Source organism: Cololabis saira, chromosome 18 (genome assembly GCF_033807715.1).
Source record: "Cololabis saira isolate AMF1-May2022 chromosome 18, fColSai1.1, whole genome shotgun sequence".
Lineage (NCBI taxonomy): Eukaryota > Metazoa > Chordata > Actinopteri > Beloniformes > Belonidae > Cololabis > Cololabis saira.
The window spans coordinates 28,678,722-28,822,900 of NC_084604.1; the positions used below are offsets into that span (position 1 = coordinate 28,678,722).

Sequence of the window (144,179 nt, forward strand, 5' to 3'; positions counted from 1 at the left end):
GTTTGGATTATGGCATTATTAATATTGATGTAAAAAGACGATCCTGCTGAGCCTGGACGATGTACTCCTCTTTGTACGAATGAGAGCTCAAGCCGAGAAGGGGCACACGCTTATTGTAAATACATGCATCGTACAACCAAAGACATGGAGGGAAATATGAAGGATTAAACAGATGAAACTAGAGATATGGTATTTGAGACACAGAAGCCAAGATCTCAGTGAGCAAAAGCATGCTGGGATTGTTTAGGAGTGGGAGTCCCACTTGACTAAAATCTCTCTTTTCCTTGTTTCTATTTAATTTTCTCTTCTCTTTTATTTCTGGAGTAATTTATCCCTCAGAGAGGGAAAGGCATACATACAGAGACAGGCAAGGAGAGAGAGTCCCACATTTGGCACTTTGATTTAGCGAAACAAATGTAATTTTGTTTGCTTTATGCAAAAACTGAAGGGAAAAAAAACCCCAGCATCGACCACCACTTCTGCTGATTTCCACTGAAGGCAGAAACATCGCTAATAGGAGCTAGTGCTGCACAGCTACAGGGCGATGACACAAACTGAATTAGCCTCATGCATATATTTAATACAGACCTGCTACACAAATTTGCCCAGTGGTATGTAGCCTAGTACCTCTCCAGTGAGCCTTTGAGATCTGAGCCGCAAATTAATTGACGAGGTTGCCTCCAAGAGTAGCTTCTCTGTTTTTCCTCCACCCTGAATTAAGCTTTTCAATTGCTGAGGCATATTTTGATATGCATGGGGGAGAAAAGTGTGGAAAGCAGTGCTCCTTCACCAATGCAACCTTCAGTTTTGTGCATCTGCCATTCATTTAACACGAACTGTGTATGACTAATTTTCTCCACATATAAGTTAGTAAGAAAAGGGGTGGGCACTGATTTTTACTCAAATAGAAACATTTCCTTTGGGCACACATTGCACTGCTTTGACGTTTTGGTTGAAGGTGAATTTGTCTGATCATTAGGAGTCACACAAATTCCACATGCTGAGAGATGCAGTAATGAACTGGAGCACATGTGTAGTCCAGGGTAACTAGAGACTGGAAATACTCAGAGACCATCCCTTTGAATTTTTGATACCCAGAAAAAAAAAAGTTGATGCTCAAAAGAGAAGGGGGGAAATGAAAAATCATGATTTGAGTCTCCGTTTGCACTTGTATGTTACAGACAGAAAACAAGTCAGAGAACAAGACATAGATTAGTTTGATTACCGCAGCGAGAACAAGCGTTAACGCTCCCAGAGGTCCCTCTTCTATTCGACTTGTTTGGATTAATGGACATACACTTTGGCTGAGTCCCAGTACGAGATGTTTAGATGCAATTATGTTATTAAGTCTGTTTCAGGAGGTGCTCCCTGAATGTCAGACATTAAAACTAGTTATTTTTTTTAAATAATGGTAAATGTAAGTAGATGCAATGTGGAAGAATTCGGTGACTTTATCTTGTTGCTTTTTACTTATCAAATTGAAACAGGAAATTAGTCTTTAAAAGGGTTTTATTCTTCCTATAAATGTAAGTTTGTGTGCGTGCGTGCGTGCGTGCGTGCGTGCGTGCGTGCGTGCGTGCGTGCGTGCGTGCGTGCGTGCGTGCGTGCGTGCGTGCGTGCGTGCGTGTGTGTGTGTGCTATATTGGCAACACAAAGTAAAGGGTTTGCTGAATAGGCCGACCCCCTGCCCCCAGCTCGCAGCAGTGACGGAGCATGTTGGGGGTCCGAGGGAGACACGGGGACAAACAGCTGGGGTCCTTTATAGTGAAGTGAAGCAAGATGTGTGGGTGATAAAGAACGAACACAAAACAAGCGAGTATAAGATCAAAATTAACAGTGAAATGTTTGAATAGGTAAGAACACACTCGTTAGGAAACCACATTCTCATATTTGTACTGTTCTTGATGTCTAAGATCATTTTTTGCTGTACTGTGACATAATTTGACCAATTTGTTTATTTAGCACTTTTTTTTTTAATACAAATGTTTAGTTTTTTGGAGACACAACTACAAGACACACGTTCAGTTGTCAGTATAAATGAAGTGTAAGCTCATACTATAAGATTCACAACCCACTTTCAAGATGTAGCTCACTCTTTTAATTCATTCACCCTCTTTTTCTTCCTCTTTTTACAATTGTACATTGCTGTCATTCCATCTTTGAAAACACACACACCCACACACACACACACACACACACACACACACATGCACACAAACATTTGTAATTGACCAATTCAACGGCCAGCGTTTGCACCTGTGAGTCGCCGGTGGCCAACTGAACACTTCACAACAAAAACACTAGTGTTATAAAATCTGTGCCAAATGATGGCAATGGAAGAAAAGGTGTGATCTTTTTTTAATATCCATCCCAGTGAAAAGTGGAAAAATTGCTGGTTTTAAGTGCTTGGAACAGAGCTGGTGTGTTTTTGTCTTTTGCATGAATCTGTGCAAACAATGCAGAAGGAGGGGGAGGAGAAAAAAATCTATGAAATCATAAATAAGTGTCAAAAATCACTTGTCCTTGATTTCTACATTATAGATTATGGTACAAAACTGGATGTTTATTTTAAAGGCACAGCAGAGAATACAGAAATACTACTGTGATGTTGTTGTGCAACCACCTAAGTTATAACTTTAGTGTCAATATAAGCACACATGAGCACAAATAGTTCAGACTCATTACCTGTCTGAAAGAAGTGTTCTCATTTCTGCATCATATTTCATTCACTTACATCTATTGGTTTTTTTTTATACATGTAATTTCTAAAGTGTAGTTCTTATTTGTTATTTGAATTTCATTAAGTAATAATACATTATGTAATATGACACCTTTGAATAAGAAAACAAAGTTATAATTTGGAGTTTTTTTTCCCAGTTTACTGAAAGTTGCGGCATCTGATGATACTAATTAATAGATTTCCAAAATGTTTCAAATATATTTGAACTAACTTGTCTTAATAGCGTTAAGACAAGAAATTAAACTTTAGGATGTTTTTCCTCCATGAGTCAGATATTCAGATGTTGGGTAACGTTTGTTTGGGTTCACATTAACAGAAAGATCATATTAAGTTGCACTTTCTGGTTTTTATTTTATTAAACTTTGTCAGTCTTCGTTAGTAAAAAAAAATATGTTTAATTACATCATATTTTGCTGCACAAACAAAGATAACCTTTCAGAACCCTAACCAACACAGAAAGTTTGTGTTTTTATTAACAGGCTTTTTTCTTTGTAAATCTTTGCAGTGTGACAATGATTAGGTGGAATATGAAGCTTTCCGTGTGGTCGTCTGGCTGAAATACTAACAGCAAAATAAAGATCAAGGGCCAAAAGCAGCCTGTAGATGATCAAAATCCAGCCCTCCATGTCCTCCTTGAAAATAAGATTTTATTAACAAATCTTAACACAAAACAGGATCTGTTCTGCCATTTCACTTCATTTCATTTCAGCAGGGTCTTGTTCACAATTAGAGTGGGAAAACAAAATAAAAACAACCAAATATCTGGTCGCAAGCAACTGTTCAGGTCTGCATGAATTCATGCATGCGGCCCCTCAATTATTCAATATCCACCTCTGGTCTTTTGGTAAATTGATCAGTATTGGTAATTAATAAACCAAGCCTGTGCTTGTTAGATCAAAAGAAGCAGTGATGTTCACATACCACCGGGGTGTGAAATGGTCAATCGCAGATGTGAGCTCTTTGTCCATGAGCCTTCTCACCTCTGTAACAGGTTTGTTGAGTGTATGGACACATCACACCACGCTCACTCAAACACTTTTATGAGAGCCTCACTCACTCCGCTCAACTGCGTCGACAAATCCAGTTTTATTACCTCGATGTTCCAAGCGGACAAGCGCGTACGTCCACGCAGATGTGTCGCCTCTGAACGCCCGTGCAGCACGGATTCATATCGACTGCACTTGCACTGTAACCCATTGTGTGTCCATTTGCATGGATAGCTGTGGATTTATCTGCACTGTAGGCCAGAGTGCAGAATTGTGTATGGGTATGTATGGAGATTTACTCCCGTTTTAACCCCTGGGTTAGCCATCAGTATCGATTGGAACAGACTTAGCCAGATTTTAATCCCTGCTTGGCTCGAGACTATCGATCAGGGCTCTGAGCTTTGAAGTGGGTTTAACAGCGTTCCTGCCCCTTCTCCCTTCACTCACGCCCCGCTTTTCCTGAGCCCCTTTTCTGCTTGAGAGCAGAAGGGCGAGGTTTATTATCACACCCTACAGCTACAAATGAAGTGTCGGGCTTCTATCCACAACCCCCTTCTCCCTCCCCATGTCCAAACCATTACGCAAGTATGTGGCAACAAGCTGCCAGTAAAGTCTGACTGCCCTCATGCTTCTCCTATATCTGTAGCTTGTGTAGGACATTATAAAACAGGGGATGAGATGAATGTGTGCACCTTGACAGCAAAGTCATGGTGCGAATACCTGCCGGTGAATTATGAGCACTCAGCCAGAGATAGGAGAGTCCCTTTATGTCTTTATGGGTTCTGAAGGCAGTTATGAGGGACAACATGGGAAGCCTTATAGGAGATTTGGTGCCTGGGGACCTGGGGAGTGTGGCGAGTTTATGGTACTGCAAGGATGAGCTCGAATCTTATGGGTCTGACACAGTAACACGAGAAATTGAGATGTTTTAAAGGCATTTGAGCATGTGTTTGTGTTTGCTTGGTAGTCTGACGGAGAAATCTGAAATGAAGAGCATTTCTGCTTGTCACTGTGTTTGCATGCATGTGTGTGTGTGTGTGTGTGTGTGTGTGTGTGTGTGTGTGTGTGTGTGTGTGTGTGTGTGTGTGTGTGTTTAGGATAGTTACTGTGCTTGGTGTTTCTCCTCCATTTGTCCTCCCAGAGGCAGATCAGGCGAAGGGGAAATAAATTGGAGAAAGAGAATAAATCAATGCTAAACTGAGCACCGGTGAGACCTACTAACCCTCATGCTGTCAATCACACACACGCACGCACGCACACACACACACACACACACACCAACACACACACACACACACACACACACACACACACACACACACACACTATACAAAATGTGAATTGTTACCAGGGAAACTCTAGACTACATCAGTAATATGTACACAGACCACAAACATGAGGGACGTGATTGGGCTCAGAGCTTCTGTGAATAATGTAATAACACCTGGAATTACCTTGAAAATCACTACAACTTAAACTGACCCCTGCAGATCCACCATATACACATCTGGCCGCCCATGTGCAGATGCTTCAAATACTTTCTCCTCTGACAATGTAGCATTCACAGGCAGACCGACGATCCAAATGGCCTACAGCACCAAACCTTGAGATTCAAATCCGGAAAACAGCTTTCAGACAATGTTTCAACTGCTTTCCAGGTGATATTTCACTCATCTAAACTAACTGAAACATCATCCGCTGGCTTTACTCACGAATCAATCAGTTCACTTGTTTACACTGCTACACTCCAATTAATTGAAGTCCACTGGTTTCTATATGAGCCTCATATGATCCAACTTGTTTTGGCTCACACTTGTTCCAAATCTTTAAAACCCTTGCAGTGGTTTAAAAATTGTCATCTTTTGTACTCCTGCTGTGATCAATGAACCTTACAAACATTTAGAGGAAATTAATTGTTTCTGTACATACCACCAACTTTTGAAACTTTTTTGTGTTTAGTGTTGCATAATGCATAATTATAGTCTTGTGTGTAAATGGGACGTAGCCTACTGTATTTTCAAAAAGATTGTGTAGCTTGTTGAACTTGGAGCTCAGACCACCATCATGAGTCGCCATCTTACCGAAGCAGACTTTCCTCTGCACCGTGTTTATCTAAAAGTGGGCAAATGGGTGGAGAAAGCAACCCCGGAGGCTGCCTGTAAAACACCTTACCTATGTTGTCACATTTAGGCTTGGCTTGGTTAGCTTACATTCATCCTGGACAAAACGGTACATCCATCCATAATCCTGATGTGGAACATGCCCTAATTATGCATGAATTTGTGGTTTTATATTATTTTATTTGATAAGGTACCTCAAAATTAACTCCCCCATACAGTTTGTAGTGACTATCTTTAGACTTAACCTTTTCTTCTTTTGCTACACTTATTACTCACTTCATGACTGTATGGTAATGACGACAGGAGATTGTTTACGCGTTGAGTACGGCAACAGAACGTCAACAGAACGGTAAAACACTGTGTTGCTCCACCGTCACTCGTTTATTCAATGCCTCACAAAAAACACAGTCCCGCACTTCCTCTCGCTACGGAAGCCTCACAGGCCCAAATTACAGAAACCGTTCAGGCAAAATGAATCTCAGTAGTGAAATGTAAGTATTAATCACTAAAGTATAAAATGATAGCTCTCAAAATTTAAACTGAATATATATTCCCTCTGTGTAAAACAACAAGGCATATTATGCAATAAAAGAGTTAAACTATAAGCTATACATGGCGCTTACACAGTTGTCATATGTGACTCTCACTTTGGAGAGCATCCTGGCTATAAATGATGTTTATTTCTGACGCAAAACTGGACAATTTTAGATGAGCGTTAATGGGGAGTGAGTCACAGTCGGAGCCTGTGACTGTACTTCTGCAGCAAAGATGTTGCTATGATCATACACCTGAAACAGCAACTTAGTCATGTCCCATCATGATGTAGGCAGGTTGTCTGTGTTACAAAGAGAAAACATTTTGTGATGCGTCTCTTTAAATGGTCTAAATTGGAATTACAAATAGGAAACACACCTAACGGAAAGAAGTTGACTTTGCCCAAACATCCTAATGTTTCTACTCTCACATAGCAATTCCAAAAAAGGGAACGTTTTGCAAAACTGGAATGGAAAGACCTCACAAAAGAGTTGCTTGTGTTTTTCTTTAGGAACCATCTCCCTTGGGCATTATGTGGCACAAGAGGAGGTAGCGTCGCACATAACTCATCAAAGGTTGTGCAAAAGTTTTGAATTCACTGCTCCTCTGTGAAATTGCAAACAATCTTCCAAAAAATCCTATACGGGCATGCATGTGAGAATTCTTTGCAAACATCTTTTTGTCTTTTTGAAGTAAATACGATGGCCTCAGTGATTGCAGAAATAAAAATGAACCTATCAAAATTAAGGAAGTCCTGGACCTCTGTCGTTCATACAAGTTCCAGGAGACGATTGGCAAACTGATGTAATAATTCCTGCTTGTCAACTTCAATCAGATGCCGTTGATTTGACGTTTTTCTCTTTCTCAGCAGCTTGACCATTAGTGTTGCATAGCAGCTTGCAAGTACTTTCAAATTCAGAAATAATCAATCAAAACTTTGTGTTTTGCTGTATTTTCCCATCCACAACATGCTAAATGTTGCAAAAATTTTCAAAACATGAAACCGCTCCTGTATTTTCTGAGCTCACCTACTCAGATGTTCTGATCCAGCTGTAAAGGAAACATAATTGTGGAATATTTACTTTAGAAAGCAAGTAAACAGCCAAATAATTACATTTCATAACAAATATATTAGATTATAAAGTACATGAAAAAAGTTATAATGCTCAACCCCTAAAACACTGGACATCACTAAACTGTTATTTTCCAAATACTATGTGGAGACGGGGCTGCGTTCAGGCCCCAGATGGAGTGGAGTACTAGGCGTTGGGGGCCGGAGCGAGTGTATAGATTGGAATTATGGGGGTGCATCGGGAAAAGGCTCTTCACTTGTGTTTTCTATTCAACCTAAGTCCTCTAAGGCCTCCTCATCTCTTCTGAGAGCAGCAAACTGAGATCTGATCTAATGCCGAGTGCCACATGTGAGTGTGCGCGAGTGAGACTCAACACTTTGATGAGAGCCTGCTGGGGATGGAAGTGTGTATGTGGGTAATGAGCAAGTTCAGAGAGAGATTGTGTGTACGTGTGACTGTGTGCGTGCATTCGTGTCTTAACATTCAAGGGTAATGAATTAGTCTAGGGTTTATATATTTCTGTGTATTTGTGCCCCGTGTCTGTGCACTCTCCCTCCTCTCCAAAGGGTTGTTTGGGGTATTCTGTGCAGGTTTTGCTCAGGGGGGAGGTGGGGTCTTGGGGTCCTGCATTCAGATGTAATTAGCCCAGACAATGGCCTGGTTAAAGCTGGAATCCTCAGAGCCCCCTCTTCCTTTGATTGTGAGGGCCAGCTGTGGAGGAATGGCCATTATCTCCCTGTGTCCGGCAGCATAAAGGAGCCCCCTCTGCCCCAGTTATCCCTACGTTAGGGTTCCCACAGGGGGAGGGACATGATGGCATACTGGTCTGGAGAAAGTGCAAGCAACTAACACTGGTCCCCCTCACATAAATGGCTTCACCTCGCACTTGAACCATTCTTTTTCAAAGCAATGTGAAGGAGCAGGTGGCGCTACTTTCACCGGTGCAACAAACAGAGAGCGGCGTTTCACATCTGGATTTGAGAAGTGCAAAGCTCAAGCTGCACAGCCACATGACATGCAATGTCTGTTGTTCCCGTGTACAGGTTTGTTTTCGCTCCGTGTTCTTTTTAAACCACAAATAACTCAAACTGAGTTCTGCCAGCACATGGGGACACTTAGGCCCATTAGACTTGCGAACAAATTGAATCTTTACAGCAGTGGGGCTATATAATTACTGTTAATTTAACGTGCAGAATCTCCATCATTAACCCCTCACTCTTGAGTACAGACGGGGAAAGTGAGACTGGATATGTGTGAAACGGCTGCCAGTGTTGACAACATACTCGGGCCTTTGACTAAATTAACAACGACCTCTTCGACTTGTAAGAACAGGACTCGCATCGTTTATGCGTTATTAAGTCCTGTAATTGGGCAGCCAGTAGTTTGCATATTAGTCTATTAGCGTAATATGTTTTGCCTCTCTCAACACACGGCCTGCAAAAGCCCCTGGCGACATATTTGGCAATTCTCTGAATTACACCCCAATCATAGGCCTGTGTTCTTACGATCCCTATAATTCAGGGTGTGTCAGACGGTACATCTTAAGTTTGATCAGTTCAAGGATTTAGTAGTTAACGTATCAATACCTGTGAGTAATATCTCTTTGCTCTCATCATCATCATCATGCTATTGTCTCTGTACATGTATATCAGAGTGTCATTAGTGCCTCTGATGTTGCAATGCATCCCTGGCCGAAGGTGAAACATGGATATATGTTGTGCCCCACTTTGAGCCAATAAAATTACATCTCCTCAGCACAAGCAGTTGCCAAACTAGGCCCAGGGATGCCTCGGGGGTCTACAAGAGTTTCAGGGGGGCTCAGCAGAATGAAGAAAAGCTTAATTTCAATAACACTGTATTAATTTACAGATAAGAACAGCAGAAACTACTAAATTGGAGCACTAATGAACTTTTGTGGACTTTACTGTTATGCTCCTAACGGTGCCCTCACCGGTGTGATGTTGGATTGCAAAGATGGAAGAAGTCTTTAGCCAAATGAGAACAGCAACCTTTTCATGTAAAATTCTCTCATTTTAACTTGAAACTTGAAAAAAGAAAAATATGCACAGAACATCTGCAAAAATGCACACGGTAGTGGGAATTTGTCAGTGTGTGATATTTGAAGACTGTTATACAGTTTAATAAGAGTAAAAATCACACACTTGCATGTTCAGATACCGAATGACTCATGAAGATTTAATGAATGATGCATTTTAAGGTGCTTTTGCTCATCGTTAACCAATGATTAAGTCATAATCCCTTACTTTCATAAGGAATCAAAGAATAAAACACATTCATGAATTTATATGCAGTGATAAAGAGCTGCATTCCCTATTTCAGACCTAAGTATACGCTCAGATCCACTATCTCTGTTTTTCTTCTCTTTTTTTTCTTTTAACCTACTGGTCAGATGGCCCAGTGATGAACTTGTCCACGGTGTACCCCCTTCTAGGCTGATGACAGCTGGTGTCGGCTCCAACACCCCCAACCCCGAAAAGGATGTGTTTGAATGAATGAATGAATCTCATGCTATGTTAGTTCATTATGAATTAATTAAAACATTAAAACATTCTAAGTGATGCATTAGTTAGAAATTATTCAGGTATATGATTTGTATAAAATGTTCTAAATTGGTTATTCATGAAGATTATCACAGATGCAAAAAAAAACTAAACAGTGCGGCTTTTGCAAAATAATTCAAACAATTTGGGGAAGTCAAAAATCAATTTATAAAATATGTTAGTTGCAGCTGTCATGTAAGTGGAAAAATAAAAAGGGATAAAATGGTCGTGTAAGTCAATATATCCACTAACCATGCTGAACCTGTCGGCCCACTGCTGTGTAGTAGATGCGCAAGAAGTATAAAGTTAACTTTGATCCCCCTTTTTGAACGGTAAACTTTTACTTCATGACACTCTTAAAATCTCAGGGTGGCTGTTTCAGTGTAGCTTTTGTGAGAGCAAACCCCGTGTGCCACTGCGGCTTTATGCATCTCAAAGTTTACCCAACAAGCAGGTGGAAGGGGGCACGGTGGGCGCACATGCAGACAGGGATCTTTTCTTGCAGCCTCCTCTCTCTTTGGCCCCTAGCTGCCCTCTCCGCTCGCACCCCCTCCTCCTATTATTTGTCCCGACGTGCCGAGCGCGCGACCCCAATGAGCCCTTTTGGAAAAGGAACGAAAAGAGGGAGCGAATTGCAGCTGTGACGTGGGCGGTGTTGTTCCATTCACCGCGCTCTCCATGGCAACGGGGCAGAAGCTGGAAGCACGCAGTGCCTCTGTGTGTGCGTGTCTCTCAGGACAGCGTCCTGAGGGCAGAGAGGCAGCTGCAAGTTTCTCGTGACGATCACTTGCAGGGTTTCATGGTGCTAAACAGTCCCTAGTTTTCCAATTTAAAATACCTGATATCAAATTTTCCATCCTTCTGTTCCTTCGTTTTACTTTGAACGCATAAAAACAACAAACTCCCCAACTTTTACGCATGCGTTTTGACGCATGAAACTAATAAGTGTGGCTGAGCGATTCCGATCATAATAGGATGAAAAAACTGTTTTCAGCAAGAATAGTTTGTTATTTTGCTATATATCCGACAACAAACTCTCCAACTTTTACGCATGCGTTTTGACGCATGAAACTAATAACTGTGGCTGAGCGATTCCGATCATAATAGGATGAAAAACTGTTTTCAGCAAGAATAGTTTGTTATTTTGCTATATATCCGACCATGTTGTGGCACATTTCTCCCTCTATTTAGTACTCCAGCATGCCGCAGGACTGCTTGTATTGTTAGGGCGAGTGATTGGGGTTTCTGTACAATCTCCCGTGACCAATGAGCGGGGTGCTGTCAGGGGTAACCACATCTGTCAACCGTTCTTGGCCAATAAAGAGCGGAGCGAGGCGGACCACAGGTGCGCGCCTCTGCGTCCCCTTGGCACAGCGCCCGGGAGATGCTGGAGAGACGCCTTGCTGCCCCGTGGCGTAAAAAAAAAAGAGTTACTGTCAAAGGCAGCCTCCTTTTTAACTCCGGCTATCACTCCGGGTCCGATAGTTATTATGGCAACAGCCACGTCCAACCACTACAGCGTCCTCAGCACCCCCAGCAGCGCGCCGCCGCCTCACTCGGAGAGCGGGAGCATGCAGCAGGCGGCGTACAGGGACGCGCACAGCCTGCTCCAGAGCGACTACGGCGCGTTGCCGGGCGGCGGGCACCCGCTCAGCCACGCGCACCAGTGGATCGCGGCGCTGTCGCACGGTGACAGCGGGGCGCCCTGGCCGTCCAGTCCCCTGGAAGAGCAGGACGTGAAGCCCATACTGCATGACAGTGACCGAGAGGAGCTGCAGAACTCCAGCAGTCTGCAGCAGCAGCAGCAGCAGCAGCAGCAGCAGCAACAGCGACACCCTCACCTCGCGCACCAGCAGGCGCATCACGACGCCAGAGCATGGCGAACCAGCACAGCCACGACGCACATCTCCGCCATGGCGACGTCTGAGGGCCAGAGCCTGACGTACTCCCAGTCCGGCTTCAGTCTGATGCCCGGGGGGGAGCCGGGGGGGATGCACCACCACCACCCCCTGCGGGACGACGAGCACCACAGCCAGAGCCCGCATCACCTCAGCGAGCCCGGGGGCGGGCCCGGGGCCCACCAGCAGACCCTCTCGCACCATCACCAGCACGGCGACCACTCGGACGAGGACACGCCGACCTCGGACGAGTTGGAGCAGTTCGCCAAGCAGTTCAAGCAGCGGAGGATCAAGCTGGGCTTCACGCAGGCGGACGTGGGGCTGGCTCTGGGAACGTTGTACGGGAACGTTTTCTCCCAGACCACCATTTGCAGGTTCGAGGCGCTCCAGCTCAGCTTCAAGAACATGTGTAAACTCAAGCCGCTGCTGAACAAGTGGCTGGAGGAGGCGGACTCCACCTCGGGTAGCCCCACCAGCCTGGATAAGATCGCGGCGCAGGGGAGGAAAAGGAAAAAGAGGACCTCTATTGAGGTGGGCGTCAAAGGCGCTCTGGAGAGCCATTTTCTCAAGTGTCCAAAGCCGGGAGCGGCGGAGATCACCTCCCTGGCGGACAGCCTGCAGCTGGAGAAGGAGGTGGTGAGGGTTTGGTTTTGTAACCGGCGGCAGAAGGAGAAGAGGATGACACCCGCGGGGGGACAGATAGCAGGAGGAGAGGACATGTACGGGGACACCCCTCCTCACCACGGAGCACAGACTCCCGTGCAGTGACCCCTGTGCTGTGCGTTATTCTGCGAAAGACACGGACCCCTCAAGGAGGAATAGTGCCTCCTTTTTGTTTCATTCTCTGTGCTGGACCGGCCGGACCTGGAGCTACTTTAGACGCTGGCCGGACGCAAGGCCACGCAGCAGGGGAGCCGGGGTGGCACCGGGCGCTGAAAAACACACACACACACACACACACACACACACACACACACACACACACACACACACACACACACACACACACACACACACACACACACACACACACACACACACACACACACACACGCACACACACACACACACACACACACACACACACACACACACACACACCGCCATAACTTTTGAATGGTTTGACAAGAGAGTCGTGGATGGTGTCATTTCTGCTTTAATTTTCTCTTTTTTTCTCCTTAATCCTTCCACATTATTAAGTGTGGTTATTAAGTGTGGTTGTTTATCAGTCTTTAAAACACACACACACACACACACACACACACACACACACACACACACACACACACACACACACACACACACACACACACACACACGCACATCTTCACACATACATACACATAGCCACATAGATATATACACACACACACACACACACACACACACACACACACACACACACATATATATATAAATTTATACATGCATACATACACACACATAGTCACACAGATATATATACACACACACACACACACACACATATATACATACATTCATACATGCATACATACACACACATAGCCACACATATACATACACATAGCCACACAGATACATATATACACACACACACACACACACACACACACACACACACACACACACACACACACACACACACACACACACACACAAGCAGAGGTGCACAAAAAGGTTTCACGCCAGGCATATCCAGCTATAGTGTGGGCTATACCCCGAGAAAAAAAGGGGAGGAAAAGCGATGAAAAGACGGCAACGTCGATGCGCCTTTTCTATATTTTCTATGGCTAAACCTTCCACCGAGGCGCCTGCGTGCCATTATGTAACGTATCATTAAAGAAAGTGATGTTAACGGGAGAAGTCCGCAGGGGGGGGAGGCATATTAAAACAAGCTTCGGGGATGATGATTTAGTCGCAGTCGGTGTGGGTAAATAAACGCCATCTTTCCATCATAACAAAATCGACAGGGGTTGTTTTTGCAGCTTGTGGCAAGACAGGGTTGAAGTGGCAGACCCCTGCTGTAGCCACAGCGTCAGAAAATAAGGCCAATACCAGCTTTATTATTAGTATTATTATATGTTAATTTGTTGTATTGACAGTGGATGGATCCATGCTGATCCCCTTATCAATTGTGAAATGTTTCTCTTTATTGTTTTTTTTTTTTTTCATTTCTCATATTCTGTGGTCAGAAATGTTTAATAATAATATCAATAATTGATGATAATATTAATAATAATCAATAATAATGAAAGCTTGGACAGTGAGCGTTGGTTGACTGTAATGCTTTTTTTCCCTGTGCGCCTGTTTACACTGTGTCGTTTTGTTATTGTCGTTTTGTTATTTTTATTTTATTTATTTTTTTATTTCTCTACTTTTCCAAGATGCTGTGACAAGAAAGACTAATAAGACTGTCCTGCTGGAACACTCAAAGCACTCCAGCCCATTCTGCCTTGCTTTCCTAAAGAAGAAAAACACGCACACACACACAAAGTGACTCTATCTGGTACCAGCTGTGGCCTCAGCGGCCACAACCGTACACTCAGTCAGGAGAAACGGTCGCTGGGATGTTTCTCCATGCGTTTTTGTTTTTTGGTATCGCTGCGTTTGTTCGTTTGTTTGTTTATGTGTGTGTTCGTTCAGTTTTTCTTCTGTCAATCTGTGCCAAAAGCACAAACACGGACACGTGCTCTTGTGCCATATAAATCCTGTGATTAATATTAAGACATGTGCGATTTTATTGGGAGAAATCCACCAAGTTGGAGACGAATTCTCTGACCGGATTCTAATAAAAAAAATATCGAAAATCAGAAACTCAAATACAATTGAAGAATTTAAATACCATTTTAATATCTTATAATTATTAAAAGATTGACAATTTCCATGAGGTGCTTAAACTACCCGAATGTAATCCAAATATATTTCTAAACGACAAACACTGAAGAATAATCATAGCAATATTTACGCAATGTTCTGCAATACGCACAGGGCCTTTTTTCTTTATTTATCAACATGCCGTTATATAATAATTCGCTCTAAATTTAAATGAGACCCAATATTTGTCAATCCTTCAAATGAATTTGAGTTTCTGAAGTAGAAAAAAAAATCAAGCAAACCAAAACAAGCTATCATCGACCTGAAATCTGTGATCAAGCGACTAGAGGCAATGAAATCAACAATTGCACAATTTCTATATGCTTTTTGTCATTAAATCGTATTTGTTTTCTACAACACTGCAGTCTTCCTCGTTATTGAGCTTCAGAAGGAAAAAAAAGTCGAAGTGGAAACTGTGACAACAGACTGTTTCTTCGTAACTCGCGGTTTTGCATCATAATTATGGATTTGATCAATTCGTCTCGGTTGCTTTTAGTGTCTCAGCTGCCTGGACGTGTTTGGAGCCGCTGATGTGCACTGATACAGCTCTGAGGACACATTTACCAGCCTGGATGCTCACACAGCCAACTGAACAGAAATTCAAAGCATCAAGTCTTATTTTAATCAGGACAAATGGGAGAACTAATTGGAATGTTGTTTTTTTTTTTTGTTTTGTTTTTTTTTTCCAAACGATGCACCTCTCTGAATAATTGTGAGCAAAGTTTCGTCTGCAGAACAGAACAATTGTAGACGCTCAGCACATAATCTAATGCAGACCGGACTAATTTATTTATGTCATCCGGCCTAGTGCCTTAGATGCATCATAAGCTTTTAAATAAATACAAGCCTTGCCATTTTAATATTTTAATGTGCATCAGTTCGAGCATTACTGGGGAAACGAATGTGGATGTGAGGCGCACCCACACCCAAATGTGATGGGAAATTTCAAACTGTAGTTTATTTGTGTTTTTCAATTAATGGTAGCTATATGACGGAGATACATATTTATTACTGCAATGTGACACATGGGTCTCACTTGCTTTTATTTCTGGAGTATAAACCAGTTAAATAAGTATCTTTTAAAACCCGCTGGTTTATGTTTTTTGTTCACATTACGTCAAACATAAAGTATGTTGGAAGCTGAGCGGATCAAAGGCCAAGTCAAAAACAGCGCACTGTTGCCCCCTACTGGTCACGGTGGGAGGATTCACCTCCCTGACAGCTGAACGCTCATGTGACGTCTCTTTTGTATTTAATGTGCAGTTGTAATGCTCTTGACTGAGGATGGAAGCAAATAGTTCAGACACCTAGTCATATTACTGCACTCTTGAAAAGCATTTGTTTAATGATTGCATGACAGTATTTTTTAAAACTAATTTCAAATGTTTCTTAACAATTTCCTTAGCGTACACTTAGAACGCCTTATTACATGTTGGTAAATGTAAGTACATGTAAGTATATGTTAATATTTCCAGGATCGAGTCAGAGGTGGATTCAGTTGAAGGGAAGCTGATTAATTATATTAATTAAAGTAAAAATGATCAATTAATTAAAAATCAGTCAATTAAAAATGATTTCCAAGCAACTGCTGTAATTATATATAAATATCTATAATACATTTAATCACAAACTCATCTTGAACTTTGAGGTACTTAAATTTTACTTGAGAATTTATATTTGACACTTTACAATTTAAAGCTACATTTCCTGAACTCTACTCCTCTGCATTTATCTGACAACTTTAGCTTGTTTAGATGAAAACTTTACAATAAGCTTAAAAAAATATAGTACATTGTTCAAGATTACACCAGTGTTTTCAGGTATTCTGGTTTCCTTTTACAGGTGAGTGCTTCCTCTGGTAAACTTGCTGCAGAGGTTTACATTTCAGCTGATTATTCAGTTGTAACTTATGCAACGAGCAGCTTGTCATTCCTTTGGAATTGGTCTAGAGCGAGTAAACAAATCCAAATCCAGTTTCTGTTGGTTTAGTTGGTTAGATCTCAGTTCAGCAACGTTATGTGCCCAAATAAATGAGGCCGGTTTAACACCTGAATGTATTAAGTGATCTGGCTATGCTATTAATATATTTCTTGTCATGGTTGCAGAGGTGTATTTCAAGATGACAGTGCCGGGATTCAGCATGCTCAGATTGTGAAAGAGGGGTTGTGGGAAGATGAGACATCATCTTCACGATTGGATTAGTCACCACAAATAATATGCCTCAGATGTTTGAGACAGCCGAGTGAGAAGGTGCATGAAAGAGGCAGGAGCCAGAGGATGTCCACAGAATCATCCAAAATGTGCTCTCAAAGTTATCATGAACTGAGAACAGGTCCACCCAAGATGAAGGATTCTGGAAAAGCAAAGATTCAATGGTTAGTGGACCTGAGAGCTGACCACAGCAACCTCCCAGAACAAGAACCACTGACAGTCAAAGTGTCAGACGTCTCAGGAAAAGTTTCCAGTTTCTTTATTGCAGCTGTCTGTTGCTCAGATATATTTCTTCTCTCCATACATCCTCGATCTTGGCGTCCACAGCCTTCTTCCCCAGGGGGGGATACTGCTCCTTATGACTTGTGATCTTTATCAGGTAGCGAAGTGAAGCATCTCCAAGATCACCGGTGCTGCAGAATTCATCAGCGTGTCGGCTGTGTGCTGTCAGTATTTGTACTTTTGTGCTCAGATGTACTTCCATTTAAGTAGTTCACAAGTAGTGTTTATTTCACTACTGCATTTGTACGTTTTCAAAAGTAAAAGAAAATTAGAAACTGAAGTATGATGATAAAAAAATGCAATAATTTTAAAAGAGTATACAGGACTGTCTCAGAAAATTAGAATATTGTGATAAAGTCCTTTATTTTCTGTAATGCAAAAATGTCATACATTCTGGATTCATTACAAATTAACTGAAATATTGCAAGCCTTTTATTATTTTAATATTGCTGATCATGGCTTACAGTTTAAGAAAACTCAAATATCCTATCTCAAAAATTAGAATATTCTGGGAATCTTAATCTTAAGCTGTAAACCATAATCAGCAATATTAAAATAATAAAAGGCTTGCAATATTTCAGTTGATTTGTAATGAATCCAGAATGTATGACATTTTTGTTTTTTTAATTGCATTACAGAAAATAAAGAACTTTATCACAATATTCTAATTTTCTGAGACAGTCCTGTATATACGTTTTTATTTTATATTCAGTCTGTAAATAACAAAATAATGGAACTACACTGTCAGTGTAGCAAAATATTTAGTTGTTTAAAGACTACCATTTTCATATAATACTGAAGCTTTTTTAATAAAGTCGGAACCATTAATTTTAGCTTAAATAATAATAAGCAATTCCAGGAAAAAAGGTTAAGAAGAATGAATTATTGTTGGTTAATTTCAGGCATGTGTGCGTGTGCGTGTGTGTGTGTGTGTGTGTGTGTGCGTGTGCGTGTGTGTGTTAAGTCAGGTCTAAACCAGCTCTCTGGAGGACCCTGTTGCCTGGATTCCGTCCTATCAGCAGACGACCATCTGCCCTCCTCCCGCCCTCACACTCCTACAGGCTTCTACTGCATTATTCATGTTCACACACACACACACACACACACACACACACACACACACACACACACACACACACACACACACACACACACACACACACACACACACACACACACACACCTCCTCTGATACTGTATGTCATCTCTGCAGAGATACTTCATACTCCAGTATCATTGTCAGTCCTGAATTGTCTCCTCCGTCTCGTGTGGAAGGAATCCCCCTGGGATCCGTGCACAATAGTCCTGGAAACGCGACGAGCCAAAGCCATCAAAAATCATTCATCTGTTCGCCGCTGTTTGTCTCTTCTTCCCCCTTTTATGCCCTTTCTCACTCGAACCCATGCGCCGTCTCCGTATAGCGGGGCTCCCACAACTCCCCTTTCCTCCCCTCTCCCGTCCCTCCTTTTTCTGTGCGTTTCTCCAGAGCTCCAACAGGAGCACAAAAGAAGGGGCGCCGAGCTAATCCATCGGCATTGTTGGGCCGGTTTACTATTGTCATAAAGTAGCAAGTAAAGAGGGACAGGGATTATGGGACAGATTTATACCGGAGTGCACCCACCTCTAAGTGCTGATAGTGAACACTTTTTCCCAAAGATTATCATTTTCTTTTAACCTCAGGTGAATTTGATGAACACTGAAGATTCACAAAGGAAAAAAAAGTGACAGAAGAAAACCAAAGGAAAATATCACAGCTATGTTTAATGAAATATTATAATTAATCCATTGCCATACAGCCTTTTATCTCTATCTATGATACATTCATAAGAATCTTTTTTTTGAACCCTTACAGAGCTTTTTTTTTCCCCCAGATCACATTGGCATAATAATTAGATTCTTTTCCCAGCTTTCCTTTACAGTCTGATGAGTTTCCAGTAGTGTTTCGGCACACAACATCAACAGACAATATGGTTTCTATATGTCTACAAGCAGAACTCATGATGGGAAAACAACATGCACAGCGGGGCCAAACGCCCCGGCCCCCTGACCTTGATATGCTGAGGAGCTGCAGAAACAGATGGAGCTGGTCACATGGTCACAGACACAGATCAGGACTGACTTCTGCAGTAGGCTATATTCTTCCCCTCAGCGGGGAAACTTGCATCCTGCTTGTATGAGATCACGCAGCAAGTCAGTTGAACGCGAAGAGCTGCAGAGTCAATCTTTATTTCACTTTTTAGATCTTTGAAGAAGTCAGTATTCGGATCCAATGACAGACGGTAACACGATGATACTGGTGTGATGTAAATTCGTTCTAACATGCAATTACGGTAGTGAGGAAAGCATAAAACTGTGCATTTTGTTTAGTGTTGAACAGCAGCAGGAGTCAGAAGAGAGCTGCAACGCTCCACCCCAACACAGATCGCTAAATCTCAGGCATCAAATGAAACACGGCCCAAAATAATGAACACAATGATTTTTCCAAAACACAAGCTCTCCTCAAAATCATTGAAAGTAATCAAACATAAACAAAGTGAACATATTAAACATGAAAAATATAGAAAAAACTATATGTTGGCACTGGAAATAAGTTAAAAGTTTAGCTTCAGTTCCTGTAAGGCTAAAAATGACTGCTGATAAAAATAAATAAATAAAACATTAAAAATAAAAAAAAGGCAATAACATACAGGCAAGGAGTTTTGAGAGTGTAAACAAACATTTTTAAGTTATATTGTTTCTGTTTCGGGCTGTTTTACTACACTGAAGATCACACACACACGTCATTAAAGGGGGAACATGAACAACGTGGCTTTATAAGGTCACCGGGAAAGGTGAGCGTTCAGATCAGGTTCAAGTTGTGTTGGAGAATCTATTTAGTAAAATCCTGATGCCACGAAGAAAAACTTTTGTTAAGGATCATGTTAATTTGTTTACGACTGGTCGGTGAGACATTTTACAGTTAAAAAATAGCTGCCAGGGCTCTCTGGTGGACAAATGATGCACTACCCAGGTCATTTCAAAAATACCGGCTGCTAAAATCCCTTCATACACTATAGCCGTATATCTCCCTTATATCAGCGTATAATACAGCTAAAAATTCACCTCAAATTGACGTAATTCCAATGAAATAACAGCAGCATGCGTGTGGGGAGAAAGCAGATGTCTACAGCTGAAGCTCGTTCATCTGAAATGCTTAAGTTTCCCTTCCCATTAAATTTTAAAGGTATGAAGTAGAAGAGGGGATAAGCCGCCGTGCTGCTGTTAAAACAGTCAGAGAGCCATGCAGACAACACTTTACGCTGCTAAAGTAGAGTCAAGTGCAAGTATGTAGTGTTGACTCTGTTTTCATTCCATTTTGGAATCATGGAGAAATGTTTTTTTTTACCACTACCCTAAACAACCGGTGACCTGCTGAAGTCTGGAGTTTTATGAGTATGTGTGTCGGACAGTCAAGGTTAAGCGCCAGCCTCAGTCACGCGTCATCACACACTCAGACGGACTCCGAACGTAACGTGGAAGGATTCATACGAATGCCGTACTCCTTGCCTGCACCTTAAGCAGCCGTCACACCCCACGACCGGTGCTGCACGTGCATCTGCTGAATGACAAACACACAGAAAACCTGCACCCCGCCGTCACACGTCCCTGCACACCGCACTGACTGCTGTAGCATAAAATTACAAATGAGCAGAGTTGACTTGCGTTCACTCTCTTATTGCTTTGCGAACCACTTTCTGGGCAACACATCGGAAAAAAAAAAGGAAAAAAAAGGACAAGACTCTTTCTTCAAAGATCCATCGGCTACATTTTTGTGTGGTTGGTTTGGCCTGAGGCACTGAAAGAAATCTGCATTACAATATCAAACTTAGATATTTCTCTATGTGAAGCAGGGAGGGAGATTTCGGTGGGCACCGATTCACTTTCATTCATTAAATATGAATTTAGTTGACTTTTAAATGATTGCTTGACTCGCTCTTAGGGGTTCAAGGCATGTTAAAAGTGTTTAACTTAAAGCTACTATGATCAAACGTGTGTGTGTGTGTGTCAGGGATCTTTTTCTACCGTCTAAATAAGACAAACTTCAGTTTCAAAGTACTCATGGGATCCTTTATCGGCTCTGAAGCGTAACGGCACTACCTAAATATGAGCAGCAGGCATTACTGGGACATCCCTGTTGTGTAAACAAGGCTCCTCTTTTATTATTATTATATTGATCGGAGACCAGCGGAGCGGGCGTTTCTGGAGATTGTGTTCGACACAAAGTGGGTTTAAAAGAAGAATCACCTACAGTATGTACACCATATGATAGAGGAGATGATTCTCTATTTCTGGGCTTATATTCACAATATATAATCAATTCCTCTGAGAATCCAGTCAGATTCTTTTATATATTTACACTGTTTTCATTGATATGAATCCAGACCGTCGATGTCACCTCAGCACAAGGCATTAATGGATCAGTTAGTTAAAACATACACGCACACACTCACACACACACGCACACACACATGTACTTGGTGGTGCAAAATGCTACAAGGTACCATGGGGAGGAGGGTGAGGGGCATGTAGGAATGCAGTTGCCATGGTTACAGCAATGCGACACAGTTAAAGGTTGCGAATGCAGATGATGTCAGCCAGGTGGAGGAGTTTCTCAGCAACAGCGTCATTCACTCCTTTCTAGTTGCTACTTTCAAACCCGTGTTTTATGCTTTATTTCCATCTCCACAACAATTTCTTTTCTGCTTTCTCATTCTTTTTTCTCTTGAATTTTCTTTTTCCTTTAGTATTTTTTCCTTCTACTGCAATCTTTCCTCCACTCACATTTGCAACATCTTTGCAAGGTAACCGTTTTCTTGTTTTCTGTTTACACAGACCACACCGCGCGGAAATAGTCCCCAGTTTCATTCCTGTTCCACAGGTGGGGTGGGGGCTGGAGGTTTGGGGGGGTGGACTGCAGGTTGCAGCTCCCTCCTGTGGGGTGAGTATTCGGGGGGGGGGGGGAGTGTACTAAGAGCGTGTGTTTCGTCAGCACTTGAGCTGGTCAATTTCAGAGCACTCGGTGTCCATGTCGGAGTCGTACAGCGAGTGGCCCGTGGGGTCGCTGACGGGGGACGGCGGGTCTGGAGGTGTGTGAGCGTGTGACTTGAGCGAGCGTGTCTTGTCCTGGGAGGTTTCTGTGCGGGAGTAGAGGCCCAGGTCGGGGAACTTTGAGTCGCTGCCCTCTATGGTTTCGTCGTAGCAGAAGTCCTCCAGGTCCACGAACCACTCGGGCCAGAAGCGTCTGCGGATGCGCTCGCAGTACATGCCCAGGTTGATCAGCTCACCTGACACGGACGGAGAGCAGAGGAGAGTTCAGTGGGGCATTTTGCGGAAAATATCAATCCAACTGATGCACAACATTATGATTCAATCAAGTAGCTACCAAACCTTTCTTTTTATGTCTAACAGATCTTTTTCTCATTTCACCTTCACAATTTGATCAAGGATCAGGGTTTTCTTATTTGTCCATTAAGTATATTTACTTTTTTTTCTAAATCGCTCTTCTTTTCTGTTATTTCAAATACTTCCAGCAATTCTCTATATTATCACTACACAATACATAAAAAAAAAACTGACAGATCAAGATCATTTTCAAATTTTTTTTAATTCTTTTAACCAGATTAAGATTTTGCAACTACATCTAATGTTTGTATGACAACCTATTGAGCCTCTCTACAACACATCTGTCTACTGTACTGTTCAGGGCATCTGTCATGCATGACATCATTTAAAGTATACTTTCAACTAGGCCTGTGTTGAAAAAAATCTAATCGATTCTCATATTAATTCCTAAAAATCGATTCTTATGTCTAAAGATCGATTTTTTTTTAATTTTTTTTTTCTCCATTTTCGCCAGGTGAACTTTAATCCCAGTAGTCGGACACACAGTTTGTCATGACACTTCTGAAAAATGCCAGGTGCTTCATGGCAATATGTGTGCGTGGTGACATAATAAATGAAATAAGCTAAAATGATTTGTTTACTGCATGAACTGTTGCAATTTCTTTCTTTTTTTGCACTTTAAATGGATATTGAAAGGCCTGTTTGAGTTATTTATTTCTTAGTTATTTCACAATAATTATTGTGAAATTATTATTTCACTAGTTATTTTACAGTCATATAATTCAGGAAACAGCTCAAAAAACATTTTAAATAACACAAAGCCAAATCAATATCGAATCGGATTCAATCGAATCGAATCATGATAATTGATTCTGAATATTAGGAATCGGAATCGAATCGATTCTTGACATTCGAATCGATGCCCAGCCCTACTTTCAACTCAGGGTAAGCATAGACTGCAAAAGAAAACGGTTAATTATTCATGTTTTGCCCTAAGATAAAATACTTGCAGGTATATGCATATTAAACCAGATAAAATGAAATAGCATGAACAGTCTAAAACTGAAACCACCTCTGAAATGAGAAAGGGTTGCACAACAGCTGCGCTACTTGGTAATACACAGATAACCGATCTGAAACACACCTTTGATTAGTTGCTCTGGTCGGGATCCTGGTAGCGTCCACATGGCTGGGGCCAGATGACCAAACACTGTTGCATCCACTGATGAAAGCTTTGAGCCCATAAGGTATTTCTTGTCACCTTACACAGATTAAAAAAAAATATATATATATATAATTATTATAATTAAAAATAAAATAAAATCAAACCCAAAAGATTTTTTCATTACAAAACATAAATACAACCCCCCGCCATCATTTTCCTCTCTATCAATTGTCATAAACGTTAACTCCTGCAGCGCGTTGCAGTGCCAAATATTACCACTAGAGGTCAGTGTTGAGCTACCGTCCCTTGTTTTTAGTCTCAAACAGCAGCACTTCAATTCTGTAACCTGAGATTAAAAAACCTTCGATTCACCGTGAGAGTAAATGAAGCGAACACTCAGGTGACATAATCTATTACAAATAATGCCATAATAAGTGGGAGGTTATGCTTTTGTCTAAAACTAAATTTTTAAGAAAACATTGATGGTGTCCCAAAAATTAAAACAGGCTTGGAAGTAGGCCTACCTATAAATCCTTTAAAGACAACATATAAGATTTTTTTTTTCAGAGCTTATGAAAGCAAAGCAAGATATTTTCCTTTTTTAAAATCATTCGTTTGGATTTGGATATTTTGATTACAGATGCTTTCATCGTCGGAGCCTTTATTTTTTTTAAATCATTTATGTACTGTAAAAATGCACCAGCAGATGGCGCCCTGCGCAGCAGTTTGTACTGAAACTATTTCACCACACCAATGCGCCATGGTAATATGAACAGAAAGCAGCCTGAAGTTGTCTTGCTAAACATTCAAACCAAAAAAGATCTGCACTCAAAAAAAAAATCAGCTTAAATGTCAGGGGCTGTGTTTCAAGGGTCATTATATTCTGTATTGAGGGTCAGTCACGTCATGTGCACCACTAGACTAACACACTCTAGACTATATTTGTAAACAAGTCTGGCAATACATCCCACAGTGCAACTTTTGATTTGTCACAATGCATATTTCCACCTCCTCTTAGTCCATCTTAATTTAGCTCAGACTTACAGAAGATCTATGGATGTTTTTTCTTTAAATGCTAACGTGTTACATCCACTTGTCTAACTGAGCTGTTGGATTTATTATCTTCCTATGAAAATGAATATTCATTTTCTTCTGTAGAAAGAAAATACTTGAAAGTTCTACTATATATTTTGAAAAATACAATATGTCCTGATGAAGTTTATTCTGAACAGAGGTGTCAACAGCATTCACATTCATTACTCAGGTAGAAGTATAGATACTAGAGTTTAAAAATACTTGAGTTGAAGTATCAACTCAAGTTTTTTACTGAAGTAAAAGTATAAAAGTACTGGTTTCAAAACTACTTAAAGTATAAAAGTAAAACTAATGTAAGGGGGAAAGAAGCCATTAAGGACAAAAGCCATTGAAAATGAATGCATCTTAGTATAATGTAAATATATTAAAGAACCATATTTGTGTACTATTGAGCATTAACATGTGTTTCAGAGAGCAGGAGATATGATGACTAGTTGCCTATAAGTATTGTAATGGTGCAAAAAGTCAAACTTCAGAGGCATGTTATCATTTATCCTAACCTTTATTGGAATTTACATCCAAGTTTAGTTGCAGGAATCTGAGGGAACGGATGTAAGAACAAAACTGGACAAGAACATCTGAAACAACCACAACCAAATTCACTCTATCCGGATGGAGCAATTTAACTGGATAGTTTTTTTTTAAAGGCCGAAATGAAATAGAGTAACGAGGCTGTTTTTAAAATGTAAGGAGTAAAAAGTACAGATAATTGTGTGAAAATGTAAGGAGTAAAAGTAAAAAGTCGTATGAAAAATAATTACTCCAGTGAAGTATAGATAACCAAAATGTCTACTTAAGTAAGGTAACAAAGTATTTGTACTTTGTTACTTGACACCTCTGATTCTGAACAATGATAACTAAAAAGCCTCACCTAGCAGGGTGGCCAGTGTGCGCATGTCCTTCTCCATCAGGGCGTAAACCTCCTCCGTAGAGAAGCGTCCGATCCCGTGGCCGTACATCTCTCTCTTCACGATCCCGCTGGTCAGGTGACTCAGAATCCACTTGAGCAACTCGCTCAGCGGTCCGCTCACCGACAGCATCTTCTGGGTCTCTTCTAGGTTGTCCACCCACTGACAGTAGGCTATAGTCCTGGAGGACAAATATATGTGCATTGGTACAAACAACGGAGTCACAAAGGCCAGAAGATATTAAGAAAGCCTTAAATGGTGCTGTGACACTTAACTCAATTCATTCTCTTCAAAGTGGAAATTTACAGAAATCATAAACAAGCAGATTTTTAAGAATAACCCTCTTGTAGAGAGTGTTCTTATTATTATTCCAAGAAATGCATTCTTTCATTGGTGCAGCTTTAAATATGACCATTTTCCTCTTTGAACCTTCCTCTGAGTTAACTGCTCAATTTTACAATTTTAGTTTCAGCTGTTTGACCTCACCAGTAGAAGTGCTCTTCCAGCATTTTGGTGATGGCACGGGACATGGCTTTCTCCTGCAGCGTCAGGCTCTTGTTGAGGCTCACACCGAGCTTCTCCTCCAGGAAGTCAATGATGAATTCGGCGCCAAACACCTGTTCCTGGTTGTACTCGATCCACGGCATCTTCCCCTGTGGTGAAAGCCTCCCATCAAAGTAGTTCTGGGTGAGATGAGGTGTGATTCAGGAACAAGAAGGGATGATGGGAAAAGAACAGTGGAGGATAAAAAGATATTGGTCATTTGGACCAATATAATTTATACAAACCTTGATGTGAACATTCATGTGATGTGGTAATAATCGGTGGAGTAGCAATGTAAATCTTAGTCACAAAATTGTCACCAAGATGGGTAGAAGCATTGCTGCTGTTAGGAAATGTGCTAACTATCTAACTCCTGAAATTCGCAGACAGGTAGTACAAACATCGGTGTTATGTCATCTTGATTATTGTTCAGTTATCTGGGTGTCTGCACCTAAGTCTGAGCTTACAAAGTTACAAACAGCTCAAAATAGGGCAGCTAGACTTCTAGTGTTGAACGAATGCATTCTAGTTGGCTGAAGGTGAACCGTAGGTTATCTACCAGTTTATTATTATTTATTCGAAACATAATTCATAGCAGGCATCCCACTGCCTTCTCAAATCAGATTAGTTATAGTGCAGATGTTCATCATTACAGTACCAGAGCTTCAACTCAGCGTCAACTTACATTACCAAGACCAAGAACTAATTCAATGAAAAACACTGTTGTATATAGAGCAATTTCATCATGGAACACTCTTCCTTTAAATATTAGGAGCATTCCAAACAAGAAAATATTCAAAAAACATGTTAAGTCTTTTTTTAGATTGGAGAGTTAATAGTGTTATGTTATCATTTTGGGAACTGTGATTTATTCTTTTCTTTTTCTTCTTTTCTTCTCTTTTTAATTGCAATTCGATCTGTGTATGTTTTGTAACTGGAATTGTATGTTATTGTGTATTGTTGTTTATATTGTACTTTTTAAATAGGACCCCAGGAAGACTAGCCTGGCGTTTGTGCGTCGGCTAAAGGGGATCCTTAATAAACATAAACATAAAATGAATCACACAAAAGCAGTTACAGCTAAAAAAAAAGCTTGTTTCCCGGTGAACTACGTAGGTAAACAGCAGTTTTAGGCAGTCGTACATTACCAAGGATTTTTCTATTATTTGATTGCAGACGCAGCCTTACCTGGTAGGGCAGGTCAGCCATACGGAGGTAGGTCTCCAGCTTAAGGCAGAAAGGAGAGAGGGATGGGGCGCCAGACTTGGGCCTGGAGAACTGGTGGAGTATTATGGCATCTTTAGAGTCCAGCTCTTCCTGTTTTCTGTGTGGAGCAAATGAGTAAAGAGCTCCATGTCACACAGAGGGAGGGTGAAGCTTTCATACAGAAATCTTTGACATAAGTGTACACTGCAAGAAAATGACTATCCTCACATTATTAACCACGGAATTTTAAAGTAAACTTTTTTTTAAAGTTTTAGTCAAAGTTTTAGTCAGGTCTACAAAACCACAGGTTTGTATTGAAAATATAAACCTGAGGTTGGATTCAGGCCTGGAGAACCCAGGTTCAATTCCCTTGGTTGGCAACACGGGTGGGCCAATGTGGATTCCTGAGCAAAGCCCTTTATCGCCTTTCTGGGTGCTGGAAAAATGGCAACCAACTGCTCCTATTGTAACTTGTAAAGCAGAATCCTGAATTTTCCCCAAGGGGATTAACAGAGTATGTAATTATCTTAATAATTACTATGTTACGTATCAATGATCATTATAAATAACTAAAATTAAAATATACCTTCTGGAATCAACCATATATAAAGGCAAAGGCACATTTATTTATAAAGCACATTTCACATGATGAGCCTGGACTCAATGTGCTCAAATACATAAACAAACAATCAAACAAAATTACAGGTTTACAATAACAGAAACAGACAAAAGTATGTCAAGAGAAAAACAACAATAATTCCATTTTAACAAAAGTGCGATCACCCAGCCAACCATGTAGAGTTTACTCAAACGCCTGTGCAAAAAGGTACGTTTTTAGTCTGCTTTTGAAAGAGGGCACTGTTGGAGCAGACCTTAGTTCCTGCAAGGAATTCCCAGAGGTGTCAAAAGTATTCACATTCATTACTCAGGTAGAAGTATAGATACTAGAGTTTAAAAATACTCCTGTAGAAGTTGAAGTATCAACTCAAGCTTTTTACTCAAGTAAAAGTATAAAAGTACTGATTTCAAAACTACTTAAAGTATAAAAGTAAAAGTAATGTAAGGGGGAAAAAGCCATTAAGGACAAAAGCCATTGAAAATGAATGCATCTTAGTATAATGCAAATATATTAAAGAACCATATATGTGTACTATTGAGCATTAACATGTGTTTCAGAGAGCAGAAGATATGATGACTAGTTGCCTATAATTATTGCAATGGTGCAAAAAGTCAAACTTCAGAGGCATGTTATCATTTATCCTAACCTTTATTGGAATGTACATCCAAGTTTAGTTGCAGGAATCTGAGGGAACGGATGTAAGAACAAAACTGGACAAGAACATCTGAAACAACCACAACCAAATTCACTCTAATCCGGATGGAGCAATTTAACTGGATAGTTTTTGTTTAAAGGCCGAAATGAAATAGAGTAACGAGGCTTTTTTTAAAATGTAAGGAGTAAAAAGTACATATAATTGCGTGAAAATGTAAGGAGTAAAAGTAAAAAGTCATCTGAAAAATAATTACTCCAGTGAAGTATAGATAACCAAAATTTCTACTTAAGTAAGGTAACAAAGTATTTGTACTTCGTTAATTGACACCTCTGGGAATTCCAGAGAGTGTAGTAGTGACTGAAAGCACCATGAGCAGATCTAGTGTAAATTCTAGGTATGATGAGAAGACTCTTATTTAATGATCTAAGGGATCTGTCCGGTATGTGTTCAGTGAGCATGTAAGGAGGGAGCTAAGCCATTCATAGATTTAAAGACAATAAGAAGTACTTTAAAATCTACTCTTTGTTTAACGGGGAGCCAGTGAAGAGAGGATAAAACAGGAGTGATGTGTTCATACTTCCTGGTTTTTGTTAGAATTCTGGCCGCAGCATTTTGAATAAGCTGGAGTTTATGTAACACTTGCTTTTTTAGTCCTGCAAAAAGTGCATTGCAATAATCTAATCTACTGGAGATAAAAGCATGAACCAACTTTTCAGAGTCTGATTGTGACAGAAAGCATCTTACTTTAGATATATTTCTGAGATGATCAAGTGTTGCCTCCAATGTCTCTCCAGTAGTTTTCATATTAACTGTACTGTTGAACTATAAAAACCGATGGCACTGGGGAAAAAAATCAATAGGTTCGTGTAGTTTTTTATAGTTGGTGGAAAACAGTCTTGGAAAATCTAAAAACCTAAAAAAAAAATAAAAAAAACAGCAAAAAACAGAGTTGTCATCTGTCAGATAAAACCTGTACTCCCTTGTCTGTGAGGAAACCAAAAACATGAAAGAAAATCACTTGAGAGTTTAAGTCATCCATCCATGAACTTGCACAGAGGCCCAGGCCTCCATCTCTATGGAAACCTCCTCCAGCTCTTCCAGGGGGATACAGTCACATTCCCAGGCCAGCCCAGAGATATAATCTCTCCAGTGTGTCCTGGGTCTGCCTCAGGGCCTGCTCCAAGTTGGACACGTCTAAAAGACCTCCTGATGGAGGCGTCCAGGGGGAATCCTCAGCAGATACCCAAGCAACCTCAACTGGCTCCTCTTGATGTAGAGGAGCAGCGACTCTACTCTGAGAAACTACCGGCTGATTGGGGCTAGCGATATATCGAGATTTTAATATACATCGATATATTTTCAAACGCGATATGGTACGAGACAATATCGTTTATATCGATTTAAAAAAAATAATAATAATAATAATTTTTTTTTTGTTATGATTTTGATATAGCTTATTTTGTGACAAATTGACTTGAATGTTTTATTTGAGATTTGCACAAATGTTTAGTTATTTGCACAACTGTCAACCTCAGTGGAAAAGTCTGCCTGTTACTGTCTACATTGTATTAATTGCACAGTGTATTTTAATTTAATTGTTATGCAGGAAAGGGATATTTGTTTTATTTTATTCAAGAAGCATTTTTATTCTATATATGCAGGCAGTTTATTTTTATTTCATTTGTTTTATACATTTTGATATTGTGCAGACCTCTGTTAATAAAAGGTACCTGTGTGACATTTGGTACGTGGCTTTGTATTAAAACTGACTGTTTTTTTAAGGGTTTGCCTCAGAAAAAAATGAAGCTAACAGAGATGCTATGCTATAATGCTTTGGGGGAAACCCCAATTATGGCACAGAAAAAATATCGATATATATCGAGTATCGCCATTCAGCTAAAAAATATCGAGATATGACTTTTGGTCCATATCGCCCAGCCCTACGGCTGATTAAACTCTCAACTTCTCTCTGAAGGAGAATCCATCGACCTTGCAGAGGAAATTATTTTCACCTGCTAGTAGCTGCAATCTTATTCTTTCGGGCAATGCCCACAGTTCATGGCCATAGTTGAGGGTAGGAACATACAGTATATCACACAGTAAACAGAAGGACTTGCCTCTTTGCTCGGCCCATCAAACTCCTGTTCCATTCTTCCTTCACTTGAGAACAATACCCTAAGATACTTAAAGTCCTCCACTTGATTATGCCTTACTACCACCAATGTAGACCAAACTCTTGGTCCATATGTACAGGGACTGAATAGCCCGTAACAAGGAACCTAGTGTCCCATACCAAGCTGAGCAATATTAAAAGAAAACATTGTTCTTGCTTGTTGAAAATGTTGACTCCAGCATTGCGTCTATGATGAAAGATAAAATGATGCAAACTTTACAAAAGATGCGAGGTGGAGATTCATTACATTGGGTTTTAATAGTTTACATCAGACTTTATAAAATAGACTTAAAATCTATAGACTTATAGGAATTATTATTAATTTCTACACTTATATATGTGTATATGATACGACCAATATAATACACATTTCACATGTTCATTAGAAGCCTGCTCTATATTACAAGTGGGAACAGCGCTGAATAGCCATCCTCAAACTAGAAGCATTTAGTAGCAAGCTCTGATGTCATCAGATCTTAGTAAAGGTTCTATTTAAGGTTTAGTTAAATTCAAGTTAGTGAAAGTGACCTAGTGAGTATAACGTTAAGTGCACCATACGTTTACTGAATAAAACATTAGATTAGAAGTAAGTAAAAATAATAATAATAATAATAATAATAATAATAATAATAATAGTAATAATAATAATAACAATACAACCAAAATAATATCCTTTTTATAAAAGTGAAAATATGCTAAATAATTTAAATTAATTATAACTTTGACGTAAATAACAAATTGACCCAAAAAGTGATGGAACGATAATTGTGCATCCAGTGTGTGTTGTCAGTATGGTTATCCTGATTTAGATAAGATTAGCTTTCAGGCATAAGCAGAGACATTTTGGGAAAGTAAGCACATTTTGGTCCATCCCTGCATCTTCAAGGTTCTGTTTGAGGGTTGAGATTTAAAGTCAGGATTAAGAAATATGGTTAGGATGGAGCAAGGTTTACATTTTTATTACAAATATAGCTTACACAGTCATAATACTGTATGTCGTTTTGAGTCTTTGTGACATCAATGTTTAACATTAGGTTTAAGGGAAGTTGCAATCATTAATCTGAGAGTCTAAATGTCTTCTAAAGCAGTGTCTCCCAACCTGGGGTCCGGGCCCCCCCTGGGGGGGGCGCCTGAGATCTCTGGGGGGGCGCGAAACTTTGTCTGCTTTGAGGATATGCAGTTGTAAAAATTATATTTGCGCATGTTAAATAAATAAAAAATAATAACACACCTAATGGAATACTGTAATCCAAGTCAGTATAAACCCACGTAGTATTTTAAAATGACCAAAATATATTTCTAAGTTATTTAGCAGGATAAAAACTTAAAATAACTTATTATTATATCATTATTCAACATTTAATCATACTACTACTCTGACAGGTTATTAAAGGAAAAATGTTAAAAATGTTTGCACTCATATTAAAAGCAACATTTTTCAGAAAGTATTTTATGTCCTTGCAATTATTTTCTGTGAGTATTTTATACATTGGTGACACAAAATGAAGGTGAGAAAGACAAAGTCATATGTATACAGGGTAAACCAAAGAGAAATGTATCACAAAAACATAATTAATGTTCATTTTTTCAATTAAAGATTTGTAACGAATCACTTTACTCTTTTGGTGCCAGTACGTACGGGTCGGGGGGCCCGGCTGGTCTTAGACACAAGTAGGGGGGGAAACAAGGAAAAAAGGTTGGGAACCACTGCTCTAAAGGACAAGAAGGAATATGACTGAAATCAACCAACTAGGTTCTTAAACTGGCCCAGAGTACCTGACCGCTCCAGGCTAATCATAGTTAAGACACTACTATGGGGACAAATAAATATATAAATGATTCTGGTGATGCAAGGATTAGTGGACAAGCTGATATGTACTGGACCAAAGCCTAATAATGACAACAAATCAAACTAGATACTGCAGAATTGCAGGCAGCTATCCACTGTGTAAAGTGCTGAAACGTAAAAACAGCGTCTAAGCAAAGGAGCTGTCCATTTCATTGTGGTGCTGAAAATCCAACTGACTATCAGATCTCTCTCTCTCTCTCTCTCTCTTTCTCTCTGTTTTTTCTCTAACCAATTACATAAACTATATAACGGTTTTACTATTTATAAAAATGCATATGGCGTGGTAACATGAGCCTTGAGCACAAGGAGACAGAGAGGGGAGAGCTGCAGCATTTAACGCTCAACAAACAGCATGTGTTTAACCCCTAAAGTGTAGAGATAAACCCCACATTTGGAACAATATAGACTTAATGTGATTTTTTTCTGATAGCTAGATCAAATGTCCATCCTCTAGAGATAAGTCCTATCTGAAATGTGTTGCAGTATTAAGTCCCCTTCTCAACTGTATTGTACAACAGACAAGGACCTGGACTGCTCACAATGTTTACAAGGATACCCTCCATTCCCTCAAACGATTGATCAAGTAGCCCATGTTTAAGAATTGGGAATTTACATAAGGTGTAGCATAGGGATGGGTGATATTTTACCGTTCACGATAAACCGTCAAAAAAATTCCCCAAGGTAAGAATTTGTCATCTCACGGTAAAAACGATAAATTCCCGTTGATGGCGTTTTTGTGTAAAACTGATTTATGGAAGGAAGGAAGAAAGAAAGAAAGAAAGAAAGAAAGAAAGAAAGAAAGAAAGAAAGAAAGAAAGAAAGAAAGAAAGAAAGAAAGAAAGAAAGAAAGAAAGAAAGAAAGAAAGAAAGAAAGAAAGAAAGAAAGAAAGAAAGAAAGAAATTAGCCTAAAAGAAAAAAAGAAAGAAAGAAAGAAAGGAGTCAGAAAGAAAGAAAGAAAAAAAGAAAGAAATTAGCCTAAAAGAAAGAAAGAAAGAAAGAAATTAGCCTAAAAGAAAAAAAGAAAGAAAGAAATTAGCCTAAAAGAAAAAAAGAAAGAAAGAAAGAAAGAAAGAAAGAAAGAAAGAAAGAAATTAGCCTAAAAGAAAGAAAGAAAGAAAGAAAGAAAGAAAGAAAGAAAGAAAGAAAGAAAGAAAGAAAGAAAGAAAGAAAGAAAGAAAAACTCCCATTGGTGTAGTTTAGTAGTATTTAGTATCTTTTATAGCAGTGATTTGGCTCCAAAGACTGAATGTGGTGATAGATTTATAGTAACAAAGGTGGAGTTGAATTGGTATTTTTTTTATCGTCATTTTTATCGTTATCGGGATAAATGCCAGAAATTATCGTGATACATTTTTTAGTCCATACCGCCCATCCCTAGTGTAGCAAAATACTTCCCCGGTAGCTTATTTTTTTGGATGGAAACCAAACTCCAATGAAGAGAAAGCAAGAGGAACCTGTATTATGTCGCCTCGTCCTTGAGATACAGACAAATCAAAGTGACCTATGAGTATAATGTCAAATGGAGTGGTAGTAGAGCTCCTTGAGGGGATGCAAGCCATCACAGCTTAGACAAACATATTAAATAAGCCATTTCAATGGTTTTGTAATCATAATTGAATATGAAAAGGACATGATGACCTGATATAAACAATGTACCCTGCTGCAGGTCACTCATGTCTATAGAATCCACAAAATAAGGCAGTGAAGGAGGAAATCTAAGTGTGTTTTTTTGTGGGGATGGATGTGGGGGTGGGGGGTGTCTGTTATGTCACAGCCCACCACTCTCTCCTTAAGGCTGATTTATGGTTCTGCGTTACACCGACGCAGAGCCTACGGCGTAGGGTACGCGGCGACACGCACCGTACCGTGCGCGTCGCCGCGTACCCTACGCCGTAGGCTACGGCGTAGGCTCTGCGTCGATTTAATCAGGCTTTATTTTCCCACTGTCTCCGCTCACCCCGCCCAGCTTCGTGACTCCTCTCATCTCTCCATCCCCGTGTTGTCGGTACCTGATGGCCAGCAGTTCGTGCAGCAGATAAGCAGCAGCGGCGAGCAGAGCCCCTCCGGTCAAATACAGGGTTTTCCTCCACCACGAATCCGAGCCCAGAGCCGACATGATCCCGCCGTAGTCCTGCAGCGGGCAGGCGATGATCATGCACCCGTACCACGAGAGCGGCTCACCGGAGCCGGCGAGGCCGGAGGAGAAGCTCTGGTTGTGGCCAAGTTCAACCACGCACGACCCGGTCCAGGCGAGCCCGACGCGCCAGTACATGCTCGCTGTCTCCGGCCACTTTCCGCCTCACTTTGGCAGCTGGGGCCTTCATCAGCGGGGGCTTCATGGATGCTGACGGGGGTCAGGGCGAGACGGGACCGGGAGCGGCAGAGCAGGCGCGGGCATCCCGTCCCAGCTTCTCCCCGCGGAGGGGCGGACCTTCACTGGAGCCCGTGCAGCCTTTACTGATTTGACCCCTCTCGTCCTGTTAACGTCACAACAACTATTACTAAACGCAATGGCTTCCGGTTGGATATGTCAAAATAATACCTCATATAATACATATCATTTAATTGAGTTAGGTGTTATATAAATAAACATATTTTCTTGTTCTGCATTTAATTTCAATTTTTAGTATTTTATTTTGCTGAGTTTTTGTGACGTTTCCGGTTATTTTCACTATTTTTAAATTGTCTTCTTTTTTTTAAAAAACATGTTTCTTTATTGGGTAATCCATGTAAATTATATTACACAATAAACATTTCTTTTAAAGGGTTCGACAGAATACCCCGTTTTATATTTTACCATACACACAAAAAAAATAAAAAAAATAAATAAAATAAAAAAAAAATAAAAAATAAAAATAATAATAAAATAAATAAGGACACAAAACATAACAAACACCCCAAAACACACACACTGCAAAATACGTAATTATAAACAGGTCCCAAAGTAAGTACCGATTACCAATCAAACTCTGAGTGAAGACAATAATAATAGGAAAAATAAAGTAATAAACTAAAATAAAAAATTGTAAATTGTCTTCTATTGAGATACGTTTTTTTTGTTTTTGTTTTTGTATTTGCCTCATTTAGTATGCACTTATTTATCTTTAGTTGTACTTGGATTTATCTTTAATCTATCTGTTTTTGGTTGTTATTTGTTATTCGTTTTTTTCATTTAGAAAAATTCCTTTTCTTTTTTTCCTTGTTTTCTGCTTATTATTATCTTTAGTTTTTATTTGTTTTTGTTTTTTTTGTCTCGTTTTTCCTTTTAGTTGTTGTTCTTTGTACTTGTTATCTACTTTGTTTTATTCTGTTTAACTAACATTTTATATTGTACTGTAAAAGTTTTATAGAAATGTATATTTGTACTGTTGGACCCCAGGAAGATTAGTTGCTGCTGAGGCAGCAACTATTGGGGATCTGAAATAAATCAAATTTATAAATAAAATAAATAAATAAATACCATATTATTTTGTACAGCCATGCAAATGTGGGTGGGTTGGGGTTTAAAAAATGGCATACTTGATAGGGTTGGTTTTGATATCTGTGTTTTTACCATTTTGTTATTGCCCAAAAATACCAATAAAAAGATATATAAAAAAAAAAATAAATAAAAAAATAATACCTCAGAATCAGAAAGAGCTTTATTGCCAAGTAGTTTAACACACACAAGGAATTTGAATAGAATAGAATACTTTTATTGTCATTATACACGGGTACAGTGAGAATAAAAGCAGCATCACCTCTCCAGTGCAAGACAGTGCAAACAGATAAGAAATATAAATAATATAAAAATATAAAAAGGTTAAGGTGCATTTTGAATAGCAAAATCAAGACCTGAGATCCTATCTACAGATAATAACATATAACTACTCATTCAAAATTCAAGATTCAAGACAACTTAATTAATCCCTTGAAGGGCAATTTGATTTGATTTGGCAGCTCGCGCCCAAACACACACATAACAAACACATAACACATTCAATAGAACACAGAGAGAAAGTTGGCAGCTGTGTGCAAAAATCTGCAATTTGTTGCATTAAAAAAGTGCTGATACCAATAAATTAATTAAAAAACAGTCTATACAAACATTGGATGATATCATTCCTAGAAGGTACAAAGTACCTAAATACACATTCCAAACAAATTCATAGGGATAAATTTAAATTTAATAGCCGAACAGCAGAGGGGATAAAAGAGTGATTATCCTTACGCACAGGTTGGGCATAACGACGTCCTGAAGGCAGCAGTGAACATTATTTTCCTAAGACATGGCCAGAAGTTCCCAGAATACTCTGAGTCTTCCTCAAAACCTTTTGTTCCCATAGGGAGCCAAGGTCTCTCTACACATGTGGTGGAATATTGCACAGATAGGCCTGGAAAAAGTATTACACGGTAACAAACAGACATTCACATATTGTTCCGGGGCGATTATGGCTTTGGGGAAAAAGCTGTTCTTCAGTCTGTTGGTTTTGGACCTGATGACTCTGTAGCGTCTTTCTGAAGGCAGCAGGTCAAACAGGTCAGAGCTGCGGTGGGAACTGTCTTTTTTATTTTAGTTGCTCGGCTGAGGCAGCGGGAGGTGTAAATGTCCGTCAGGGGGCGGAGGGGGTAGCTGATGATCTTCTGAGGACGCCAAGAAACCGGAAGGTGTGGACCATTTCCACTCTCTTGTTGTGGTGATTGCTGCAATACAAAAGAACAAATAATATTAAAAGTAAAAATGTACAACGTGTTGATTTTAAAGTGCCGGAGTAATGAGTCGGTACAAAGGTGACCTGGGATGTGCGTTAATGTGACGCATAAGGTCAGAAGTGGGGTCTTTACGTTGATGTAACGTAGAGTGGAGGGAAACACGCAGCAACTCACCGTGGCCGCCATCAGCTGCGGCGCCAGAAGTGAAGTGAAAATGAGAATAAAGTTTCCAGATACTTAGTGTAATTGCTTTGAGGCAGGTGTACAAAGATAGTTTAACTATAGCCACAAATGTGAAAAATAAGAATTGGAAAAGTCCTGAAATATTGTAATAATAATAATAATAATAATGCATTCTATTTGTAAGGCACTCTTCATCCAAAAATCTCAGACTGCCACTGAGCCAGTACATAGATAAAACTAACAATAATAAGTCATAAAACTCAACTTAAAAACACTTTCCTGAATAAAAAGGTTTTTAGGCCAGTCTTAAAAGAGTCCAGTGTCTGTGCCGCCCTTATTGTCCCTAGTTTTCTGTGTAGTGTAGCTTTGAATCTCAATCAGGAGCTTTGGTGGAAGCTATCCTGGCAGGAACTGACATCCCGTTTCATCCAAAAATGGCTAAATAGGCAAAAACCATGCAAACAAACAAGCCTTCAGTTAGTTGGAGCTATCCCACTATCCCTCAGTTACCACAAGCCAGCTTTTTTTTTACCAGAGTTTAGTTCACGGTTTACTTCTTTTATTCATTCGGAAAATAATCTCTTCATCCTCATTTCAGATGTGGCATCGGACAAGAGGATTGAAGGATTAAACATGGACTATCAGTACTCCAGCCAAATCAAGTCATAATATAGTTAGAATATAATATAAGAATGACCATAATCTGTTCAAACTCAATTTAAAGCTCAGAAGTCAAGTAAAACAGCTGTCAAAAAAGAAGAAAAATGCATCCAATTACGCATAGTAATAGATAAAAATCTGCTCCTTCTACAGTAAGCATGTGAAAACTAACCACGGAGGCCTAAAACATTTTTTTCTTTAGAATGGTGTTTATTTCTGCTGTAAAGTAGGACATTTAAAGATGGGTGTGAATGGTAATTGGCTCACTTTTGGAGCAATCTCCATTTAGCCCGAAAGGAAAGCAAGAAATTGCCGGTTCGTTATAATAACTGTACAACTTGACTATTGTGCTTTGTTTACTTTACAAACCGAGCCATTTGATGGCTTTTATTTTGAAGGCGACACGGTTTGTGGAGTTCGTACTACTTCCGCTGCCTCTGAACGCTTCACAGCTAGTGACGTCATGGGAACTGACTGTACCAAGGTGTTAAATTGTACAGGAAAACACTTGCAGATGCATGGTCAACGTGGTAACAGAATTAAAATAACTAAACATAAACACTGCGGGGATTAATTATTCTACACGTGCAATTCCGTATGTGATCTTTACTTTAAAGGTCTTGACTGCAGCCATCTGCATCATCTACTCTTTACATTCACCGCTAGGAGTCCTCCCACAGCCGCTGTAATGAGCTGACATTGTTGGGTCAGTTAGGTAAATGGACGGATATGTTAAAGGTGCTGGAACATTCCCCAAAACAGGAAAGACAAAGTCAGCAAATACAACTGTTTAAAAATGTAAAAAAAAAAAAACAAACATATAGGCTATTAGCCAATTCAAAATTTGAGTAAGTTACATGGAGGAAATGTTTTCCCCCCACATTTAGGTGGGGTCACTCTTCAGTTTCATGTCTAATTATATGAACAGAAGTAGCAGATGGAGCCTGCAGGAAATACAGAAAGGTCAAACACAAAATAGCTTCCCCTTTGACTGAAAGGATTCACTGTCTGTTTATTTGTTTAAAAAGAAAAATGTATTTACGCTGTGCCTTTTCAGCTGTTTTTCAAAGGTAGAATAAAAAAATTTAAAAAAGAAGAAATCTTGGACAAAAAAAAAAAAAAGTGATAAAAGGATCGATTAAACATATTTTACACACCACCTGAATGAGACATTGTGCTGATAATTCTCCATAACCAGCAGCTTTTATTTTGTAAGGCTTTCAAGCACCTTGTTCTGAAGTTATCCACTCACAGTTTACACAGTCTCACACCAACAAAAGTAGACATCTACATGTGTATGCACAACTATGTTGTCACAATTTGATGATTTAATAGATGGTAGAGGACATATAAGAAACTCTGTCAAATTTAGGACGATAGTGATTTGCATTTACACAAAAGAAGAAGTCATTTTCAGTTTAAATGAAATAAAAAAAAACTCTACAAAGAAATAGCATTTTCATGGTCAAATTTTTTCATAAAAAAAACAGCATATTTGACCATGAAAAAATAAATCTAAAAACAAGAAGAATAAGCTCTGCACCAGGAAAACAAAAACAGAGGCAATAAAACAAAAATCACATTCATCTGAATTTAAGCTTGAAATTAAACCAACTCAAGATTTCCACAAAGTTCCTCGACTAAAATATAAATGAACATAAGACTATTTACAAAAGAGGAGGGAATGGGAGGAAAGAAGTGAGTTATTAAAACACAGTAAATGTATTCAAGGTCGTCATTTCTACCATAAACAGGGGCTTCTCTTGGGATACTTTCAGCTATAAAGCTTGAATCAAACATGCACCCTCCAGAAGCAAGTGTCCCCATCTTACCCAAACTGCACAGAGGAAACCGAATCATTCGCTTTACAGCACAATCATTTCAATTTAACAGAGAGACTACTGCAATCCCTGAGGAAGAAAAACCCACACAGCTTGGCCTCTAACATGTACTTCACACACACGCATGTGCAGACACAGTACTCGTGATCAAGTTTTCTCAAATCCCATAGAGCTTCACGTGAAATGACTCACTCCTCTGGGCTGTTCAAGGATGTCAGGATCAGAAAAATGACATGAATGTTTTTACTTAACTATCACATCTGTTCTATCGTCCATTTTCTCCTTCCTGCCTCTCGGATGTTCCTCAGTTTTAGTTCATTTCAAGTCAAAAGAAGAGTCACATCAAGACATCACTGTGTGCTGTCACAGGGCTATCCATAAATATCAGGGATGAGGGGGGTGAAGACGTGGGCTCTCAGTCTGTTGGGGTGTCCACTGATGATGAACGGACATCTTGATCGGCTTTGTTGAAGTGACACTGCAAAAGGTTGAGTTGTGTTTATTTCACCAGTCCCAAAGTCAACGTTACGGATTCCCACAGGAATACAGACACTGTGCTAAGACTGGCTGTAGGAGTTGCTTTGGTTCCCATTGGAGCTCTGATCGCTCTCACTGCAGGCAGAAAAAGAAAGAAAATTACATAAAGATGCGTTTTCAAAGTGAGCTTTCCAAGTGTGCACATTACAAGATTGCGTCAAACCACAAATTCCAATATGCAAAACTTTTTACCAACCACACTCCAGTCTTTGGTCCGACAGTTATTAATTTAGCAGTTGTACTAGAGAAGCATCATTAAAAAAACAAAAACAAAAACCTCACTACAGTGAGTTTTGATTTGGCGGTTGCGATTTGATTTCAAGTTTGCATTTATGAGTAAAAACACATGAAGTACGGGTCAAATGTTTGAATAATCTTATAAAAAAATCATGCCATTTTGGCTTCTGGTCAGGACGGCTCCTGGACGCCTCCCTGAGGTCTCCGGGGCACGTCCCACTGGGAGGAGACCCCGGGGAAGGCCCAGGACAAGCTGGAGGGACTATGTCTCTCCCCTGGCCTGGGAACGTCTCGGATTTCCCTAGGAAGAGCTGGAGGAAGTGTCTGGGGTGAAGGAAGTCTGGGCATCCCTGTTGAGACTGCTGCCCCCGCGACCCGGTTCCGGATAAGCGGCGGAAAATGGATGGATGGATAAATAAAAGTGTATAAACCCACACACACACCCTTATACCCTCATTTAAAACCACCCTTAAAGCATGAGTCATTTATAAAGTAAACCCCAGATCGAGAAACTATGCTAACTTAAGAAATGGAAGAGGCTTTTCAAGTTCCTCCTGCACAGCTTGTTGGAGACTGCTGCTCTCCATCTCAACACCTGAACTCCACACACCGCAACAAAACCCGTTTACCCATTTTAGTTTAGTAAAATTATTCTGGGTTCATGTGACATGCCACGGATCGGCAGACAACAGATCATCCGATCCATTGCAGCTCAACTGACAATATACATTTAAAATTTAGTTTTGCTAACATAATTATTACTCTTCTCTTGTGTAAATATTATTTCAACATACAAGTTATAGGAGCACAAAAAAAAAAGAAAAAGAAAGAAACAAAGCTACATATACCTGTTAGGAGGTGGTTTGGGTTTTGGCATCTTATTCAGGACAGCAGCTATCTCCTTTCTGTCATCAAAGTTTTTCCATTGGTCATAGAGCTTCAAAATGACACGTATAATCTCCAGGATCTTAGAAACAAACACACAAATGTCAATAGCATGTTTCTAAATAGACAACATACCAAAACAGTCTAGTCATGTTCTCTCGTTACAAATCAACTCTTTACATATGGAAATATTGTTGCTCTACATCTGCTTCTAGCGTGTTATGTCCCATCAAATAGGAATTTTTGTCGGTATTCTTTGTCGTTCTTTCTTTCTTCTGACGAAAGGAGGGCCTTTTTGCCCCCCTAAACGTGCCCCAAAAGTCACCAAATTTTGCATGCAAGCCAGGCCTGGCGAAAAATGTGATATTTAATAGTTTGCATTGATGGGCGTGGCAGAATGGCTCAACAGCGCCCCCTAGAAAACTTCGTGCCTCAACTCCCACAATACGGTTTGACGTACATGCAGGAAAATCGGTACACACCTGTATCACGTCGCAAGTTAAAGAAAAGTCTCATGGTGCCGTGGCCGAAACCGAACAGGAAGTCGGCCATTTTGAATGAATCGTGTCATTTTGGCGAAATTTATGCCATTTCTTCAGCTGCTTCAGAGCCCGAATCGTAACGTGCACCCAGGTGTTTTATACATCAAAATGTGCATCTCCATCCTGCGACAACGCGCATTACTTTTCTCTTTCAAAAGGGTTACTGTGGCAACGCTAGACGCCAAAAAGCACGCCCCCCTTCATCTGATTGGTCCATATTTGATAGTTCCCCAAAAGTCACCAAATTTTGCATGCAAGCCAGGCCTGGCGATAAATTTGATATTTCATGGTTTGCATTAATGGGCGTGGCCTAATGGCTCAACAGCGCCCCTTAGAATACTTTTCTCTGCCATAACTTTTGAACGGGTTGTGATAAAGACATGTCAAGGACTCGGTATGGAGTCCTTGAACTTCATTGGCCTGAATTAGCCCCGCCCCTTCTTCTGATTGGTTGTCCCTATTTTCTGTTATAACTTTTGAATGGTTTGACATAGAGAGTCGTGGGTGATGTCATCGAACTCGGTTTTGAGTACTTGACCTTCATTGGTGCAAATTGCATGCGCGAGGGCCCGTTCATCGTTGCTTGCAGCTTTAATTACAGGTATGCAATTAAACCCAACTGTGGCTACAAATGGAGTCACAATGTATAGAAGCATGCCAAAACACATAAGCCAATCAAAGCACATACTTGAGAAAACAAAACAATTAAAAAAAAAAAAAAAAGAACACCATTTTTAAACCAATTCAAACTCTGTTCTAACACGGACAGATATTAATCCTACTTTGTCCATGTCCACAGAGAGCTCTGAGAACCACTGCCTGGCATCTTTCTGCTGCACCACACAAGCAACGTGAAGACAGGCTGTAGGGAGAGGAAAAACAAAAACAACAACTGAGCGATTAACATCTAGAAAAGTTTGTTCAAAGCCAATCACTACACTGGCCAATAAAGTCAAACTTTGATTACTATATAGCCCCTTCTTGAAGAATGCATAACGTTTATTCCTGTCCAAAGTTTTTCACCAAGATCTTGCATTGTTAATGAGCGCATTTTCCAGCACATCCCAAAGATTCTCAATGAGGTTTATCTGGACTCTGTAGTGACCTTTCCATGTGTGCTGGAAAGTATTGGCACAAGAAGAATGTAGTCTCTGCAAAAATGCTGGAGCCCTTCTACCACTGCCCAGTGGAGAGCATTTTATCATAGTAAAGTATGACCAGGAATGGCAATTTTTCAGCAGCAAAAAGATAAAATAAAGTTAAAATAAGAGTCATTAGACTCCCCAGTAAACATTCACAGTTCTCACTGCCATGGTAGAGCCTGTAGAATCGTTACACACATTACTCCACCATCTGTTAACACGACTGCCCTCTGAGACGCTAAGTAGAGATGCACCGATTGATCGGCATCGGGCCGATAATGCCGGTTTTGATCGGAAAATAATAGTTCAGAGCGGGCCAATCTGATGACGTTTACAACAACAAACGCCACCCGCGCGTTTGACAGAGCTGTCCTAAGGGGGCGTGACCGTCTCTACAAAACATCAACACGGAAAATGGCCTCGCCGGTATGAGAGTTTTACAATGTCTGAAAAGGACAACAAATTTGCAGTTTGCAAAGTGTGTGCAAAGGAGATACTCCGAGAAGGAATGTTACAAAAGAATTTCAACACAACAAAGCTGATAAGACATTTGAAAGTTTTTCACACGAAGGAGCATATTGAGTTTCCAAAGTTGGCTGCAGCTAAGGCAGAGACAGAAAAGGAGGTGCAGCCACGCCGCTAACTCCGCTGAACGTAACAGAGACCTATAAACGACAGTAGGGATGCAAATTATCGATTATTTCATTAATTGACAGTTGATAACCTTATCGATCGATCATCGATTAGTTGATAAGCAGCGTTTTTCCCCCATCTGAGATACAAACATAATTTTTTTTGCTTATATAAAATACAAAGGACATTTTAATGTATTCCTTAATCAAATATTTATTTGATACAAAAGTAACAAAAATACATTTTTGTACCACAAGGAATATAATATAAAGTGCACTTCAAGGCTATTAATAGTAGCAGCAGCCATAATAGTGTCATTTGTGTCAAGCAAATTTTAAGTTTCTAGTTACGTTTTAAGTTAGAGTTTTGGCAGTGTTCAAAATAAAATTATGAGACCTGCTGTATTGGAGCACATTTTCTTTTAGTTAAAACTGTAGCGGGGACAGAGGTTTAGAGAAACCTATGTATGTACCGGGTGAAGGCTGATTTATGGTTCCACGTTACAACAATGCAGAGCCTACGCCGTAGGCTACGGCGGCGGCTCTGCGTCGATTTAAGGCGGAACCTTCAGGCTTTAGGGGAGCATATCGGAGAACAACCAGAAGAATATAGAGTGGATTAAAAATAAAAGTTAAGCACTGAGCTACATGTGTCTCTCGTCTGGGCCATTGCAGACTCATTGCCTGAGCATGATATTATTAAAACCAAACGTACCCGCCGTCTCTTTCTAACTTTATGTGCGCGGCGCACCGCGTTGTGTCGCATTAAATGTGGTCCGGGCGTAATACCAGCTGGTGAAATTAAACGAAAAAAAAAAAAAAAAATAAATAGATTAATTGTAATCGTTAATTTTAATCGGGTAATTTCATAACGGCAATTAATCGAAAATCGATTAATTATTAACATCCCTAAACGACAGCAAGAAAAATAAAGAACTACATCATAAGGTAATGAATTCATATGCTTTGCTCATCAGCCGCTTTCTGTTGTAGAAGACGTCGGGTTTAAACGCGTTGTTTGCAGCTTGGATGCGCGGTGCACGCTGCTGCTTCGTAAATATTTCACTGATGAAATCCTGTCGGAGTTATACCAGAATATATACAGTCCAAAGCCTCATGCAGGACGTCAGTCGCTTCACCAGGGACATTTGGAGTTCTAGTGTGAAGAGTTGTGCTTCACTCACAGTGTGAGTTTCCTCACACGCGGCGGATGCTATCACTAAAGCTTTCACAAAGCTTAATAATTCATAATTCATTTTTATTTTAAGATTTAATTCCTCTTTCCACAGGAAAACTAAGGTTGTTGCACATGTTGTACTTAATTATTACCACAGGGAGCTAAAGCTAGTTAGCTACACTTACTCTTTGTAACTGAATCGTCTCTAAGAGTCTCTAGAGTGTGAAATATTGCTCATGGCCTCAGCATGCAATAAAACAGTCAATTCATGATACTTTCTCCTCTCCTAAATTTTATACCTAATAATACAATGTCAGTGATATGTTCATGAGACAACAATATTGACGAATTTATGGATTTCTCACTGTGATCTGCAAAATCGGGATCGGCAGATACTGGTTTTCGAGATCGGTGATCGGCACTCAAAATCCTGATCGGTGCATCTCTAACGCTAAGGCCCACAAATGCCACATCTCTGGACTGAGGAACAGCTTTTTACCCAAGAAGCATTAATGAGCTGAACTGTCCCCCCCAATCTTCCTCCCTCCTCCATGATCACAATTTGTAAATGTATTGTGAAGTCCTGATGTGCAAAAACTGCATATTCACTAAAGGCACAACTTCACACCACTTTCGATATCGATTTTAACCCTTTATTTCATTGTTTATTTAAAGAACTAGAGGCTCCTTGCTGCATCATTTACGTTAAAATGACTAGTTGCCAGCTAAAACATATTACAGCAGTGTTTTTCCAGTGGGAGGCTTTTAGCTACTTTCTTATTCTAAAATGTTTGCCACCCAGAGTATAATGCATGACTGAATTTATAAAAGTTGTGGGACAACTCTTACCCAGGGCGATCATGAAGGGAGGGTACAGCAAACAGAGATCTGTCCTGTATGTGTCATTCACTATTCGCCTGTTAAAGATAGATCAGAAGGTAAAACACTGAGTGAGGACACCCAAAACAACTTAAATGTCTTTTGCACCAACAGGAGACAGAAATGTACCATGCCAGAGGCAGAAGCATGTCTTCCTGACCCATATCTTGAACATACTGCAATAGAGGTCTGTAGGGGTGGTACACAATCAGGCAGCAATCCTGAAACAGAGTCCATCAAAAAGTCATTCGGACCGCAACTCAAGAGCAGCAAAATCATTTCAGCTTAAAAGTTTCCTACTCACCATCAACTCCAAAAGGTAGAACTCGCATTCTAATATCTGTAAAGACACACAAAAGATGTCTTAAATAAAGTGTGGAAACTGTTTCAGCATTGAAATATTTCAAAGCTGGCATTACAGATTGACCTCCGTGCATTTTTGACCTGTCAAACATGAGGAATGTTGTCTTTGTCCCTGCTTGCCCCCACGACACTATCATCACTCTTTACTGTCAACAATATGGGCGACAAATCACGCTTAGTCACAGTGCTTTGCTTCTCCTGTCCCTCTGGAGTGGCTTTCTATAATCAATAGTTTACACGCCATCACGTCACAAGAGTTCAAGTGACATTCTGGCATTTCGGTGGGGATGCTGTAGCGGAGCGACATATCTCCCGTATCTGAGTTTTCATCAGAAGAGTGTGAACATTAGCTGAGGAATCTCACGTATTGATAGTCAGTAATGTGGCAACACTGTGACATGCTGTTTCAACACATACACATACCACATTCAGTCTTTGGAGCCGCCAAAACACTGCTCTAAAAGATACTAAATGCTACTAAACTACACCAATTAAATTGAATTAATAAAAACCAATTAAATTAGTACACCTGTACTGCAAAACTGTAATGACTGACTTAGCTTAGAAAATCACAAAGTAGAAAAAAATACAACCTGATAAATAAAGAAACAGGACAAATAAATAAAAGTTAACTGAAAATAAAATCCAATCAGTGATGACCTCTTCTAATATAAATAAAATGTGCATATTAACCTGTGGTTGGAACATGCCACAAATTAGATACTATTGCAATTTTTTTTCGTAATAGTCAAACGTTATATCAAAATGTAACAACCATTTCCTTCTGTTTTTGCAGACTGGACATAATAGATGATGTTTGCTCCTCTTCACTGTTTTTAAATACAAACCAGTTCCAGATAACAGAGCTGGAGCCTCGTTTTACAATGAGCTCCTCGCTCTCAGATCCGCCTTCCGTCCGAAAAACGTCATCAACGGGAATTTATCGTTTTTACCGCGAGATGACAAATTCTTACCGTGGGGAATTTTTTTTGACGGTATATCGTGAACGGTAAAATATCGCCCATTCCTAGTTCTAGGTAAGCTGTAATGCTGCACAGCAGTTCATAAATAACTCAGCAGAGGAAGCAGTTTGATGCGTAGCTTACCTCATCTTCTGATACATGGTTTAAACCTGTGAAGTGCAATTACTGTTTACGATCCAACGTAACCTAACTACATGTGAAGTGAGTTTGAAGCTGAAGCCTGCATTTGCAAATCAGATTCAAATGCAAGTCCTGTCAATTTCCATACAAAAGCACACACCTGAACATTAATCAAGTTACGTAGAACAGCACCAAGGACACTCTTTCATGTTAAAGATATTTGTTTCATTTTAAGGAACATTTGCTTACGTTTAGGTCAGCACTCAAGACTGTAGGCAAAAGGTAGGAGCAGCCAGATTAACTTTTGATTCCTGCCTCAACTGTCTTTTGTTACAACTCCTGTATGGCAGTTTGTCAAACATCAACATAGATTAAGCTAGCTCACAGATCTTGAAGATCAAAGTGACTAAGAGACTCAAGAAAGTAATGATGGAAGACAAAACCAAGAGACCGACCAAGCAAGGGTAAATCTTGGGCAGCGTCATAAAAGGGACATTTGCACGTATCCTGGTGGCCCGGTGATCTAAAAGTTGCAAAAGTTCCTTTGTGCTGCTTTAAAACTTTGATGAATGCTTACATTGTTCTTGGTGTGTATGAATCAGGATAAAAATCAAACCAAAAGAATTTTCACTCACATGATTCATTCTGTAAGGGAACTCCTTTGGAAAAGCATAAGAAAATCTTGTTTTCACTGTGAGGAGAAACAGAAAGTTAACATACAGCTTCTATTGCAGGAGAAGATCATCAGTCACATTAATATTGTTCTGCAGCTGGGTGAGTGAGTGCATGCCAGGAACATTGGCATCTTTGGTGTCACTTCCACAGGCTCGATTAAGGCTTGCACGGAGCTCGGTGCAACACAAGGCCAGCCCTGGTATGAGGTAGTGTTCCACACTGGGTTGAGCAGTGGAGAAAGACCACTTAAAAATCAACTTTCAGCTGCTTACAATTCATTGTTTCGAAATGTGAGGGACACCATGGCTGTCACCTCGATTCAGATTCAGTTTTTCTTCCCCTCATGATTTCATTTCGCAAGCTTAACAATGAAGTTATTTTGCTGACTGTAATTTTGCAATGAACCCTGCTGCCTCTGTTCAGGAAATATTTGTCTGCTTCATGCAATCAGTCACTCCTCCTAGGCTCTAATTTTGAAAACAACTCGCTGCTCGGGGAGGTCACAGGAATTTAAGAATAGATTACAAAATAATTAATAATTTCATTTCCTCACTGCTTTAGCTCTTTTGTGGCAATAGCTCTTTTTATAGCTGAATTCCTACATTTTGTCAAACAAAATAGGTTTTCAGCATAAGCACCATCCGTCCTTATTTTACTTCCAGGTTGTTGATTTGCACACAGAGAAAAATCAGCGAAAGTGCACATACAGATGCCTTGATTCACATCATAGGTCATGCATGCCACCTTATAACTCACTTTTATACACACCCAAATTTATGTAGCGCAAATAAATTGTTGATGGCTTGAGGGTAATACTCCAGAGCAAGTCACTCCGGTTTTTGGATGGCAGTTATAAGCACTGACTGGTTCAAAGACAACCCCAGCGTGCGCTGCTCCCATGATAACATGAGAAGGGTGTATTATAACTGAATGTAGCCACTTACACACAGATGTGGCTGCAGAGATCAGCCTGGTGTTGGACACAACTCCAAATTCCTGAGGATACATAATTCATTAAGTTAAGCTCAGACAACTATAACTTGACATGGAAAAAAAACAAAAAAACTAAAAACACAGAAAGAGAGGAGCTACAGTAAGGCAGTAGCGCACAAAGATTAAGTTTTCCTCATTAACAACAGACTGAGATTCTATTCAGTGCAACAAATAGATTCACTATACCTCAACTTTAGAAGCCAGGAAAACACATGTAGGAGCCATGAGTACTGGATCTATACTTTTTAAAGAATACCTGCAAACAAGAACGTGTTATAAAATTACACAGAAGTCTGCTGAAAAAGTTATATTCTAAGACAAATTACCTGGTCAAAATAAAAAACACTTGAAGATATCACAGTTCTAACTGCTAAAGTTCTGAGGGAAAGAGGAAGAGCAGGGTCCTGCTCAAGGTTTAGATTTGTTACATCACACAATCATATGGCTAGATAATAAGGGCTAAAATTACACTTTGTTTTTATATATAAATATATCTCCAAGTTATCCTTATTATTGCCATACTGTTGTTTACATCAAGCCTTCTGATTGGTCATAACATTTGTTTGTCTCCATCTTGCTCTCCCAGTTCTCCAAAGACCCATTTGAATCCTGTTGTCCAGACTTCTAGGAGAATAATGAAGATGGGCATATACTTTATTTTTCACACTATAAAAAGGTACACTTAAAATCCTTACATTTTCTCAAAAACCGGCAGTGTTCCCTTTAATCAGGTGCACCTTATGTATGAATTATTGTTACGCTTACTGACCTCGAACCAGTTTTATGTGGTACACGGCGCTCAAAAATCTGTCAAAATGTTTTAGTGCGACTTTCTTTGGCAAGCGACGAAGCCGCTCCGCTGGATTGACTGTCAAACCATTCCCAGCTGACACAGGGACGTATTAAAGTCAGTCCTTGATTGGATACGGGTTGCAACATCAGACAACTTTAGATAACCAACTATGTAGTGCTGGCAAGTAATCATTATCCAACATCTAGTCAATGTTACCTTACTATAATTAGACGTCAAGCCAACGTTGAATAAAGTTCGACTGACCAGACTGTTTTGTTTCGCTTTATATATGTTTTATCCTGCACCTTATAACCCGGTGTGTGGAAATAGACCCGTTCATTGATATTGCACCTTATTATGCTGTGCACCTTATACGGCAAAATAAATACACACACACACACACACACACACACACACACACACACACACACACACACACACACACACACACACACACACACACACACACACACACACACACACACACACACACACACACACACACACACACACACACACACACACACACACACACACACACACACTCTTGAAAGAAATGTCGGTAAAAAATATAATTTCAAAGTCTTCTCTCCTCATCTGTGCATGGTTTTCCATTTATATATTTTGTAGAAATGGCTAAACATATCAGTACTTATATTTAAAAAATAAATAAATTAAAAAACATAATCAGGCTTTTTGCCCAGTTAAATCACTTAATTTACACACTACACTGTTTTCCCCCTCATGTCCTACTTTCTAACACTCAAATGAAATGCAACTATAAAGTATTCCTGTCATAGAAAGGGACCTACATAATCAAAATTAAGTTCCAAAATAAAGTAGGAGTGGGTGATATTGTTTTGTGAAATGATTAATCATGTAATAATGGCCAAGCTGTTAAATAAAATAACGCTAATCGGTAATAAAAATGGCAAATCAGAAGGGTAACCAAAATAAGTCCCCTTGCGTTCACTCCCTCCACTCAAAAGTTGTTCAGGGAAAAGGGTAAAAACAGACTGATAAACAGACTAAACCATCAACATTATATTCAATGTACATCTCATCCATCCCCCTTCGTCCAGTCAGGTGGTGTAGCTCCTCACCTGGCGTAGAAGCGTTTGAAGTACACGGTTGCAGTAGCGATGACCTGCTGCCGCAGCTTCAAGTGTTCACCCAAGGCCTGGATCACTAAAGAAAAAAAAACTATTTTAAATACTGAATACCGACTTCATCTGCTGTTTACACAATGGTCGGTGAACATTGGGGGCAAACTTAACAGACGTGACTACCAGTAGCCCTAGTAGAGGGCGCTGCCCCCATCAAATCAAGAGAAGAAGAATAAAAGAAAAAACATGCTGTAAGATGCATATAATTATTAAAAAAATGTGTTATTTCAGTCTGTGAGTAACTGTCAATAGTAATTACATGTTGTTTAAATATTTATTTGGTTCCAAAATGTTTATTTTATTTATTTCTGGAAGTAAGGGGCGCCGGTCAAACAGAATCAAGTGTAGGCTCTCGAACATTTGATAAGCACGTGACCTGAGGATCTTTTTTAATTGGTTTGAATTAGGAATGCAGTCGTGTGCGTCCCTGAAACTCAGTTATCAGCAATGAATCCGCAATCAGTATCGTGATGTATTCGTATGTTGTTTTTTAATCCAATGTGATTGGACAATTCATTCCCCGTCTTTTTTAGAAAATCAAACTGAACTACACAAACCAGACTTTTATGTTTGTTGTAAATACGGTAGGTAAAATAACACTTTTGAAATATTTGTTGATTTTGTATATTATCAAATATCTGAAAAAAAAGTAATGTTATCTTTTCAAATAATATAAATTACAGACAGAACAATGAAAATGTTAATGTTTTTCTTCTCTCCAATGTGTAAAATAAACTGAACCCAAACCAGGAAGAAAAAAACAATACAAAATAACAGTGGACTTGTTGAAATGATAAACCCCTACTTTATGTTCAGTTTTCTTTTTCCACTACCGCATAACTGAACTGCTTCACTAATATGACCAATAAGCCATTACACTTTTCAAAATTGAAGGACCAAAATATTATTTTCTAACTTTCTTTTTCCCCCCCATTGTACCAAGCTTGTACCCAACTACTTACCTGCTGTACTCTCTACTGCCCTTACTTTTTAACAACTTGTGCTTTTCATTATTTGACCTCTTTTCTTTTCTTTTCATTTTATTTGTTATTTACTGTTTAATTGTGTCATGCTGCTTTTAATGTTGATGTAAAGCACTTTGAATTACCTTCTGTTGAATTGTGCTATACAAATAAACTTGCCTTGCCTTACTCTGAAAAATAACCAAACACAACGTTGTATACAGTACTCGAGTTGTAAAGAAAAGTCAGGGGGGATGGTGGATTTGATCATATGGGGACAGATCATTTGTGCTGATTACAAATAATATATTACAAATAATAGCAGTGACACCTGCAGAAATACTGCAGGAATGACATAGCAGCAGTTAAATGCAGCCTTCTGTAAGATTTAAATATCCACTGGGCTTACATCAAAACACAAAAATAAAAAACACTTTTCTGAACTTATCAATATGACTCTGTCCTTCACAGGATAAGTAAAATGAATGACTGCAAAAACTCAAAATCTTAACAAGAATATTTGTCTTATTTCTAGTTAAAATGTCTCATTTTAGTAAAAAAAATCTCAGACTTAAAACAAGACTCATCACTGGAAAAGATAGCAATTTTAACTTGTTTCAAGTAGATTTTCACTTAAAATAAGTAGAAAAATCTGCCAGTGGAACAAGAATTTTTTGCTTGTAATGAGAAGATAAATCTTGTCCCAATGGCAGATTTTTCTACTTATTATTTCAAGGGAAAATGTACTTGAAACAGATGAAAATTGTCAAATAAGTTATTTTCCTGGTGTTATTTTTCTGGTGATGACTCTAAATGTTGAAATAGCAGTAAAACCACATTCATTGATGAAATGACATAAGGGATGGAAAGGAGGGATGGCAGTTTTACAGGGGGGGTGATTTTGACCGTTTTTATTTCAGGAGGGGATGCCATCCCCCCTCATCCCCCCTCAACTCCAGTACTGGTTGTATAGATTAAACAAAAAATACCATTGGCGAAGAAAATCTGCAGCTTCCAGTATTCCTCCTCCGTGAGGAACTTCAGGTCCTTCTGGCGCTCTTTCATGAGGTCCTGCTTATCCAGGACCCACTGCAGACTTTCACAGATAAATCACATGTCACTTCAAGGTACTTTTATTTGTCAAACTGTGAACAATGAAATAATAACAACCACACAACACTAGAGCGCTGTGTAAACATGTCTGATTACTGCCACGTTAAATATCAAATAATGCTTTCTTTAAAAGCATAATGCAAGTCTTGGTCTTGCAGGTGTTTTATTCATGCTTTGAGCGATGTAGTTATTTATTATTGCAACAATAGTTGAGAGGAAACGCTCGCAAGAGGCCTCAAAACAGAGACGTCAGCTGGAACATAAACACGTAGCATGTGGACGTTTTCGTGAAATACTTACTAATGAGAACTCTGCCAGAAGTTCCCCGCCATGCCGCAGAATTTGAGGTAGAGAAGTACACTTAAAATTGACTTAATTTACCTACAAAACGCGGACACAACAAGAAAAGTAGTTTCGCTAGCAAAACGTTGAGTAACGCCAAGAACCTTCCGGGGAACTCAAATCAAAGGTTCCGGATTCTTGTTCCCACATAGACGCCTCATGGACCGCTGCTGCTACGAGCCGTGGGGCCGCCATCTTGGAGCGGGCACCCGCTCCACTCTGTATCATCTGTCTGGCGCATTGAATCAGTCATAACTCGCAGAATACAAAACTGATTTTCACGTCTTACATCTAGGCATGATACCGGACACATGACTCGGCGAATTGTAATTTTCATAGTAGGCTTAACAGTAATATAATATTCTGGCATTTGAGTAGGCTATGATAGGTAGGCTATTTTGCAAGACACACAATAGGCCTATATATATATATATATATATATATATATATATATATATATATATATATATATATATATATATATATATATATATATATATATATATATATGCCCTGAAAGAGGACTGCTTTGTATACTTTGTATATCCAGAACCATAAACATCTCCTTATATATAAATCTATATACATCTCCATACATCTCCATATATATATATATAGATATAGCCTATATATATATATATATATATATATATATATATATATATATATAAAAAATGTGTGAAGATATGTGTAAGGTTATATTTTCATATATTTTTGTATATATGAAGAGTATGCATTATCACGGTATCGGAAAAATGTGCATGTTGAACTCAGAGACAGTCAAAATTATCAAAAAAGTCCTGATGCGCAAATCACATTTTGATGAATAATTTTTTTTAAAACACATACTTGGTTCTATGATATAAAGAGGCTGTATTTCTTAGCATTTTTTAAGATGAAACTTTGAAAGGCCATGTGTTGTTCACTGCCATTCTTTGTGGTAAAATTCCTTTTCACTCACTTATCTGGTGCATGTTTTCATTAAAACATTTACACTTTGACTATTGTGTCCTGACAGGATCTACCTTTGGCAGCCTAAGAAGTGAAACTGGGTCAGATGGACATGCTTAAGGCCCAAAATGATGAAGGTCTGGGGACCAAGAAGCAGATGGAGGATGAGATTGAGACTCTGCGTCCGGTAAGATATAAAGAATAGCATTTTCACAACTTTGGTTGGGTGGGTGGTTGTCTGGGCTCGGACCCCTCCATGTGCCGTGGCCTTGGTGCTGCAAGTACAGTATGTTGTGATTCCACTGGCTACCCTCCCTTCTGGGCTGGTCTGCTTTCCATCTGGCTTTGGGAGTAGTGGCCTGTAAACTATGTAACATGACTTTCTGGATTTAAATGTTTCTTTTTTTCCCTTCTCCAAACCAGTCAAACCATATGTGTCTGTTTCCCAGGATGTAGAGCAATCAACCTCAACCTTTGCGTTTTTGTTTCTGTGATGTTTGTTTTGTGACCCTCTTCAAGGATATCAAGTATTTGATGCAGCTGATGCAGCAGATCTATTCAGGAGCCTCCAAGACGGACTTGGTCTTTTGCCTTCCAGACCTCTCCTCAGCTCTCATCCAGATTAAATCTCAGTATGAAAGCATCATTGCCAAGAATCTACAGGTGCTGTGCCAGGATGAACGGCTATGAAAAATACAGTGCAAAAGATTATAAGGCAGGAAAAGTGATTAGTTTAATCTCAACACTGGCCTTGCTTGTTACCCAGAAATTGGATTTTCTTAGGTCGAAAAAACAGGACGTTATGGATGCCTCCATCAAGCACTACCAAACTCTTATGAGTTTAAGAAAGGAAATCACCAGCAATAAGAAGGCTGCGAGTATGATTTACTCATCTGGTTTCAGGGTTGGTTCCATCACGTTATGCTCTGAGAGGGGGGAAAAAAAAACCTGTCTTTTACAAATATCAATGTTTAGATCCTTAACACGAAATGTGAACTGGAATAACCAACGAAAAGGAGCATGCAAGAAGAGGGAGGAGGATTTTGAGGTAACTTATTGACATGGCTTTTGAATTAATTTTGATTTTAATTTTTTTAAGTAAGAAAATGTGTAACATTTAAAACTGCAGCTATTTTGCAGTTAAGTTGTTAAAAGAAGGCATTATTTCACATAAAGGTAATTTAAAGTAGACCTTAGACAGTTGTAAAGGCGACTTAAACTTTGTACCTAAAAAGGAGGACCCAAAATTGTAAAAGGTCATCTGTGCTGCTTTGCCGCAAGGATTTTTGGATAACTGTAACCTTTTTTCAGATATTCTTCGATCGCTTAATGTCCTCTAAAATCTAACTGGTCTGTTCTGATGTATTGCATCAGGAGGCCAAAAAGTTAGTTAAAGAATCCCAGAAGCTGATTAATGAGATTTCTGCTCTGTTTAAACTGGAATATGAGGACCTACTGAATGCCATGGAACATGGATCACCACCTACAGGTGAACACAGCTGTAGCTTGTTAGAACTTCATTCCTGGGGTGTATTGCGCTGCCTGAACCATATGGGACGTATAAAACAAGACTTAATACTTTATATACCAATTGCTTCTACATTTCACGAATGTCCTGTGACTTATATGTCAGTTTGTTGTAAATTCACTCTGTTAGGAAGCTGATCGAGGAGGAAGGCAGCCATCTGAGAACCATGGTGTCAGACCCTTGCCTGACTGGCGGCCTGCAGACCACTTCCAGTGACCTTGTTGGCACAAGCACGGCAACAGCTTCAGCGTCAGGCTGCTCAGCTCTTGCACAGACGTCAGAGCTTGTCGCCACCAAGAACAATCAAGACTTGCAGGATTGGGCATCTGAGATGTCGTAGAGGTAGACAGTCCTCATCAGGTAGGCGGCAACTTGGTCTCAGAATGTGTTTTTTATATGAGAACACCGATATTTTTAATTAAAATTTCAGGCCGGCCAAAGAATAGAGCAACTTTACTGCTTTTCCTTTTCTGAGAACAGTTAAGACGGATGAGGACACCTATGAGAGCAACACACAGCAGTGCACCTTCACCATCTCTGCGGCAGCTGAAGAGTGAACCTTTTTATTTTTTTTATTTTATTTTTTTTGTGCAATTATCATATGCCATACTCAGGTGCTTTAACATTTTAATCACCCTAGAAGTTCAAGCTGAATCTCAACAGCAACAAGACAAACTTGTTGTAAATCATATTCAGTTTGTCCCATTGCTCTGATTGCTTCAAACTAACAATCAGCTTCTAGATTCATCCTGTGTATAAAACAAAATGTTAAGTAATAAAATAAACAGCAAGAAAGCATAGTTTTGGTTTCCATTTACACCAAATGTCTCACCCTTATACAGAATAAACACTTTTTCCTTTCTCTCCTTATGTCATTAATAAAAATGAAAGTAACTGTTGTCAACCGTCATGTGAACTCTTTATTTCATTGTTTTGAAAACTAAAGAATAACAGTAAGAAGATTAAAAAAAAAAAAAAAAAAGAGGTTGGAATTTAACAATAAGTAAACTGACACTCAAAAAAACCCAGATAAATGTTAAAGTATTGTAGCTCATTTAGAAACCAAAGCAGCTTTGAGAAACAATAACTTCCCGCTATTGTTTCTGTCTGTAAGAGTGAAACGTAAACAGTAATCACACAAAGAAATACATGGTCAAGTACAGAGTGCAATTGAAAATTGGAGAGTAATTTGGCACCTCCCTGGAAAACAAAAAAAAAACATACACTACTACAGCTTTAGAAGAGTAATCTTGCACCTCCCTGGAAAACAAAAAAAAAGACACTACACTACTACAGCTTTAGAAAAGTGTCACGAACTGGTATTGCATTCAGAAATCTGATTGTGTGTGTGTGTGCTAACAGTTTATGAAAGTGGCTCTAATGCAATGGTTTGGGCTCATGCCCCACTCCCCCAGCGAGGCGATACACTGCAAGGCTGACTTCATGTGCCAGAGCATCAGCACTCTCCTACAACAAAAACACGGGGAACCTTGTTTAGACCAAAATCTCGTGATTTTACACACCGATACCAGCATGAAAGTCAGAAATGGAAGCAAAAAAAAAAAAAATCTCACCTGCGTATCTGCCTCTGCATAAACTCTCACCACATCCTCTGTCCCGGAGGGCCTCACAAAGGAGCGAGCCTGTCTGTACTTCTTCACCAGACTGTCGATGGCCTCCTGCAGCCCCGCCGGGCTCACTGCCTGCCTCTCTGCATCTGTTGTGTCTATTACCCTGCGGTCGGAAACCTACAGGAATAAAACTGATCAAGCTCTAGTATATCTGTCTGTAGATGCCTATACATGGTAGGAATGGGCGATATTTTACCGTTCACGATAAACCGTCAAAAAAATTCCTCACAATAAGAATTTATCATCTCGCGGTAAAAACGATAAATTCCCGTTGACGTTTTTGTGTAAAGTCGGATTTATGGTTCTGTGTTAAATCCACGCACAACATACGTGAAGGAAGGAAGAAAACAAGGAAAGAAGGAAAGAAGGAAGGAAGGGAGAAAAGAGGAAGGGAAGAAGGAAGGAGAGAGCAGGAGGAAGGAAGGAAGGAAGGAAGGAAAGGGGAGAAGGAAGGGAGACAACAAGGAAAGGAGGAAGGAGAGAGCAGAAGGAAAGAGGGAAGGAAGGGAAAAAGGAAGGAAATGAGCCAGAAAGAAAGAAAGAAAGAAGGATAAATTCCCGTTGAGGTTTTTGTGTAACAAACATGGCGGATCTGAGAGCGAGATAGATTTATATTTACAAAGATGGAGTTGAATTGGTATTTTTTTTAATCGTCATTTTTATCGTTATCGGGATAAATGCCAGAAATTATCGTGATATATTTTTTAGTCCATACCGCCCATCCCTAATACATGGCACATTTGTACAATACAGAAGGGAGTTTCATTATGTAAAAGAACTTTTAAGTCCCTAGAAATCAAAGTGAGTAAATGACTCATGCACATGAGCCAAAATTGTCAACATTTACCACAGACTTCCAAACCTAAAAGCTCAGACTGTATTTAATTATGCCTCCTCTAGCAACAACCTACAGTAAAACATGACAGTGCAATCTAGGATTGTGGGTGTACCTTGACTTTGAGCTGCCTGTTCGGCAGGTCGCTGTAGATGGCATCCCACTGCTTGACTGTCATCCCTCTGACAGCGAGAATGGCTTCAACCAGCAGCATGTCAGCAATGGCATCTCCTACAGTCTTTAAAGGAAACAATGAGGGAAATATTTCCATTATGAATGGCACACATGTGCCTTCAGTATGACACTTGGGTCTGATGCATTCATCACTTCAACATGGGCGTGTATGTGTACCTGATTAATGACGTTGATGGTGCTCTGCAGAAGCAGAGCTGCTTTCTTCATCTCGTCATTTATGTTAGCGTCTTCGGCTCGCTGCCGGATTTTCTCCTCAGCAGCCTTACTAAATAACACCTGAGCACAAAACCACACAAAAACACAGTGCACAAGTGCATTTCGTCTTGTTACAAGTAATTTGATGTTGGTTTTACTGTGCAAAACTCTCGATTATGTTTCTATCTGCAATTGTCCACTCACAGTCCCATGGCCATTTGCCTCGAAGTACACACCGATATCAAACTCCTGGGCTGCATGATGAAGGTGTTTCACTCCTGTCTTAGTGCACCTAACAATGACCTAGGTGACAGCAAAAATGTATGAAAACTAACTTCTGCAGATAAACACAGAAACAACAGGACTGAACTTCGTATGTCTTCTCACCTTCATCGTGTCCTCTAGGTAGCGTGTTGAGCTCCCGTTTGCATAAGCAGTCTGCACCACTGCTATCACCAAGTCCAGTCCTGCCTGTGTGTTAAAAGGAGAGCTAGTTAATGAGTGTGTGTCTATTTGTTGTTTACGTGAATGAATTCAAGATTTTACCTGAGTGGTCAGCTCTTTCAGAAAGCTGCTGATGAGAGAAGCTATCTTGTCTCCATCCAACAGGTGGAAAAGTCCTTGAGAGTCGGTGTAGTAATAAACTATTCGGTCAGCATCGCCATCAAAGGAACAGCAGCGATCTCCTGAGTTTATTTTAATGCCTTAAAACAGTGAAGAAAGAAGTGATAATGCTTTTTGTTTATCAATTAACTTAAGTTACAGGACAGGCAATGGGAGGTTTTTCATGGCAGAAAATGGAAAAGCAGCCCCTTACTAAAAGACTGCTTCATTGTGACTGGCCCGTTACACCTGCTTTCAAGGCTGTTTTGGGGGGAATGGGTGGGCGGGCGGGGAGTGAACAAAGATCGAACTCCCAAGAAAACACTTATGAGTGCTGAGAAAGCAATGGACAGAGATGATGGACTGAATTGAGACAAACAATCTAAAAAACTAGTAACTTCTCATTGGCAAGATGAAGGATCAGAATCGGAAGTTACTGTATATTCAGGCTTGCGTTGTTTTCCATGATCTCAGAATTAAAAGTGACTTGACATCAAAACTATCACAAAATTAGTAAGTCATCTTGTGGGTCCGCTGGATTTTACACCGGGATGGTAACAGTAAGGCTTAGAGGATCAGTTAGGGTAGGGAGACATTCCTATAAACCTATGCATCACCTTGTGCCTGCCACAAGTTGCTGCATTGTTAATGCAGCTATTGTTTCCTACACTAGTAAGACAGCTTGTAGGAGCCATACATAGGATAGGATAGGATTCAACTTTAATAATCCCCAAAGGGGAAACTTAAATGAACTAGTAGGTGTTTTTTTTTTGCTATTTTGAGGATTAATGGATATTGTCAGGAGCTTGTTTTGTGTTTTTGTCATAATATCATTTATGTAGTCATATTGATTATGGGGAAGTGGACACATGTCTATGGGTGGGGATATTAGTTAATTTATACACATTATCTTCTTCATTGAGGGGGGGAGGGAGGGTGAGCTGAGTCACCGTATTTTTTGTTGACCGCTACCTTTTTTGATCGCTGTGATTAAGTTTGTGCACATTATCATAATTTACTTTATCTTTTTCATTAATAAAAGCTTAAACTTATTTTGATCTCAGTAAAGTTTTCTCAGTGACTCCTTTTTTGCTCTTTGAAGTCACTACACAGCTATAAGCTCTTCCACTGGTAATGCAGCCAATATAGCTCTTAATATATACTCTTAATGCAGCTAATATACAGTATCCTGCACTGGCAATACAGCTATTAGTTCCTCCAATGGTTATGCAGCTATTAGCTCTGGGGATTGCAGAGATATAACTTGAAATATTGCTTGTACTGGCGACTCTCTTGAATCTTCTGTCAATCAGTCAGAAGCAAATTTCAGCAAAAAGCTGCAATTTAGCTGTTTTAAGCTAATGTGTCAAGAAGCCACACCTGTGGGAGGTTTTTGCTGCACTTTGACAAAGTCAGCTCCACATTCATGGTTTAGCTTTCCTCTGCTTCCGTCGTTGAAGATGGAAATCCTCAAGTCATTCTTCAGGTGACTCTCCATCTCACGCATCTTCAGGGCACCGATACCATTAGCGCCATCAACGTAGATGTGCTTCTGATCATCTGTGCGGTTGGACGCCTACCAAAGAGAGGAAAAAACAAAACAAAAAAGAGGGAAAGAAAGAGTTACACCTGGAAGAAAGGATGTATGAACATACACCACTTAAAGTAGGTTCAAAAACACACACCCTGCCCTATTTTCTTACATTCTTGGTGAGATGGATGAATGCCTGGCAGAGCTTGCTGTAATATCCTTTCAGTGTGGCTTCACCGTATTTACCCTGAGTGTTTTGACAGCAAACCATATAATGCAGCTGTGGGGTGGTTACCAAACCGTAGTCTGACATGAGAGAGGGAAAACATCAGAAATCAGAAGATGCAAAAATACCGTAGTTAAGAAAGCATTTGTATTTTTTAAATAAATTATTACTCCACCTTTCAGTTGACTTCCAAGGGCAATAACTCCATCCACCACTGCTTGTGAAAGTCTGGCACTACTGCTCCTACATGCAGATGACACATTCATGAAGAACATGAACATGAGGGAACATGAGGGAACATTTCTACCACTGGAAGAAGGTTCACACTTAACAATTGCTTCATTTTTCTGTTTCTTTGAGTAGTATATACCTGGTATCCTTTCCTACAAACACATTAGCTTCCTGGCTCATTTGTATGGCCTCCTTCTCTATTATATCCTTCAGAGATGTGAGCAACTCTTCTTGCTCAACATTGGCCAGCTGGGTAGCGTAGTCCTCCCATGCCGGCGTCAACATTTCCCCCATCGGGTCAATCAGTTTCACTCCATTGTCCTCCTACCAACAAGGGACAGATATAAAAGGTACAGATAGGGATGAGTTGAAGCAGAATGTTGCAATCCTGGAGTCAGTGTTACATCTGTTAGGATTATATCTAAAAATATTAGAAATTAAGATGAGGGACATGTGAATTTTACATTAAGAACATGAAAAGAAAACAACCTAATGGATTCAGGTCAACATCATTTAGAAAAGTGTAGAACATCAGATAGTCTAGATCACATATATTGATTTTCTGAATTCCTGCCCGACCTCTGGGTTGTGCGATGCAGTCACCATGACTCCAATGGTAGCTTTGGTCTTCTTGGAGCGGAGGGTTGCCAGCATACCCATTCTGAACATGATGTGGTCCAGCTGTTTGGCATTGGTCCTAAAGCCAGCTGTGCCATACTGCAAAACCAGGCCTGCAGGCTTTGGGTGCACATTAGACTGCTTTAGCACTTCCTCAAAGTGGGCCATCCCTGAAGGGCATAACAAAGAGAGGATTCATTTCTGAAGAAAGTACAAGTTTATATGCAGTGGAACCTGATTAAATTGTGTCTTATTTTGCTACAAATGGATGAAAAATGGTGTTTACATTATTCTTTGTGGACCACTACCAGTCAAAAAATAAAAAACTCTCCTGGAGAAAGATTATGCTCCCAGAAAGGACAGAACTGCTGCAGATCACATAGAGGTGGTAGTATTAGCTTAATCTACTTTTACAATTATTAATCCTCCATACGCCCATCTGTGTTCCTTATAGTTCTACATTTTTCTAACTTTCTCCCCAAAAAGATAAAACAATCTCAAGGTATTAAAAAGGCTCCAAATATTTTCCTCATTCAGTGAATAAGGGATTTATGAATGTTTACATACACCCACCTAAATGACTTTATTACCACAAAACACCCTGCTGTCATTTACATATCACGCTTTAGAAGTTTAAAAGTAGTTACATTGCTGTAGATGGTTATAATTACTACATGTGCATGCATGTAAGCATCTTAATGTTTTAGCTAATTCAGACAGTCTCAAGAGTTAACTTGAGACTTTGCACACAGGAAGTTGTATTTTCATTGAATAATTAGGTTTTGTGTCTTCATGTGCAGCCACTACTCTCTCTCGAGCTGTCAAACACACACCGGTGTTGTGCCAAAAAGTGATTGCCTGCCAGAATCTGATTTCTTCTGATTTCTGGCCGCAGGAGCGCGCACAGCAGCCCGTTGAACGATAGCGCTAAAACGTCAGATTTTCAGATTATTAAGCTCAAGAAAGAGATCAAGTCATATTTAGGTAGAGACAACCTTTCATTAACTGTATTTGGCCTTCAACCAATTTTTGGCAGGTGAAAATGCCAATTTTGTGTTGTAATGGTCCTTTAAAAGAGTTAAAAGCAATCCTGTGAGCTCTATAGTGTTTATATTATGAAGCTCAAGAATGAGATCAAATCATATTTAGGTAGAAACAACCTTTCATTAACTGTATTTGGCCTTCAACCAATTTTTGGCAGGTGAAAATGCCAATTTTGTGTTGTAATGGTCCTTTAAAAGAGTTAAAAGCAATCATGTGAGCTCTAGTGTTTATATTATGAAGCTCAAGAATGAGATCAAATCATATTTAGGTAGAAACAACCTTTCATTAATTGTATTTGGCCTTCAATCAATTTTTGGCAGGTAAAAAGACTTATTTTCAGGGGAGAAATCTGATTCTGGCAGGCAATCACATTTTGGCACAACACCGAAAAGCAATGACACATTTAAAATATTCTACTAAAGTTGAGTACATGTTAAATTGTCTATGAAAGCAAAGAAAATAAACAAAAAAATACACATTTGTGGGTAAATACATTATAGTACTAAATTCATATCTTAGTATCCTGACAGTCGCTTCTTTGGGTTCAATCAAGTTTTGAGAAGTCAATGAAAAATCCTCACATTTCTGATCAACTATTTTTAAACAATACGGAGAACAACACACTCATGGTAGCTCAGAGACCAAACCCTTACAGCCCTAGAAGGGGGCAAAGTATCCAGGCAGATGCACCGGGACGGAAAAGATAAGATCCATAAAATGAATCATGAAAGCTGAAGTTTGCTGACTTATTCCACCTCTACATGTCAATGGAAGTCCAGTTGACTTACAGCGAAAAATGTTCTCACGAAACAAAAGCGTAAAAGAAAGGAAAAAACTATCTCGTTCAAACCAAAACTGGAACTATACCCACAGTGGATTAGTTTTTATTTTTTAATGCACTTACTGTGTTTGACTGATTTGAGCTTCAGAGCGTCAACAGTCTTCCTGGTTCTTCTGGCCACGCCCCCTGATGACGTGGCGAGGCTCCACCAACGTCACGTGACGCGCAACGTTCAGCGTCCCTGTTTTCCACAGAATTTCTGCTGAATTAGTTTGCAGGGCTTCAATGAATGCTGTCGCCACAAAGCATGACATTTTTGTGGGATTTTAGTCATTCTTGAATATTAACAATAAAAGGCATCTTGCATTAAGAGCTGATCTTATTCCACCTAATCCCAGGTCGTCATTCTAATTGAGAAACTGTTCTCAATTGACTTACCTGGTTAAATAAAATTAAATTCTATCGTTGCATTTTAATCTCCATCGGAAATAGTGCTTTACAAATGAGCCTTAAATCATTATTATCCTATCATCAATTTATATTCTAAATTGTTCATTAATAAGGCACCACATCCTGTCATAAGAGACTGATGTAAACGTATTAGGATTATATTTGTGGGTCATAGAAAACATGTCACCTTCATCATCTGTCTCTGCGTGCTGTGCGTGCAAACATGTGTGATGCATGGTTCACATGCAGCAGTCACGATCGTATTAACCCTTTGTTGCATACACCGATAATAAATACATATGCCGCGTTCCATTTGTCCTCGGAAGTGGGGATTTCCTAGTTCCCAGTCGGAATTTTCAACTGGAACGCCCCTCGAAGTGGGATTTCCCACTGGGAAAGTGGGAGAGTCTTCACCACCCCCGAGTTCACATTCCAAGATGGCTGCCCCGGTTGTAAACAGTAGAAGAGAGCTCTGTAAAAATTCGTAGCTCTTCATTCTAGTTTTGGTCACACTAAATCAGTGGTATACAAGTATTGTTCGGCATATATATGCTGCTATAGTGTAATTTACATTTTTCATGTGGTATATGCGAACTACAAACTTGTTTACCTGCTTTGTAACTTTTTTTTTTTTTTTTTTTTTTTTTTTTCAAACTTTATTTAAGTTTCACTCAGTCAGAACATTGACAGTAGACAATACAAAACAGTCAGGCATCAAGAAATTAAATAAACAAATACAGTATGAGACATAAAGTGGATGACGTGCATAAGTACCATAAATATAATAAAATAAATTAAATTAAATAAAAAGAAAGATTATGGCAGGGCATAAATTAAATTTCTCCAAATATTTCTTCAATTATGTTAACAGTGTGTATACATTTTTTATTATCAATTCTTTTAATACATTCAAGGTAGTTATTGAAATCAATTTCACCTGCTTTGTAACTGGAACGCTGATAACGCTCCCTGTGACGTCATTCCCAGTTCCCAGTTCCGACTTCCGAGGTAAATGGAACGCAGCATTACTGCCACCCCATGAAGACTTTACTTTATAGGTATGCTGAAATACTAAACTTGTGTCACCCGAACGTGCCAAAAAGCCCAAATTGAGTCTAGATAGAGTCATAGAGAAAAAGAATAACAGAATATAAGAGAAAAGGAAACTCCCATCCGTCTTTTCCAGTTGCAGCATCTCACGCTGAGCAGTGTTGGCGACACCACCGGGAGCGGTGCGCATTTTTTTTTTGTGGGTCTGACGAGAGGACCAAGGCGGCGTTCCTGAGCAGACACCGACCACATAAAAGGAGAGCGAAGCCTCTGACAGCCGAATAAGACACTGCGGATTCTCCTCTTATTTTGAAAGCTCTTTCATCCTAATGCACCGACTCCGGAGGAAAGGTACAGCCTACCTGGTGTCACTTATGGAGTGCTGATCTGCATTTCCCCTTAATCTTTCTAATGATCAGTGAAAATAGGGTGTGCAGAATTTTTCATTGGTCTGTTTTTTTTAAAGTAATTGCTTAGGGGATAGGAAATAGCCTTTTTTGCCCACGGAGTGTTACATAACCGAGTGGCTTTAGCTGTCCAAGGTGCTGAATTGAGCGGTCGAAGCAGAACGGGACGAACCGTGGGGGATTTCTCAAGCTTGCGTAAGTCACTCCTGTCAGATTGCACACCATCCGCATGGCCTCGCGTTTTAATGCGAATATACAATGTATCTTGTGGTTTGAGCTCATTTTGTCTGTCATTTTCCGCCCACACAGAAGGTCACGGGCCTATCCATCCGGAGGAGGAAAGCGCTGGATCCCACCTCCCTCTAGTCGCTGGGTTATATCCACCTACATATTTATTTTCTTTTTTTTTTTTTTTACATCGCCCAGTGTGTGTAATAAATTCCTGACCGGCTTCAACTAATCGGTGAGAAAATGTCGGGGCAAACGCTCACGGATCGCATTGCCGCTGCGCAATACTCGCTAACGGGATCAGATATGGCCAGGGCTGTCTGCAAAGCCACCACTCACGAAGTGATGGCGCCCAAGAAAAAGCACCTGGAATGTAAGTGTGCTTTTCTTCCCTCATTCCCCAATACCCGATAGATGTGAAAGCTGTAAAGCATTATGGTTAACAGAATAATCACACATGCACACACCACCACACAATGGGCATAATTCTATTCGGCCATTATGAACACTTATTTGTGAATTCCTTTATCTTAATTGGGTGTGGTTGCACGGGGAAGTGAGTATGAACCCTTTATTGACCCGCTGAGCCACAGTCCAGTGAAGAGGATGGAATCCCACAGAACAAGAGTGAGGAGAGCAGTGGCGTCAATTCAGTGGAAGCTAAGGTATTATATATTATATATGGCAAGGTTACGAGTCACAGAACTTAACTAGAGTATCAATCAACACGTCCAGCAAATACTCATCACAGAAGTCTGCTATGTAGCTTATCTGTGTGGTCAAGAAAATTGGAACTTTTTCAAATGCAGTCTCGATCACTGCAAAAACTCAAAATCTTACCAGGAATATTTGTCTTATTTCTAGTTAAAATGTCTAATTTTTAGTAAAAAAAAAAAATCTCATTACACTTAAAACAAGAGTCATTACCAGAAAAATAACTTATTTGACCATTTTCACCTGTTTAGAAGTAGAAAAATCTGCCAGTGGGACAAGATTTATCTTCTCATTACAAGCAAAAAAATCTTGTTCCACTGGCAGATTTTTCCACTTATTTTAAGTGAAAATCTACTTGAAAAAGGTGAAAATGGTCAAATAAAGAGTTATTTTTCTGGTGATGACTCTTGTTTTAAATGTAATTAAAAAAATTTTGACTAAAAATTTGACATTTTAACTAGAAATAAGACAAATATTCTTGTTAAGATTTTGAGTTTTTGCAATGTTGTTCTGATTTGCATTTGTAGTTATTCTATGTGTATTAAGTAATAGAATAATAGCTGTGGCGGCTGCCATACCTTGCTATACCCAATTGACGCCCCTGGAGGAGAGGAGGACATGGAGTTAGAAGAAATCATGTTTAAAGTGTGAACTGATACGCCCAATAAATTACTGTACTTAATTCTATGTAGTTTTCACACTTACACAGAACCTGACAATTAACTCTGACAAGGCAATGTCCTCTTATTGAGGAATTTTGGAAGTATTCTGGACATGTACCTGATAAAATTTAGATTCCAAGCTACAATCCATATGAACAGCATATATTCAGTTTCCCACTGAGTTTGGGTGTACATTAAGTCACAGCTGAATAAAAATCACAGTTTTATTGACACATCTAGTGATGACAGAAGGGGCCACCTTATGATAAATCAAGATTACTCACCGTCATCTACCACAAACACTGTCAAACCAAAGCAATGGCGTGGCACTGAATACAGATGATAGTTGGTCTTAATGGATCTATGTTGCCTTTTCTTATAGGCCTCTCAGTTTCTGTATATGTGTTTCTACTGCTGGACATGTCTTGTCCTGCGTCTTGTACCAGGGCCTCATGTCTTGTGAGCCGCTCCTGCGCTGAATAATTTAATTATCAGCCAATGACTGTCTTGCATTATTTACACAGCCAAAGGTGACAAAGCTAAAGCTACAATAGACCAAAGCCCATTGCTTCCTTGCTCTCTGTTGTGTCTCTGGGTTTTTTGCCTTTAATGTTCAAACAGTGCAGATTTTGACTTGTGTGGCTATTTTGCAAACTGTTGCATATTCATAATCCATTTTTTTTCCATTTCTGTTAACATTTGATTCACAAAAATATAAACATGTAGAAACACATTGCTTGATTGACAATATCATATAACGTCAAATGAAAAAAAGACATAATTTTCCTATTAGGGTTTTTATCAATGAGGAGATATGTCCAAATCCAAATTAAGGCCACTTAAATTAGACACCTTGGATCATATTTAAAGCAATCCCACTCAGAAAATGTGTAAAAGCTACTCTGGTTCACCGCGCAAAGTGTAGCAGTTTCACCCTTAAGGAATTAAAAATAGTGAAATTACTACACGTTAGGCTCTAAACCATGATATGCCTTTTAAAACTTCAACATGTTGTTAACATGATTTGAAATATGATTTGAAATATGTCTGAAATATTTCGATTCTAAAAAATGTTTAATGCCTCCATAATTCTTTGGATTCTACATTTCAATTCTATAAATCGCTACAAACAATGAACTTTCCCACCAGAGAATCTGACCCTTTTGTTGTTCAAGGTCCTCTTATTTTCTTATTTTTAACAGTTGGTTAGTGTTATATATAAATAATAGGTTAGTTATGGTTAGAGATTAATAAAAACATGATCAGAGTTAGGGATAAAAAACAATGATTAGGCTTGTTTAATCATGAAATCGTAGTTTCTGTTAACATCTTGGAAAGTAAATATACTGTAGTTGTATGTCAAAATGTATAAATATTTATTGTTCCACTGAGTGTTTGACTTGTGGGCAAATACACCTGTTACAGGTTTTCTTGTGAGACCAGGATTTAACATTTACGATGCTGTATTTAACTCGATATCTTACTGTATGTTTACTGCCTTCTAATAAATACTCAGTGACAGTTGGGGTGGACATATATGCATGTTGTTAGTGATGGCCATTCGTTGCTGTGGCAACAGATCAAAAGTGTCAGGGTTTGCCACTGTAATGACAGAGGGGAATCTGAGGAGGAAGAGGCCAAATGACTGGCTTGTCATCTCAGTGGATGCACAATGACAAAGGCTGTGTATTTCTTAAATGATAAAACAAAAAGAGGATTATTTTTGCATATATTGCTTATCCTGCATGATGGCATTTGTACTAATACGTGATCTTTTTAGACCTTTCCATGGGGGGATTGCCTTTTCACTGCAATGCTGATGTTTAATTTATTGGTAAACAAGGCCTTTGTTGCAGAAATGAAACTCAGAACACAATTTTTTTTTCCTGAAAAACGCACTCCCCTCCAATTTCCAAGTGGCTCAATTTTTATGCAAACATAACATAATGAGCATAAAAAAGGTTTGTGTGTGATCTGTTGCCCTGCATGAAAAGGTGACAATTCATTCATTTTTTATTTTTTATTTTTTGAGTAGAATAGGATGATTTACATTTGAAATGTCATGGTACAATATCTTCCTGAATAAATGTTAATTCCAATTAATTTTGGATCTTAAATATGACTGAATGTATAGTGATAATGTCACATGATCTGGGAGATTTTTGTTCCCTGAAATGTCCAGGTTAGTTGTGTGTTAACACACTGTCTCAAACAAATTCTCGAAAGCTGTCATCGCAGGATTATGCCGCTTTTTGCATAATATTTATAACTGATTTGCTTTCAAATTATGACGGGTTCAAGAAAACACAAAGACTTGGCTTGGATATCCATTAATCTGTCATTCTGAAATCTGTTGAATATACCAGAAACCCAGAAACTACAGCTGACAGACACTAAACAAGAGCTGTTCTGTTCCAAGATTGCTCAGACGCTGGTATGATTTACATGAGTCACATTTATCCTGCTTACCAGCACCCCCAAATATCACAAAATAACAGGCTATATCTCTATACCTATGGGCACTCTGGCTTTCCCCCACAGTCCAGAACTGGCCTATAGGAGTGAGTGTGAGTCGTCATGGTTGTTAGTGCAGTCCTGGGATGGACTGGTGACCTGTTCAGGGTGTAGTCCTACCTTTTGCATGAAAAATGCGGGGATAGGCTCCAGCAGACCCCCAACCCTGTATAGGGACATGGAAGTAGATGATGGAATGGATGGATATAGTTTTGCTGAAGTCATCTTGTGTCCATGAGGCCAGTTAGAAGTAGTTATTGGTGGATTTTCTTACCTCTTATATAAAGCCTTATAGCAGTGTATCCCAACCTGGGGTCAGGGCCCCTCTTTGTCTGCTTTGAAATGATGCAGTTGTAAAAATTATATTTGCGAATTAATCATTCATAAGACATTGTTAGGAATAATTTATGACTGTCTTGAATATTTTTTGTGTTTTTTATACACTGGTGACAAACACAGGAAGTGATTTAATTCCTTATTATTATATCATTACTCGACATTTAATCTACTCCGACAGGTTGTTAAAGGAAAAATGTAAAAAAAATGTTGGACTCATATTAAAAGAGAAATTTTTCAGAAATATTTTTATGTCCTTTTATGTCCTTTTGTGCGTATTTTATACATTGGTGACATTGGAGAAAATCAAAGTCATATGTATACAGAGTAAACCAAAGAGAAATGTATCAAAAACATAATTAATGTAAATATTTTCAATTAAAGACTATTTTGGTGCTCGTACGTACGGGTCGGGGGGCCCGGCTGGTCTTAGACACAAGTAGGGGGGGCTCCAAGGAAAAAAGGTTGGGAACCACTGCCTTATAGCATGTTTACATTATAATAATAATTAGCATATATTATTGCAATCTTATTCTATCTTTTATTATGTTTTGTAAAAAGTCCCCTCCCACTGACTAATGCCTCTCTCTCCTTTTCCTCAAGTTAATGTTTGAGTTTGACTAAACAAAATCATAAATATATGCTCAGAATTCAACAGCAGTTGGTTTTGACATTCGTATACTGAAAATATAATTTCCTTTGGCTCCAGTCTGATTTTTCGAAGAGGATATATGAGTATGAGTTTGCTATCACAAATTATTATGATTTCAATCTTACTCCCATACTTATCAGACACGTGTGAACTCTCTTTATCTTTATCTGGAGTTTTCTGGCCACCATCAGAGTGATTTATTGTGTAACTGTACCGAGCAACTATCGGTAAATACTCTATAACAGTGTAGCAAAACCCGAAGACACACACTTGCACAACATGAGGTTTCACAGTTCATTCTTAGAACCGTCATCCAGACTGTGGATTACCGTAAGAGTCTTTATTTAGCTCTGCCGATCCTCATTACGCAGCTAAACACACACACACAAGTTGTATGTCAGTGTGTGTTTGTTTCAGGTGATGATACCACAACAGAAAGGAGGGATTACACAATATGGCCCATCTGGTGACACATTTAACACCTGTGGACACAGAATTACAGAATCAGTTAATAAAAGCTGAGGGAATGACTGGGGTTGGTTCTGTGTTAAAGATGTCAGTAGAAATATTTGCCTGTGGCTGTGGCAGTGACATGGTAATGTTATATAATCGCATTTTGCCATTGTGGACCATGTCTGTGCATGTGTATCATCTGAAAAGGCTGCAGGGAATCACAGAAAAAAAGACTAAAATCAAACACAGAGGAAGGCTGGGGATGGAAATAAGCATACAGAAACATTTAATCGGAGAAAACAATATAATAATGTGAGAAACAGGTGTTGCAGAGTGAAATAAAATGTCTAATGTCACTGCAGCCTTCATCATACATAAAAATATATAAAAGGATCATTAGAGCAGTTACAGTGTGGCTCTTACCATCTGGTCAGGATGTACACAGGGATTGGAGTCTAATTAGTTCCAAAAGGTCAGAAGAAGAAGATCTGTAATGATGAAATCAGCTCAAAGTCAGATAAAATATTTACACTGATTTAAGACCATATTCTGTTTATTTTGTGAAACGATTCTTTCCTTCAAAAGGTCCTAATTATTGTCTGAAATTTCATAACAAAAATCACAAAATAAAGCCATTATTAGTGGCATGTAGAGCAGGTTGTGTGAGGACTGTGTGTGAACAATGGGGCTGGGCTGCATGACACCCACCACTGAAACACCAGTGATTAATACTAATCTGTTTAGTATTCCCCCTGATTCAACTGGCTGCCATGTAAGGACCTTGGACAGCGTAGTTCCTCTAATTCTCATGTCTCAGCTGTTCTCCGAGCGCTTTTTATCATTCATGTCATCCCTCACTCATCACATTATCATATTGTAAAGCTAGTCACACGAGAGAACATATTGTAGGTACTTTTGTGTACCATAAGATAAGATAGTCCTTTATTGATCCCCAGAGGGGAAATTCGGGTGTTGCAGCAGCTCAAAGTCGGGCAACATGAACTCAGACTAAGTAGTGTACTGTGTATTTATTAACATTAAACTATAACCATATTTTTTTTAATACAGCTGGTTAAACTGTGACTGAAAGCATAGAAGAAAGGTAAAGGTTTTTGATCAGTACTAGCTCAGAAGGCCTCGAATCTCTGGGGCTGTGGTCGGCTATAAGACACCATCATTCTTCCCAACCTACATATGTTAGTCTTTTCGGATGTTACAGTTGTTTAGCATATAAAACATCAGAATGTCAAGACTTGGTTGAAATATAGGCACTACACTGTTTCTTCTGTGACTTGAACATCCTTTTACAGTTTTTGATCATGTAAGAAACCATTCAAACTGTTAACGATTCACAACACTTTGGACTACAACATACTGAAGATTCATGTCATGCATTAAAGGCATGTAATGATTTTGGGAATCAAATTGTTAAGCCCTTTTTGTTACTCTGCGTTTTGTGTTGTGGACCAATGTAGCTATCAAACCCTCTGGATTGAGACCGTGTTGGCATTTTCGATCTGGTATTACTTATTTCCGGACAAGTCCAAGGCCTGTTGAGTGTAAAAACCTTCTTTTCTTTCCATTAGCAATTAATTCTGTCAATATTTGCTCTCTTGCTCCTATAAGGAGCCCTTCTTATTTAGATATCAATGTCATGTTAGATATCAAGGGTGGACTTAATTGCATTAATATGTGGTTAATCATATTTTAGATTTAAGCACACAAATATAATACTTGTCCTTGTATTTATTTAAATTAAAAAAGGGCCTCAACTTTGTGGCAAAGTGAGTAAACGTCTTGCCACAAGCTTCATCTACAAACTGTGCTTCATCAAATCCCGTAAAGTTGCTTCTTTCCACTGATCTTCTTGTATTTTGCTTTTCATATATGCATATCAATTTCTGTAGCAATATGTCTGTCCAGGCAAACAATCACATCAGGCAAACAATCAATAAAAGCTAAAGGATGATCATTATTCAGTGAAAAAGGTCAAGTTGAGATGTTCCAAGTTATTATATGCCACATCATCAGAAAGTAATCTACTAATAACCTTTGCCCGCTAAATACCTCACGTATTTTTGCACATGTAAATATTATCAGTTTTTTTTGTGTTTACTATTTTTTCTCTTGTACATTACTCATTTTTCTACATTTTATATTGCTCTTTTTTTTATTATTTAGCTATTTATTGGTTATTTCTATTTTAATTTTTTGTATAAACCGTTGAGCGTGTGTGTGTTTGGCTGCTGCACGATTTAATTTCTCCTCTGGGAGATGAATAAAGTCTTCTATTCTATTCTATTCTACTGACCAAAAGCAATTTGAGAGCACTCGTTAAATTATAAAGAAAGATTTACATACCTGCTTGTCATCATGGGATCACGGCAGCAAAAATACCAAACATTTGGTGGCCGACACCTGTCATGGAAAATACTATATGTTTATCACATATAGTGAATAAAAAATAAATAAAAATACAAATTAAAAAATTAAATAATTAAATTAAATTAAATTCACACTTTATTAGAGACACATCTCGAGAAGAGAAATAAAACACTGCCCTCTCTCATATCCTGGTTCCTCTACTATGCACAGGACTTGGTTGGACCACAGTGAAGAATATCAGCTTCTAATCCACGCACCTGTAAATTGTGTCAGTGCTGTAGATGCTAACTGTCCCTTTGAAATCATGTTGCTACTGACAGTGAAATAAATTGAATGTGATGCAAAGGAAATTTGAGATCAGAGGGTCCCCCTCTATAGAAGTGGAGGTTGGGTGCCTTTTATAACACTGTCTAATTTACTGTTTGTCCTCTTGCTCTCTCATTTTCTCTTCTGTCATTACTTTTATGAGTCTCTTACTCATCTGTACCATGATGTCCATTGTAGCTCTGTGATTTGGTTCTGTCATTACTTATGTCTGACTCCGTCTCATAAAACTATAATCAGTTGTCAGAAGAAATTACCTGCATGGTTTTGTTAAAAGGGTTTTTGCTTTTAGTAGAAAACTGAGGCGTCATATCTTAACATGAAAATAACTGCTTGTTGTTGCTTCAAACTACTGCCAAAGTATAGAGAACACATTTTGCCTTGATTACACACACACACACACACCAGCTGGCAGGACACAAGTTAAAGATTAAAACAAGAAGACTTTAAAGAGTTTTTTGAACCTGTTAGCAACATACGAAGTAGGAAGATAGCTCATTAGGAGTTAGAGAAAACATTCCTAAATGTGGAATTAAATGAGCCAGTAATGGACTGTGTCAGACCTTTTAAAAAGCGGAAGGGATTTTTTTCATAATGGCAAAAATATGAATCATTTTTTTCATTCCAATCTACATATTTATCTAAATCAATGCAATGTAAAGCAATGGAGGTACTTTCTGCAGCAGACCTATGTATGCTTTGTACTCCATTTATATGCCTGTTGTGATCAGGATGCTTAACTTTTGGAGTCCTCTGTCTCCAGTGTCTGAAGTGAAGTACAGAGGAGGAGATGATGAAGCACTTCTCTATCTCTGCATTGTCAGCGTGTGCGTGCATGTGTGTTTTTGTGTGGGTGGGTGGTGTTCCTGCGCCAACATAATTTCTTCTGTGCATTACATTTTTCCTCCTGGCTTCATATTCTCATGGGTGTCTGGAGCAGCTCTGCTGCGAACACTTGGCCTCCTCAGTTCATTAAGGCTGAGCAGTTTAATCAAAGCGGCACACCACATGGAGATAAAAATCACTTCCCTTTTAATGCATGCAGTCTGGCGTAGTGTTACATGATACTAAAGGAGAGGGAAGCCTTTTCAGTTTAATACATTCTGGTTTATAATGCGGTTGTGTTTGCAGACCTGGTATCCGCCACCAACACCACCAACGTGAACATTCCTCAGATGGCTGACACGCTGTTTGAGCGAGCCACTAATGCAAGCTGGGTGGTCGTCTTCAAGGCCCTCGTCACCAGTCATCACATGTGTGTCCACGGCAATGAGGTCAGTGAGTGCCACGCCAAATACGCACAACAAGGGATCTGCTTAGAGGATAAGAGCACATTGGTCAATGCTTCTTCAATGCTTCTTCTTCAAAATGAATGAGTTTCTACGACGGAGTATTAGGGCCAAACAAAAAAACAAAAAAAGGAAATTACGAGAATAAAGTCATAATGTAATGAGAATAAAGTCGTAAAATTACGAGAATAAAGTCATAATATTACGAGAATAAAGTCGTAAAATTACGAGAATAAAGTCATAATATTACGAGAATAAAGTCGTAAAATTACGAGAATAAAGTCATAATATTACGAGAATAAAGTTGTAATATATTATAAATATGTAAATATAACTTCACAAGATGCTCAATATTCCTCATTTTAACACAGGGAGAAGAAGCTCTTCCTGTTAGAGTTCTCATAAATTATATTATCATAATATTACGACTTTATTCTCGCAACATTACCACTTTATTCTCGTAATGTTACGACTTTATTCTCGTAATTTTACGACTTTATTCTCGTAATATTACGACTTTATTCTCATAATATTACGACTTTATTCTATTACGACTTTATTCTCGCAACATTACGACTTTATTTTCGTAATTTTACGACTTTATTCTCATTATATTATGACTTTTTTCTCGTATTTCCAATTTTTTTTTGTCTTAGTTTGGCCCTAATATACGTCCTAATGAATAATAAATGAGTTACCACTTAAGAGAACCAAAATTGGTCTTTTGAGGCTAGTTTGGGTTGCTCTCCCAAAGGCAGTCTGATGCTTTACAGATAATTCGAGACCTCAAATGCTCAAATGTTTTAAATGGACTGTGCCCGTTAGGTCAGTAAGAGCTGCAATATGAACATATAAAAGCGGCACTTAATTATAATTAATTGGTGGCATGTAAATGTTTTTGAGGCTGTAATGCCCATCTATTACTGTCTCCATAAACGTTAATTGTGTTTTTCTTTTCTCAGAGGTTTATTCAATACCTGGCTTCCAGGACCTCCTTGTTCAACCTCAGCAATTTCATCGACAAAACCGGCTCTCATGGTAATAATTTAAAGGACATGAATTGCGTATTATATATTTTTAGGCACATCATTTTCAATAATGTCTTGAGGGAAATATTACTTTAAATCTTTTTTTTAAAACTCTAATTAAAAGTTCCCACTAATCCAAAAGCTCACATTTTCTGTTGCCAGAAGATGTTGTTCATACTGTATGACTCCTTTTGGGTAAGAAAAGCTTAGGATATGTATCACATAAGAGACTATGAGGTGAAATATCACATGACATGAATGAAACGCTCAGGTCCTGTGGTCAGAAAACAACCCCAGACCATGACCCCTCCACCAATGTGCTTAATAGTGGCCTTCTGTGCTTGATGCTTAAGACTAAAGCCAAACAGCTCCACTTTTGTGGAGAGGTATGGAAGAGGCTTTTTCCTGGCAACCCTTCCCGACAAACCATACTTGTAAAGACTTTTATTAATCGTTCTGTGGGGACATGCTCAGTGGGGCCTGCAAAGTCTAAGATGTAGCTCTTCTGTATTTCTTCGAGCATTACACAATCTGACCATTGGGTAGATTTACAGCATTATCCATCCTAGGAAAATTGGGAACTGTCTTGAATGCTTTCTACCTTCTTTATTGCAGAATGATAAACTCTAAATTACTTCAAAATAGCTTTTATAACCTTTTCCAGATTAATATGCAGAAAGAACTAGTTCTCTTAGACCAGGGGTCGGCAACCCGTGGCTCTAGAGCCGCATGCGGCTCTTTGGCGCTGCCCTAGTGGCTCCCTGCAGCTTTTTCAAAAACGTTTGACCTTTTTTTCACTTTTTTTCTTCTTTTTTTCCCTTTTCTTCTTTATTTCCTTTTTTTTTCTTCCTTTTTAATCTCGACATTTCAACTTTTTTCACGAAACTTAGACTATTTCCTCGACATTTAAACTTTTTTCTCAACATTTCAACTTTTTTCTCAAAATTTTGACTTTTTTCTTGAAACTTTGACTTTTCTCTAAACGTTTAAACTTTTTCTCGACATTTCAACTTTTTTCTCAACATTTCGACTTTTTTCTCAAGATTGTACTTCAACATTAATCTCGACATTTCAACTTTTTTCTCGACATTTCGACTTTTTTCTCGACATTTCAACTTTTTTCTCGAAGTGCATAATGAAAAAAAAAATCTTCCCCCAGTTCTAACTAATATAGATACATGCAGCATGTGTTGCCTTCATTCTAAGGCTTATAAAAGACTTTTCATTTTTTGCGGCTCCAGACATATTTGTTTTTTGCGTTTTTGGTCCAATATGGCTCTTTCAACATTTTGGGTTGCCGACCCCTGTCTTAGACCATTGCTTTTGTTTTTCCCTCTGGAGTCATGTGAACACACATCTGACTGTTCCTTAGAGGAAAATGTCTGCTTTTACCGATCAGCGCACCGGCTGATGATCAATTTATAATGATCAGTGGTACCTAAGGTGCTGACTGAATGTAAATCGTGTTAATATAGAAATGAATAAATAAATAAATAAATATTTCTATATTCAAGCTATTTTCATTTCTAGAGATAAAAAAACCATAATAATCAAGGTTTTCAGCATTCTATTGAGTGTTTCCTGACTTTAATGTGCGTCTGTTTAGGCTATGACATGTCTACATTCATCAGACGGTACGGACGCTACCTGAACGAGAAAGCCTTTGCCTATCGCCAGATGGCTTTTGACTTCACCAGAGTCAAGAAAGGGTAGGTTCTCCTCAGATGTCACTTACAGTCTGTAGGTAGGTCCTCCTTCAAGCTCATGACATCAAACAATTGAACTATTTGTGATTAAAATCATTTTTCATGTCTTAAGAAATGCTGTTCTTTTATCTTCAAATCTCTGTGTTGTATCTTTTCAGTGCCGAGGGAGTGATGAGAACTATGACCACTGAGAAGCTGCTGAAAGGCATGCCTGTTCTGCAGACTCAGATTGACACACTCCTGGAGTTTGATGTGTGTCTTTACTTTCACTTCCACACTGACAGTAATTTTCCCAAGAGGTTTTTTCTTTTTGCTGATGCTCATTTCACTGTCCCACCACTTCCCAGGTTCATCCCAAGGAGCTGAACAACGGGATCATCAATGGTGCATTCTTGCTTCTCTTCAAAGACCTGGTCAAACTGTTTGCTTCCTACAACGATGGAATCATCAACCTATTAGGTCAGTTTCTTTTTTTTTTCATTTCATTTCATTTATTCCATTCATGGTATATATTCTTAATAATGTTGTACAAAATTCCATGAAGTACACATTATCACCATGAAAGAAAAGGAGCAGGAAGAAGAAAACTTATGATACCTGCTGCCCCTCTCTGTTAATACCATTACGTTGACTTACTGAACACCAATCTATCTATACACATATTTATAACAAGAAAACAAACAAAAATACCACTCTTATATCTATTTTTTTCTCTTTCTCCTTCTTCTTTTTTGTAGGCACTTATCTTTTCTTTTTTAAACATTTTCTTAAGCTGATACAAACTTGTGCAACTTCTCAGTTCCTTGCTTTGTCCATGCCATAATTTTACACCTGTAACAGAAATACACATTTGTTTTATATTTAACCTTGCAAAAGTATGTTTGAAATCAAGTTGAAGTCTGCTGTCCTCATCCTCCAATCTGAACAAACTCTGACTTTTGACAAGTCATTAATGCATTAACTTTGAACAAGTAGTTCCAAAGCTGGTTATTTCTAAGTTGTTGAAATCTGTTTTTCACAGAGAAATTTTTCAAGATGAAGAAAAATGAATGTAAGGATGCCTTGGAGATTTATAAGAGATTCTTGACCAGGGTGACGAAAATCGGGGAATTCATGAAGCTGGCTGAGGTGAGGAACAGCTGAACTCTTCACTGGCACTGAGCTTTGTTCATTCTCTGCAGTGTGATCATATCAGTTTTATTATGTCTTTAACAGACAGTCGGGGTTGAGAAAAATGACATCCCTGACATCAACTATGTAAGTTACATTACATGTTAAAAGACGTTCATTGTTTGTATTTCTTGGAAGGATTGGGACAGATATGATGCTTATGAAAGCCATCAGTGCTTTCACTCACGAACCTACACATACATGCACGCACAGAAGCTAGTGTTTCACCACTCTTCCCACTCAGTGCCTCCACCCGGGTGTTGTGGTGGATCTAGCTGACTCAGATGATGAAGACTGTCCCTTTAACCTCCCCGAGGACCCGGTAACCACATAAACCAAGGGTGTCCTGACTGAGTGCCTGTTTAACTACAGGATGGAATATCTGCATGTTGAATTTGATTTGATGTGATGTATCAAATGTATGCGATGCAGTGTTTACACATGCCTGTGTGTAATGCAGTGAGAATCTCCACAGCTTTGCCAACTATTTCTTTAAATTTGTAGCTGAAATGCCAGCTCTAGGTCTGAATGAGAAAATAATTCATGAGTTAAAGAATTGTTTGTTAAAATTATACATGTTTTTTTTTTTGTCAGGCTCCCAGCAGTATCCTAGAGTCTCTGGAAACGCACATGAATGGGTTGGAGGATGTAAAAGGAGGAAAGAAAGGGTAAGATGGTATTTTAGAAAATAATTTTCACTCCAAGGGAGTGAAAGGGTTTTGCAAACATAAAGTAAACAAGGCAGATTTCTAAGAAACTTTCCCAATCTCCCATTTTATAAGTTGCTTTCATTTTGAGCAATATAACCCCACAGTGTGCTTTTTTAAAACTCTTTTATCATATTATGGCACACATTGCTGTTTAAATGAAATAAAATAATTTGTTGGAGAGTGCTGGGAGTTCACTGCAATACCATAAATACTCAATCAGAATTGAGGAAGGAAAAAAAGACGCAGAAACTGCCTACAGAGATACACAGTTGAGGGTAGTGACTGTATCTTTGTGACATCACCATCTCACAGAGGTCCTGAAGGCTTGTTTTAAAGGCACATGACCTCAATACAGACTCTCTTAGTGAAGTCTGAGTCTTATTGACTCACAGTTTTCAGCACACTGACCTGCCCTATGATAACATTTAAAAGAAAACCTAGAAATGTCCTTTTCTACAACATGGAACCTTCAGCGAACCAGTAGAAAAGATGGAAGACACAGATATCTCTTTCATTTTCTTTAACCCCTCCTCTCTTTTATTCTTCTTTACACTGATTGGAAAACACCAGTGAAGGGTGAGCATACATTGTATGTTTTGCTTGGAGTTTGCAACCTACTTAGAAAACCTTGTAGATGTATTTACTGTCACCCCCAACTCACCTCAACCTAAATTGACTCATTGTTCACACGTGGAATATAGAGACCCACATTATGCACTTGAAGTTCCATCACTAATTTGGTGCACATGTGGAAATGTGTGTTTTGGTGCTGTGAATATTATCTTGCAGAGAGATACATGTTTGGATATGTAGTGAACCACATGTGCACTGTCATATGTGAATCAGTATGTCAAGAGTTATTTTTACGCAAGTGAAGTTGAATAGCTGCACGGAATTGTGCTTTGTTTTGTTTGCATTCAACATACAGCATGTCACTTGGAAATTAACTCTTCATATGATTTTACATATACATATATACAGTATATATATATATATATATATATATATATATATATATATATATATATATATATATATATATATATATATATATATATATATATATATATATATATATATATATATATATATATACCGTATTTTCTGGACTATAAGCCGCACCTGTATATAAGCCGCATCCGCTCTATTTTTTGAAAAATAATAAAAAAACTATATACAAGCCGCACCTGTATATAAGCCGCATGCGCTCTATTTAAAAAAAAAAAAGATATGCAGGCCGCAGATATTTATGTTGTTAGATTAGATATTTACTACATATACAGAAGGATTCTGAACTGTAAATCATGTACATGTTTGTACCTAAATAGATCCTTTCCTAACAGTGTCTTTTAACACGGCAGCAACTTTGCTGATTAAAACAGGACAGAACCAAGAGAAAATAACCGGTATTTATTTATCTATCTATTTGAAATCTGCTTCTACCTACTTCTATCTGCTAAAGAAGAAGTAGCGTATTTTTCTTTGCATTTATTTTGTCTTAGTTTTGATTCTAATTCCGGTTAGTGCTCCCCCTAGCGGTGGAAGAAAAATCAACAGAATAGCCGCACCTTTGTATAAACCGTATGGTTCAAAACCTATGAAAAAAGTAGCGGCTTATAGTCCAGAAAATACGGTATATATATATATATATATATACATACATATATACACAATATATATAAACCACACATTTACACACCCATCAAATGTAGTGTGTGTCAAGCTGAACATCTTATTTCAAGCAAACCACTTATAATTCCTCTCTCTTTTTCTTTCAGGTCTCCCACAAAGGTAAGAAAGACACATAAAACTGTACTCTTCCTGTCCGATGCACCACATAATTCTTCTCTGTCCATCCTTCAGGGATCTCCAACAAACAACGTGTCACCAACATCAACTCCTGCCAAATCTTCAAATGCCGTTCCTACGTTGCAGCCTCCTCCCGGGGACAATGCTGCTGGCGCTTCAGCTGCTCCTGAACCCGCTGAAGAGTAAGTTCTAGTTCCCTTTTTTCTAATTCCTTTACTTTTTCATTCATTTTGGGTGTTGATAATTATTATTAGGGTGGAAAGTAATGCCACTGTGGAATATTGAAGGCTTGAATATTGAAAGAGTTCAAGAAATGTATAATTGACTTAACTGGTAATCAAATGAATGCAGACAAAAATAATTTATTTTTATGGGGCATGAAAGCTTTTTCCTCTGCATTGCAGTGTTATGATCACAGAAGCAATTATTTATATCATTCTTGAGTAGGGATGGTTTGTTGGTTTTTAATATATGCCTGCCAAACCTTTAATTCTTCAAACCATTATTTGTTTTAATTAAAATGTATTGTTGGTGATGAAAATATTTAAATATTTAATTGTGCTTGCAATACACATACACTCATGTTCAAAATTTAGTACCGCCTCCTTGTTCTTTTACATAATGAAAATTATTTGATTTTTAGGGGGTCTTTTGTTCAGGTAAATACAACTTCTGGTGAACAGCATCAAGCAACAGACTTTTTTCACTACGCTTTTATTCATTTGACCGAAATATACCAAAAAGACCATGCGGGTAATTCTAGGTAGAGGTACCCCCTTAATTCTTTAGCTTCAGCAACAATAAATTGAAGGTAGTAATTTCCTGACCGTATCAGTCTTTCACATGATTGTGGAGGAACTTTGGTCCATTCATCTATCCAATGTTGATTCAGTTCATTGGGGTTTGTAGCCATTCCTTATGCAGATCAATCTTAAGATATTGCATCATTTCAGTTGGATTGAGGTCACTATATGATGTAGATGATGTAGACTTGCTGGTGTGCTTTGGAACATTGTCATGTTGCATATTGGAATATTCTGGTATGTGGTCAACACCTGCAAGGTGCCCAGGTCCTGGGACTTCAAACCATCTCCAAATCAACAGCCCTCAACCTCTGCACTTGACAGTGGGTTTCAGTTGTTCCTGCTGAAATAGTTGTTTGCCTTTGGCCTAACATGGCAGTGAGCATTAAAACCAAATAAGCCCACTCTTCTGACCATAGAGGTCATTATTCCAGAAGTCTTGTTGTTTGTTCTGATGCAGTTTTGAGCACCTTAATTGTACTTCCATGTTTTTTTGTAGACAGAAGAGATTTTCTCCTGGCAACCCTTTCAAATGAACCATATTTGTTCAGAATGCTTCTGATTCTGATTTCATAGAATCTTTTTTCTTTTTTTTCTTCCTTTTTCCTTTCCTTTTTAATCTTGAAATTTAGATTTTTTTCTCAACATTTCGACTTTTTTCTCGAGATTGTACTTCAACATTAATCTCGACATTTTGACTTTTTTCTCGAAATTTAGATTTTTTTCTCGAAATTTTGACTTTTTTTCGACATTTTGACTTTTTCTCAACATTTCGACTTTTTTTATAAAGATTGTACAAGATCTGCCCCCATTTATAACTAATATAGATACATGCAGCATGTGTTGCCTTCATTCTAGGGCTTATACAAGACTTCATTTTTTGCGGCTCCAGACATATTAGTTTTTTGTGTTTTTGGTCCAATATGGCTCTTTCAACATTTTGGGTTGCCGACCCCTGATCTAGTTCATCAGGAGCTGAGGACTAGCAGTACCAGTTATCCTTTAGAAGAAGACGTGGGGTACATGTGATGTTGTTCTTTTGGGATATTCAATGACTTTGAAGAGGCATCGTTTATCACTCCCAGTCTACTGTCACTACTTCCAGGTTGTCTTTTTGGACAACTGTGTATCTTTATGGCAATATGCCACACTTTAATAACATTGAAACTCACTCACAGAACTGCAGTGGACAGCAAGGAAAAAGCAACTAAGGGATTTAAAAAGACAATGTCGAACAACAAAATGAGAGAGTGAGAAAGTCAGAAACAGGACAAAGAGTAACTCTTGGACAGTGTTGTATAACTCCAGATCTATGCTTATGCCTACATTGTCTGCATAAGCATGCTTATTTATGCCCTCGGAGCTACAAACTGGAAGCTTTTTATGTGCTGCTTTCAATAATTACTGACAAGATAAAAAAAAAAGTTACATATTGTTGTTCATGTGAAGTTGTATTTGCCTAATACTATGAGTCGTAACAATCACTAAGAGAAAGGATACTGACTTTTGCTGTACTGTATGTGTATGATTGTATCTTAATTTTGCTTCAGTTTACTTTCATCTTTATAAAATTGTCTGGACTGACTTGTATACAGCTTCCAAATATTACAAAAAAAAGTGTGGAAGAAAAGAAAATCATATATTAAAATAAAAATAGGAATAATAATGACACAAATGTTGGCCTTGTTCTAGTTCTCTGTTGGATCTGGATCCACTGTCGTCCTCCGGCCCCTCAGCACCGTCAGCTGCCCCGACATCCTGGGGAGGTAAGTTGCTCCTTCCAGTTGCACCAGAGGCCAGATCATCTCAAGGTGACAGCAACTGGCAGGTAAACAACGAATACACCTGCCAAACCAAACATCTCCATATGAGAGTCAACTGATGTACATTTTGAAGACTTTAAATAATGAAGTGCTATGGCTCCTGATACAGAAACATAGACTATCATTTATATAGAAATATCTATTTCCTTTTTTTCCCATTTTCTGCCTCCATAGATCTTCTTGGATCAGGTGAGTAAAACTTATCTCTTCACTACGCCTGTAGACTCTGGTCCTGAGTAGTCCAAAGTAAAGCTCCCCAGCTCTCTTTCTTAATGATCCTATATTATGCTTTTCTTTACTTTCAAAATGTAAAAAATTCACTTTTTTTTGTAATAAACACAGCTTTCAGGTTGTGATTTTAAGAGATTCTTAACTTATTAAGCAGTAAATAAAATGTTTCGAATGAGGACTCATACCAAGGGCTTCATGTGATTATTTTAATTGTCAAAACGACTCTCTGCTCATGCAAGAAACATTTGCATATTGCAGATTAGTCCTTCAAACTCCAAGCACAGATGGACGCAGCCCGTGCATCTATCCCCACTAGGTTCAGCCCCGCTCCGTTTAGATGCATCCAATTCAAAAAGAAAGAGTCTCCCACTATCTCTGTCATGGTAACGCATGGCTAGCAGTAACATGTCTGATTAGTTTAGGAAGGTAACCAATAACAGCAGAGTGAGCAGGGAGCAGTGGGAGTATGCCAATCAAAGTATAATGGCTCTATTGCGGTGTGTGATAAATATGAATCCCGATCAAAATAGCATAATATGGGATCTTTAACAAACATAAAAAAAAACAACTCAAAATGACCTCAAACCAATGTGAGTTTTTGCATTCAAATTAAATGTAAAAGTAGACTAGAGAGTGATCCATGTCACAAGGTACTGTACCTCCCCTTTTTGTCTCCTAAAGTTTTTCTCTTTAGTCTGAGTACTTTCTTTGTTTTTCTCTGCTCCCTCTCCCCCTCCCACCACATCCTCCATTGTCTGTTTCTGGTTTATAATGGGGGCAATTTTTTTGTTGGTTGTTTCTTATTTATTGGTTATGATCGGCTGCTGTTGGATCTTTTTTGCAACTTTGATTTATTTCAAATGTATATTATGTTTTTGTCCATCAATTCAAATCATCAAAATGGTTCTTATTTGGTTGGATCATTCTTTTGGCTTTTTAAAAATATATATTTCTTTGTAATTCTCTGTCACATCGGTGACTTCTCTGGCTATTTTGGTTGTTGCCTTTGGTTTATTTTGCTGACCTTGTTTGGGGATTCCAAACACCCCCATTGGCAGAAATGGGCGATTCCTTGCTATCTGACCCCACCCTCACCGCAGAGCCCGCCCCCTCCTCTGCAGCAGCAGCGCCCGCTCCTGCAGCCGCTGAACCCGGAGTCCCTCTAGCTCCTCCTACTAGCACAGCAGCTGCTACTTCCCCTGGCACCACCAATATGGATCTGTTGGGAGGTCAGTGGGCTTCCAGAAAATTCTCTATGAAGGAATTACTCTGAGAAGCTCAACCCGAAAACCCATCACACGACATGATTGCTCAAGCAACTGCATGTTCCAACACATACAGTATGGAGACACAACCATCTAATTTATTCTTTAGTTGAAAAGTTAGAGATTGATAACTACAGCACACACGATTCTCACAGGAAATGAACATTAAATCTAAATAACACCAGCTGCTTTTCCACTGAAGAAATCTTGCTGGAGCAAGTTGATGCCATACAGGAATCCCTCCATAATAAGTCTTATAAAAAGGCCTTTTGGTTTCCATAATGAATCACTGGAATCCCAGGGTGACACTATGTTTGCAAAAGCAACATTGATAGCAACCATAGTTCTGAAATCACTAATAAACAACACTGATGAAGGGAGAAAAGACTGTTTCTGGTTCGCTGTTTGTTGTCTGGAACTTGTCATTCTTTAAATTAATTGCGACAACCTAATGCCATAACTTTTTAATCTTTGCTTTGACAAAAATATGTTGCATTCAAAAAGGTCATAGGAAACATGTCAGTCGAATACAAGAGAGCAGCTCATTTTTTCCAATATTTGCAACAGTTTCCTGGGACAGATTTGCTCACAGACTTGAGCCCCCAGACAGAAACTATTATGAAGTGTGATGTTTCACTTCAAGATCATTTCCTGTCTGTGTATGGTGAAAACCATTTGCTGCACTCTCCAAAGAATACAGGATTCATTATACACAAGCAGTGCATCTTCTCACCTGAAGTCTTTTTCTGAAACTAAATTAGCTTTTAAAGGAGCATGAGGCAGGATTGAGGCAGGATTTATGAAAAAAATTTGTATACGTTTTAAGTTTTCTAGTAATAATGTCAGATGAAGCGTTCCAAACCCAAAAGAATGAGCCCTCTAGTGTATCTCTCCGTTGCCTTGAACAGGCTGTGTGCTGCAAAATGTGCTGCAATTCTGGGCCCGATTTTCCTGCGCTGTCCTGCGGATGTGACGTCAAATGACGCTGCATGTGCGTTCTCCCCGTTCTCCCGTGCCGGCTTTGCTGTTGGCTGCAGTACCCCCCATTGGCCGTTGTGGCGAAGGGTGGCGCTAATGAGTCTCATGCTCCTTTAAATCAAAAACATTTCTTTTTTGGGGGTCTTTCTGTGACTTAGCTGCACAATTTTGCAAGATCTGGCAACACAGAGGTGTCTTTGTAATAGAAAGTTTAAATGAATTGTGCAACTATTTACTAAGTGCAGGTAAATTCCAACTTCATGTAGTTCAAACAAACACAAAGGGTCAACTTGCCAACTTGCAAGTTCCTGCAGAGATTATCAAGTTGGGATTTCAAAGGTGTCATTTGAAATAAAAGCGTCTATATCGAAATTAACTATTATACAAAGGACATGTTAATACAAAATATAATAATGAACTGACATCTTATAATCACTATAAAGATATTTCAAGGTACAAGAGGTAAAATCTAATTTTCTTTCTTAACTTCACTCATATGCAGACTATAATGCTTCAAATACACTCTAAATACCCTGTAAACTTACCATTCGGCTGGTATAGAAACACACTTTTACACTCATTCTTCACTTATGCCTTGTTTGATAGCCAGACATGCTTTTCTTTGACCTCGGTGAAAAGCAGTTCTATCAAACCCCGTGTGGCTGTAGCTACAGATGGCAGCTGGGATATTTGTAGATTGTTGGCTTATTCTGCTTGTTGCAGTAGATGAATCCTTGCTGTACTGCCTCCTGTCTGTATACCCATTTGTCTCATCTGTCAGTCATTGATGTCACATAAAAATGCTAAAATAGTGCTTTACAAGGGCTGATTCATGTTTTCCACCTAAATGCTTTAATCTTCCCTTGGTTTTCTTGAGATTCTCTTACCTCCTTGCATTTCTTGACTTCTTTCTTTTCTATTTTCCTCTTTATACCTTCATCTTTTGGCGTTTCTGCCCTTGGGTTTGCGTGAACTTCAGATGCCTTTGCAACACCTGCCCCTGCCGCCGAGGCCTCTGTCGCTGCAGCGGAGGGTGGGGCTGCTGCCACGTCCACCCCTGCCGCCAACGCCGGAGCCGGTGGGTGACTGAAAAATCTGTGTGCGTGTCCGCTTGTGTGAGTGAGTGTAGATTTGTTAATGTCAGTTGCACCGCATCAATCAGAAGTTTGAGACAAGTTTGGGAAAATCTGTTAAAGTCACACTGCAGTGCAGTAGGTATCAAAAAATTCATTTGCTTCGATAAAATCTGAAGGCTTTGTTCAACTCTGGTCAGGAAAAAAAATCCCCTTAGACATGACCACTTCCACTTATTTTCTGGAGAGTAGAGTTCAAATGCTTTATAGGCCCAATGTGACACCACTTTGTTCTGCGTATTTGCCTTATGATGCATTGAGGCAGATTTATTAGCGCCTTACGCCTGGCAATAATCATATTTTGGCATTAAGAGTGACCTTTTTAGTATCTATTCAAGCATAGTGAGAAGTTTAGCGCCTCAACAGGCTTGGAAAGTGATCGTTGCGCTTGGACATTCTGCATCTGTAATTATGGCACTTCTTCCTTCCAAAACATTGTGGGAGATGATAATGTAAATAATTTACCGCAGACTGATTTCTTGCGCTTTGTAATCACTGTCAGGCGCACCATTATATACTGCTGGTAAAAATAAGTTTTATATTTTGAGTATGATGAAGGTTATTGTGAGGTCCAAGGGGGATGAACTGGTGTGGCAAAACACTTGTGGGAGAAAAGAACACGAGAAGAGAGAGATTCTCCACTTGTTTAAATTTATTAGAAATGCAAGGAGAAGACATCAAAACACGCTGACTGCCAAGGCACCAAGTTTCCAATTGACTGGAGGAAATCTACATTTAATTGGAACCTCAGTGAGATGCAACCCGCTGCTCTGAATGTTTTTGGAGCTCATCATATTTTGTTCTTGGTTTTATTTAAGATTGGTTATTGGTTATTATTACTAGTTAAATTATGGTCAGCCATAATTTTGCACTTGTGTTGTTCCTGAATGCAGTACTATATCATGAACTAGAAGGTTTACAATCACATGCAGTTATTTGTTGTTTTTGCCATGGACGTTTATTAGGAGGACAGCTTCCAGCTGGGCAGCATGATGTCATGGCCTAGCAAAAGTGTTAAGATATATGTGGACACCATGTTCATGTTAAAAGAATGTTGAGAATACACCGACTAAGGGGTGGTCCGTTTTGTAATTGCAGCTTGGTTTGGAGTGCTGTTTCCAATTCCTGATTAGTAGTTGTGTTCACTAAATACCCACCCCTGCCTCTTATGGAAGTCTCACAGAAATGCAACCAATCCGATGGCACTTAAGGGAACAACATCTCCTTTGAGGAAATAATGTTACTTGGGATATTTTCCTTTATCGTTCTGAATTTGTTACAAAGTGTTTTGAGACAGAAGTTTATTTAGAAAAGTACATCTGTTTTTTTATCTGAAAGAACTAAAATATGTCACTTGAACAGGTAATCAGCTTCATGTTCATTATGCCTTTGTTCCTACAAGATACAAACACCAGCTGTGCTGTTGAAAAAACGTAGATGCAGCTGTGTTTAAATCACAAGCATCATTTTTTAATCACATTTACTCATTTTTTTGGGGACGATAAATCTCTCCAGTTATCTCCCCCTGAGTATAAGGTGGAAGGACCAAAAACAGAAGGCTAGTAACAGATTATGATTTGACTTATAGTACACTTTGTCACCGCCTGAACCCTGCACATTGTAAAAAGACACTGAAGTTAAAGCAGACTCTTGACCAAGCGCTCTTTTGCAAAGCTGGACATGAGACATGTGCAACACACATGGGACAATTTAAGCTTCTGGGTATTTCAACAGCAAGGCTTTGGATAGAAAGTTTGCCAAACATCTCCCACTGGCCCGACACTCGATTGATCACTAAAACAGGACACGTGGCTTCTGCTCCACTTTGAAACTAGTGACTTTATGAGCTGCCAAACTGTGAATATTTTGTTTCACATTGCTAGAGTTGCTTTCGATGGAAAGTTGTGCAAAGATACAGTTTTACAGTAACAGTACAGTAACAAACCTTAAAACAACATGCATATATGGATGTGTATTATATGTGCTTTTGTATGGAAGAACGATTGCTACCATTGCTACAATCAAAGACTCTGGCTCGTCTCCTGCATTTTGAAACAGTAGAAAATCTGTGAACACATTTTGATGGCGACAATTATCTTTGTGCAGCCACCAGCTTTTGCAGTTTTGCCATGGTTTGTTCCTGTTTCCTGCTCTTTTATTTTTCTATCAGATTGTGATATTGACTATAACTAACAGCAGAATATTTAAGTTAAGCATGTTCTCTCTTTCCATGATTCCCCTGGGGTGCTGTTTTTACTCCTCTCTCCTACTTTCATGTCCATTTAGATGTTTTCATCATCCTTACATGAAACCTGCTTCATCCTTAATATGGAAACATTTCAGGAATTAAAACTACAGTAGGAAAAACGGAATTGTACGACAGAGTATTAGGGCCAAACTAAGACAAAAAAAATGGAAATTACGAGAATAAAGTCATAATATTACGAGAATAAAGTCGTAATATTAAATATATTATATATAAATATAACTTCACAAGATGCTCAATATTCCTCATTTTAACACAGGGACAAGACTGCTCTTCTTAGAGTTCTCATGAATTATATTATCATAATATTACGACTTTATTCTCATAAATTACGACTTTATTCTCGTAATGTTATGACTTTATTCTCGTAATGTTACGACTTTATTCTCGTAATATTACGACTTTATTCTCATAATATTACGACTTTATTCTATTACGACTTTATTCTCGCAACATTATGACTTTATTCTCATTACTTTATTCTCGTAATTTCCATTTTTTTTTTTGTCTTAGTTTAGTCCTAATACTCCGTCGTAGAATTGTGAATTAACCTCAGAAATATTGTGGAAAACTGAAGCAGTTTCTGCAGTTTTCAGCAGGTGCCTCTGTCTTTTTCTGTTTTTTTGAGTAACCCGACTTACTGAGTAATGAGGCCATCAGGCTTCTTGAGGATAATATTCAGATATATAAGAATTTAAGCTTGTGAAACCCTTGGAAGCTGTTACTCAGTACTGACTCAAAGTCACCTGTTTTGTGTTGAAGTCATTGTCTAACACTCCCCTCCCTCTCCATGTCTTATATTTCTTTCTCATCCCAACCCCACTCTTACCAAAAGACCCTTTCGCTCCGTCGGACAGTAGTGCCAACCCAGTGTCTTCAGGTCTAGATCTCTTCGGCATGATGACAGTGGAGAATAATAGTTCGCTGGATGCCTGTTTTAGTTCTGTGATGCCTCAGCCCTCCCCCTCCCCTTCCCCCTCACCGCTCTTGACCTCCACATCCAGCACCATCACCACCACAGCGACCATCTCAGCCTCAAACACCACCAGCCCCGCGACTGACCTTTTCAGCGGTAAACATTAGAGATGTGTGTGGTTCAGAATTCATCTCATTGTCTTTCTGCACTAGATTTGCAACTTCCCGGCTCACGGGTCTGATGTTGCTTGTCATCATCTGTCTCCTACTCTCCCCTGTTTTAATATCTATTGTGCACATATCTGCAACTTTGGTGTGTTTGAGCGTCTTAAAGGGTTTGTGCATTTTATCAGTCCTCTTTTTTGGGTGCGCATGTGTTCGTAGATATGTTTGACTCCATGCCAGACTCGAGCTTCTCCAAAGTGGAACCCCCTCCCAGTGCTGATTTGTTTTCAGCAGGTACCCTTTTTGCAGTCAGTCTGTCGTCTTGCGTGCGCTCTTATTTTCCTGTTCAGTCTTGCCGTGCCTGCCTCTCAGCTTTGTCCTTGGCTTTGATCGGGGAACAGAAAAAGCAGATGAGATTGCTCTATTACAGATCAGCTAAAAGCTATTGAGCAGTCTCAAGCGCCAACTAAGTGAATCCTCCTCTTCGCTTTCCAGCATGCACTGCACGCACCGCAGTTGTAACTGATGCTGCATCATTATGAATCACAATGAAAAGTTTGTGCTTTTTATTATTCAAGTGTCACTTGGTATCTAAACATCATCTCCATTACCTCCTCCAGCGGATGTGTTCAGCTCCCCTGCCCCCATCCTCTCCTCAGCCCCCCCACCCAAAATTGACACAGGAGCCATCTTGAACCTCTTTGGTGGTGGGTAACCTGTGTGACTGCCTGCCTTCCCTTTGTATCTCTGGTTCATGAAAACGTCATCAAAGAAGAGAGGAGTGTAAAATGGAACAAAATAATTTTTATCCTGAGATCATCACTATTTTGCTTTAACGTCACGGATACAGGGTTTGGTGTGCTATTATGTGCAGACTGCTTTTTTGGCTCTTTGTGGAAGTGTTTTTGGAAGGAAGCTTGGTCATGTTGAAATAGAAAATAAATATCCCACCCAAGTGTCTCATTATTAACTTTTTCCTTGTCTTAACTTGTTTATGTTGATAATTGTTACATTACTCCTATGGGCCCAAAAAAGCTTGGTGATATGAGTCCATTTAGAAAATGTCAGGAAAGCATCTACCGGTATTTAAAGGTTGACTTGAAAATATTAAAAACGTAAAAATTAAAACTCATAAGGATGTGTGAATGTATGTGTCTAAGTGTGTATTTTCAAATAAAAGATTATTTTCACTGAAACATAACTGGGAAAAAAAAATGCTTGATTGTCGTAGTTTTCAGCTTCATTTCTAACTCTTTGTTTTGTCTGGAATCACTAGTGTTGAAGGCCAAGGCTGATTGTTACCCTTCTCTGCCCTTATGCTGCGATGGAAATGGCTCACCCTGTTCTGTCATGACATGGGACGGCTCCGGTCATGTTTTGGTTAAACTCCCACAGAGTCCACGGGAGGGGACGCCCCAGCTGCAGCTGCTCCCGCTGCTGCTCCTGCTGCACCCGGTGCTGAGCTGATGTCAGGTAAATCCTCATGTGTGTGAAGTGCCAGACCGCATGTGCTGTAGAGGGCAAACATTTCACTGACGTACCTCCATTTACCTCACAGAGCTTTGTTTAAAGTTACAAAAGGGTTAAAAAAGGGTCTATTTGTTTCTGAACATTTGATTAAGGCTTGTAAAAAAGTTTAGTAAAGGTATAGATTACACCTAGATGTTGATTTAATATTGAAACTTTTTATTCAACAACATGATCAAACCGCCACTTTAGCTTCATTACACTACTATCTGCCGAAGATGGGTAGAAATAAATTTTACATGTATTTATTGATTTCTATAAAGGTAGGGTAAGCAATTCAACACTATTTCTACCCCAGGAAACGTTTTGTAATCTTTAGTTAATATGTCCTCCCGATAAGCTAGATCCATCTTGTGAGTACACTATCAAAACAAAGAAAACAGTCTCCATATACACCTCTACCTTTGGGAACTGTATGAGTATGGGCAGACTTCCTAACCAGTAAAGAACGTTACTTTAATCAATCACTGACAGGGGGGAGGATTCGCACTCATGATGAGGTGTATTTTCTGGAAAGGGAAGCGAGCGCTCTACAATTTCTTTCTCAAATATCAGACTTCAAGTCATCCAGAAATCACTTACCTTACCTTTAAATAGAAAGCATGCAATAATAATAGTTTCCATTTTGAATGGTCATTAGCAGAGTTTGTGTTAAACATTTTCAGGTTTTCATGCATATTGACATCATGAAAAATAAAATCCATGTATAAACAAGAGAAACTTGGCCTTTGATGGTGCTAAAATATACACATAATGTTGAAATGTGCCTATGTGTGCTGTATCTACTGATGGAGCCCTTACTTTCTGGAAATTAACTAATTTGTGTTCATTTTCACAAACAAGTCCATCCCATATTCAAAATGAATTTGTCTATTTGTTGTTTAAGTTGCACAGCACGCTAAGTGTACAGCAAGATTTGGCTGAAAAACAATAACTTTTAAAAATAAACTTTTTAATTCAGGCTTCCTTTGATGGTTTTCTAAAATATTGGGTCTAGTTTAATTGCTAGACTCTGGCAGGACATCAGAGGAAATATGTCTGACCTCCTCTCTTTAACTGCAGCAGACACCACGCAGCACTTCAACAGTTCGACAACAAGTTTTTCAAAGAATATCAGTACCTGAAAGTTTGCATTCACCTGTAACCTGTTGCTAAAAAAGGCTAGGTTTAGGGGGCTTTTCCTGTAAATGATTGTTCAGAGGCCCATAGGCTCACAACAGGTCTAGGTCTGTGACGGTCACAGTGCAACTTGCAGGTTAGAAACTCTAGCATTCATACAGTACATGAAACAGATCAGTAACTTTTTAAGTTCAGACTTCCAGAACATTTCACGTTTATATTGTTTATATTCTAACTTGGAAGATGCACTTTAACCTCATTGACTGCATGATTTGAGTAATGTGGTGTTGATACTATTCTTTTATATCTCTGCTGTGGTGTTTTCATGTCTGATTGGTTATTTCTCTGCAAAGCCATTATCAGTGACCATTTCTATGAACTTTGGTAATAGTTGATGAAATGGTCTGCTGTTATCAGTTCATTTGATTCTTCTCACCTGAACTTAAAAACTTCAAACTGCAGTTCATGTTTTTGCATAAAAAAACATGACAACATTTGTTGATGCTTGCTTTCTGATTCAGTGTCAGTAAATCAGTGAGTTTGATATGCTCATGCAGACATCATCATTGAATCGCCTCATCTGAGTACAACTGCTAGGGTTATTTGTGTTTGGGTGCTTACTTCAGTTACTTTCCTGCCGTTTACTGCTATGCATCTGCTAACGGCAGTGTCTGTTACCATGGCAACACAGTCTCTGTTCTGGTTCCTGGTCATCTTGTTTTGCGCCAGCAGCCCCATGTTATTAATGCTCTGCAATATGACTTCTTTAAGGCGTAACTCTTTCTCTTTTCCTCACTTTCTGTTCAAGCAGTAACCCTCTGTTGACCTCTTTGTCACCAACCCATTTGAAACTTCATTGCTTTTTCTTTCTTTCTTTTTTGTCTCCCTGGGGTTTGTGCTTTTTGCTATCTTTTCCTTCTCTCTTTCGATTCTCAATGCTCTCTGTCCCCATCTGGCTCTTGGGCTGGCTCATTTCTTGCTTCCTGCCATTTGATTGGGTGAGTTTCCTTGCTCTTCAACACGCTAATTTCCCACAGTGCACTGCATTGCAGTGTTGCAGCCCAGACTCAGCTGCAACCCCCCCAACCCCTCCCCCCAATGCTTGATGGTTATAAAAAGTGTCTGTGTGAAGTAACAGTATTATTTAGTGTTTCTTTAGCATGCGAGCTGCTCTCTTTGTAGATGCAACGTTTTTCCCCTCGTCAGAATTTATGCTGCAAACTCAAATATGCAATAAAGTATTTCAAACAATGAATTATTCCCATTATATACTGAAGTTGTTTCTTGACACTTTTAATATTATAGTCACTATGTGGTACAATAAAGTCTATAATGTTCCCATCTACTTATTTTAAAGATGTAAAGATTTAGTTTTCTACTGTCATGCTGTGAACTACCATCAGAGATGTCACCTATAACAAAAATGAGATTTTCTTAAGCTTCTGCACAAAATAAACAATAGATAATCAAACATTATTTGATTACCTATTGTCAAACTGTCATTTGACTGTTTGATATCGATGATACCTCCTCTGCACATCCTGGCAAATTCCAATACTTTCCCCATCCCTCTGTTGTCATGGAGACATCCAATGGTTGTCATGGTAATCCAAGAAGTAGGGAGGCTTGCTATTTAGTTATGGTAGAGTGTGAGGATAGCTCACACTGAAGGATGCTAACATCTCCCACCCTTTCCACCTTCCCCTCCCCTTCCCTCCCCCCAACACCTTCTCCTGTGCTTTCCCTGCTTTAGTATTTGATGGCCTAGGAGATGTAATGAAGCCCACTGTCACCCCTCAGGCGGGGGATGTTGACGCCTCCATGGCTAACATGGCAAGTAGTAAGTAGTCATTTAGATTCATCTAGATGAGCCAGATTTGAAAGAATTGCTTGACATTTTGAAGAAAAAAAAATGCTTCCACTTTCTGATGAAGTGCAAGATCCACAATGCCACTCACTGTTTCAATAAATTTGAAACTACTATCTGAATCTGATAAGTTAAACATCATAACTCTGAAAGACGCACATGAAAAGGACATGTAGATAACATAAATATGAAGCATAAAATAATGAGTTGGAATAAGGTCAAAGTTTTAGGGGTCATGTAGTCTGTTTATTTTGATATACAAAATATGGATAAAAAAAAGTTGTATCAAAATCAGAACTGTAATATAACAATATATACAAACAGTTACATTTAGTGCAACTCTTTTCAGTACTAGAAAATACATTAATAAAACTGATAAAATATAGATTGATATGTAGCCTACCTGTAAAAACAAAAAAGCAGCTAATTTAAAATATATTATACAATATATTGTATAATATTGCTTTATAAAGGTAAAGCATGTGGAAGCAGGAAATGTGTAAATATTTGTGCAGTTTAATAAAAGGTCAAATATTATTTAAGTGGAGCTCATATACTATTTTACTTAGTTAGAAACTGTAAACAGCATAGCACTATGTGCAGGACAGAGCTCTTAAATCTTACATGCACAGTGTGCATGTGCATACTAATTCATCTGAGCGACCACGTTGCAAGATTTTACTTTTAATTGATTCTTAATTCCAAGCAAATTGAACACATTTTTCTTTGTTATTCGTCTAATGTATCCTGTTTTTCATAGAGATCCTCCTTCAATGAAAAACGCCACGTCAAAAAGATGACTACCATGATGCATGAAGCATCAATTTTCTGATTGTTTTGAATGCATCATCCAATTACTTACAGTGTACTCTGTAGCCTACTGCCATTATGAGTGGAGGACCAGAGGATCAGAAATAAGACACTTGTAGGCAAGGAAACTCATGTTACTTAAAAAAACTAAACAAAAGAAACAAAAAACAACCCCCCGAAACGATACAATATACACTCATACACACAAGTGTGAACAATCTTTTCCAGACAAAAAAAATGTCAACACTTAACTGACACTTAAAGACCACACAAGGAACGACACTTTACTACTACAACTGTCATTTAGCAGATGTTTTTTTCCAAAGCTACTTACATCTGAGAGAACACAAGCAAGAAGTCAAATAGGAGGGTACTTTCAAAATAAAACAGGAAATTAAGCTAAATGCAAACAGCAGTTGAAAGCCTCAATGTTATTACTTCTGTGACAGAAAAGAAAGCAAGCCATTCTTTAAAATGTCAAACAAATGTTGACCCTGTCTTGTAACTCCTTGCAGTAAATTTCAGACTGTGCTCATAATAATGCAAAGGTAAAACATGATTTTGCAGTATCTCTCTCTTCCTCTCTCTCTCTCTCTCTCTCGCTGACGAAGACCTCACAATGGGAACGCCAGCGGCCCCTCAGGTAGCTCCCCCCAGTTGGGGTGCTCCCATGGTAAATGTTGTCTGTGTCTTATAGAGTGGAGTGGAGCCGCATGACGTGCAGGGCACACCTGTAGCAGCAACCTCAAAGCATTGTCTTCATCTGGCTCTCCGGGTTCCAGCTGTAAACACTTTGATAAGAAACTGAGAGGATTTGGTTATGAGACTTACAGAGAAACAAGCTGTAATATTATAGCAAGTTCAGAAAACATAAGATCAAGTTTCAGTTAGATGTGTAATAATACTCATTGCACATGCAAAGTCATACAAATTTAGGCTTAACTTTCAGTGTGGTTCAGAAGAATTGTTCTATATCTGGAATATCTACTGAAGCGGGATGATGTGGCAATGATGCTGCTAAATTAAGCAGCTGTTGCTCGGAAACTAGTTACATTTCTTAGAGAAATGCATTTATTTTCTTTTTAACCTGATTAGCCAAGATTAGCCAAGTCATTTTTTTAGCTAAACACCTTCACTGACACACTGGCATTTTTGACAAAAAAACTTATTTCTGAAGGGTACAATCTTCCCCTGCCTAGACTGTTAATATTTTTGCATGTGTCAGTAAAGGATATGTCCTTATACTTTACATTACTTTTGGTTTGGTTTTTCATTGTGGCATGACTTCATTCCCTGTGTGTGGTGTATTGTTGTCTCTGTCTTTGACATTACTTTTGTGGGTTACTTGACAACATGTTTGTTTTACAGCGTCTGTGTCTGTGTTATATGTAGTCCAGTAACATCCCAACTCCTCCTCTCCATTCCCTCCCCTCCACACCTTTAGACCATACCCATGGGTGTCGCTCCTTTTATGGGGAATCACCCCAGCTTCACCATGGTAAGATGACCACCCCAGTCCATCCCAGTAATGTTCAGTCTGGACATTATTGGATATCAATGGACAATGAGCCCCTTAGGTGTCCCTCAAACGTCAATCAGGTGGCAGACAATTTTGTCTTACTGTCTTTATCCTTTCATTTTTTTTTTTTCTCTGTGAAAAGGTTGGGGCACCAGTGGCTGGAGCACCCATGATGCCCATGGCCAGGCCGGGCTTCCCTGCCCCCGGAGTGACACCGGGAGCACCGGTAATATGCTCATTCCAAAGCGGATAATAAAATACTGAGTCACAGATTTTAGACAGGCAAAATGAGCTTAACGTAAGATGTGTCTGCAGATGTCTCCTGGAATGGCCCAGAGCCCCAGAAAGCCCCCACCACCGAGGAATGCGCTGGACGACCTCAATATTAAGGACTTCATGTAGACTGCCTGACCCACTCACCCCCAGGGTACACTTGCTGCCTGTTTTTAAATCATCTGCTCATACTGTCATGGCTATTTTTGAAAGAGAACAAGCTCGTAGTGCTAACATTGCTATCTGAAAGAAGACATAATGTTTTCATCTTCAGTTGAATTTATAGTTATCTTTAAATTTAAGTAAAACCAAATTTATGATATTTGGAAATCAACAAATCAAAACTGAAGTCTCATTAAGGATTGATGGTGTGAAGATTCAAAGAGTCTTTGAATATAAGTTTCTTGGAGTATTAATCGACCATAAATTAAACTGGAAATCCCACATTAATCATGTCAAAAAGAAAATGTCCAAAACAATCGCAATAGTTTATAGATCCAAAGAACTTTTAAATAAAAAATCACATTACCTGCTATATTGTTCCCTTATAGTCCCATACATGACATATTGTGTGGAAGTGTGGGGAAACACCTATAAAACCAATCTCATGCCCATATTTTTACTACAAAAAAGAATAGTACGTATAATTATGGGAGCAGAGTACCTGGCGCCAACCAATGCTTTATTTATTAATTTAAATACATTAAAATTCTGGGATCTAGTTAACCTTCAAACCTTATTGATCATATATAAAGCACATCATAATCTCCTCCCAAGATGTTCTCAGAGGCTGTTCCAAATCCACAACAGTAAATATGAACTAAGGCACACAGGTATGTTTAAGAAGGCATGGGGAAGAACCAAAAGTAAAGAAAACTGTTTCCGTGAAAGGTGTGAAATTGTGGAATTGCTGTGATAATGATTTAAGAATGTGTACCTCAATTTATGTTTTCAAAAAAATGTTTAAATATAAAATGATAAACAGTTATAAAGAAATGTGTTAATTATGTTGGTATAGCCTATTATAGATTAACATGAAAATAGCACCACTATATACCCCTTTTTGCATTATTGGTTTTACTATTTTTATATAATATAATGTACATGTAAATGTTTCAATGTATTCTGTCCGAAATAAACCATTCATTCAATTCAATTCAATTCAATAGGTCTATGTTTAGAACAATATCTACAAACTCAAATATGCTGAATCTTATCTTTGGCTGTCTGCATGCAGTTTCACCTATTTTTACTGAGATTATAGCCAGGCCTCATTTTCTCTCCAGGTTTGTCATTGTGTCTGGAGCTCTGTGGATGTGGATGTCTGCACTCCCCCCCGCCTCCCCCCGCCAGCCATCATCTCTTCAGTCTCTACCCTCTACCGACCCCCACTAAAGAAAACCTGCCCCCCCCCCCACCCCCCTCCTTATCTAATGTTGTAGCACAACTGTGAATGTGAACCCTAGATACAGAAAACCAGAACTCGGTTTCAGTGTGTGTGGGTGTGTGTGTAATCCAGTGTTAACCTTTACATAATATACTACAGAAAAATAAACCCCAAAAAAAAAAAGTCAGTAAATGTGTATTTAGATTCATTCTGGATTTCCAGCATATCAGTTGACTTGGAACGGTGGATATATGTTGGTTTCTTTGCGCATCTCCCAGATGGGGATTGTGTTGTTAAATGTGGACTGTGTTTGGTGTAACTTCACTGGCCAACCCCCACTTCCACTCCTTAACTCCTAATGTCTGAACTAACTCTGAGCTATGTTTGAAGTCATTAAAGACTTGGTTGAACCCATATCTGCTTGGCCATTCATCCTCCGACCTGTCTACTTTATGTTTTTGCAAAACAATGAATCAAAATGTACCGTAACACAGTTTGCAATACAAATCCAGATTTATCATAGAGCACATGGAATTGTGTTTGGTTTCTTTTTTTTTTTCTTTATGCTTTTTTTTTTTCCTTTTTTTTTTGAACTTTTTGGAAACATGCAAACGTTTATGAACTGTGTTCAAATTGACATATGCATTTTAGACTGTTTTAAATGATGGATTATACATATTTTCGTTAATATTTATTCCGAAAGGGGAAAAAAATGTATCATATGTTTTTAGTTACTTTTAAATTATAAGAAAAAAAAGAAAGTTAGCATAAATCTCCCCACCTTCTTTGTACATACTGAATATGAGGTTGTATTGAAGGAAATTGTTTGCCCAGAGTACGTTCTGTTGCACCCTTTGCTGGTGTGGAGTGATACTGCATCATAGCATGCAACCCAGGTCAATCTCAGATGCATTTTAATACTCTCAAAGAGCTCCATTCTCTCTATCACGACACAGTAGGAGTTAATGTGGAGGATCTACCGTATTGTAGAAGTGTGTGGTTGGAGTGGAGCCTCGGCTCTTGCTCTGGTCATTTCTAACGCGACAGCGGTCAGAACATTTGCTCATGTGCTGCCACTGGTCTCTGAGACTTATTGTAAAGCACGCAAGTATTTGCTGGATGTTTCTGTGTGTTTATTTCCAAAAAAAAGTGACTGTATCTTAATCCATTGTGACATTAACAATGTGTTGAACGAAAAATAAAGATGAGTATAAGACATAATGAAAATAATGTGGGTAAATAATGTCTGCAAAGTATTCCTTCAAAGGCTCTTTGTTCTTCTTTTCTTTTGTTATAATGGATGGCATCGCCATCTCTCCCCACCTGCATGTGAGTCCAGATGAGATGCAATAAAAGACAATTACGCTGATCTGAATAACCCTTGTGGCTGATCACTTAGATTTGCTCCTGCTTTGTCAACTTGGGTTACAAACTTTCAAGATTTTTATTTTTTTTATTAGTAGGAGCTACATTTAAAAAAACAAACAAACATAAACATTTGTTTAACACTTCCAACAGTCAAACTGGTTTGATATCATGTTTTTCTTAACATCATGAAAACATACATATTTAGAACAGACCCAATTACAGGTTTAATGACTTTGCATCAACACTATGTTGTATTGAAAATCTTTGAACAGGAGCAGTATCACCTCTAAAAACAAGTTTTCGAAAATAGTTTTCTCGCCACATCTACAAATCCGAGTTAAGATTTTACCATGTTAAAGAAAAGAAAATCCAGATACAGTATCAGCTTAAATAAGTTTATTTCGGTCAGTTAGCTCTGGCAATGAAGACATTAAATGTTTTCTTAATGATAAAACACATTTGGGAACAATTATCTAACCTATTTAATCTTTATTTATTTGATATACATACAGATTTTGAGGGTGATGAGTATACTGTAACTTTACCCCTGTTCTTAGAATCGGAGCCTACGGGTAGTAGTTGGGTAGAAAATAGGATTTTAAGAGCAACAGTGAACTTGGCAGGCAAGAGATATCAGAGGTTACGTGACAGACAAGTACCTCTTGCTCCTATGAAATGCAGCAACTGCATTAAATCATGCACAGGCGTGACCATGAAGATACCTATCAGATACCTCTCCCAGTCACAGCCTTACCAAACAACCAAACCAAGTGCAATGGGGCACGGACAGACTTTATGTGATGGCTGACAGAGAATCATCCATGATCCACTAATACGATGGCTGCAAAGTTGTTAGTAGCACCTTGGATCATCAAGTTTTTGTTGTAAAACCTTCCTCTCTCTTCTTGGCTGGAGTGGCACCCAGAAGTAGTTTCGTCTGCGTCGGCTGGTACTGCCCTCTGGAAATCAACACTTTAATCCAGAGCAACCAGACTTTGCAATAAAGAGGAAAAGTATAAGAATGGCAAACCAGGCTAAGGTTAGTGCACATGGAATAGGAAACTTAAAACATTTGCAATGCAAAATGATATACAGGTTTTGAAGCAACATTTGCTGCATTCAAACTTTCTCAGGGGGCACCTTGCTCATTTCAGAAAGACAACGGCGAACATCATTCAGCACAATATGGGCAAACTGGCAGCACTGAATGTGCATCATGGGAAATGTAGGAGCCATGTGACATACATCCATGAAGAAATACATTATTAGAATCCATATTGCAATAGTTTACATATACTTTATAAAACATTAGCAGAGTATGTATTGCATGAAATGAGTTCTGCATTCTTGTGGAATTTGCTTATATTTTTATTCATCATAAGAAAAATGAAATGTCATTGTCATTGCAAACCTCTGGAAAAGATCTTTGACAACCGTTTTCTTTGATTTGGCAGCGTACCCAAAATAAAAAAAGCACATAAAATTGCATAGGATGAAAAGTGGATGGTCTGGACAAGGTGCAATTTGAAGACATGCTAAAAGCTGTTTCAGTGCTTTGGGAATTGTAATAGTACTTTTATAAGCTGTAAGCACTGTAGTCTAACCTTAAAAATCAAACTTTAAAAGTTATTCATACCTGTTTCATACTTTACAAAGACACATTTTTTACCTCAAATTTGGAAAATCGATTTCTTGTAAATTTCAGACACGGTGTCCCTGATCTTTAACTGTCTTAAAAAGTGAAAATGGATGTCCCTTTCTCATCTCATCTCAAGTTCAAATCTCTTTACATAGACTCAGATCTCCATGAATCCACTGGCAGATCTGGGCGTATTTGGGAGGTGTGATCCTCACTGCCACATTGAAGTCCCTCTGCTCACCCCCCTCCATCAGCACCCACTGATGGCCCGAGAACACCCCGATCACCCTCCTCTCCCACTTCCCTTTGTCGCCCTTGTATGCCCCATCCTGTCTCAGACGGATGTAAATGCCGGCACCTGTCGCACCACGCTGCGCATCACAGTGCTGATACATCAAATCATTTGACTCCTTGGCTACTGAGCAGAACCGATAAATGACCTTTTCGTCTCCACTTCCATCCAACAGGCTCTTGTCGGAGTCGAAGCCTGAGAAGTGGATCCGTGACAGTGGTGTGGCATGGGGTGCCACCCCGAGATCCATGTGTTTTTGCTTGACGGGTCGTTTCAGTTCCAGGAGGGCATAATCATAGTCAGAGGACACAGAATTGGCGGTGTGATTGGCGAGGATCCATCCCTGAGGAATATGAGTTCGTTTAACCCGAGTCCAGCGAAATACAGGCTGCTTTCCCGGTCCTAGACTGCGTCGTACACGGCTGATGTCTTTTTGCTTCCCTCTTTCTCTTCTCTTAAAATTCTTGTTCGCACCATCAGATTCTCCATCCCAGCCTCTTTTTCTTCCTCCGTGTTTTCTACCTTCACTTCCCCGTCTCTTTTTCTTTCCTAGACTATTCTTCTCCTCGCCTTCCATTGTTAACTCCTCCTCACCTTTCTTCTCAGCCTCTTGTTTCTTCCCACCTCTTTGTCGCCCTCCTCTCCTCCTTCCCAATCTTCTCTTTGGCTTGAGCTGTAACAACCCAACTCTAAGCCTTTTGCCGCTCTCCAGGTAGTCCTTGCCATCGTGCACACAACGCGCTGCAGTTAGCACATGTTTCGGAGATACTAGGACTCCAGAACAACTGGTGGAGAGGCGGACTGTGGCTGAGAAGGGATAGGTGGTGATGTAGCGTAGATCGGTGATCACAAAGCGTCCATCTGCTCCATAGACCTGGCGTTTCCTGCGGGTAGAAACTGGTGGTTTTCCCGCGAACGTCTTGTTCATCCACTGTAAACTTACATCTGTATGTACGCGTGTGCCATTTTCATACACAGTTTCATATCCCAGAAACCTCTCTTGCTCAGCCTGGTCCATCAGTGGTAGGGTGCTCTGGCACTCTATCCCACAAAGCTTCTTCTCCCTCACCTCTGTTTCACTCTCCTCATGGCCTCTGAACAAAGTCGGGGGTAAAGGTGCAGTGTGGGTAACCAGCAGCCCTGGGAGACTCTGTCTAGTCCACTTGTCAGTGTTGCTGCTCTCATTCTTGCCACAAACCACAGAAACTGTGAGGGCAGCCGCACAGAGCAGCACAAACATGAAGCGTTTAAAGGTCATCACACTGAAAACAAAAAGAGAAAAAGACTTTTTGAGTTTGAGAGAAAAAAAAATTATTTTTACCTTGCTGAGCAGTGTTCATGATGTACATGGCCAGCAGATGGCGCACAATCTTAGTTTATAGACGGAAATAAATTGGTAGCAAAGTGAAAGTTTTAACTGTATTTTGTCTGCAAGTCTGTAATAAATATGTCTTATCAATAGTTATTATACATTATTATTATTATATATGATTATAATATAATAATATAATATATATATATATATATATATATATATATATATATATATATATATATATATATATATATATATATATATATATATATAATTATACATAGCCTATATGTATCTATTTACTGCAACTGTTATAAAAGAAAAAAATATTTGTGGACAATATCGACAGTTAACATATTTCATGAAACAAAATTAAAAGAGGGAGAAAACTGAAATCTCGATAAAAAAATAAAAGTAAAAGTTGATGTCTTGCATAAAGAAATACAGAATGCTCATTGCAACATCATAATAAAGTAAAGACGTGGTTTATCTCCATGCATGAATAAAATTCAAGCGTAAGATGCACCGATATGTGAGAATTAAAATATAAAACGTTCCTACCTGCAAACACACGTTTAATGAAAGAAAAAAAATATTCCAGGAAATGCTCTACTAGTGAAAACAATACATTTAAAAAAATCTTCTATCCAAGCGACTTCCAGCTGATTCCCATGATTTCCTGGGCTAAAAATAATTCATGGTATAAAAAGTTAGATATAAACGTTAAAGGTCCTCCAAGAAATCTCCATCCTGCACTGAAGCTGAAAACGTCCCGCTGCGAGGCTGGACCAGCCCAGGAGCATGAATGAAGCTTTCGATCATGTGACTATTATATTTCAGGGGCGACAGTTTTCTTTTTTTTTTTCTTTTTCTTTTTTCGCACGCGTTAACTATCCACGCAGTTTAACGGAGGGCAGGTGCATTGTCGCAGATTCTGAAGGTGGGATAAAAGCGATGAAAAGATACTTTGGTTTTATAATTACCTGATCCTTGTGTTTGAGGAAAGAGTGAGTCTAAATTTAAACCAGGTGAGGGTTGGGATGTAGATGTGCAGGCGGTTGTTTAGACCAAGTACCCAGAGCAGATCTGAGCAACCTGGATTTAACCATTTATTTTCATTTCATTTCATTTTTCATTTTATTCTTTATTTCATTCAAAAAACAAAACAATTTAATACAAACACAAATACAAATGTTCCTAACTTATGAATGAAAAGGCAGCAGAAAGAAGAAGAATCTTATCTGATCTGCCCCTTTCACAAATAACATAAATTAATAATAATTAAAAATAAATAAGTAAATAAAAAAAACAACTAAGTGAATAAAAACAACTAAAATAAAATTACCACCGCCTACAGGTATGTCAATCAAACTCAACATTTTTCGTTATATTTCCTTAACATACAGGCTTAATTGTTCTTTTGAATGTAATGTTTGATTTGGATTCTTTGTTTTCTTTGTTCAGATTGTTCCATAAATTGATTCCTTTCACAGAAACACAACGTTCCATCAATTTTGTCCTGCATCTTGGTTTTATAAAAATCTCTGTTCCTTTTAAGTTATACTTGCTTTTTCTTTTTTCAAATCTTTTCTGAATGTTGATTGGTAAAGCTTTTTTATGAGCTTTAAACATAATTTGCAGAATACTATGGTCTACTAGTTCATGAAATTTCAACAAATTTAACTGAAGGAATAATGGATTTGTTGGATCTCTATGTCGTTTTCTACTAATTATCCTTATGGCTCTTTTTTGCAGAATGAGAATTGATTGAATATATGTTTTACAGGCATTTCCCCAAACTTCAACACAGTAGGTCAGATATGGAACAATCAGAGTGTTATATAAAATGTACAATGCTTTGTTGTCCAATAAATCCTTAACTTTGTGTAACAGAGCAATTGTTTTTGATATTTTTATCTTTGTATAATTGATATGTGATTTCCAATTCAAATTCTCATCCAGCATGACACCCAAAAACGTGGTTTCTCTTACTCTATTAATTTCAATACCATCTATATTTCCTATATTTTAAAACATGTCTCTCTGCATCAAGGGTTTATTCAGTCTAGGATCACCTTCCTCCTTGATGACATGCTACAGCAATTACAGTTTTCTTGCTGACATATCATGACAGAACATTTTGAATATAAGACTTGTTATTAAGTGTATGTTATTACTGACACAAATTGAAAGATGCTGTGTAGCTGTTGACACACTGATCTCAATTAGAGAGCCATGACCAAGTACCTGGAATAATGTACAGGAAGCTTTTCTGACTATGAATTGCGAGTCCCAAATTCAAGACGAGCAGTATCTCCATGGGTGGTGGGGAATGACAGAGCAAAGACTGTGGTGTTTTCAATTACAGACAGATAGGCTGGTAATGGCAAACTACCACATTCCAGAAGAAGGCAGTGGTGACAGGTGAAGCAATATTAAGCAATGACAACTTTAAAAAGAAAGAACTACAACATTTTTAAAGCTAAAAAGGGTTAAAAGAGGTGAAAAAGATGCTGAAAAGTAAGGCAAAAGTCATGCCAGTGGTAACTGAAGCAGTCAGGGCCAAACTGAGAGGGTGGCTCAAATAGATTCTGGGCACAGCATCAGAGATCTCTGGGCAGAGGAACTGTGTCCTAGAAACAACAAAGCAATAACAGAGAAATCATCAACCTCCCAGGCTTCTGACTGAATTGAATTTAATAATACAACCCCAAGTCCACTGAAGTTGGGACACAGTGCAGGATGTCAATGAAAACAGAATACAATTATTTGCAAATCTCGGAAACACATATTATATTCCCACACAACACATTAGACACAACATATTAGATGTTGATAATGAGACATTTTGCCATTTCATGGAAAATATTGGCTCATTCTGAATTTGATGGCAGCAAAACATCTACAAAAAGTTGGAGCTGGGGCAACAAAAAGCTGGAGAAGTAATTGGCACAAATCAAAAACAAATGGAGGAGCTTTTAACAACAAATGAGGTTGATTGGTAATAAGTCAGTAATACGACTGGGTTTAGAATGAGCATTTCAGAAAGACAGAGCCTCTCAGATGTAAAGATAGGCAGACATTGATCAACCGGTGGCATACTGCATTAATAAATTGTGGTTCAATTTTACAAGTGTTGTGTATATAAGTGAAATGTGAATTTCCAAAGACTTAGAAGAACCCACTGTCTGCAGTGTATAATCAAAAGTTTTTCAGGAATCAAGAAGAGTCTCTGTGCATAAATGACGAGCCCGAAGTCGAAACTGGATGATTGTGATTTTCGGCCCCTCAGGCTGCAGTGCATGAAAAACCGGCAAGCTCCCCTTCCGAGAATCACTGCATTGGCTCAGACACACTTCAGAGATCGTTGTCTGTGAACACAGTTTGCCTTGCAATCATCAAATGAAGCTTACAGGTCCATCATGCAAAAAATAATGCATATGTGAACACGATCCAGAAACATGGCTGTCTTCTTTGGGCCACAGCTCATTCTGAGGCAAAAATGAAAGTTCTGAGGTCAGATGAATCAAAATTTGAAATTCAATTCGGAAACCATGGACACTGTCCTATGGACTACGGAGAGAGGGGACCATTCAGTATGTTATCAGCACTTAGTTCACAAGTCTGCTTCTGGGATGGTAGGTGGTTGCATTAGTGCCTAAGGCGTGGGCAGGAAAAGCACCATCAATGCTAAAAAGAACATAAGAGGTTTTAGAGCAACATTATGCTCCCATCCAGACAGCTCTTTCAGGAAAGGCCTTGCATATTTCAGCAAGACAATGCTAAACCACATACTGCATCCATCACAACTGCTTGGCCTCACAGGACAAGAGTCAAGGTGCTGAACTTACGAAGGCCCAGGACTTTTGAGCAGCTACAATCGTCCATCAGACAAGAATAGGAAAACATTCCTCTCCTGGAACTCCAGAAACTGGTCTCCTCACTTCCCAGACTTTTACAGAGAGTTGTGTTTCTGCCATCAAATTCAAAATGAGACAATATGTTCCATAAAATCAAAAAAATACCCAGTTTGTCATCTGATATGTTGTCTATGTTCTATTGGCAATAACTATGGATCTACAAGATTCGGAAATATTTGCATTCTGTTTTGATATAAATTTACATGACGTTCAGACTTTTTGGGAATTTAGGGTTTACTTTATCAGTCTGAGAAGGGAAATTATATTGTTTTAGTGTATATTTCTTAAGAAAGAACATATGGTTTTGGTAGGGTTTCTTTTCATTTTCATCAGTTTTCTTTCCCTGACTAACTGCACATTTATTACAAAAGTGTTTTATTGCGAGCAGGATTGCTGGATGGATTAACTCAGCCTCTAACTTCACCTCCTCTGCAGGACATCCCCTTCATCCTTCCTGAGGCTGGTCTCTGCAGCGATGCTTTCCCTCTGCTTCACACTAAGAGTTCACTGAAACATCAGCATGACCTTTCTCAAGCTTAACTATCCATACTTTAAGCAGCAACGCAAATCAGATGTGTCCTCTTTAAGTACAACTTCTCCTTTCGCATATCTGTGAAAATACTTTTTTTTGTCTTCTAAGTGAATCAGGAAAATGAAAAAGCCTTGTCAGTTTAATATTATTAAGTTACTAATTAAACTCATTTCCAGATCCCTTTTTTTCCATAATCATTTCCTGGTTTCATTTGAAATGATGCCAAAAATATTATTTTTCTTTTGTGACTATCGTGGTGGGGACGTAGCCAGAGGACAAGACAGTTAATGAAAAGAAGGAAAGTTTGAACTGGCATTCATCCAGTGACCAGAATGACTCTGTCTCACAGGATTAGACAAAGAAGAAGCTGAGAGGTAGATGCACCATAAAGAAAACAGGTGGATAAACTCATGTACTGTAACTATTCATCAGTTCATTCTTTTTCATCAGAAATATTGAAAAAAATCCATTAAAGTGTATTTCAGCTATATTCTGTTATTATTATTTTTTTCAAATCTATACTGTATATAATTTTGTCAACAATTAAGAGCCTTGTATTGTTAAGGTAAGTAAATATTTTCAGGTAGGATCCAATGGAGGGACTGAAGACAGGGAAGTAGATAATAGATTTATATACACCAGAAAAAGAAATGCAAATGTCTTGGCCACGGCGGTGCCACTTGATGGAACAAACAGTCCAGACGATGGACAGAAAGATGACTGAGGCTTACGCTGCTACCACCAGATGAGCATAGGTGTGGATGATTAAGACATCAGGGCCACCAGGAGGCAGGATTTGGATCCAATTGGTTGCACTCTCACACACACACACACACACACACACACACACACACACACACACACACACACACACACACACACACACACACACACACACACACACACACACACACACACACACACACACACAAAAAGAAAAACCCAACCAGAAAACCTCTGACATCTATTTTAAACACTGTGACCGTAACAAAGAACAAAGGCTGGAAAAAAGCAAGATCTGGTTCAGTTTTAAAGTTATCAACAAGTGTTAAAAAGAAAAAGAAGAAACAAACCAAATGCATCACATGATTTACATCCACTTATTCTTAGACATTTCTCCAGATCATGGGAAAAGCCAAAGATACTGATTGTTACTGTAAAGCAGCACAAAAGAACTTTTACTATTACTGTAATGCTTGAGGAGTCTCTTGTTTTCTCGTCCCTCATTATTTTCTTGAATCTCTTAGTCACCTCCATCATGATGCCCACTGATGCTCTGTGAGTTAGTTTCATTGTTGTAGATGTGTGACATCTACAGTGATATGCAGCTGCCAAAGGAGAGGACTGGGGCGGGAGTCCAAAGCTGCTTTGGGTGGTTTTTGCTGAAAGTGGGGAAGCTAGGTTGTGATAACTAAATGACACTTAAAAAAAAAGAAAAATCAAATCTGCTTCAAAGGAAGCAGAAACGGCTGTTTTAACATGGAAAAACCCCTCGGTGCGGCCTTATGAGTCAAACTAGCTGTTTCATATCTGCTGCCAGTTTTTAGAATAATCAGAGATCTGCCTCTTTTCCTGATGACCAGCATCTGACATCAACATACATATGTTTGGTGAAGCGGAGAAACTCTTCTTGAGAGTACCTCAGCTGGTCTTACCCTCAGTGCAAAGCAAATGCAGTTGTTTATGTTCACTCATCAAGCTGTGTGGACAGCAGTCTGGGTTGGATTATAACCTTTTTTAAGTACTAAAGTCTGTCTAGACATCACTGTTAATAAAAACCGTCCACCCAAAGGGTCAGGACTGCTGCCAGAATGTGTGTCCAAGGACGTGTGTTGTGTTATTTGTGATTCAGTATCTCCCCCAGCTGTTCCTTTGGGCCCTGGCAGGGTTTTATCTGGCCTGGTCTCAGCAAAGAAAGGATCCCTTTCCCAAGCAAGGATGACTTCTCCTCTACATTCTCTGTATATAAGCCTGCCAAGATATGCAACTGCAATCTTCAAGGTCTGCAACAAGCACTTTTGGTCATCCAAATTGGGCTGACATGACTAACTTGACCCATGGCACAAAAACGCTTATTCTCTTTTATGCATGTAAGGATGTTGAAAGGCTTATATAGCGTTTGTGTGCGAGCATATGAAAATAAAATCGGTCTCCTTCCAGTGTGTGTTTGTTGTGCCATTCCTCAATCAGTGCACCAGATGAAGCCGGCTGAAAGGATGGAAAGTTCAGGAACGCAAAGCAGAAATGATAGCCTAACTATGTGTGTAATTATGTTTACGCTGCAAGATGGGCCCACTTGCAAGAAAACCACATAGTTCCACAGTCATTTAACCCATACTGGACCTACAGCAGTTTTGCTTTTTTGTGCTCCCATCGGGGGATTTCTTAAGGTATCCCACAGAGAGCTCTGCTGTCTTCTTAAAACCAACTTTCAACCCACACTTTGGCTTGTCCCACTGATGTCCCATCTGGTCCCCAAACAATAAGGCCCACACGATACTGGGGACCATGTGAGATCAATTTCAATGTGTCCACAGTGGCCCCACATGTAACGGAAGTGGCCATAAATATTCAGAGTTTTATGTTATCCACTGATGATAACTTTCAAACTGCGAAAACCACAGCGTTGACCAGTTATAACCAGATAGCAGTGATGTGACTCTTTAACCATCATTTCATACAGTATATTAAATCAAATCAAACTTTATTTATATAGCACTTTTCATACACTAGTAACGCAAAGTGCTTTACATAATAAAATAAACATTTAACATAGGAAAAACTCACACACTCATGGTTATTTTCACACATACCCTCACTTTAATGACCACGCAGCACACATATAGCCCCCCACCACCACCACCACCACCACATAGACATTAAAGGAGCATGAGGCAGGATTTATGAAAAAAATTTGTATATGTTTTAAGTTTTCTAGTAATAATGTCAGATGAAGCGTTCCAAACCAAAAAGAATGAGCGCTCTAGTGCAGTGATTCTTAACCATAGGGCCGCGGCCCACACTTGGGCCGCAAGCGCCATCTAGTGGGCCGCCAAAAAAAATTCTGTTTTGTACGTGTGGGCCGCGAGGGCCGCGGGACTGCATAGCAACTCCCAACCAAATGAGGAGAAGAAGACACTCAGCTAGCTGTACGTGTAATGTAAGAGAAATGGTGTGTATTTACAGAGAAAATCCTTCATTTTGCACAGAGTAGGTTTAGATCCGCCAGGATTAGGGATCGATTAATTGGGTCTGCGCCCAGAGCGAGCGAGCGCGGCGTGATCATTTATCCCGGCGCGTCCCCGCGGCCGGGGAGGTCGGCTGAGGCTGCCGCTCGGGCGGTGGGCTCCGTCGTTACTGCTGAAGGATGGTAGATGTAGATGCGTGGGCTGTCGTGTCTGCTGGACTGGACTGTTCGGGCTTTCGAAAAAGCATCGGAAAGTAACTGCTGCAGCGCGACCAGAGAGCTGCGGAGCGGGCTGTGCCCGTCGCAGCTGATCAGGCTCGGATGAACCCGACACACTGAGTCCTGACAACTTATTAATGTAAATAACTTAAAGTAAAATCAAACTAAGTTTTGTCCTCGCTGTATTTTTAAATATGCAACCCGGAATGGACAAATTCATCCTGTTCAGTCTTCCCACTGGGACAAAACCAGTGTCTCATACGTTCAGAGACCGTGGCGTTCAAAGTGCGAAAGTGAAACGCCACTGAAACAAAACACAAAGTTTTTCATCAAACATATCCACTCAAGTCTGAACTGAAGTCACAGAAAAATAAACTGACCATCTTAAAACATCCTGCCCATGTTTGGGTCCAGATACAGCTGTGAAGCAACTTTCTCCACAGTGAACATAATTAAAACTAAATATCGTTTCAGGCTCATCAATGAACACCTCCACATGCATATGAGAACCTGACACCATCCAGCCCAGATTTAAAGTCCTGACAGAAGAAATTAGAGCTCAGTTCTCTCACTGAACGACAGAAAGTGGGGGCATAAGATTATAAGAGGGGAAGAAAGAAAAACTGCAAAACTGTTGTTGTTTAACAGTCACTTTAATTCCTTGTGAGGTTTTCAATGTGTACTCTAAATGACAGCTTTTCATCCAACCATAGCCCAAGATATTTGTATGATGAAACCTTTTCTATGACTGCTCCCTTTAAGGCTTACACTTGTTTGATGTGTAATTACGCTGTGTAACTATTTCTGTGACACTTACCTGACAAAAAAAGGTACCATGGCAGGCCTGTAGATGGCACCCAGTTTCAGTCTGCTGAGATTTGAGACTCATTCGTCCAGCATGCATGTTCTAATCTGTTAACATGAACCAAGGGGAAAATCATGATATTCAGCACATATAAATGTTTCTTTTTAATGTGAGACAAAATTCCAATATGGTAACAGCTAAGTGGGTCACAACATCCAGAAATAGCCTTATAATGTATTGCTCTTTAGCTTGTCTTCCCTTAATGAAGTGAAAAGTAGTTTTTAATTGGTCAGGTTTCTGTTCACTTTCCATTGCTTGTCCTCGTCCAAAGCAAAAGTAATCAGTTTCTGGCTGTAATAAATGGCAAAGAGTATTCGTGGCAATGGAATCTGTTGAATACAGTGAAACTGAAATTTTAATAAAAGGTCTTCCTTTATTGTTTTAGATCATTTAGTTTTTTTGGTTGTTTTTCTTTTTTAATGCAAGAAGCTTGTAACGGAAATAACTGAGGCCAACTCCAAATAATGAAAATCTTTTAATAAGCCCGTTTGAGTCTTCGGAGAGCTGGAGATAACAGTGACTTTATTGCCCCTGGGATGGCTAATGACTCATCGCAACCGGTTCATTCCCCTCTTCTCACGAATCTAGGATTTTCTGTCTTTTCCCCCTCTCTTCATCCATCAATACAATCTTTCTCCCTATACTTTATTTTTTCCTATCTATATTGTTTATGCAACCACCAAAAACAAAAACAGCACAACCTCTTCTCCTGTCGAGAAACTGGCTCCAGCTGGTGGTGTTCACATAGCCGCCAGGTGCAGAGAGAAATATGAGTGTGGAGAAAGCAGAGAGGAGGCAGATTGCTTTGGCTCGCGGTACATCTATGTGTCTAGTAGCTTTTTTGATGAAATTAGCTGGATTCTGGACTTAAATTGAAATTTCCTGTGAGACCACCCTTTGAGTTAACTTGCTCCAGCTCAGTGTCATCCTCCCAGTCAGGGATGTGATATTTTTGACAGCATGAACAGGGCCAGGTCTCAGATTTACAAGCGCAAAATCAAAGAAGCAAATGTAAATATGGAGTTCTGACTTCAAACATTTGCATGAGGAGAAAAGCTTGTATGATGAAACAATCTGAAAATAAGTTGAGATGTTTTATTGTTAGTTCATTCTTTATTAATGAACTTTATAAAGACAAAACCTCCCATGTGATTTTCTCACAAAACTAAAGGCATGAATGAATGAATGCATCAAATGCCTAAACGGTTCACTCTGAATTCAATGGGACGGTGAAATGTTTACCTCTGTGTAGCCTCTTCTCTCCTCCCCACAGCAATCCACATACCAATGACGATAATAGACTTCTACACAGCATGTTGGCTGAACTTGCACTCATGTTCATAGACACACCCATCTCAGTGCAGAACGTGGCTCTTTCAAAGTGGGTACATTACCCTGACTAACTCTGATTAGTTTATTTTTACATTCCAGTAGTGTGACGTATATGGTGGTAGAAATTATGAAGTGAATGAATTCCCCAAAATGCAAACAGTATATAGACCAACAGAACAATGCAGTAACTTTCACATTTGACTCTTGTTTTCTTTTAAAAGAGGTCTGGATTTTCTCACATAAAAATCAACACAGGTTTCTGAATGAAAGAGCTGCTATGAATGTCTTCCCTTATGGACACCATTACAGGGAGAGATAAACAAATCTCACAAAACTAAAATGACTGAAGAACAATAGTTCAATAAAGCTCATGTGGCTCTTTATCTGAATGGAGCTTTAGTTTTACTCTGGAACAAGGGATGGGCCATTCTGTACAAATAAATAGCCTTCAGCTGTATTAACAAGGAATCATCCATATCAGAAGACATGTTATGTTACGACTTATGACACCAATTATAATATGATGAAAAGGAACATCCATCCATCCATTATCTATACCCGCTTTATCCTTTGCAGGGTCACCGGGGTCTGCTGGAGTCTATACCAGCTCATTACAGGTGAGAGGCAGGGGTTCACCCTGGACAGGTCACCAGTCCATCACAGGGTCACATATACAGACAGACAGGCATTCGGCACACTCATAGGCAATTTATAATCATCAATTAACCTAGTATGCATGTTTTTGGACTGTGGGAGGAAGCCGGAGTACCCGGAGGGAACCCATGCAAGCACGGGGAGAACATGCAAACTCCACACAGAAAGCCTGTTGTCTTTTGCAACAACTATGCATCACTTAACATTACTATTTCACACATTAACCATGGTTAAACTGGCCAAAAGACCAATTAGGAATACATCATGGACAGAGTTTTAACAGCAAATAACAGCAAATAACTCCACACCTACAGGGGGATCCTGTTGAGCTAAACATTTCAAATGTTGCTTTGTGTTGCTTTAAAAGTAGCATTAAAAACAAAAAACAAGTGATATCAGGTGGATGGATGTTGTTAAGAAACATAAGGAGCACAGTTTTCAAATTAATTGTGTTCCTACTGTGGTCTAAGTAAGTATATACTATAGTGACCCCGAAGAGTGAATCCCATGAGGAAAATAAGGAAATAAGATTTGCTACAGTACCTCCACTGGCCGCTAGAGGCTGTCTCCAAAAGTGAGTCAATTTCCATTGACTCTCATGTTAAAATGTCCGACTTTAGAGCAGAAATAAACATATTTACGGCCTGGTTCCAAAAACTGTTGTGGTCTCAATCATTTGATGATAACTGAGGGAGATGTTTTTGTACCACGCCAGGTGAATTTATACAAAGCAATACATTTATTTATGATTGTGTGACAGTCAGCTCAGCCAATGGCTATAATTTCCTCGTCTCTCATTGCCATGCCAGTGTGCTCAGCAAAGCAATCAGCAATTTGCACTAACCCAGCATCGGTTAATCGGAGCAGATATTTTTGATTTTGCCGTTGAATCAACATTTGAAATGCAATATACTGCAGCTATTTCGGCGTGGATTGGCTAAAGGAGCTCTTAGCCTCAGATAGCTTTGACTGACATATGGTGGTCGTGTTCCCATTGGCTTCTCAGATTTAGAAAAGATGGATCAAAGAGTGACTTAATGGTTCATCCATTATTTTTTGTCTATGATAGTGACACGTGTTAAAAAGTTCACATTTGTTCAGAAAACCTTGTATGATGCACAGGACCAAAATATGGCAGGTGTGCCCCACTCATCATCTCAATCTGGCCCTCTTAAAGTTAAAATGATGCAGCACATTGGTGTGGTAAAGTTTTCCAAATTTGTGTACATGCAGAAAATTTGCATTACTGGTTTTCAAAAAGTTACTGAAGCTTATGAAATTGAGCAGGACTTTTTTAAGAAACAGATGGTTAACTGAACCCATGTTTTTACTAAATAGTCTGGCATGTGGCCTTTTGTTTACATTCACTCTGGGAATATATTCCTATGAGAAACAATGTCACCCAGTGTATAGCTACTTAGCCAGGTCCAAACTTTTTCCATCCTCTTTTCTAATTGTTTTTACATTGTTTAGTAAATACCCTTCAAAATGACCTAAACATAAACGGGTAACAGTATGGGACAACATCTGAAAAGATCAGCATCTTTCTCCAGCGATAAGCAAACGTCTGATAAACAAACTGACGTTTACAACGACAGGCTTGCATTATCGGTCCAACTGGACCAAGAGCAGGATTTTTGTTACATTCTTATTCCAAAACAAAACAGATGTTTGCGTGTCTGTGGAGGCGTGTCTTTGTGGGATTTCAGGGCAAGTTGTACACGTGCTTGTATGTCTGTGTGTGTATTTCGTCATGTTCCAGTCCAAGTGTGTGCTTCATGCTGCCACAATTGAGGGTCACTTGTTTGTGTTGCTGCGTGGTTTATTGTGTTTTTTCTTTTATCGCTGAGCATTTTGTGCTTGACATCCGAGGAGCATGTGTTTACCAGCTGGGATGAACTGAGGACCTGTAATTCTCAGATAAACTTTCAGGGAGTAAAGGCAAAACCCTGTTCTTTAACCAGAAAAAGTATATTTACCTTCCCAATGCCAGGCATTATCTACTCACTACGTCTTGCTTTGGTTGTTTATATGTACAAGAAAACCAATCATACCTTTAAAATTTGTATTATACATTGCACTTTACACTTCCTAGGGTTTATATTACGGTACACTAAATTGGGTGGCATCTAATTCTTAAGAGGTCAAAATAACTTAAGACGTAGCTGTGAATAATTTAGGACCCTTTGCCACTTGCTGACATAAGCATTTAATGATCAGATTAAGCCAAATTTACTTTTGACATCAGACATCACAACCTCCCTAGCCATTTTTGATGATCTGTGTATGCACCAAATTACACAATATGATCACATGATCTTGCTTTCAACACACACACACACACAACACACAACACCCCCCCCCCCCCCATCACTAAATGAAACACTGCATTGTAGCCCTGCATTGGTTTCCTCCGCTCAACAAATGCTATCCCCAAAAATATGCCCCCTATAGACGAAAGTTGAAGAAAACATAATTCCTTACTTTCTGGGAATTTGTTTAAAAAGTTTTGCCCTCGTTGGCTTTCAACCCCAAAACCGTATTTGTTCCTGTGTGCAGGATATGGTATGATCTTAAAATCACTGCAACAGATTTGCTAAAGAAATGTCATATTCAGAGTTTTTTCCTAGTGCCAGGCAGGCGCCTGCATCATCTTCTATGATTGCACATACTCGATAATAAAATAAACTGTTGACACAAGGATTTCAATTGTCTTGCAGATCACGTAGCCACTGAAATAATTAGTTTGGATAATAGCATTTCTAACGATCTGAGCATTTTTTTATGAAAAAGAAACATGAAATGACTTCTGTTTGTTTTTTTTAATCAATTCAAGTTATGTGAATATTCAAAATCAAGCACACCCAATTCTTACTTCTCAATAGAAATGTCAGAAAAACTAAACAAAATTCATCCTGAGGTACTAAGGTACATACTTTGTGTGTGTTTTTTTTTCTTTGTGTGATCATTTATTTTTGTGCTCTTGTGTCTTGTATTTTGATGTTAGCTAGTTTATTTCTTGTTTAGGTCTAGATTTTTTCTCTTTTCCTTGTGGGAAATAGAAAAAAAAAGGTCTCATCCCTCCACATTTCCTTATACTACTTGTGTTGGATTATTTCTTCCTTATGCTCCTCATGTATTTTATTTGAGATTTGGACTCATCGTTTTAGTTTCTTTGGTGATTACTGCTCTGTATTTGCACTTTAGTCTTGGATCTGTTTTTAGTTTTTAGTTCTTCCTCATGGAGCTGCCACGATACAATTTGGCCAGTAAGAACCCAGCATGTACCTTCTGTCCATCTCACACCCTTGTAGGCCTGAGGAAAACTGAGAGCATTACGTTCCTATTTATATAAACACTATCTGGAAGCTCCTGGTGTATTGGAGATTTTTTTCCAGGGCAGAAGAACTTTAGAGTGACTTATTGGCAGCACTTGAATCATCTGCAAGCTCCCACACCTAACGTAGCATGGAGCTGCTGGTCCTCTGCACACAAATACTCTGAGGTTCTTCAGAACCAGGTGTCATTTAATCAGCTCCTCATCATCTTGGGATTTTGTTGAAGTTATGCAGCATCATGGACCTCTGTCATGGCTGAACCGTCTTCAGTCTTTACCGCTTCCTTTGCTGATATCTTACCAGCAGAGGTGAACAGAGTACTCGACCCCAGTACTTGAGTAAGAGTACAAATACTACTGGTCAAAATTTACTCCGTTACAAGTAAAAGTAGCTCAGTCAAAATATTACTCGAGTAAGAGTAGAAAAGTACTTGCTTTTAAAGGTACTTAAGTATCCAAAAGTAAATGCTTTTAAATTTACTTTAAGTAAAATTAAGAGTAAGAGTAAATTTCTTATTTTCCACATCAGTAAATTATTATATTTTTTTATTTTAATTTAATTTTAATTTAATTTAATTTTTTTATTTTGTCTGTGGTTTGTCTGTGCCCTCGTTTTTTTCTCGGTCGAACTCAAACATTGAGTTAAGATACGGCCAAGGATTTTGTGAAAGTCCCTGCTCCGAGTCCGGCTCATTATCAGACTCAGACGACTCAGCGGATTGTCTTTCTTCTCCTGACGCAGGCGTAGCCATTGTTGCGGCTCTGTCTTGACAAACGCAGGCTACTTTGGCGGTATCGTTTTGAGGAGGCTTGACGTATTTCCGCTTTACATCATCCCAGTGGAGAGCGTGCACTGTGATAGGTCTCCTCCTTTGACAAAAACAGCTTGTGTCCAATAGGATTTTAGGGAAGAAGAAAAAAGAGCAGACCTGAAAGTAACGAGTACTTTTCAGCCTTCCTAGAAATTTACTCGAGTAAAAGTAAAAATATTTGTCTTGGAAAAGTATTCAAGTAAGAGTAATAAGTACCAAAGAAATCTAATACTCAAGTAAAGTAAAAATCCTCTGGATATGTACTTAAGTACAGTACTCAAGTAAATTTACTCCGTTACTGTCCACCACTGCTTACCAGTCCATGAGATGCCGCCTCCAAACCCCCCTGCTACAGTGAACCGTTGGTATTCCCTGCCTGCTGGTACCAGGCAGGTGTCCTGCAACTTCCTGCAACTCTAGTTTCTAACCATCAGCTGTTCCTGCTGGTCTCTTTAGGTCTTTTCTCTTCATCAACCCCCAGATTTATTTTAAGAAGGTTTCTGGCTTCAGTTCATCTGCCAGGTGATCCACCCAGAGTTGCTTGGACTCTAGTTTTCTTTTCAACAGACCTTCAAAAATGACATTTACATCATAGTCAAAGTGAACTTTTGTCATGCAATGTACCATTGTTCTTTCTGGGAGTAGTTGCTTTGCAAGTTATGAGGACTTGGGTCATGGGCTATTTAAAACCTCTGCACTTGAAAATGCAAAATTAACTACATTTCTATTCATCTGTAGCTTTAACCTAACAGCAGAGGAGTTTAAGTCTTGCTGTCTGACTTCTTCAAAAAGTAAAGCAAGTGCTTTTTTATCAATACCAGATGTCCTAATTGTATTTTACAAGAAAATAAACATGTTCATGTATGTAAGCCTTTAATGGAATCCATGAGATGTTAAGTTATGATTATATTCACTATCAAGGCCAAGACTGTATTTTGTCTTTAGGGCGAGGTGCTGAATAACAAGGTAAGAGCAAGATTAAGAAGTCTTATGAATTTAAAAAGTGTTGCTGCCTCATACCATATCTGCTGCTCACAGTACAAAATAACTACAATGATGATATAATTTAAGTGTTTAAAGCATTGCCAACATTCATCTATTGACACATGCTTTTCAACTGGGCCAGTGGTTAACATAAACTGGTTTTTAACCACTGGAGCATGTTGAACTGATGGTGGTCAGTGAACAAAGAGAAGAGTTACAGCAGGCTCCGGCTTCTTGAAAGTTTGCTTTTAATGAGACTAGATTTAGTCATTCTCTTCCCCCTTTTTGAAGTGTATCTTTTGGCATTTCCCCCAGCCTTTGTGTTTTGCAGCATTGTCAGGCCATTCAATAGGCTTTGACAATCTTCCATTTAAAAAGAAACTGCACTAACCCCAGTGAGATAGTGAGAGACGGTTTGGCAAGGCTAAGACTGCATAAAGAGTACATAATGACACACGGATAAATCATCCACCTCTCAACTGCACATTTTCTTTTTTCTCTTTGTAATTTTTGTCTCCATCTGAATGAAGAACAGTTATTTTATCCAAGTTTTCCATCACACAAACAACTGGATATTCTGCTTTGCAGTTTCTCAGTTCCTAACTCAATCACTTTTGCTCATAATCTTCCCATTAATTTCATGACTGCCAAACACCACCTGGCTATGGATACCAGAAAGACACCATCATGCATTTTCGAGCTTAAACAACTCACTTTGCCCTTAGCTGTTTGATATTTATTCCTTAATTTTACCGTGTGGTGTCAATTCAATTATGTTCAGATGAAAACAAATTGACAGAAACATATAAATATATCTTAGATTTTCCCATCTGTTTCCAATTCTGAACATATAGTGACTAAGAGTAACAAGAAAAACCTGTCTCTTCATTTTTTTTGTTTACGTCATTCGATCAAGTCCATCTTGCTGTTGATTGCATCGACAAAAGGGAAGAAAATAAAGTCAATGAGTTTAGACGGAGAAAGAATTAAGTTAATTGAAAATAAAAAACAGCCAGTAAAAGACTAAAAACAATGCATTTTTACCCTTCTCAACGGACACTTAACTGCAGCTGAAGCGTTTTACAAAGAATAATAATGAGCACAAAAATACTGACAATAAATAGATGCAGATGTGTATCTTATATAACTTTTAATGCACATTTCTGAAGAAAAGACCGGCTCCCATCTGAGAGGGCATGGTGATCGACTGAAATGGTGAAATGTTTTAAAACTTCCTACACAAGTTTTAGGAATGCACTTCCCATTGCTTTAGTGATTTTGGAGCTTGACAATGTAAGAACTAAAGAAAAGTTAAATTGACATTTAATTGAAATGATCTTATCAAAGAAGGATACGCTGAGTTTCCACTTGATGAACAGTTCAACTGATTATAAATCACACCGTGAATATTTATGAGGCCACAACAAATAACCTGGCCTAATAAATACTTTTCATTACCACATTCCAGGAAGGATGTAATGTTGGCATGCAAGTAAGTGATGGAGCTCGTGGTGAAAAGTGAGTGATTACTGAAATATGTCAGCAATCCCTTGGCTGTAACAGATTTGGGGAATTCTTTGACAGCATTAGGAGAACTAAAACTTGCATTTTACAGTTACTATCATATAACTACTAAGGGTGTGAATAATATGCTTCATCATAATGTGATATCACATCTATTCACTTTGCCAATATCACAAAATCTTCCACAATAGGATTTTGTATGATTTTTGATTTGTAATCCTCTAAAACTATGTGAATTGGTACAAAAACATGTCACGCCTCTGTACAGCTGTTATGGATGTTGGACTCTAGCTGCGGAGATCAAACCCTTTTATTGAACCAGGCTGTAAATGTCTATTTCTGCTGCAAATTTGGACATTTTAACACTGGGGTCAGTGGAGACTGATTAAGTTTTAGAGTCAGCCCCTTGTGGTCAGTTGAGGAACTGTAATTTTTTTTTTATTTCTGCATCGGTGTCAAATGCAGAAGTTGGAATGCTGGTGCTTGGTGTGACTCCATTCAGGTTGCAACATGGACAAGCCCCTATTGCTGAGGATAAAATCACCAGAGCCCCCAACTGTCAAAACATGTCTGAAATAAGAAAAATAGTAATGCAATTAAGTAAAAGCGACACAATGCAACATTGTCATTGCTTTCCATATAGAGGTAAATCTTCTTGTGAACATGGGATATGAATAATGGAGATACATTAGGGAGAAGGGTGGTGTGGGATGTTTACTGTCGACATTCTTGCGTACTACCTCAGGATGCTGACTCTATTTGGACTGGTTCCTTAATGTACTTCAAAGCTAAAGAGGTAGCTTTAAGCCACTGCAAAGAGATATAGAGCAATTGGAAGCCTAAAACTAAATATTAAAATGCATCAAATAAGTGTCCTGTCACCACACAGTGCAACTGAACTTAGAGAAAGTTAACTACTAAGATCATGCAGGATGCTCAGAGCTCTGAATTACTAAGCCTTGCAGGTGAAGAAATATCTACATAAGCATTATTGTTATCGTTAGTTTTTTAACAGATATAAATGTCCATAGAGTCAGATTCCAGTTCAAATACTATCCACGTCATGAACGCCTTACCCACTTTTTTCCTTGTCACATGTTGGCTGTTTCATATCATGTTTCAAATGTAATTCAGCAGCTGCACATGTCAACTTGTGAAAAAGGTCTTTACTTCGTACAATGGTTCCCATAGTTACTCTGGCAATGAAAGCACAATGTAATAGAAACTCAACACATTTGTTGAAAGCAAAATAACAACTAAAAGAAATGGGACAAAGGCAGAGAGAGTGTATGCAAAATAATGTCATACTTCCTGACAAACCATTGCAAGGTGAGTACATAAAGGTACAATAACCCCCCCCCCCCCCCCCCCCCCCCCCCCCCCCCCCCCCCCAATGTGTGTTTGTTGGTTTTAAATCTACCTTGAACACAAATACTGTTGGTTTCTTGAGCAATACATAGCTTAGCCTTTGGCATAATTTATTCTACAGGCATTCAGTGAAGTTGATTGTAATATTCATCTTATTAGTCACACAATGTCCTAACATCTTTTTAACCATTGTACATGTACAAGGTCCATCACAGTATATGATACTTCTGCCTGTGAATATCAGCTCATGTGGAACAAAGACTTCAAAGTGAGCACAATGACACAAAACATATTTCGTGTCCTTGGCAAAGAAAATCCATTTATGACATTTACACGTACCGAACCAGCTTGTATAAGTGTAAATGAAAGTTGCATTCTTTTATGTTGAAACTTCTCGGACCTCTTGAAAGAATGTCCTTCACTGTTGTTAAAAACAACAACAACAAACAACTGAAACCTTATGTTATCCGTGTCTTATTTAGCTTTTTAAGACAAGACCAGATCCCTAAGGTGTTTATTAAACGACAGCATTTCCTTTTTTTTTTTTTTATTAAAAAAAAGAGCATTTCCTGATTCAGAAAAATGACTTTCAGAATAAATGAGAAACACAGTTAAAGCCAGGAAGTGTATGCGACATGTAAAAAAAGAAAAAGAAAAAGACACTTAAAAAAAAGTCAAAAAAGAGAAGTGACAAGTGGACCCAGGAGGTAACGATGGCGAGCAACTCCATGTAAGGTAAAAAAAAGAGACCTGTGGTAAAAGACAGCAAGCTGACTGTTGCATGTGAGCCTTCTGGACCTCAGTAAGCCAAATCAAGCCTTCCTCTTCATCATCTAACTGCCTTGGCTCCTTAAATTTGGTTTGTACTTTTGTTAACCTCTCCTCCTTCCTCTTGATAGTTCTTCTTCCTCACTGTCCAACTTCCTGCCTGCAAGTTTTCTCTTTATTCTTGCTACTAGTTAACTCTTCTGTGTCTTCATCAAAAACCTTAATTATACATGATGTTTTTTGCCCCCCCACCTCATTTTTCTTTTAATTTTCCAGGCTTTGTCATGCTCTCTCCCATCTTCCACTGCTGCTTTGCCTAATGAGAGCAAGGGAAGTATGCCTCACCCTAAATAACCATCCACCGAGATGCTGAGACAGATGAGCAGAGAGTGGAGCTCCACCCTAAACCTTTCATGACAGAGCAAAGTGCCAAATGACTGACCACGGCCCAAAATTACTGCCACATCACCTGCAGCTGCAGCTCATGCAGGGCTACACCAAACCGAGCCAAGGTGGATTTCCTTCAAGATCTCTCCACTAAAATCTTCTTTGTTCCTCAGGAGCCCCAAAATCCCACTCTTAACCTGACGTGAGCTGTAAATTGTCATGTGAAGAGCCTAGGAACAGATTGATTGCTGTTATCAGGAGGGTGTGACTGCACGGTTGGGTGTGCTCTTTTTCTTCTGTGGAAATTCAACATAACTGTGACTGAGACCAACAAATACACTGCTCACCCATCACGCCTGCCAACACATTACAGATGCATCAGAGTATGCACCGTCGAAATACAACCCTTCACATGCAAACTAATCCAGACTCAAAGATTAAATCAATAATCAAAAAGTCCTAACTGTGATCTTAAATCTGTGCTCTCCTGCTCTCTCTTTCACACACATTCAACTACTTACGGGTGCCTAAAAGGCATTTGTTTCTACTTTTGCACCATGTACAGCTATAAATCAATTTGCAGAGTGAAAATAAAGCAGAGCCTAAGCATTTGCTTCTGCAGCACATGCAACTCGCCATCTGAGTCATCTGTGCCACAGAGAACAGACGAAGCTGTGAGCTGTTGCTACATAATAATGCTGACACAGGTCTCAATAACAAAACAGACTGCAGGAAAGAAGTCAAGTCAAATCCCTGACATGCACAACTTTATAGTCACAGCGACATACTGTAAGATTTCCCACAGTAGACAGCTACGTGTAACATCAGCATTACATTAAACATAACAAGGGCCCCGTCCCACACTAATTCACTCCACACATGATATGATATGAAAGAACAAAGCAAGATGCCTGCATGATTGAAGACCAATTTGTGTGATTGTGTCATAGCTTTATGCATTTAATTAGAGCTTTTAACTCACTCAGCTTATAAAAACAGCATCATCATAGACTTCATGAAAAGATAAAATGACCTGACACAGCTGTTCAAATACACATGTTAACATTTCTGTGCATTCTGAAGTGTGGGAAAACTGAAGATGAGTTCGACCAGTGTGAAAAGAGCGCCCCCTGCCGAGATGAACTCTGGTGACTATCTGGGGGGGGCGGGCTCTGGTGCAACAGTTGGTTGTTTTTCAGCAATCCAGCAGATGGCGCTGTAGCATCTTCATGCTGCTGAAGAGGAATGACCTTTGCTGGGAATATGCAGGGGTTTTCCAGTTTCCGCATGAAAATGGGAACAGCAAGAGACAAGTGAAAGTAAAGTTAGAATATCAGAAGTGATATACTTTTGTTTCATCATTAGATAAATACAATGTGTTCTGTGTAATTCCTTCCAATTCTAAAGGTACTTTTAACTCTCTAAAGATCTAGAAACCTGGCATCAGAAACCTGAAAATCATCATGATGAGCTAACATTTTTGTGCTCGTGCAGGCGTTTACCGACTTCATAGGTTTGTGAGCATTTAAAACAAAGCAGTGTGTAATCTTCTCTGATGAAACACACCAACATTCATTTAGATTCAGGATACACAGAACGGTTAATTGGTGGTTAGCACTCTTGCATCACACCTGATAGTTCCTGGTTTGAATCCTGGCCGGGGTCTTTCTGTGTGGAGTTTGTAGGCTCTTCATATGTTTGCATGGGTTTTCTCCAAGTACTCTGGTTTCCTCAACTTTTCACTGTTGTTGATAGGCCAAAGTTTATATATATATAGGAATATAAAAATGTATTATTTTTAAAACTATTTCCTTTGATTCTCAACTGCTCCGTGCATGGTTCGATATCCTCATGGGCCCTCAACCCAACCTGAGAATGATTGTTTCAATGCACTTCCCATCTAAAGTTGAACTGAAGATCTCTACCTGTAACTTCTAAACTAGGTTACCATTTAACCGTGAAGTCATTTCTGGCAACTAATTTCATCAGAATTTGAATCAAGTTTGATAGGCTCTCATTGCGAATCTGGATTGGGGTCTCGTCTCATGCACAGAATCCATGTTTGTGGATGTGTAAATGCAACTCTTGTGTCTGTTTACATGGGTCAAAGACAATCATCATCATCAACGTCGTATCAACGTTGACAACCACAGTACCATACAGGAAGCTGAGTCACAGATGTCACTTCCTGTGTACTTGTCACTGCTGTTTGCTGCCCTCAGCCACGTCGGGTCAAAAAGCAGAAGAATGCGAGAGCTATGGGGAAATAATACTGAGTTGGAAAAGTAAAAGGGTTTGTGTTATGCACAGAGGCTGTATTTAAAGACAGTCTTATACAACAATTATTGAGTGTGCAAAAATGTATTTTTATATAGGACAAAGATTTCTCTGCTTGAGCAACCCATATCTGCGGCCAGGCACTTGTGCATCTGTTGTGTTAAATCATAATAAAACCAATTCACACAAGGTTGGCTCTGTAATGGTTGTGATCATTAAAAAGAACAATATACTTTTACCGTCCATTAGCATACTCCCAGATAGAAGACTTCCTACGAGCGCTCCACCATGACTTACGCAGTAGAACATGCCGGCGAATCTCATTAGCGGCTGTGGAAGAGTTTAGTTTGGGGCTTACGCTGCTGAGCGTGGTTTTCCAGGTTGAACAAGGTCAACAGGGGTCACATACTGAGGTTAAAACTGATTGCAAGTACTGCTGAGGACTGTCTTTGCCAGGATTTATATAGAGTGGGGTCGACAGCTATTGCAGTTTTCATTTGCTCAGTTAGCATGGTTAAAACACATGGACGCACATGGTTTGCCAAAAGTTGCCTTTAATGGTCAAGACTGTGTGTCTGAGAAAACCTGTGAGCTTTTTGTGTTTAGGTTGAGGGTGGAGAAGCTGTGGTTACTCGCCGGTGGTTGTCGTACAGGAACAAGCACTGCTGTGACTAGTCGGTTAAAAGGAGAAAAAAAAACTCATATGAGCTTCTCTTCTCAACTCAGCTACTAATGACATCTGTAAAACTTTTCACACAGTGAAAAGTGTTGAGCTCCAAGTTTGTTTGGAGCTCAATGGACTGATGAGCAAGTCCGACACTGCTGTTACTTTAATTTACTGAACTGAATTTCTCTGCATCACTCTGTCGAATTTAATTTACACACTTTAAAATAGTCTGCAAGATCAAATACTCTAAATCATGAAATGCAGCATGCACTTGAGTTGTTTTTTATTGAATCAGTTGTTCAATAATCATTGACACTAAAGTCTGGTACAGCAAGGAGAGCTACTTCTTTGATGGGCTAAGTAAAGCGTGCATGAGTCCCCTCTGAAGAAACCCACAACACCATAATTGAATTCCAGACAAAAGTAGAAGGTGTTAAGGAGGTGAGATGTGACGAGGAGGGGGTAAGGTAGTGGAGGCAGGTTCACCTAATGAGTTCGCTATAATCCCTTAATGAACTTCCACGTGTAGTAATAGTGAAAATAGGGGTGAGAAAGAGGATGAGCATAAAAAAAGCAGACTAGTGAAGATGAGGTGGAAAGGGGAAGGATAGATTCGTTGGAAAAAGATACAGAGGGAGATTTTGAAATCGGAACATCAAATCATGTGCTCACCGAGACTAAATGTGACATTTTAAATAAAAATGTTGGCATAATCACAGTCATGCTTTTTCACAGAAAGAGAGGTGAGAGGAAGTTGAAGAGGTTCATACAGGAAAAGAAAAGTAAATGGGCAAAAAGGAAGAAAAAAATTTAAGGAAAAAGAGAAGTGAAACACAAGCAGAGTATGCTTGTGTGTGTGTGTGTGTGTGTGTGTGTGTGTGTGTGTGTGTGTGTGTGTGTGTGTGTGTGTGTGTGTGTGTGTGTGTGTGTGTGTGTGTGTGTGATGCCTGCATTACACACACACACATGCAGACGACATGTACACAGAAAGACTTTTGATATCGTATGTAATAGGGGGTCTGGCAGCCTGACAACGGGCTACCTGAAATCCCCTGCCAATCCTCCGATGTCGTCAGACATCAAGAACCAAGCCAGTGTCATCCACTTGGCAAGCCAAAGGTCAAGTAAGAAGGTACTTCACGGTTAAGTGTCCCAGGCAGTGAGCCTGACACCGAGCAGTAGGTGAATGGGAAGAGTGTGACTGACCTCCGTCCATGTGCCAACCTAGAGAACCGCTGTCATCTGAAGTGGCTTCTGCGGCGTATTATAACTCATAAAGACATCGGTCAGACTCAGAATAAAACACATTGCTAAGAACCGGGCCTAAAATGCTTCATGAATAAAGTTCTATCACTTTAATGCAGCATATTCTGACAAATTTAAAAACCTTTTGATGTCATTTTTTTCTTACCTCGAATAATGGATTATTTATGTAATTATTCAAATAGGAAAACATATATTAATGAACATTGAGATTTAAATATATGAACTTAAAGGGGACCTATTATGAAAAACAGTTTTGTTCTTGCTTTAACTTATATAAAGTGGTCTCCCCTCAGCCTGCCAACTCAGAGAAGGAGGAAAGCAACCAAATTCTGCAGTGTCTGTACAGCCGCCCGGATGATGAGTCCGGGCGGAGTCCATCCAGTGTGATGTGGCTTCTACGAGTCGTTCAGATTCTGCTCCCGTCGTTACGTAAAGACGGGAGCGATGCGTGAAACCACCCCCACAACTAACTCTGGCCGGAACAACAACAACTAACTCCGCCGGCCGGATCTTTCGCCATTTTTTCGTAGTGGTGTATCGCGTCATTCAGGCAGCCAATCAGCACAGTGCCTCATTATCATAGCCCCGCCCACACAGAATCCCGCATAGATAATGAGGTTAGAGAATGGGATGATAAAGACATGGTTTAGAGGCTGAATTTCTAATTTATTTAGCAAAAACAATCAAAAGCTTGTTTTTAAGACATTCAAGGCCTGTTTAAAATAGGTATTAGAAGCCATAATAGGTCCCCTTTAAAACCGGGTGGCTAATTTCCATCCACTGGCAGGTTGATGTCAATCACTTAAAAGCAACAGAAACGATACAAGTCAAAGACAATAACCAAAAGGGGCAACAAACAACATGCAATAGTGAGTTAGAAATCAGGGAAGTTAATCCACAGAATGTAAAATGCTAAATTACACTCCATACTGCTCAAAGACTATATTGCACAAAACGCATAGATTATTCTCCAAAAAAACTCATAGATTGTATTGCACAATTCCCATAGGCCACAACTGCACATGCAGGTGAGTACTTGCATCTAAAAACTAAATCCAAATACATGAGTGTATTATGTATAGACTATTGTACCAAATTAATATACATAAAATATATTTATGTATCGCTGCTGTACAATTAACAAGTGGTGCTCCAACAGTAAATCTAGACAAAGTAACTTCAGGCAAGGTTACGATCACAGTATTGGCCTATAGCACTGCTTTAATGTGTTCAATAAACAAAGTGAGGGTTTTGTCGTTCTATTATTGCACTTAGTATTAAGTATTAAGAAAATGTAGATTGACCGGAGGTACTTTTCATTAAAAAAAAAAAAAGGGACAGCACAATTTTCTTGACTGATTCTTGCAGCGGAGGTGGAGTTAGGAAGTGAAAGATTTTATAGACCTGCGAAGAATCAATATATTTCACAGTATTTTCCCAATTTAGTTTCATGTTTCTTTATGATCTGACGATGATGGTAAGTCCTCAGTTTTTTTTTGTCTAATACCTTTAGGGCTTGTGTATATACAGTTTCAGTATATACACAAGTTAATATACAGTGAGTTATGTGTGGCATAATCATTGCATCAAAATATAACTTGGCTGACTCAGGAGTTAATAAATCAAAAGTTTGATGCGTTTAATTTAATTCTAGTCACAGCCTTTTCCCTGATGTTTAAAACTAAGTTGTGAAGGAATATTGAGGCCTAGATATTTAAATTATTGCCCTACTTCAGTTTGTTTGCCCTGTAAAAAGATCTTGGTATCTCTGCTACCATTTGCCTTTTCAGAGAAATACAAACAGATACATTCGTAAATGAAAACTCTGAAAACCAGTCACTTCATAGCAGCTGTAAGATCTTGTTCAGCTTGCTCTTTGTCTTTTGGATGAACATACCTTAGCAATACCCCTTTGCTTACAGTGTTGAATGATTTTAGCATGCACGTCTAAGTGCGCATACTTGTGCATCTGTGTGAACATGTTAGTGCTCATAGAGGGTAATCTGAGATAAGCTAGCTAATGAGCTCGTCTGCAGTGACGCAGGTATACGCACCAAGCTCTGCACTGATAGATTCTCCATGACAACTAACTTGCAGGTTGTGGCCCCTTTACTTTACATATTGACAGCCAGCTTGCATCTTCAAAATCAAGGATATTTTAGATATAGACAATATCTTTAAAAAGTTCATTGTGGAGGTAAAATAAACCTAGGTCTATTATCAGATGTGTGGAGCGTTATTTTCATTAGCGACCAAAATTACGTGAATCAAAGCATTTTTGAGGGAGAACAGGATATGGATTTGCAGCAAAATGGCATTTAATGTTATCACTTGGGGCAGTCAGCCTACATTGAAATAAACTGCTATGTTAAGCCTCTGACTAGATTTAAAATGTCATTCAGTTTAAATTATAGTTTGGATGCAGAGAAACCGAGGTAATCTTAACTTTTGAAGTGTACAAAATGTACAAACAAATTGCTGTTTCTACAGGCAGACAGGTTACAGACAGGCTAAATGATTCCTCCTTCCGCTTGCCACAAATTTGTTAAAAGTCTGTACATGTTGACTATGTTGCAAGAACTGCTGTCAATAGATATAAAAGGAAGAGAGTTTATAGCTTCTGCTTCAATAGAATTGGATCAGTAGCCTACTTAGACATATTCGACAAAAAAGCGAAATGACAACATGGAACAGTAATGTCAGCTCTTTTATGGGGCTCGGTTAACAGTAGTTTGTCCGACATTCCGTAATCGACTTATATGGATTTATAAGTTAATGATGGCAGCAGCCGCAAAGAGATGCCAGAACAACTATTTCTTTTTATACACTTTTATGTACGCTTCCAAGGCTTTAAAATTACTTTTGGTCTGTCTGGACGGGACCCGATCCACAAGTGGAATGAATGGCATTTGTCTTACGAATAATTGCGATTTTGCTGCAAAAGCATATTCTGTTCTCCCTCAGAACTGCTGCAGTTTGTATTGTCTTGCTATCTATGTACACTCGTCACTTAACTCAGAAATGTTTATCTAAGTGTATGACATACATATTTGCGTATGACATATATACATATATATATATATATATATATATATATATATATATATATATATATATATATATATATATATATATATATATATATATATATATAGCCAATTTTTTCAAGCGAGAGGCACGGGTTACACCCTAGACAGGTCACCATACCATCGCAGGGCCACATATACAAACAACCAGACATACTCAGACTCACACTGTGGGAGGAAGCAGGAGTAACCGGAGAGAACCCACGCAAGCACGGGGAGAACATGCAAACTCCACACAGAAAGACCCCGGCCGGGCCTGGGAGTCGAACCGGGGACCTTCTTGCTGTGAGGCAACAGTGCTAACCACCAAGCCATATTTTATATATATATATATATATATATATATATATATATATATATATATATATATATATATATATATATATATATATATATATATATATATATATATATATATATATATATATATATATATATATATATATATATATATATATATATATATATATATATATATATATATATATGTGTGTATATATATGTGTGTGTATGTGATGTATAGGACAATAAGTGTGTGCAAGTTGTGATTTCATTGTAAGTAAAGGGAGGAAAGTTGCATGAAACTGATTCAAGATATATCAAAGATATATAGAATATAAAATAAGAGTTCTCATCAGCACTAAGAAGACTTGCCACAAGCTTGCAGCCACTCAAAGAAAACTATGAGAAACTATTAGTAGGTGTGACCTGCCAATCAAAGCAGCCCGCCCCAGCACTCAGACGGGAAGCCGACGGCTCACAAGTAACCCGGCAGCTGCGGAGCGTCACCTCTGCGGCAGAGCGCAGTCACATCCAGCGGTTACTCAGCAAACATGTAAAAGATAAGTGCTCTTACACCGCTTCCAAAAAGTAGGTGTGATTTATTTGGCATAAAAGGGCAGCAGCCTTAAAATCATGCTCAAATTTGGGGCATTTGCGCAGCGCGGACGCGCGGCGAGCTGTGCGTAAAAGTGAGCCAAAAGGGACAGAAGACAAACTTCTGCGCAACAACGGAGGTCTCCGCCGGTGAGATGGATGCGTGGGACATTTTGGAAAGCTGACAATGACATTTAGAAATAATATTTTTTGGTCTCCTGAATCTGGTGACAGAGTGGAAACTGGGGTCGTGTTGGGACTGCCGGACAAGCTCATGGATTGAATCTGTCTGCAGACTTTATGTAAGAAGTAGGACAACGCCGCCCCGCTAGTTCCTCTTCGTCATGCGTATAGAGACCTTTTTGCCGTCCAGCAAATGATAGATTTCAGCTCCGGAGCTCCGATCGCAGTTTTCTGATGCTCAGTTGGATTTTTAGTCGTTTCCATCCAACTGTCTGCCTCCTATAAACATGGACGAGAAGGCTGAGCGCGCTGCAGCCGACAGCTGCGCGGGGAGCGGGGAGAGCATCAGCCTCAGCGTGCTCAACTGGGAGCAAGTGCAGCGGCTGGACACCATCCTCACCGGCTCCATCCCCATCCACGGCCGATGGAACTTCCCCACCCTGGAGGTGAAGCCGCGGGACATCGTGAAGGTGGTGCGGAGCCGCATGGAGGAGAAGCGGATACATGTCCGGGAGGTGCGCCTGAACGGATCCGCGGCCAGCTACGTCCTGCATGAAGACAGCGGTCTGGGATGGAAAGACCTGGACCTAATATTCTGCGCTGAGTTGAAGGGGGAAATGGAGTTTCAGATAGTCAAAGAGTTGGTTCTGGACTCTCTTCTAGACTTCTTGCCTGAGGGAGTGAATAAAGAAAAGATCACACCCGTGACCTTAAAGGTAATTCATAGAAATATGACCCCACACACTAGGGCTGCACGATTAATCGTTAAAAAAATCGCGATCTCGATTCATGCAATCTCATTTCCAAATGACGACGATTTAAAAATATATATATTTTTTATTTTTTTTAATGTTTATTGTTTTTATGTTCAATGTCAGCTGTTACAAAGTTGATGCCAGTCTTTTATCAGGCACCATCATATTTTTTGTAACGTTTACCTTTTGTATCGGCAGCTTCTTAATAGCAGCAAAAGGCAATGGGGGGTTCATCCCAGCCAGAGGAATAATTTGTTGCCTCAGAACTACAGGATCTGTTACAAGTCCCCTTTCTGAAAGGGTGTTCAACTTAGGGAGGAACAAATATTGTTCAAAATTGTTATTATTGTTTAAATTATTCAAAGGTTTGTGTAAAGAAGACAAGAGATGTTTATTGTTATTATATTTTTGTTCAGCTGTTGCAAAGTTAAAGTAATAAGTGCAATAAATTTTATATTGGAAAAAAATCGTGAGAGAATCGTGATCTCAATTCTAAGCAAAAAAATCGTGATTCTCATTTTGTCCAGAATCGTGCAGCCCTACCACACACCATGACTAAAAGTGGAACTTGTTGCATTTGTTTTAAACCTTTCAAGCATTCAAACAGAGTTATGAATTTGTAGATGATCATTTGTTTTTTTGCCTTAACATACATAAAGTCCATTAATAAAACAGGACAGTTCTGCCCTCGATATCTGCAACTATCACATAGATATAAGTCTGTAAATATTTAAAAAAAGGTTGGTTTCCAGTTCAAACAGGATCCAGTCTAATCCAATTGGAGTCGGATCCACATTAATCATTCATCCCTCAGTTACCTGGATACTAATAACTACCCAGGTTACTAATGGCCCACCAACCGATGTGATAAGCACAACATTATGACTAACAGTCCAAATAAAGACTTTTTTTATTTTTTTTATCTGGTGCAGATAAAATGAATGTAGAGTTGCTTAGCTTAATCAAACAGAGGATGGATTTTAACTATAATCCAGAACACTTTCACCTAAGACAAGCAGTGCAGGGGTTTTAAAAGCTTACCACACACTTTTTGACCCTGTGAGCAGTATCATTGTCAGTAGGAAACAAATCCATGGAAAACTTCTGGAAGAACTGTTTTCTGCAACTATGAAAGGGAGGAAAAGAGGAGAAGGAGGTGGCAGGCCTCTGTGGGGTGGATGGTTTTCAAAGGCTTAAATGATCTGGGGCCTATTGTTACCCCTGGCAAGACACGCAAATCAAAAGGAGTCTAATGATTGAATAATGGTTAACATGTCTCTTATGATTTTCACTAAACTAGACCTTTGTGCTCTGTGGCTATTTATAAAGGAGGTTAGCATTTAACTCTGTTTCATAACAGTTTTCATCTTTTTACTCTCATTTCCACTGATGAAGTCCCTAACTTGATTGAAACCTTCATAAACATGCAGATCAATACTCTTGGTATGTGTCCATGCCTACCCTTTCACAATCTCTCTGTTCCTATAGGAGGCATATGTTCAGAAGATGGTGAAAGTGTGTAATGACTCAGATCGCTGGAGTCTCATCTCACTCTCCAACAACCGCGGCAAGAATGTGGAGCTCAAGTTTGTGGACTCTCTCCGGCGGCAGTTCGAGTTCAGTGTGGATTCCTTCCAGATCCGCTTGGACTCCCTCCTCCTCTTCTACGAGTGCTCTGAGCACCCAATGGCGGCCACCTTCCACCCCACCATCCTTGGGGAAAGCGTCTATGGTGACTTTCCAACCGCCCTCGACCACCTGCGCAAGCGCCTCATCTGCACCAGGAGCCCTGAGGAGATTCGGGGCGGGGGCTTGTTGAAGTACTGCCACCTGCTGGTTAGGGGTTTCCGAGCGGCATCGGACTCTGAGATGAAGCTGCTCCAGCGATACATGTGCTCACGCTTCTTCATAGATTTCCCCGACATTAGCGAACAGAGGAGAAAGCTAGAGTCCTACCTGCAGAACCACTTTGTGGACCTAGAAGACAGGAAGTATGACTATCTGGCCACGCTGTATGACGTGGTGCAGGAGAGCACTGTGTGCCTGATGGGACACGAGAGGCGCCAGACGCTCAGCCTCATCTCATCACTGGCACTTCGCGTTTTGGCCGAACAGAACGCGATCCCCAACGCTGCCAACGTAACCTGCTTCTACCAACCAGCTCCTTATGTATCAGATGGCAACTTCAGCAACTATTACATAGCACAAGTTCAGCCAATCTACTCTTGTCCACCTTCACCTCCTCAGCAATACCTTCCTCCTTTGCAACATCCCTTCTATGCCACATGGTTGCCCTGTAATTAAACCTTGTGTACACCCATGCACTTTTGTGCAACCGCTTGAGCTCATGGCCATGGAAAAAGGATGGATGAGATTCCTTGAGATGGGAGGTTGAGGGAAATGGAAGAAGGAGAACAGGAGTCAAAATTAGAGAAGAAGGCTAGATGAAAAATGGAAAATGAGGACATGGAACCTGGATCAAGCCAGTGAGCCTGAGGGAAGATTTTTTTTTTCTTTTTTAGGGTAAGTGTGCCACAGCAGGACGAGCTGAGCACACAGGGGGAGGTTCCAGTGAAAGAACGAAAGAAACCGATCTGTTTGAGGGTTTTGGTAAACTAAACCACCACCGACGCACAAGTTATCAGCAAACCTGATGAAAACATTTTTCTTTGTGTGTTGTGAGCCACGGTTCACAAGAACTTACATTCAACCTCATAAAACGTACATAAATTCTGCATCATCAATGCATTACACACAAAGCCGATGCTCACATACTGCCACGAGGAGTAGCAGAGAGGACCCTCATGATGTGCTAAAGATACGGTAGTTTCATTGTTTATTGTGCATGTGCGTGTGAGTGTCAGAGAGGCGCGGGGGGGGACTTTTCTTTTCACAGACAATGCAAAAAGAGGAACTGGATACTGTTTACAAATCCAAAGATTTACTTTGATACTCAAGATCTTTTTTCTGAACTTCTGAAAAAAAAATACCAACAACAAAACAATGCATGCTTTATTTCTGTACAGGAATAATTTTAAGTGCCTAGTTACAGCCTAAAGGGAAAAGCTATTTTTGTGAGTCTTTGTCACAGCTGATAATTGATGTCTCATTGGCATTTTTAAAAGGTAACAATGAATGTATTTAGGGTCTGAGAATTTCCCAATGCTGAGTAAGGTCTCTCAAACCACTGATAGAGGAATTGGACCAACATGTCTTTTTAACAGTGTTGACTTGACTCGTCTCTTATCAGCAGTTTGGCTGCGCAAGTACGCATTCTGATCACCACAGAGGAAGTAACAGCATAATCTCATCATCTGTTCTGGTGGGGGTGGGGGTTTAAAAGAAATTGCTTATCCAAGTAAAGTAGAATTAAAGAAAAAAGTTTGCTGAGTGAAAGAGATCTGGATGCAAAAGAAGACGATTCAACCAACTGTACTTTTTAATTTCAAAATAAAAAAGGGATCAGTGCACATCTTGACAAACTAAAACACAATGTAATCACATGTTAAAGGAGGAAATGGTACCAAAAGAAATGCATGCTCACTTCAAATGTTGTTTCATCAATGCATTCTTGTTGTATTTCTGTACACTAAAACGCATACTAATGAATATGTTTGAATTGTACAACCTATGTTTACTGAAAGGAACCCTTTTTGGCTTTTCTTTTGGACAAAAAAATGATCGTTAAAACCTATGCACACACTGTTTCCGTGACACCAAACAAAAGGGTTAAATGCACTATTACTGTGGTTGCCTATCAGTGAAACAATGTCAAAAATGACGGCAGTGTCCATGAAATGTTAAAAGAATCACTCTACAGGATCCCTTTAATTGACAGAAATTGTATTAAAATCTAAATTTAACTTGAGGTAAAGTAGTATAAGGGCAATTGGGTTTTAAAGAAAATTACAGGGGAAAGGTGTCATACATGTAAAACATTCTTGTTTTATATATTTAAAAAAAAAATCAGTAATAATTTTTAACATTTTGAAGATCGATTGCCTTTCAATATTATGTATGCACTGTAAAAGCAAATTATTTCCATGTTTGAAAGATAAATAGAGACGTTTGAGGTACAAGCTGCATGGATGATGGATGATGGAGGTGGGACTGTGTGTGCAGGGGTGTTGCAGCGGGTACAGGGATACTGGGAGGGGGGGGGTACTTACTGCAGGAAGCCACAGGAGCTTTGGAGATGATCTCAACTCATTCCCTGATGCATATTTAATCCTCTTCTTCAGCCAACAGCCACTGGTTTTCATCTCAGTGAGGAAATAACGTAATAAAAATATAGCGTGCACTATGATGAACACAGTCGTGCGGACATTTGAATGGGGATAACACATGTCGATTTTTGTCCTGAGAATATCAGGAGTACATTTTCAGCTTTAAACATAAACTGCATCTTCTTTCAAACATGTCAGATCACCTATTTTTCTATTTTTCAAGCTCTATTTTTGTACAGTTTGTGTTGGGCTGACTTAGCTGGCAGATTCAGAGTGAGTTTTTTCTGTGGCATATGTGAATTTATGTTATGTTTCGGCCAATGAAGGGCAGCACAGGTGGGGGCAGCGGTTATGTTGAGGTGTAGGTTTTAATGTGTTCGCTGTGTGTGTGCTCGAAGCTGCCCCGCATGGATTTATGTTGCTCAAAAGAGATTGTTCCTCAGTGTTTTTGACAGCAATCCTGTTTGGACATGAAAATAATGATCTGATTATTGTGTCAAGTTGACTGACTTGATTATTAAAAGGAAAAAAAAAAACACATCAGAAAAAGTTGTTTTGACTCAAGTCTTTTCCTTGTCCTGTTATTTATCACACTAACCTTGACATTAAGAGTTTTTCAGGATTTTATTTTAAAAGAAACTCTACCTTAAACACTAGCCTGCAGCTTCTGCCTGACAGCACAGGCCTACATAGGGTCAATACTCTCAAGTACCCACACAATCCCATTGGGCTTGACTTTCACTGCCAGCAAGTGACAGCTGAACGTGAAGGATTTCCCCTCCACAAAACATCACCAACAAGCGTCAACAGGCGTCATAGCGCTGTTTGCCAACCTCATTATCTTGCAGTGAATCGGAAACAGCAGGTGGATGTCACGTAGATGCTCAGGCCCAGGTCTCCAGCAGCACATGGTCATTTGCTGAGTGGACTGGGTCCAAGTCTGCATCACCCTAATGCCCGGAAACATTGGCTTCCAGATGTCACTTTCCCTGCTGACACTAAGGAGAAGGGTTTTACTACTTAGTTTTTAACAGCCTTCTTCATTTTGCTTACTTTCTTTCCTCCTCTTTCTCTCTCTTTCTTTGGTGTGATCAGTTTGTCACTCATGGTGCAGAGTTTTGCACCATCTCTGTTGCAGGATATTTGCCAGCGCTCATTCCCCTTCATCCTGGCCTCCTCAATGAATTTAAGCGGCGCGAGATGAGCTATGGAGAGGAGGACAGGGCCAGTGTTATCCCCTGTTAAGAGGGAGAGAGTGACGCTAAATATAGACCCCCTCTCAGCCACTATAAGGGCATTAGCCCATCTGCCAAAAGCTGATTAGCCTTCCTCCACTAGCATGAACTCAAAGCTGTGGTGTGGCTAGTGCGTTGAGATTTAGTCGCTATTGTTCTGTAACACACACTGCACCCACCTCCTGTTGTGTTTTATGTCACTTCCACTGGAAAGAATCCAAAAGAGAAAAAAAAAGAAAACACAAATTAGTCCACTTCCTTATCAAAGGTATAAAAGGAAATACAAACAAGGGATTGAGGTCTTTAGTTTGTTGCACAACAAGAAAAAGTGCTTACCCATTAACTATCAATTTGGACCACAGGAAGTGTGTTACTTTAATGTTTTAACAAAGCCTCCTGACACGTAAGCTCTGCTAAGGAAGCATGTCATGCAGTTTTTGGATAAAGGGGCAAATACAGAGCGTTTCAAAAGAATTAGTTGTGGTTTTAAAATGTCTTGTTCAGACAACTTCTTCTCTAGTACAGTATTACCGTCTTATTAGAAGAAAGCTTCCCCTATTATGTCTTTGAGGTAACTGCCTGCCTCTAGTTGACTAAGCCATAATGGTATGCTCCCCTAATAACCCAAATCCAGAAGACCAGATGAAACAGCTCAGTCATGGTAAGGGATGAATGACACCCAGGAGCCGGTCCGAAAACACTGCCGCTTAACTGGAATTGTAATAGATTTGTATTTTTTGTCCCTACATATAGTCATGATTTCGGGCAAAATGGAGATTAAAATACCTCACAAATGTGAAAAAAACGAGGGAACTCAGTTGTGAGCGCCTGCCAACATGGCAAAGTCAGTTTGATTCAATTAGCTTAATTTAGTTGGTTACTTGGCTAGCTCTATTTAAATGAACAAAAATCTGCACAAAAGCAGCATTAAAGATGCCAACAAAACAATTAAGTGTGCAAGCAAGGAAAAGTTGTGTTTATGAAGTGAAGGTAAACTGAACCTTGCTAGCTAAAGCCTCGCTTTATTATGAAACTTAACATATTCTACCCTTTTTTCAAAGGTTTACGCAATTTCCTGGTGTTTTGATCAAATGTGTGTGACATTTGGCATGAAAAAAACCCTGCAAGAGTACAACACAAAACATTCTTTAGAAACCATGTTTTGACGTCTCTCTTAACAACTTCTTTACAAGATTCCCCTCCGTCTGCTATGAGTTTGCCTCTTTATAAATAACTTTTGTACCACAGAATGGTCAAATTATACATAGCAACACATATTTGCACAAATTAGGGGATTCAGTCTTTCAATTGGTGGCTGGTATAGCCAATGGCTAGCTGTCATGTATTTAACACATCGCTTAGTGTGATTTCTGAGATGTGGATGTTGCATAAAAACCTACACATTCAGTCACTCTTGTTTCAAGGAGGATATGATTTGATATGATTTCTAAAAAAAACAAAACAAAGCTTAACTAAGCAGGGTTCCTGTGATATGCACTGGCTAAACAACTGCAAACTTGCAATCCCTGAATCACAGGTGAGTCCAGTCCTTACTATACATTCAACAGTGACATCACAGTGCCCTGCAAATCTGATTGGCTCACTGAATGATATGTTTTCAGCCTAAGTTATCCACAAACAAAGTTACATGGTTGTGTTTCCATGTTATTAGTGGCTTTAAATGCCCAAATAAAGACTCATGAACACAGACAGTTTTGATTTTATTTTATTTTGAAAAAAACTCACTGTCAAATACAGCAGCCTACACGTTACCTTTAAAGCAATTCTGTCTTGTTTTTAAATGCATCTTTTGTTTGTAACAGGTTCAAATAAGACCACCACTGGACATGTATACCACCTGCCTAATCAGGGTGCAGTAGCCATGTGGCACAATGCATCGTCAGAAAGTTTGTTTGGTCAAAATATATCGAAAACTGTTTTCAGTTGTCTATTCGAATACATTAGGCGGGTCATTACAAATGCATTATGAAGTGCTTCTGCCATTAAAAATGATAATGTTTTAATGAAAAAAGTAAAATAACTGTAATTTTCCCAGGCTTGTAAGTGAATATTTTCAAAAGCTGGGGTCAGATTAAGTCCTCCCACTGTCCAATTTTAATTAATTTAAGCCTCACACAAGCAGGAACTGAATTACACCTAAAGGTTAACAAGCAGCGTGTGAAACTATGGAAATAGAGTGTGGGTATGCAGGCGTGGGTGTTCGCTTGCGCATGCATGCATAATCATTCATTTCCTAATAGTCTTTCTTTTAAAAGTCACTCTTATTTTGAGAGGCAAGTGAACATATGAACATATAACAGACAAGACTCATAATAGTGTTGGTTGTTTTTTTTTTTTCAAAGTATGCATTTGCAGAAAGTTTGTGGTCCATAGAGGGACATGGTAAACAAATGATGTGTGTCTAGTCATACAAACCCACACACATGTTCACACTGGGGGCCAGCAGGGTTATGCTGGAGAGGAACCAGTTGGAGCAGCAGCAGGGCCAAGAGTCCATCCAGCTCAGCCCAGCCAGGGTCAGAGGTCCCTGACTAAGTCAAGACGAGACTGTGAGAAACAGCGATTGTATGTCTGTGCTTCAAACAGTACACGAAAGATAAAGAGTGCGTTTAGGCATGCATGTCTGCATGTGTGTGTCCGTGCCGTCTGAATGTTTGTGTAACACAAATACTTGAGTCATCTTTTCAGTGTCTGACAACTTGTAGGCGAAAGTGTTCTTGGAGATTATGAATAACAGCCATAAGCAAAAAAGGAACTTGATCCTTTTCAATATTAGGAAACACAACAACAATAATTCACACATGGGAAACAAATATGACCGCTGACAGACTTTTCCATGACATTAGATGCCAAACAACTTACTGGCTGGAGCAATAAGTCAGATTTATCCCTAATCTTGAGTGTTTATGACTAGTTGTATAAACTGTTTGGCTTGCTGGACCGGAGCCGGCATTGGAATACAACAGGCCTGTTGCAGTGTAGAAATCAGCTATTAAGAAAGACAAAGAGAAGTTGCTATGTTGACACACAAGAGTGAGCATTATTGGCTTTTTGGGTTGTTTTTTGAAAGAAGAAACACAACTCATACATTCAAACATATCCCAGACGTCTCCTTTACATGTCTGCAGGGGAATGCCAGTTCATTTTAGTCTATTTTGATCACTAACGTTTATGTCTGTGTTTTGGTTCTGGATAATCACCATTATTTAAAGTGACACAAAATAACTTATACAGTTTTTGGCTCAGAGGGTCCCCGTATAAATGTGTTAGTTCAGCCTTTTACGGCACTCTCTGAGATTTAGGCGCCTGCATCCCGTCATTCTGTTACACTTACGTAAAAGTGGGCCACCAATTTGACCCTATTGGGATTTATATACAGAAAAATCCCACAAACGTGTGTCCTACACACACAAACCGACTTTCTGGAAAAACCATGTGTGACTCTACCTCGTCTACGTGAAAGGTGACTTAAGGCCTCAGTTTCATTGCGTGCGTATGTGCACAGTAAAACAAAACAACAATAGGTGGAGAAGACAGTTTTCTACATATTCAGGTCAATTTGTACAAATTTAATCAGTGTTTTCTTGCCATGTTAATCTCATGCTCAAATAATTAATTTGATGCAAACATGACGTGAAAGGATGCTGCTCCAGCTGCATTCAATCAATTGTTTCTTCATGCTTTCTAAAAGCAGACCATGATTTGGAACATCTGATGGATGGAAACTAAGAAGTTTTCTTATTTCTGTGTCCTGCCATTCAACTAGATTAGTTAAAGGCAAATGAATAATAATAATAATTAAAGCTGCAAGCAGCGATGAACGGGCCCTCGCTCACGGCCACCGCCCCCCATAAGCATATCAGAAATGACACCACCCACGACTTCCTATGTCAAACCATGCCGAAGTTATAGCAGAAAAAAGGGACAACCAATCAGAAGAAGGGGCGGGGCTAATTCAGGCCAACGAAGGTCAACGACTCCATAAATAATCTGATGACACCACCCACGACTCTGTCAAACCATTCCAAAGTTATAGCAGAAAATCGGGAGAACCAATCAGAAGAAGGGGCGGGGCTAATTAAGGCCAACGAAGCTTAAGACTCATTACAGAGTCCCATGACACCACCCACGACTTCCTATGTCAAACCATTCAAAAGTTATAGCAGAAAAAAGGGACAACCAATCAGAAGAAGGGGCGGGGCTAATTCAGGCCAATGAAGGTCAAGGACTCCATAAAGAATCTGATGACCCCACCCACGACTCCCTATGTCAAACCATTCCAAAGTTATAGCAGAAAATCGGGACAACCAATCAGAAGAAGGGGCGGGGCTAATTAAAGCCAACTAAGCTTAAGGACTCATTACAGAGTCCCATGACACCACCCACGACTCTCTATGTTAAACCATTCCAAAGTTATAGCAGAAAATCGGGACAACCAATCAGAAGAAGGGGCGGGGCTAATTAAGGCCAACGAAGCTTAAGAACTCAGTACAAAGTCCCATGACACCACCCACGACTTCCTATGTCAAACCATTAAAAAGTTGTAGCAGAAAAAAGGGACAACCAATCAGAAGAAGAGGCGGGGCTAATTCTGGCCAACCAAGGTCAAGGACTCCATAAAGAATCTGATGAAACCACCCACGACTCTCTATGTCAAACCATTCGAATGTTATAGCAGGAAATCGGGACAACCAATCAGAAGAAGGGGCGGGGCTAATTAGGGCCAACGAAGCTTAAGGACTCATTACAGAGTCCCATGACACCACCCACGACTTCCTATGTCAAACCATTCAAAAGTTATGGCAGATAAAAGTATTCTAGGGGGCGCTGTTGAGCCGTTAGGCCACGCCCATTAAAGGTATTGTGACATCATTTTTAACATGCTTTTAACACTATTAAAAGTCTTGGCCAACATCCCTCAAATGTGTCTAAAAGAGTGTAACAAGAAAAACTTCACTCTAGTACTCTTTTCC

The 144,179-nt window shown here is 39.2% G+C and overlaps 7 protein-coding genes across 7 annotated transcripts; 3 read left to right on the forward strand and 4 right to left on the reverse strand.

The window, feature by feature from the left end:
* The first annotated feature begins 11,338 nt into the window (after positions 1 to 11,338).
* Positions 11,339 to 13,144, forward strand: pou3f2a (POU class 3 homeobox 2a). The gene has a single exon (XM_061746797.1). The coding sequence runs from the start codon at positions 11,505 to 11,507 to the stop codon at positions 12,678 to 12,680; it is 1,176 nt and encodes a 391-aa protein (XP_061602781.1). The 5' UTR covers positions 11,339 to 11,504; the 3' UTR covers positions 12,681 to 13,144.
* Positions 13,145 to 21,011: 7,867 nt separating this feature from the next.
* Positions 21,012 to 35,325, reverse strand: faxca (failed axon connections homolog, metaxin like GST domain containing a). Its single transcript, XM_061707026.1, has 6 exons — positions 34,867 to 35,325; positions 27,543 to 27,678; positions 26,298 to 26,494; positions 25,775 to 25,992; positions 23,788 to 23,904; positions 21,012 to 22,585 (listed from the first exon to the last, which is right to left on the reverse strand). The coding sequence occupies exons 1-6, from the start codon at positions 35,127 to 35,129 to the stop codon at positions 22,287 to 22,289; spliced, it is 1,230 nt and encodes a 409-aa protein (XP_061563010.1). The 5' UTR covers positions 35,130 to 35,325; the 3' UTR covers positions 21,012 to 22,286.
* Positions 35,326 to 39,553: 4,228 nt separating this feature from the next.
* ccnc (cyclin C) lies at positions 39,554 to 53,877 on the reverse strand. Its single transcript, XM_061706910.1, has 12 exons — positions 53,733 to 53,877; positions 53,309 to 53,415; positions 51,295 to 51,379; positions 49,585 to 49,654; positions 49,350 to 49,401; positions 48,366 to 48,421; positions 46,569 to 46,604; positions 46,394 to 46,485; positions 46,235 to 46,302; positions 43,217 to 43,296; positions 41,856 to 41,974; positions 39,554 to 40,845 (listed from the first exon to the last, which is right to left on the reverse strand). The coding sequence occupies exons 1-12, from the start codon at positions 53,762 to 53,764 to the stop codon at positions 40,791 to 40,793; spliced, it is 852 nt and encodes a 283-aa protein (XP_061562894.1). The 5' UTR covers positions 53,765 to 53,877; the 3' UTR covers positions 39,554 to 40,790.
* A 2,943-nt stretch (positions 53,878 to 56,820) lies between these two features.
* On the reverse strand, positions 56,821 to 64,386 carry pgm3 (phosphoglucomutase 3). Its single transcript, XM_061746503.1, has 13 exons — positions 64,267 to 64,386; positions 62,280 to 62,488; positions 61,840 to 62,024; positions 61,645 to 61,712; positions 61,416 to 61,549; positions 61,093 to 61,288; positions 59,656 to 59,813; positions 59,497 to 59,580; positions 59,314 to 59,412; positions 59,071 to 59,190; positions 58,835 to 58,957; positions 57,828 to 58,001; positions 56,821 to 57,720 (listed from the first exon to the last, which is right to left on the reverse strand). Exons 2-13 carry the CDS (start codon positions 62,484 to 62,486, stop codon positions 57,631 to 57,633), a joined length of 1,638 nt encoding a protein of 545 aa, XP_061602487.1. The 5' UTR covers positions 62,487 to 62,488; positions 64,267 to 64,386; the 3' UTR covers positions 56,821 to 57,630.
* Positions 64,387 to 65,799: 1,413 nt separating this feature from the next.
* Positions 65,800 to 101,483, forward strand: LOC133418602 (clathrin coat assembly protein AP180-like). Its single transcript, XM_061707373.1, has 24 exons — positions 65,800 to 66,245; positions 66,360 to 66,651; positions 75,450 to 75,592; positions 76,570 to 76,645; positions 78,242 to 78,344; positions 78,500 to 78,593; positions 78,689 to 78,800; positions 79,363 to 79,469; positions 79,557 to 79,598; positions 80,106 to 80,179; positions 80,792 to 80,797; positions 82,000 to 82,012; positions 82,085 to 82,212; positions 84,526 to 84,599; positions 84,831 to 84,845; positions 88,110 to 88,208; positions 91,365 to 91,601; positions 92,230 to 92,316; positions 93,005 to 93,082; positions 96,009 to 96,095; positions 97,544 to 97,605; positions 98,594 to 98,677; positions 98,767 to 98,878; positions 100,011 to 101,483. The coding sequence occupies exons 2-23, from the start codon at positions 66,522 to 66,524 to the stop codon at positions 98,851 to 98,853; spliced, it is 1,938 nt and encodes a 645-aa protein (XP_061563357.1). The 5' UTR covers positions 65,800 to 66,245; positions 66,360 to 66,521; the 3' UTR covers positions 98,854 to 98,878; positions 100,011 to 101,483.
* Positions 101,299 to 105,515, reverse strand: LOC133418601 (inactive serine protease 35-like). The gene is made up of 2 exons (XM_061707372.1): positions 105,287 to 105,515; positions 101,299 to 104,672 (listed from the first exon to the last, which is right to left on the reverse strand). The coding sequence occupies exon 2, from the start codon at positions 104,666 to 104,668 to the stop codon at positions 103,256 to 103,258; it is 1,413 nt and encodes a 470-aa protein (XP_061563356.1). The 5' UTR covers positions 104,669 to 104,672; positions 105,287 to 105,515; the 3' UTR covers positions 101,299 to 103,255.
* Positions 105,516 to 132,645: 27,130 nt separating this feature from the next.
* On the forward strand, positions 132,646 to 137,783 carry LOC133464600 (terminal nucleotidyltransferase 5A-like). Its single transcript, XM_061746674.1, has 2 exons — positions 132,646 to 133,685; positions 135,213 to 137,783. Exons 1-2 carry the CDS (start codon positions 133,257 to 133,259, stop codon positions 136,026 to 136,028), a joined length of 1,245 nt encoding a protein of 414 aa, XP_061602658.1. The 5' UTR covers positions 132,646 to 133,256; the 3' UTR covers positions 136,029 to 137,783.
* Positions 137,784 to 144,179: the final 6,396 nt, after the last annotated feature.

Coding starts and splice junctions, on each gene's coding strand:
- pgm3 (XM_061746503.1), bottom strand. CDS start 62,486: ATGGCCCACTTTGAGGAAGTGCTAAAGCAGTCTAATGTGCACCCAAAG. Junction 59,191..59,313: donor AGGCAAATGGCCATGGGACT/GTGAGTGGACAA, acceptor TTTTGTGCTCAG/GTGTTATTTAGTAAGGCTGC. Junction 58,958..59,070: donor CCATCAACGTCATTAATCAG/GTACACATACAC, acceptor TTTCCTTTAAAG/ACTGTAGGAGATGCCATTGC.
- LOC133418602 (XM_061707373.1), top strand. CDS start 66,522: ATGTCGGGGCAAACGCTCACGGATCGCATTGCCGCTGCGCAATACTCG. Junction 75,593..76,569: donor TGTGTGTCCACGGCAATGAG/GTCAGTGAGTGC, acceptor TTCTTTTCTCAG/AGGTTTATTCAATACCTGGC. Junction 78,801..79,362: donor TGGAATCATCAACCTATTAG/GTCAGTTTCTTT, acceptor TGTTTTTCACAG/AGAAATTTTTCAAGATGAAG.
- pou3f2a (XM_061746797.1), top strand. CDS start 11,505: ATGGCAACAGCCACGTCCAACCACTACAGCGTCCTCAGCACCCCCAGC.
- faxca (XM_061707026.1), bottom strand. CDS start 35,129: ATGTACTGGCGCGTCGGGCTCGCCTGGACCGGGTCGTGCGTGGTTGAA. Junction 27,679..34,866: donor CACGAACTGCTGGCCATCAG/GTACCGACAACA, acceptor TGCTCCACACAG/AAAACAGGAAGAGCTGGACT. Junction 26,495..27,542: donor TGGCTGACCTGCCCTACCAG/GTAAGGCTGCGT, acceptor CATCTCACCCAG/AACTACTTTGATGGGAGGCT.
- LOC133418601 (XM_061707372.1), bottom strand. CDS start 104,668: ATGACCTTTAAACGCTTCATGTTTGTGCTGCTCTGTGCGGCTGCCCTC.
- ccnc (XM_061706910.1), bottom strand. CDS start 53,764: ATGGCGGGGAACTTCTGGCAGAGTTCTCATTA. Junction 48,422..49,349: donor CTCTGCAGCCACATCTGTGT/GTAAGTGGCTAC, acceptor TTCTCCTCACAG/TGAAAACAAGATTTTCTTAT. Junction 46,303..46,393: donor ATGCTTCTGCCTCTGGCATG/GTACATTTCTGT, acceptor TATCTTTAACAG/GCGAATAGTGAATGACACAT.
- LOC133464600 (XM_061746674.1), top strand. CDS start 133,257: ATGGACGAGAAGGCTGAGCGCGCTGCAGCCGACAGCTGCGCGGGGAGC. Junction 133,686..135,212: donor TCACACCCGTGACCTTAAAG/GTAATTCATAGA, acceptor CTGTTCCTATAG/GAGGCATATGTTCAGAAGAT.